This window comes from Bubalus kerabau, chromosome 16 (assembly GCF_029407905.1).
Source record: "Bubalus kerabau isolate K-KA32 ecotype Philippines breed swamp buffalo chromosome 16, PCC_UOA_SB_1v2, whole genome shotgun sequence".
Lineage (NCBI taxonomy): Eukaryota > Metazoa > Chordata > Mammalia > Artiodactyla > Bovidae > Bubalus > Bubalus kerabau.
Window position 1 is genome coordinate 70081293 of NC_073639.1, and position 141865 is coordinate 70223157.

Below are 141865 nucleotides of genomic sequence, written 5' to 3' on the forward strand. Positions count from 1 at the left end.
CGAAGGCTCTCAGTGCTGCCTTGCCTCTGAGATGGTCTTCTTCAATCGGCGGTGGCTCCCTGTCTTCATTTACAGGTCTGCTGTCTCCGCAGCACCTCTAAGGGGACAGGACCAGTCTTGGATCCCTTATCTTCAGTTTCTGGTGCAACACCTCAGGAATAGGAGACTCCTGGTACACGTTTGCATGAAGATGTCCCAAGATGTCAGAGAGGGAACCGGAACCGCTTACCGGCTGGGTGAACCTGGGCAGGTTATTTCCCCACTCTGTGCCTCAGTTTCCTCATCTGTAAAATGGGTATTAAGATAGTACCTACCTTGTGGGGTTGCTGGGAGGATATTAGTTAATGCATGTAAAGTGCTTGGCACAAAGTGAACACTGTTTAAGCGTCACTCATTATTTGATTGATAAAACCAGGGAACTGAATGACTTATTACTTCACCAAAGCACTGTGGAAGGCGGAACATATTTTACAGTATACGATGGGCTAGAGGGCATTAATGAGGAAACATTTGGGGCTACTAAGGTGTCCCCGTCTCTCCCCTGACCCATCCCACCCACGGCCCGGCCTCCAAGCCAGCCACTGCAGGAAATAAGGATTCAGGTTATTTTTTCTTTCATCAGCAGAATGCGGGTGTGCTATTTCACACGCCAGCTGTTTAAGTGTGTACCTAGTTACAGCTGACTGCCTTGGATGATTGGTTGAGGGGGCCCGAGTTCCCGTTTGTCCCCAATCAATCTGGAAACTGAAAAGCGGCCAGAATATTCATTTTCCACTTCAGGCCTGCACCCTGGGATTATTCTTGATGGAGGAGCAGCCGGGCCCAAAGGCTTGGGAGGAGGTCTTCCTGTGGGGGTCTTCCCCAGGGGCTGGGGTCTTCCCGATGACCCAGGATGGTAGGTAGATGGGGAGAGGTGGGGTCTTGAGCAAACCATGTCCCTGTTATTAATTAAGGGGCAGGCACTGGCCAGAGGGTTAGGGGGACTAACTCAGGTGGCTTAGCTGTGGCTTGGAGCCCCATGCTGTCAGTGTCCAGGGTAATGCCCAGGCACACAGGCTGGCATTTCATAAGCACCCACGAGAGGAAACCCAGGCGAGACCATAAGAGCTGAAAATACCAGCTCCATCTGAAAGAGTGGAGAAGTCAGGAACTGTGTTCATAAAGGCAGGCCCTGGGACAAGATGGCTTTCATTCAATCGTCCCTTCGTTTACTTAGAAACTTAGCACCTTATGATGAAGTGAGGATGGTTCTGAGGACTTGTAGACTCCAGTGGGGAGCAAAACGCAGGCCCTGCTTTCCCGGGAGGCAGCCACGTAAGAGGCGAGATCGTGAAGTGCACACACGACAACGATTAGTGCGGCAGCAGTGGCCGTGGATCGGGTGCTGACGGTACGCAGGCTCCGCACACGGCTGTTCATTTACTCTCACGATAGCTCCATGAGAGAGGGCCTATTTTTACCCCGGGTGTGCAGATGGTGAGCCCGGAGCTCTGAGAAGGGTGAGTCTCTGGGTGAAGGCCCAGGCAGGCGGGACAGAATCACGAGTGAGAGCAGCCCCATCTGACCCCAGACTCTCCTGCCGCCAACCACTAGGCTAGCCTGCCTCTCCAAATAACTAGAGCGCATGGTGCTGTTTTTGTTTTTAGAACACCGTGTTTAACTGCTGAGTGGCAACTACAGAAAGTAGGCACCCAGCTGAAGGGCAGGCTGGGGTGAGCCCTTGGTGGTGGGTTTCACAAGCCCCCCTCTCCAGCACACGTCTTAGTGTCTTGCACATAGTAGGTGGTCGGCAGGAACTTGCTGATTTGAAGCCTTTCTAAGCACCGACAGACAAGCCTCTGCCCCCTATTTCTGTCTTTTTTTATAAAATATTTATTTGGCTGCCTGGGGTCTTCATTAGGGCATGTGAACTCAGTTGCAGCCTGTGGGCTCTGGTTCCCTGACCAGGGATCAAACCCAGGCCCTCTGCATCAGGACAGTGGCGTCTTACCCACTGGACCACAGGGAAGTCCTTGCCCCCTATTTCTTCAGTGTTCACAAGGCATCGTTTCATCTATCCGGTCCGTGAGGAGGGACTACGCAAACCCTCACTTTGTAGAGGAGGAAATGGAGAAGTGAGAAGTGGGACGCAGATTGGAACCCAAGCCCCCAGGACTCCACGGCCCAGGTTCTCTGGCTTTGCATCCCCCGGGGGACAGACATAAGATGAGACCCCGGCCCCCAGATCCTTCCAGCTCTGCCTGCTGCCTCTTCCTTGGGCCCAAGGGGCAATTGAGCCCATTTGGTGACCTTATCAATGTGACACCGTTGTGCTGTTCTGCCACCCGGAGCCACCAGGGTCTGCAAAACACCTCATGGCACTTTCTACTTTGGAGAAGTGCGTCTGAAACCTGCCGGTGTGAGCCTGGGCTGCAGCCCAGGCAGGAAGCCGTCCATTTCAATGTCCTCCTCTTCCCTCTCCAACCTCCAGCAGCACCTCCTCGGGCTGCCTGCCCCCTCACACACACACACACACACACACACACACAGAGCTCAGCCTCGGTTTAACCTAGGGAGAGCAGGTTCCCTCCAACAGCCTGGAGCTGGGGCTTCTGGAGCTGCAAACACTGAATCATGGGATTATTCTCTTCTTCCTTATCATCCACGGGCATTTCCCAGGTGTTGTTTCTCTGCCAGGCGGGTGTGTCTCCTTGGGTACCCATCACTGCCTCTTTCCCAGGGGTGGGACCCAGAGTGGAAGCATGATAAACGCATCTGGTTTGACCCCCAACGCCTTTGCTCACGCTATTCCCTGTGTCTCATGCGCCCTCTCCGCTCACTCACATTTGGCTCCTTGTTGAAAGGCTTCAACAGACAAGCCCTCCTCCTTGGTGGAAGGGAAGAGGCAATCATCAGGCACTTCCGTGACCATCTGTTCCACGGACAGGGCTGGCCCTGAAAAGGGGACCTGGAACTCAGGACAGAGCGATGTGCAATCAGCCCCTGCCTCTTGACAGCTGTGTGAGTGTGGGCGCCTTGCCTCCCCTCCCTGAGCTCCGTCAAATGGGGTGATAACAGTACCTGCCTTACTTGGCTGTTGGGAGCACTGGGAAGATAATTCATGTAATAGCATCTGCTCCTGGGCCTGGCAGACGGCAGACACTTAATGCAATGTGAAAGCGCTTTGCTCCAAGCAGTTCTTTTAAAAATATTATTTATTTATTTACTTGGCTGCGTCGGGTCTTCGTTGCATCCTGCAGGATCTTTCTTTGCAGTTCGCAGGCTCAGTAGTTGCAGGATGGGCTTAGTTGCCCTGTGGCATGTGCGATTTTATTTCTGCGACTGGGGATCAAGCCAGTGTCCCCTGCGTTGCAAGGCTGACTCTCATCACTGGACCACCAGGGAAGTCCAGAGCAATTTAAATAATAACTTATATGCTGCCACTTACAGAGCTACTGCTGTGTCATGGGCGCTAGGGTGGGTATTCCAAAGGCATCATTTAGTCAAGAGGAATCAGGCACTCACTATGTGCCAGGCACCATTTCATGTGCTTGGAATTCGTCAGCAAAAGAAAAATACAGATGATAAATCTTCACCCTCTTTGAGCCAGGAGATGGTCAGGGAAGGCCTCATGAAGATGTGATATTTGATGTCCATATCCACCAATTCCCCAGCACCAAGGACCTTGCCACATGCAGACGGAGGAGGGTGACTTGTGCAGGCATCCATGCGCCCTGTGGGGGAGTGAGTCACGTGAACAGTTTGTTTGTTTATTTTTTGGCCGTGCTGGGTCTTGGTTGCTGCCCTGGCTTTCTCTAGTGGCGGCCACTGGGCGGCTACTCTCTAGCTGCGGTGTGCGGGGCTTCTCATTGCGGTGGCTTCTCCTGTGGCACAGCATGGGCTGTAGCTGCTCGGGCTTCAGTAGCTGTGGTGCGAGGGCTCAGTATTTGCGGCTCCCAGGCTTCAGAGCACAGGCTCAGTAGTTGTGGCGCATGGGCTTGGTTGCTCCTCAGCAATTAAGTTGCATCTTCCTGGACGAGGGATCAAACCCGTGTCTCCTGCATTGGCAGGCCGATTCTTTAAACTGAGTCACCAGGGAAGTCCATGTGGGCACTTTAGAGACAGGCATCCCCACCTAGTCCTTCATTCATTTCATCCCCACCAGATGCGCTAGGGTCTTAACGATCCGCATTTGCGAGTTGATGAGGCTGCTGTTCAGAGAGGCCGAAGATCACGGAGCTAGCAGGGGACGTCCCTGACTTGTCGCAAGTCGAAATACAAGAACTTGCTATGATCCAGAGGTTGCAGGGCACCCTCACTCTCCTCCCATACTGCCCCAACCTGTTTTCCAGCTCATCCGCTCTGCCTCCGGGAATCTATCATGTTGAGTCACACACACGTGGCTTTGTCTGACGCCCTCCAAGGGGCCCAGCGCTGGACCAAGCAGAAAGAGAAGCACCACCTTCTTGCTCTGGGCTTGCCTCCTCCGTCTTAGAGAGCAAGCCTCAGAACATCTGCTCCGCCAAGCCCCAGTGTATTAAACAGCCGCCGAGGATGTATTGTTGCCTCCTTCAATACGTAGCAATTACACGGCATGTTTTGCTCATTAGCAAGAAATTGACACAGAGGCAATCCTGCTTTTTTAAATTACCACTAATCTTACTGCACCTGTTTGGGAAGAAGGCGGGAGGAGGGGAAAAATGGTCGGTAATAACCATTTCATGATATTTTTAAAACAAACACTTCTAGACTCTGTTAAAAATAGCTTTTGGGGCTTTCAGGCCTCTGTCTTATTTTAAGTGGAGGTTCTTTGCCTCATGCCATGGGCTGGCATTCTCTCTGTCAACGTCATGGGCTCAGAAGTCATATGTAGCTTAGGCACAAGGAACAAGGGAGCCCCAGGGCTTGAGCCTGGCTTCCTCGAGGTTATTAAAAGTGAGATGCTGGGACTTTCCTGGTGGGCCAGTGGTTAAGACTTTGCCTTCCAATGCGGAGAGTGCAGGTTCAACCTGCAGGATGCTGGTCAGGGAGTTAAGATCCCATATGCCTTGCAGTCAAAAAAACAAATCATATAGCAGAAGCAATATTGTAACAAATTCAAGAAAGACTTTTTAAAAAGAGTGAGATGCTATGATTAACTGGGTGTTAAGGGATTGATACACATCAATGACAACCATCATACCCAAGAATCTCAAGGAAAATTGACTTTGGTGTGGGGGGGGCGATAATAGGGGGATTCAGATGCCTTCACTGGTGTCCCCGGGGCTCAGAGAGGAGGAGTGGGTTGCCCGAATCACACAGCTATCCCTGAAGCTGGCATTCAGACTTGCTGCCCACATGGGCAGCCAGGACCACCATGCTCCATTTCCCTCCTGTGTCTCAGTCCACAGCCTGTCATCCTAGAGACCAAGGGCTTTGGCTATCACTCGGAACAAGAGGGAAGCCATTGGAGGGCTTTGAGCCGTGGAGCGACCTTGTTGAGGTTGGAGTTTTATAAGCATCACTAGCTGATACATGGAGAACAGACTGCAAAGAAATCAAGGATGGTAACACGGCAACTAAAAGAAGAGAGAGCGAGCCCTGAGGTTCATCAAAGGACTTGGTCTGGTGACTTTGTTTAACCCACTAGACTCTCCAGAGAAGAAAAATCAGCAGAGTGGGCCATCACCCAAGGAAGTGCAGGTGGAAGTTGAGAACCTTGCCCTTCCATGAGCTAAGAAGCCCTGGAGTGAGGGAAAGTCACAATGGCCTTTAATGCAAATAAATCCAAAATATGTTTGCTTCCTGAGACCTCATGGTGTTCAGCTCTAGTCACCGGTTGGGGAGGTGGGGGGGCGGGTGGGGCGGGAAGGGATGAATAAACTCAAAGTACTTACAGAGGAGAGGCAAAGGTGCTTTGCACACACAGAGCTCACCCCAGTGAGCTCTAGAATAGAGAGACATTGGTTCTAAAGGGAGTACCTGGGAAGTCTACCTGGAGGAGGTGGCAGCTGAGCTGAGCTTTCTAAGGATCAGTGGGATTTTGGCAGAGAGTTGTGAAAGAGACCGGCCTGGTCTTGGAGGAAGAACGTTGAGGGAGTATGTCAGACTTGAATTTGTCTCATGGACAACTGAAGCAGAGGGTCTGCTAAGGGTAGAAGAAGTCAGCATTTTTCATTTTCTTCCTTTTTCTCTCCTTCCTATCTGCTGTAAGCCTGGAGCTAGGTGCCAGGGAAGCAATAATGAGCAAGACAGACCTAGTCCCTCTTGGAGCCCACACACTGGTGGGGTTTTAATGCTCCTGTGTATATCTCTATTATGAAGGAGGGGGACATTTTAATATCAGAACAAAGAGTTTGTGCTTGCTCCTTCTGGCTTTGGGGCACCATGACAGGTTTTAAGCAGGGGGGTGACATGACTTGAACTGGACAGGAGATAATCATTTGGGCAGCACGTAGAAGATGGATTGGAAGGAGGCCAGAGGTGGGGAGGCAAGTATGCATCAAAGGAAGACTGACAATTGTGCCCAGCTTTTATCTGGGCTTTCTGGTCAACCCAGCCCCTGTGTAGTGGGGAAGCGAGGGATGGAGCATCAGGGGAGGGAGAACAGGCTGCAGGTCTGCAAAGGGATGAAGGGTTTCCATGGCAACCTTTGCTTGCCCATAGCAAAGATAGCTCTGCAGTTCCTCAGGCATCATTCCTGTGGACCTTGAAGCCAGCATGGCTGGCAGCCGAAAGCTTGACTTTAGAAAGACAGGGATGCGGTAGGATTGAAGGAGACATAGGGAGAATTGAGGCAAAACTGTTCAGCTGGAATTGGGCAGCCCTTGGGATGCCCCAGACCCCTCCTTCCTCCCTCTTCCAGGCAGGGATTCTCCCAAGCCTGCCCTTGCTCCTTGGTTTACATCTATACCATGGGGCCTTAGGACAGTCTGGAAAATGGGCTGATGGTGCCTCCTTTCAGGGTTCTTGTGATGACTTGTGATACTTTTTGCCAAGCTGCCTACCCAATGCCTGGCCCAGGGGAAATGGCACTAAATGCTGGTGGTTATTGCTTTCTTTGGCATTGTCCGTAAAGAGTGCTGGCCTTGGTATCAGGACACCAGGTCTTCTGCTCAGGCCAGCCACGGCCTGGAGTGTGGCCTTGAGGGAGCCAATTCCCTTCTTCTGGATCTCCCTGTCCTTATGCCTTAAGATGTTACCTCTTTCCTGTGCACCACAAGCTCTTAAACTTGATTATTATTGCTGTTGTTATTGTTACTATTTTTACTGTATTACTGCTAGTATTAGTACTTCTTAGAAGACTCTTGAGAGTCCCTTGGACTGCAAGGAGATCCAACCAGTCCATTCTGAAGGACATCAGCCCTGGGATTTCTTTGAAAGGACTGATGCTAAAGCTGAAACTCCACTACTTTGGCCACATCATGCAAAGAGTTGACTCATTGGAAAAGACTCTGATGCTGGGAGGGATTGGGGGCAGGAGGAGAAGGGGACGACAGAGGATGAGATGGCTGGATGGCATCACTGACTCGATGGACGTGAGTCTCAGTGAACTCTGGGAGTTGGTGATGGACAGGGAGGCCTGGCGTGCTGCGATTCATGGGGTCACAAAGAGTCGGACACGACTGAGCGACTGAACTGACTGACTGACTGGCTGATGATAACCCCTTACTCTGTTGGTCTCTGCTGCAGAGGGCAAAGATCAAATCCTGTAAACCGTCCACTTAGTGGAGAATGTGAGATCATCAGACTGAAGCAGACAACACAGTACCCTTTCATCTTCTCTTTTTGAGACATAATTATAGGAAAGAGCTCAAGGAAATTAAATACTATATCATCTACACATCAAGACGGGATTGCTTATGGGTATTGAGAGTAATTAGGCAGGTTAATCCTCAAGCGTTCATTTGTCTGAGTCTTAATAATTGACCCAACTCTCGCTGTCCCTGAGTTCCCAGGCCTGGTCTGGGTTGTACATCTAGTTCCAAACCAGGTGGTACTAAATTCTATTGAGAATCCTGAGTTCAGGCGCTTATGAGACACACCCCTCCCCTCCCTCCAGCCTCCTGTGGAAGAAAAGCACGTTCATAGACCAGGTTTGGTTCATTGCTGTATTCCTAAACCTCCCCCAGTGGCGCATAAGTGTTTGTTAGAAGAGAGGAAGGGAGGGAAGTGAAAGGGAGGGGAGGAGGGGGCATGTTGCTTTCTGAGACAGTTAATCTGGAGAAGGAAATAGAAACAGACACTCTCGTATGTCTCTCAGTGGAAAAGTCCACTATTCCCCCCACCATGACCCAGTCTGTCCGTCTTCCCTTTTACTCACCAATGCCCAAAAGAAGAAAACAAAATATTTCCAGGATGCAAGAGCATCTTCGTTGCAGATCTGCTAGTACTTCTCCTCACAACAGAGTCAATTAACTCACCACGTTTCTCGTTAATTGAATTAAATGAGATAATATTGGTTGAGTACTTAGCACCACGCCTGGAAATGCTTATTGCACAGAATTGCTGTTGGTTACGGGCAGCCACATTAGCATCATTGTTGCTGCTCTTAATTAGTTATTAATAAACCTCTTTGTTAGCCCAGCACTTTGGGATGTTGAGCCCATTTTTTCCAATGTATTTCCTGAAGGCACCATCTGGGTCTTCATTTTCTTATCAGACAAATGGGGGTGACTGCTCAGACCTTGTGAAGTTGTCAGAAGGCCAGTCACTCTGGGGTGCTACATATGTGAATGCATTGTATAAACACTGGAGGGATTTACAGGCATCAAGACTGTGTGGTCTGAATGGAGAGGCGGAGAGCGCTCCATCATAGCAGTAAAAGGGGCCTGGAGTTTCATCCCATGATGTGAAATGACTCTCTGGCTTTCCTGTCTTTGCCCACAGCTTTTTTTTTTTTTGGCTCAGGTGCACCCAACACCCAAGTGGACGAGGGCATGGGAAGGCGGAGGGGCCCTGCTTATGTCCGTAGTGAATAGCTGAAAGCGCAGACGTGGGCTTTGCAGAATCTGGGTTTGAGCCTGAGCTCTGCTGCTTTCTCAGATGAGTCACCCTCTCTCCTGGGTTAATCACTCCCGCTCCAAGTTCATGGCAACCGGGAATCTCAGAACGTTGACCTTTTCCTGGATACGACTTCGATGTTTGGGTCTTTGGAGAGGTACTTGGTTGAGATGAGGTCATACTGAATTAGGAAAAAGTGAAAGCGTTACTCAGTGGTGTCTGACTCTTTACGACCCCATGGACTGTAGCCCTCCAGGCTCCTCTGTCCATGGGATTTCCCAGGCAAGAATACTGGAGTGGGTTGCCATTTCCTTCTCTGGGGAATCTTCCCCACCCAGGGATTGAACCTGCATCTCCTGCATTGACAGGCGGATCCTTCACCTCTAGTGCCACCTGGGAAGCCCACTTTATATACTTACAGTGCCACATCAGAAGGTCACACTCTATCTGGGACCCTTGAAAACCCTTTTGGGCGGGGTCATTCCTCACCCACAAGTGTCTGACAGCCTCCAGGCAACATTCTTAACATGAATGCAGTGGTATTAACAGCAAACTGTCTTCGAGCCCTAACTCTGAGCCAGGCACTGTGCCAAGAGTTTAGGTGGCATTATCTTATTCGACCCTCAGACCTACCTGGCAGGGTGGGTCTTATCAGTCTCCCTGATTTTGCAGAGTTGGAATCCAAGGTGACGTGGCGGGTTCAGAGTCACACGGCGTGTCCATTACAAGCTGGGCTTGGAACCAGGTCCCCTGCTGCCGGGTCCCCCTTTGGCCACCAGGCTGCCCATCCTTACACACCGGGAGGACGTCTCCTGTGGAATCTTTGATCGTGCTTCTGCTCCTGCTTGAAATGCTTCTGCCCACAAACCTCTCACCTGCTTCATTGGCATTGTGGCTCCTATTGTTGTTGTTTGGTTGGATTTGATTGTTCCCAGACCTTTCTTCAGGCAGTCCGTTCTGCCTCCCCCTTGCAATGCCCTTTCTCAACAGCCTCGTCTATCTGCATTAAAAAATGACAGAAGAGAAGATATCGAAGCCCTTGCCATCTTCATTTTTGAATCCACAGTGACTAACTCATTGCTGGTACATATCAGCCTTCCAGGAAGTGTTTATTTTTTAAATTAATTCATTTATTTGTTGGCCACGCATCGTGTGGAATCTAATTCCCCAACCAACGATCAAACCCGCACCTCCTGCCTTGGAAGCGCAGCATCTTAACCACTGGACCGCCAAGGAAGTCCCAGGAAGTGTTTGTGGAATTTATGTCTTTAGCTGAATTATTGTTTAGTTCGGGATCATTAGTTCATTATTATGCTTCACTGAATTATTTAGTTGAATTTAGTTTGTTGCATCCATTCTTAATACTGGCAATATTGCCCCCAGTGGGACAAAAATTAGTTCTTGAGTTCCTGTGTATGTGTAAAGCACAGATCGACATACAGTACAGAAAGAGATGCATAGTCTAGCTGCCGGATTAAATTTTCATGGAAAAAAATTATCTTAAAAGCCTGCTGGGATGGGTGATAATGAAAAAGAAAAGATTTGATAAACACAGGCTTATAGTATAATTTATTCACAGTTATCCTTTTGAAAATCTAGACCACAAAACGCAAATAGAGTGCATAATTAAATAATTCAGCACCACAAGCCACAAGTGGAAAGCTCATGGGAAAGGTTCATCCTTCACGGGGGTCAAGTGAACGGGCCTGGTGGTCTCCTTGAGGGATCGCACCGCACTGACTGAATTAGCTCCAAACGTTTAAGCCAACAAGGCTGGGTGCCGGCAAGGTCACTGTGTTACTGGGAAGCGGGGATGTTCGTAATTTGAAAGACCCCTTGGGAAAGCAGTGTGGCAGTTCTGTTCAGCTAGAGCTGTAAAAATCTGCATGCCCTTTGACCAAAGAATTTCATCCCGGGGAATTTGTGCTTAGAAGTGGATCCGACAGGAACGGCAGTTGTACGCACAAAGATGCTCATTAGTCAAAGCCAGCACTGGTGATGGAAGAGAGAGAAGGAGGGAGACATGTCCCCGAACATGAGATAAATACTCCCAAGGCAGTGGCTTCCCTGGACCGGCCCTTCCAACTAGGAAGAACTGCGTCCCTGGCCCGTGTGGAGTGGGGGACTTTGGGAAAGAGGGTCAGAGTCAGGGGTCATAGGGAGGAAGGTCTGGAATAGTGATACAATCCCAGCAAAGCTAGGACCTTGGACAGCTGCCCAGGCAGCAGGGCATCCTGCATAGATGTTTGTCAGCCTGTGGGTATCTCCAGGCTGTTTCCTGCCCTTGGAATTCTTTTTTTTTTCCCTCAGTTGAAGTAGAATTGGCTTATAATGTGTTAATTTCTGCTGCACAGCAAATTGATTCAGTTATATATATATATATATATATATATATATATATACACATACATTCTTTTTATATTCTTTTCCATTATGGTTTATCATTGGATATTGAATACTGTTTTCCACACTATAGAGTAAGACCTTACTGTTTATCCATCCTATATAGAAAACATTCTATCTGCTAACCCCAACCTCCCAGCCCTTCCTACGGAGGTTGGGTAGAGTGTGCATATACTTTTCATATGCTTTTCCATTACGGTTTATCGCAGGATATCAAATACAGTTCACTGTGCTCTACAGTGGGACCTTGTTGCTTATCCATCCTATATATAAAGTTTGCATCTGCTAATCCCAAGCTCCCAATCCTTCCCTCCCCCAACTCCCTCTTCATTCACAACCACCAGTTTTTCTCTATATCCGTGATTCAGTTTCTATTTTATAGGTTCATTTGTGTCCTATTTTAGATTCCACATATGTGATAGCGTGTGATATTTGTGTCTTTCTGACACACTTCCTTCATTTAGTGTGATAATCTCCAGATCCATCTCTGTTGCTGCAAATGGCATTATTTCACTCTTTTTCGTGGCTGAGTAGCATTCCATGGTGACGTGTGCACCTGATCTTCTTGAGCCATTCACCCCTCATTTCCTGTCCTCAGAATTCTGTTACCTGGTCCCCCTAGCTCATTGCTGGTGAGAGAGTCAGGAGCTTCCAGTTTCTAAAGTTAACTTGTGTTGGTTAACTAGGGTTAAGGAACCAGCCTGGGGTGTGCTGTGCAGACCAGTTCTAGAGAACACTTTGGAATTCTCTCCCATGGCCCATTTCCCTTTGGCCTAGGGATATGTAGGCATCATAAGGCATTACCCATCTTAGACCCTGGCATCTGCATTTACAAACTTGCCCTGTGCTCCTCCCAGGAGTCTGGTGAATACTTCAGGAAGTCTATGCTAGGCCCCTACAGCTTTCCCACCTAGAGAGGCCTGGGAAGCCTGGTTCTTGTTGAATAGTCACTAAGTTGTATCCAACCCTTTCTTGACCCCATGGACTGTTGCCCACCAAGCTCCTCTGTCCATGGTATTTTTCAGGCAAGAATACTGGAGTGGGTTGCCATTTCCTTCTCCCGGGCATCTTCCCAACCCAGAGATCAAACCCACATCTCCCGCATTAGTAGATGGGGCCTGGAAGCCACCAGGGAAGCCTGGAAGGCCTAGAGAGAAACCTAAAATCAGTTACTCTGAAGGGTAAATGTCAGATAGCATGCCATTTCAACATCCTGGGTTGAAATGCAGCAGTTGAGACCAACCTGAGAAATCACTCTTGACCACCAAGGATAACTTTTGCCAAGATAGGGATTAGGTTTGCCTCTGTCTTTTGCAGGTGATTTCATAATCCACCTGGGCCCACAGTTGCTAGAGAAAGAGTCCTGGGGCTGTCACTTCTGTGTCCACTAATTGCCAGGACAAAGGACCTTGACAGGGGCACACAGGGGAGGGTGCCCTGCGGCAGGTGTCCAAGCAGCCTCGCAGTATTCATTCAACACAAGAGCGGGCCCTGGGTTAGACACTGCTGTCCAGTGAGAGCAAAAATAGACAGGTCCCCTGCCCTAATGAAGTCAGATGACGAACAGTAATCACATAATTTGAAAGTCATTGTAAAATGACATCTGTGGGAGCTGTAGGGGTGTAAGAGTGCAGGAGAGGGATTTGAGCCTGTCTGGGAGATTAAGGAAGTGACAATGACTCTGAAACCTCAGGGAGGATTGGGAGAGGAGGTGGGGAAGGGGGGCAGGGGAGAGAGTTCCACGTGCAAAGGTCTGCCATCTTAGTCTTCCAGCTCCCTGCTCGCGAAGCAAGACAGGAAAATAAATGAGCGAATTTTAAAAATGGGGGAGGAGAATGACCAGTGGGCGGGGAGAAGGGCAATGAATAAGAGGCTAGGTAGGGAGTGAGCAGCGGATAAGTGGTGCGGTATTAAGAGATGAAAGAGGCATGTGCAGAAAACAACTAACAAAGAGACATGGGGACAGGGAGATGAGCCAATAAGTGAATCAACAAAGTGGGTAAGAGGCCAACTGAGTGGAGAGGGGACTGACACATGAATGGAAAGCAGGTTTCTCCCCTCGCAGTATTTCCCCGTGGCCAATATGGTCCAAGGGCTCCTTATGAGTGAACAGAATGCAGAAAGCGTAGAGAAGGTGCTCATGGCTCACTCTGTACCGTACGGACAGAGATCCCAGGCTTGTCTGCAACCCCGGGAGCTTTAGGAAGCACAGCTACCTTGGTGCCACCCTAAAGATGCTGATGTAGTGGGCTGGGGTGTGACCTGGGCTGGCAGAATCTGTTCAGGTGGCTCTTGTGTCCTGCGAGGTTAGGGAACCACTGCCCTAGGGCACCGATTCTCCAAGTCTGGTTCCTGGACCAGCAGCAGCAGTGGCATCACCTGGGAGCTTATTAGAAAAACAGAATCTGCAACCCCTCCCAGACCTGCTGCCTCAGAAGCTCGGGGGAGGGAGGCAGGCAGGAACCAGCAGTCTGGCTTTAACGGGTCCTGCCAGGGAATCCTGATACCCACTCACGTCTGAGGGCCACTGCCAGGGAGGGAGCTTGGCACCTGCTGAGAGTCCTTCAAGGGGAAAACATGCTCCTGGTGAAGGAAAGAGTCCGGATGCCTCAGCATGACCTCAGATCAGGGCAGGCCTCCGTGGTCCCCAGAAGGAGCTCTCAATGCGGGTGGGGAGCAACTCACCCTTAACAGATGTATGGCAATGTCTGGGGAGATCTGGGGTTGTTATAACTTTTTCGGGGGGCTACTGCTGGCATCTCGTGGGCTGAAGCCAGAGATCTTGCTCGTTACCTTCCCGTGCACTGGGCAGCGACCCCCGCCATCATCACCACCTCCACAAGGAACTTTCCAGCCCAAACACTGAATGTGGATGTTGAGAAATCCCAGTCTAGGTGAGTGCTCCTAGCAAGGCTCTAGCTTTAGAAGAGAGACATCCAATGTGAGATGCTTTTCTCCCTGATCTCATTCCTGGAAGCTCGCAGACAGTGGACTCAGAAGGGACCCGACAAAATCCCATTCAACTCTCTCACTTTACAGAGGAAAGGAGCCAGAGAACTGAAATGGTCCCCTAGGGTCTCCCAGCACTCCTAATTCCTATCCATGAATCCGTTCCCATAAATATTTACTGAGGATTTACTATGTGCTAAGTACTGTTTTGGCACAAAGGATATAAAGGGAAACCAGACAGAAATGACTCCTGCCCTCATGGACTCACAGTAAATGGGGCATCAGTAAAACCATAAAGACTTCTTAATTTAAGGTGGATGAAGAAGATCCTTCTGAGAAGGTGTTCATGATGAGATTTGAAGGCCGAAGAGGGGCAGCCATGGGGAGAGGGAGCAGGGGGTGCCAAGGACCCCCCCATTTCCGTGACCCCAGCCTGCAAGGAGAATCTGAATTTGTCCCCGACATCGAGCACATCCGCAGCTCTCTGGTCTAGAGGGAGTTGCTGGGACTCAGAAGAGAACAGGCATTTAACTCCAGCCAGCATTCAGAGTCTTACAGAAACCCTGGAGAGCTTATCACATCTAAACCCTGATAGCATCTGTATTAGAAACGAGGATCCGACCAGACTGCTTGTGAAAGATTAGTTTTCATTCTTTCAGAATAAATGGCTTATACCAACTCTGGCCCGCTTTATCGGCGCGCTCCTGCCAACCAGCCGCCCTCTCCCCGCATCAAGATGGCCATGCAGGGACTCCTGGAATGAGTCTGTCATTTCCAATTCAGTCGAGCTAAAAAGTCTTTTGTTAGCATCCACTCTGCCCAGGTCTGGGTGGAGAGCTATCGGAGGGGGAGCGGGGAGAGAAGCAGCAGCCTCTACCCTTGAAATACACACAGGCTCGTAGGAAAGTAAGATTCTCACATGTCCATTCATTCGACAGATGCTCCCCCAGTGGAGGCCAGACGCTGAGGATGGAGAAAGAGAAGACGCGGCCCCTAACTCACATGGCATGTGTCAGATACATACATCATCACAGGTCATTGTGAGACATAACAGGGATCAGGGAGTCGTTAACCTGGCCTGAGAATCCAAATGGGCTTCCTGGAGGAGGTGCTTCCTGAATTGAGAGTTTAAGAATAGTTATGGCTGATTCATGTTGAGGTTTGACAGAAAACAACAAAATTCTGTAAAGCAATTACCCTTCAATAATAAAATAAATTAAAAAAAAAAAAGAATAGTTAGGGACTTTCCCTGGTGGCCCAGTGGCTAAGACTCAACACTCCTGATGCAGGGGGCCTGGGTTTGATCCTGGGTCAAGGAACTAGATCCCACATGCTGCAACTAAGACCCGGTACAACCAAAATAAATAATTTTTTTAAAAAGAAGAGTTAGCAATTAACCAGGCAAAGAGAGGGTAAAAGCATTAGTGTGGACTAAGGCACAGGTAATACAGCATGTGTAATAACATTCTTAAAAGGTGTGTACTGTGTTAAGACCTCTGTGTAAATTATCTCATTTACGCTACAGCAGCCTTCTGAAGTAGGCGCTACTACATTTTTTTTTCTTTTTCTATTTTTAAATGAGAAAATGAGTACAACGACAAGACACACAGCTAGCAAACTGCAGAACTGGATCCAAGCCCAGGCAGTCTGACGGGTGGACCTATATTCCTAACCACTATGCTTCTACTGCACGTATCTAGAAATGTGTGTTTAATGCTGTATCATTAGCTAATGAATCATAAAGGATCTGGAGTGGGGACCCAAGGGGAGTTGAGGCTCTAAATGAAGGCTTGGATGGGAAGTGAAAGGCCTTGCACACGGTGTTCGGAGGAGTCAAACCATATTTTGAGGGTAAAATTTCAAGGATTTTAACACATTGTTGACCTGGGGATTTTTGCAAAAACAAATGCCTGTGGCCAGCGATTTGTTATGTAAGCGAATACTGAGACACTCCAGTCAGTAACGTTCAGGTAACAGATGTTTTAATACATCTCTGATAAATGAGTTGTTAGGCAGAGGAGTACTATGGCTGTATTTGAATTTTAGAAAAACCATCGTGAAAGGAGGAACTTTTGGAGGGAGGAGTGGACTGAGGGCAACCAGTGAGAAGGATATAATGATCGTCCAGGCTCATGATGACGGTAGCTTGGGCTGGTGGGCATGGCAGGGCGCAGGGGAGAGGACCTGGTGAAGCTGAAAGAATGAGCAATTACAAGACTGTGGCGGAGTGGAAGTGGAAGGAGCAGGAATGGAAGGCTTCTAGAATCACAGGTTCCATCAGACCCCCACAGTCGCTCAAGTGAGGAGGGAATTATATTTTCACCCCACATGAGAGAAATAAAAGAGCACTGGCTTACGATTTGGGTTAGACTATGAAGGTGACTATGCCGAAGCCTTTGACTGTGTGGATCACAATAAACTGTGGAAAATTCTGAAAAAGACGGAATACCAGACCACCTGACCTGCCTCTTGAGAAACCTATATGCAGGTCAGGAAAAAAGGGTTAGAACTGGACATGGAATGACAGACTGGTTCCAAATAGGAAAAGGAGTACGTCAAGGCTGTATATTGTCACCCTGCTTATTTAACTTACATGCAAAGTTCAGTTTAGTCGTTCAGTCGTGTCCGACTCTTTGCGACCCCATGAATCACAGCACACCAGGCCTCCCTGTCCATCACCAACTCCTGGAGTTTACTCAAACTCATGTCCATCGAGTTGGTGATGCCATCCAACCATCTCATCCTCTGTCATCCCCTTCTCCTCCTGCCTTCAATCTTTCCCAGCATTAGGGTCTTTTCCAATGAGTCAGCTCTTCACATCAGGTGGCCAAAGTACTGGAGTTTCAGCTTCAACATCAGTCCTTCTAATGAACACCTAGGACTGATCTCCTTTAGGATGGACTGGTTGGATCTCCTTGTAGTCCAAGGGACTCTAAAGAGTCTTCTCCAACACCACAGTTCAAAAGCATCAATTCTTTGGCGCTCAGCTTTCTTTATAGTCCAACTCTCACATCCATACATGACCACTAGAAAAACCATAGCCTTGACTAGACGAACCTCTGTTGGCAAAGTAATGTCTCTGCTTTTTAATATGCTGTCTAGGTTGGTCATAACTTTCCTTCCAAGGAGTAAGTGTCTTTTAATTTCATGGCTGCAATCACCATCTGCAGTGATTTTGGAGCCCAGAAAAATGAAGTTGGACACTGTTTCCACTGTTTCCCCATATATTTGCCATCAAGTGATGGGACTGGATGCCATGATCTTAGTTTTCTGAATGTTGAGCTTTAAGCCAACTTTTTCACTCTCTTCTTCACTTTCATCAAGAGGCTCTTTAGTTCTTCACTTTCTGCCATAAGGTGGTATCATCTGCATATCTGAGGTTATTGATATTTCTCCCAGCAATCCTGATTCCAGCTGGTGCTTCCTCCAGCCCAGCATTTCTCATGATGTACTCTGCACATAAGTTAAATAAGCAGGGTGACAATATACAGCCTTGATGTAAATGATTACTATTTCCCTCTGTCCTGGACAGACTTGGAGAGTTGGGGGACAGGGAAATCTGTGTATACAGTAATGAGTTTCAAAATAGAGTTTAATCTTATAAGGCAGCTGGGAGTGCAGATAAAGGTGAGGAACCCATGAGTTCACAGCTGCAAGACCCCTCTGCTCTCACTGGCTTTCGTTCTTGCTCAGCTGGCAAAGAAAGGACAAAAGTCGCAGATCCATGGGGAAGAGGAAAAAAAGTGAGTGTAAGGAATGGGATAGCAGGAGAGAGCATGGCAGGAAAGGGGGTCAGGGGAGTTAAGAGGACACTGGACTTGGAGAGACACCCTGAAGTGTCTTAACACAGGGGTAGGAGCTCTTAAGGGCACAATCCTTCAAATCACTGTCTTCTGTAGGAAAAGTGAAAGTGTTGGTCGTTTAGTCGTGTCTGACTCTGAGACCCCATGGACTGTAGCCTGCCAGGCTCCTCTGTCCATGGAATTCTCCAGGCAGGAATACTGGAGTGGGTTGCTATTCCCTTCTCCAGGGAATCTTAAACATGCCTTGTAATTCAAGAGTACGGATCATGTCTGTCATCCCTCTCCCAGAACTCATAGTTTCTCTCAACTTCTTGAAAAATTGAAAAAAAAAAAAAAAAAAGTTTGTGATCTCTGTCCTATTGAAGGATAAAAAAAAAAGCTGAGCCATGACTTATGTGTGGCCCTGCAGGTGTGTAATTTTATGAAGGTGTGATTATGCTTTGAACGATTGCAAAATGATTTCCTCCTGAGAATTTGGGGAGGGAAATTATCCCCCCACCACCAAATGCTGATTTGTCATCATTAGGGATGAAATTAGGGGATGAAAGATACACGGTGCAGAGGGAAACGTCAGGGTGAGACATGTATGTGGTGTATTCATCCAACACTTACTGAGTACTTGCCCCACTGCAGTGGGCCAGGAAGCAGGAGATGCGAAGATGCCCTGCCCTCATAAAATGTATGGTCCAATAGGGAAGTCAGACACTGAAAGAGCAGCTGCAGGTGGTATGGGTGTGTTCCAGAGAGGCGGTCCGTAAGTAGCATGTCCTCGCTCAGCGTAAGGCACTAGTTGCTGTAAGAACAGAGTTGGCCAAGACAAGGCCTCCTCTTCTCTCAGAGAATATAGGTGGGGTGTTGGAGTGGACACAGATCAAATGACAAAAAGGAAGGGTTTGGACAGAATGGATACAGGTATTTCAGAGCAGTCAGTTTGGACTGGGGTGATTGGGGATAGCTTTGAGGAGGAGATGGGTTGATCAAGGGGGAACAGCAAAGGGGACCATAGGATTTCAATCATGTGAGGGTTCCAGGGGTATGGGTGAGAGAGCCTAAATGATCAGGGGTCAGGAGGAGGTAATATTGGGGACGTTTCTCAGCTGGTAAAGAATCCGCCTGCAGTACAGGAGACCTAGGTTCGATCCCTGGCTTGGGAAGATCCCCTGGAGAAGGGAAAGGCTACCCATTCCAGGATTCTGGCCTGGAGAATTCCATGGACTGTATAGTCCTTGGACTCGCAGAGTCCAACATGACTGAGTGACTTTCACTTTCACTTTCTTGCTTGGTTCAGCACTGGAGGGTCTGAAAAGCCTACACTGAGTATTTGGATTCATCTCCAGGGAGGAGGGAGCTGGGTTATCCTAGGAAGAAAGAGGAGTTCCAGAGTGACCAGGGCTAGGCTGGTGGGTATTTTTTTTTTTTAAGGAAGCTATGACTCTTCTAAGTTGGAAGGTAAATATGAGCCTTCTGGATCACTGTGGTAGACATGAGACTCAGCCACATATCATCTCCTGGAAATCTATAGAAATCCCTGGAAGGAAGGAAGGGAGAGTTATTAATCCCAGTGTGGAAAAGAACCAAGATGAGGTATACAAACTCACCCATCCATTCATTTATTCAAGCATTTATTTAGCCTCCTGTGTGCGCCTGACTCAGAGCTGCTGCAAGGGCTAGTTTTGTAAAAATAGATATTGTTTCCACTCTCGGGCTTCTTTCCGAGGGGAGAGACAGATGTTGAGCAAGTAATTAGAAGCACAGGAGCTCAGGGAGCATGAAATGGGGACTGACCTAGTCTAAAAAGCTGCAGAGGTGATGTTTAAGCAAAGAGCCTGAAATCTGAGTGAAAAAGGTCACCACTGGAGACAAAGAGGACGAACGTGTGCAGTTTGATGGAGGGTGGTGGTGCCAGGAGCCCAAAGTGTGAAGCCCAACTTACTTATCTTGACAAAGCTCAGTCCCTAAAGAGAGACCAGCTTGAGGCTGCTAAATCAGAAGGACAAGGGGATGGTTTGAGCACAAAGCAAAGAACTTTGGTTCCCTTTCAATCTACAGAATGACTGATTTTGTATTTTAGAGCATCCATAAGCATCTTCTCCTCTTCCCATAGACTTGCCCTCCTAGAATGACTACAATTTTGTCTCAGATCTAATACCACCTCCTCCAGGAAGCCTCCCAGACCACCTACCCTTTGTTCCCCTAAACTCTTATGGGAAGGACTTGAGACCTCTCAGCACTGCCGTGCGGCCTGAGGTCTATACTAGGTGCCAGACACCATGTTAGCCCTTCCCTTGATCTCATTTTTCCAAGTGCAAGAGGGAGCGGGGACATTATTACCTGGAGGCTAGAATCACTGCAGAGCCCTAGACCTGGATGCCAAGTCCAGCCCTGCCGCTTGTGGTGGCAGCTGGGGCAGGTGGCTTCTCCTTCCTGAGCTCCACTGCCTTCATCTCTAACACAAGGCTGGCAGTAGCAGCCTCTACTTATCAGGGCAGGTGTGAGGGTCAATGTGGACAGGTGTGTCAATCACTTAGCACGGTGTCTACCCATCCAAGTCTCCAGAAGAGGGACCAAGTCTCAGATGAATGAAATAGAGCGTCCAGAGTCACATGAGAGAGACAGCGGCAGCCCAGGGATTCGAACCCCAGTCTGTCTGTCTGCAGAAGCCACGTTCTCTCCACTCTGCCCCGTGCCTTTGTTGAAATCCTTTCACGTTCTCACACTTTGCATGTATAGAATGCCAACTACATGCTCAGCTCTGCACAAACATTATCTCAGTTATTCTTCCAGCAACCAACTGAGATAGTTTCCCCTTTCTTCAGTGACCTACGTAACAAACCCACCCTTCCTCCCAACACCAGTCCTCACTCAGAATTGTCCTTCTTAGGGAAGTCCTCAGTCTGCACTGGATTGCTCAGGCACAAGCCTGGCATCATCATTGCCACCTTTCCCTCTTTCAACCCATGCGCCCCCCTCCACCCACCCTCCACTCCCAAGACCTCTTGGCTCTAAGCAGATCTGTCTTAGATTTAATTCACCTTTCTGGCTCCACTGCGACCCGTCTCATCATCTCTCACCGGGATGGGTGTCTTTGCTCTCAGCCCTGCCCCTCTCCAAGCTGCAGCCAGAAGGGAGAGTGATCTTTGCACAGCTAGTGTGTCACCTCTGCCCTCCCCCCCACGTGTAAAACCCTCGCTGCTCTCGCGGTAACTCTGAAACCCTCGACCTGGACAGAGGAGATGACTTCTGGCCGTCTCTCAGATCAAGGATTCCAATCACAAACTTTACTGCTAGTAACACAAAGAATCAACTCAGGGTCATCTCGTTTCTGGATTCTTGGCAGACGCTGAGGCTGCACTTGCTAGAGGAAGCACGGCGGGGAAGGGTGTTAATATTCGGTGACTCCCAGGGCACAGAGGTTGACAACAGAGCGCAGACCTCGTCAGGGCTCCCTGGGAGGAGCCATGGGAGCAGGAAGAGCCGTTATCTTGGAGCTGGGCTCCTGAGTGTGCGTCCTGATCTTGTCAGTTTCCAGCTGTGTGACCTTGGGCAAGTCACTTAACCTCTCTGACCATTATTAGTTCTGTTTACGATACAAAGACAAGTGAGGAGGATGAATGAGACACGCTGTACAACCTTGGGGTGCAACACCTTGGGGTTTAATGGGGTTTAACACCAAAATGGAGCATTAGATCGAACCACGTGAAATTGGCACCATTTTACCTTTTTCTGCTTTGCATGGCTAAAATGGTAATTTCACGTATTCACACTTCAAACCAGAGGTTGGCAAACTTTTCCTTCAAGGAGCCAGATAGTAAATATCTTAGGCTTTGCTGGCCATTCAGTCTCTGAGACAGTCATTCAACTCTGCCATGGCAGCAGAAAAACAGCCATAGACTCTCTGTAAGAGGGAAAACATGGCTTTGCTTCAATAAAACTACTTACCGTAACAGACGGTGAGCCAGATCTGGCTCATGGGCCGTGGTTTGCCTGCCTCCGCTTTCAACCCAGGAGTTCCCCTTTGCCGGTGATAATGTCTGATGTGGGATATGCACACCAGGAGTTCCCCTTTGCCGGTGATAATGTCTGATGTGGGATACGCACGCCAGGAGTTTCCCTTTGCTGGTGATAATGTCTGATGTGGGATATGCACGGAGGAGGTGTAAGGGCCTAGCAGAGTGTCTTATTATTGTTGTTTAGTTACTCCGTCGTGTCCGACTCTTTGTAACCCCACGGACTGTAGCCCACCAGGCTCCTCTCTCCATGGGATTTCCAGGCCAAGAATACTGGAGTGGGTAGCTATTCCCTTCTCCAGGGGACCTTACCCACCCAGGGATCGAACCCAGGTCTCCTGCATTAGCAGGCAGATTCTTTACCCCTGAGCCACCAGGAAAGCCCAGCGGTGTCTGGTGAGCAGCAAACGCAGGTTCATTTCCTCACACCCTCTTTCCAAGAAAGGCAATTTAGAGAGAACCGACGCGTGAATTTCCTACAGGGTGTGGTGTGTTCATATTACACTAGATGCTTTGTTAGGGTTGGGGAAATCATACAGGGCCATGCATCACTGGCCCCTCCTCCACTTGGCTCCCACTCTCAGTGACATCATAGACAGTGCTGCCGGACCATGAGACCCACCCTCCAGAAGATCCTTCCCATGGAAACGCACTCAGAGGAGCCAAGGATGGTGTAGTTGGGGCAAGTTTTCTGCTCTGATTGACCTGTGTTTGGATTCCTCCCTCGTCTCATCCCCTGGAAGAGTCCTCTGAGCCAGACACAAATTCAGGTCTGCGTTTGTGTGAACAGAACCTCCCATACTCGAGTTCTGAGCTGGGAAGGAAATGAACACTTCCACCAAATTAGGCCAAGTAATACCCATTTTCCCCAGGGGGAATTTATTTAAACTGCATCAAAATCAATTTCCGTGCCATTAAATATTCTGGTCTGTATTTTAATTGAGACGATTACCTATTCCCCACCTCAGAAAGAGAGGAGCTATTTGAGGAATCCTGCGTTTCCTCCCTCCCTTTCCCTGGAACTGACAAGGATAGCTCCTTGGAGAGCGGCGGACCGCCGGCCAGCCCGTTTCTCTGCCTATTCATCTTCTTTAGTGCTAACCTGGTTTATTATTTTTCTTTAAGAAATAAAAATGGAGCTCTGAGAGGTACCCAGGGCACTGGGAACTCTGAGTTCTTCAAACAGAATAAACCAGGTCATTCTCTCTTCTCCTCCTTCAGGGCTTGGGTTTGTGATATAACTGGTGGTAAAGTCATAGTAGCTGGCAGGTATGTTTGGTCAAAGGGGACACAGGGATGAGGGTCATTCCCAACCGCTCCTGCTCCCACCCCACCCCACCCCCATTCAGTAAACATTTCAGGAGCATCTTCCACGTTCCAGGCATTCAGTCAGACTCCCTGAAGGGGCTCCCTGTCTGATGGGAGAGATGCACCTGAAAACAAATCATTAAAATGCAGCATACTAAGAGCAAGAATAGAAACCAGAGCCCTGGTAAGTGGCCCCGTAGCTCCCATCCTGGTGGCAACTGATTTTCTGTGCCTTTGTTTCACATCTGTCTTTCCTTCTAGACTTTCAGCGCCAGGAGGTCAGAGACCAGATCTGTGCTGCCTCCAATGCATCCCCAGTGCCGAGGATGGCAGGCCCAGAGCAGGCACTCGGTTAAACTAAATGAATAAAGGCAGGAAGGAAGGCAAGCAGGCCGGCAAGATCCTGCAGAACAGGGCAGGGAACACCTGTCTCTTCCAAAGAGGCGAGAATAAGCCTCTACAGAGAGATGATATCAGGGCTGAGATACTGAAACTGAGAAGAGGTTTACCAGATGGCCAAGAGGTGGGATGGTATTTCTGACAGAGGGAATAATGTGTAAAACGTCAGAGCAGTATACAAATCTTTCTTGACTTACCATGGGGTTATATCCCCGTATACCCATCCTACGTTGAAAATATCATAAGTTTAAATCCATTTATACCCCAACTGACTGAACTTCATGGCTTGGCCTCCCTTGAATGTGCTCAGAACATTTAACATTTGCCTCAAGTTGGGCAAAATCATGTAACACAAAACCTTTTTACAATTTTACAATTGTTGATTAAGTTTATGGAATACTGTACTAAAAGTGAAAACCAGATGGTTGTATGGGTACCAAATGGTTTAAGTGTACTGGTTGTGACTGCGTGGCTGACTGGGAGCTGCAGCTTGCTGCCACTGCCCAGCATCAAGAGAGGATTGGACCACATTATCGCTAACCTGGGGAAAGATCCACATTCAACCCTCTAAGTATGGTGTCCACTGAATGTATATCACTCTTCCACTGTCATAAAGTAGAAAAATTGTAAGTCAGCCATCATAAGCTGGGACAGCTAACATTAAGGGCCTACTATGTCCTGATGAACTATGGAATGAGGTTTGTGACATGGTACAGGAGACAGGGATCAAGACCATCCCCATGGAAAAGAAATGCAAAAAAGCAAAATGGCTGTCTGGGGAGGCTTTACAAATAGCTGTGAAAAGAAGAGAAGCAAAAAGCAAAGGAGAAAAGGAAAGATATAAACATCTGAATGCAGAGTTCCAAAGAATAGCAAGAAGAGATAAGAAAGCATTCTTCAGCGATCAATGCAAAGAAATAGAGGAAAACAACAGAATGGGAAAGACTAGAGATCTCTTCAAGAAAATCAGAGATACCAAAGGAATATTTCATGCAAAGATGGGCTCGATAAAGGACAGAAATGGTATGGACCTAAGAGAAGCAGAAGATATTAAGAAGAGATGGCAAGAATACACAGAAGAACTGTACAAAAAAGATCTTCACGACCCAGATAATCATGATGGTGTGATCACTGACCTAGAGCCAGACACCCTGGAATGTGAAGTCAATTGGGCCTTAGAAAGCATCACTACGAACAAAGCTAGTGGAGGTGACGGAATTCCAGTTGAGCTATTCCAAATCCTGAAAGATGATGCTGTGAAAGTGCTGCACTCAATATGCCAGCAAATTTGGAAAACTCAGCAACGGCCACAGGACTGGAAAAGGTCAGTTTTGATTCCAATCCCAAAGAAAGGCAATGCCAAAGAATGCTCAAACTACCGCACAATTGCACTCATCACACACGCTAGTAAAGTAATGCTCAAAATTCTCCAAGCCAGGCTTCACCATTATGTGAACCGTGAACTTCCTGATGTTCAAGCTGGTTTTAGAAAGGGCAGAGGAACCAGAGATCAAATTGCCAACATCCACTGGATCATGGAAAAAGCAAGAGAGTTCCAGAAAAACATCTATTTCTGCCTTATTGACTATGCCAAAGCCTTTGACTGTGTGGATCACAATAAACTGTGGAAAATTCTGAAAGAGATGGGAATACCAGACCACCTGATCTGCCTCTTGAGAAACTTGTATGCAGGTCAGGAAGCAACAGTTAGAACTGGACATGGAACAACAGACTGGTTCCAAATAGGAAAAGGAGTACATCAAGGCTGTATATTGTCACCCTGCTTGTTTAACTTATATGCAGAGTACATCATGAGAAATGCTGGACTGAAAGAAACACAAGCTGGAATCAAGATTGCCGGGAGAAATAGCAATAACCTCAGATATGCAGATGACACCACCCTTATGGCAGAAAGTGAAGAAGAACTCAAAAGCCTCTTGATGAAAGTGAAAGTGGAGAGTGAAAAAGTTGGCTTAAAGCTCAACATTTAGAAAACAAAGATCATGGCATCTGGTCCCATCACTTCATGGGAAATAGATGGGGAAACAGTGGAAACAGTGCCAGACTTTATTTTTCTGGGCTCCAAAATCACTGCAGATGGTGACTGCAGCCATGAAATTAAAAGACACTTACTCCTTGGAAGAAAAGTTGTGACCAACCTAGATAGCATATTCAAAAGCAGAGACATTACTGCCAACAAAGGTCTGTCTAGTCAAGGCTATGGTTTTCCCAGTGGTCATGTATGGATGTGAGAGTTGGACTATGAAGAAAGCTGAGCACTGAAGAATTGATGCTTTTGAACTGTGTTGTTTGAGAAGACTCTTGAGAGTCCCTTGGACTGCAAGGAGATCCAACCAGTCCATTCTGAAGGACATCAGCCCTGGGATTTCTTGGAAGGAATGATGCTAAAGCTGAAACTCCAGTACTTTGGCCACTTCATGCGAAGCGTTGACTCATTGGAAAAGACTCTGATGCTGGGGGCAGGAGGAGAAGGGGACGACAGAGGATGAGATGGCTGGATGGCATCACTGACTTGATGGACGTTGAGTCTGAGTGAACTCTGGGAGTTGGTGATGGACGGGGAGGCCTGGCGTGCTGTGATTCATGGGGTCGCAGAGTCGGACACGACTGAGCGATGGAAGTGAACTGAACTGAACTGATGTCCTACTTGGAGGAGGGCATGGCAACCCACTCTAGTATTCTTGCCTGAAAAATCCCATGGACAAAGAAGCCTGGTGGGCTACAGTTCATGATGTTGCAGAGTTGGACATGACTGAAGTGACTGAGCCCACTATGTCCTAAGCTCTTTCTATAATCTGCTCATTTAACTTTCACAGCTACCTATGAGGTGGTGCTCTTATATCCATTTCACAGGTAAAGAGACTGAGGTCATGGAGGTTAACGCTCCCAGCTCAGACTGCTAGGAAATGTCAAAATCATGATTCAGTGACTCATTGACTCCAGGCTTGGCTGTAACAACTGTACTTTACTGCCTGCCCCTCCAAAACGTGGGTTTTGGGGAAATGTCAGGGATTTGGAAATGGCCGTAGGGTGAGTGCAGGGAAGACAGGACATGAGGCTGGCCAGGTAGCCAAGAACCCTTCCATGAAAAGCCTTTGGTGCTTCTCTACAGATCAGTATTTCTCAGACTGGAGTTCTGTGGAAGCCTATTTTATAAGACACAAGGTGAGGTGTGGATAAAAAGGAGAGTGGGAGGGGGGTTCATATGCAAACGATTTGTGAAACATGGTTCAAGTCAAGCTGGAGGCATTTTCTTGTTGCAGCAGGATTTGCCAGAGCCTGACCATGAACGTGGGCATTTTCCAGGAGGAGGAGAGTGTATCTCCAAACTTACTCCGGTGGCACACCTCTCATCAGCCCCCAGAACCTGGGGGTGGCTGGCATAGGTGACAGAGATCCGTGGCAGGGGGTTTAAGGCAGGGGGTGGTGTGGTCAGATCAAAGATCACCCAGACCCTGGCGAAGGCACCTGGAGAGAATACAGCACAGGCGTTAGATGCAGAGGCTCTGCTGAATTCAGGACCCTCCCAACAAGGATGTGAGTGAAGGCCGTCGGGACCCTGGCCTGCATCTGGCCCACTGGCATCATCAGAGAGAGGCTTTAACTCACAGTGGGTCCAGCGGGAAAGAAGCTGAATTCAAACACACGGCATTATCCAAACAAAGCCGAGCGGCTTCTGTATAGAACAATGGGCTGGCTTTTCAGGGTAATTTAACAGCCGTGGCATACCGCCCGGGCCATCAGTTAAATTCCAATCCCATTTCCTTCCAAAGCATTCTGTGCTTTGGGAGTTCCTTTTTGAACACGCAGCCAATCTGGCTGATGAGGTGGGAAGATGGATTGGCCAAAATGCACTGTAACTTCGCCTTTCACAAACGCCAGCCTCTCGGCTCGTCTCGCCTTCCAAAAGAGGTTACCCAGCATTAACGGAAGATTAGACATAATTAGATCACAGGACAGGTTGAAAGCGAGAGAGAAGTCTCGTTTAGCCTCGTCCCTTCACCCCTGTCCTACCTAAGTGGAAACTGAGGCTCAGTGGGGAGGGGTGTCATGGTCAAGATCATGCAACAATTGAATCAGCTTCCTAACCTGGTCTCCCAGAATTTACCTTTTCTTCCTTAAAGTCCCCCTCCCTTCAGCAGCTAGAGGGATCCAGAGCCTAAACTCACCAGAAGCATCTTAGTGAACTTAGAATAGAATCAGGGGGGATGACATAGGGCCTGTAGGGCCTGGTTCTCCACCTCAGCGCTACTGACATTTAGGCTAGATGGTTCTTGGAGAGGGAGCTGGCCTCTGCCCACTAGACGCCACCCCAATCATGGCAACCAAAAATGTCTCCAGACATTGCTAACTGTCCCCTGGCGGGGGCCGGGGGGTGCATAATCACCCCCAGCTGAAGCCCTGAGAACCACCAGCCTTGGGCAAATGCCAGAGAGCAAGATGTGTTGGAAGGAAAGGAAGGGAATCAGCGCTGGCCGCTTTGTGTAGTGGAAACGAAGCCTTTGGCACAGCCCTTTGCATCTCTGAGCCTCAGTTTTCCCTTCTGTAAAATGGGAAGGATTATTACTCTCCCCAAGATTCTTCCAGAACCAAATTGGACAGTGGATGTGACCATGCCGTGTGCATGGCAAAGTGCTGCACGGAGATTACATGATTCGCTGCAGTGCGGTTCAACTCAGCTTTCCTGGGTGATGGCACGGTTGTGGGGATGTTACGGGATGTAAGTTTCTCCATGCCCAGAATTCCTGAAAGCCATGCTTCTTTTTTAAAATATTGTCTTGATTTTGGGGCGCACTGGGGCTTCGTTGCTGCATGCAGGCTTTCTCTAGTTGTGGCAAGCGGGGGCTACTCTCCAGTTGAGGTGTGCAGGCGTCTTACTGTGGTGGCTTCTCTTGTTGCAGAGCACAGGCTCTAGAGCACTCAGGCTCAGTAGCTGTGGCACATGGGCTTCGTTGCCCCTTGGCATGTAGCATCTCCCAGGACGAGGGATCGAACCTGTGTCCCCTGCATTAACAGGCAGATTCTTAGCCACTGCACCACCAGGGAAGTCCCAGGCAATAATTCTGAAACATCATGCTTAAACAGCATATGGCTCATTGAGGGTACTTGGTAAAACTGCAGACTCCTTTTGGCCCCGTCCCTCCACCCAAATTTTAATTTACAGGGTCTGAGATGAACCTAGGAATCTGCATTTTAAAAAAATCAATCCAGAAGATTCTGCTGCACATGGTCTCTTGAGAAACACTGGTCTCAGAGAGAGCGATGCCCAAGGCTTTCTAGCAGAAGATCAGGGACTTTAATGGAGGCATAAAAGTCCCAGAGTCAGTGCCTCAGAGTCAGCATTGGAACCCCAGCCTCCTAGTTTGGGGATCTGAGAAATCACACTGCATTTTCTGTGTTGCTTTGGAAAACAGAGTTTAACTTCTACCCCTGACCTGCCAGTCCCCACCACCAACTTCACTTTTCATTTGCTACTTATCCAGCGTGACCACCTCCCAAACCCATTTTGATACTAACATCACCCAGTCTCTGATCAAAAATTATGGTAAAACATTGTCTTGTCATGAGGCTAATAAAGCATGTTATCCTGCTTGTCACAGAAGCTGCCTTACAGATGCTGTTTGCTATTTGCTGGGCCCTGCATTAATCTCCCTTCCACTTGGCTGCAAGGAACCAAATCTGCCGTGGGAAGATCAATATTGCATTATCTCGCCCACCAATGTTGTTTCCGTGGTAGCCAGTGAGTTGTCATTCCTATGTTACAAGCCTAGTGTACAAAGGGTGAGGACTGGGAAGAGATGGAGGAGAGGGCATCCAAGGAGAAGGATGCTATCAGAAAGGAGAGCCCTGGGAAAGTGTCAGAGAGCCAGGAAATACAAGACGTGCTTTAAAATATTGCCCAGGACTTGCCTGTGGCTAGAACTCAACGTTCCCAATCCAGGGGGCCCAAGTTCGATCCCTGGTGAGGGAACTGGATCCCGCATGCTGCAATTAAAAGAATTCTCATGCTGCAACTAAATCCCTGCACAGCCAATAAATTAAAAAAACAAACAAACAAAAAAACTTGCTCCAGAGTTGGCAAACCCAGGGACAGTGCTGAGTTTGAGTTCAGAAGCTTCTGGATAGTAATTTCATTTTTCTGAGCCTCAGTTTCCTGATCTATCAGTTCAGTTCAGTCACTCAGTCCGACTCTTTGTGACCCCATGGACTGCAGCACGCCAGGCCTCCCTGTCCATCACCAATTCCTGGAGTTTACCCAAACTCATGTCCATTGAGTCGGTGATGCCATCCAACCATCTCATCCTCTGTCATCCCCTTCTCCTGCCTTCAATCTTTCCCAGCATCAGGGTCTTTTCAAATGAGTCAGCTCTTCTCACTTATCAGGTGGCCAAAGTATTGGAGTTTCAGCTTCAGCATCAGTCCTTCCAATGAATATTCAGGATTGATCTCCTTTAGGATGGACTGGTTGGATCTCCTTGCAGTCCAAGGGACTCTCAAGAGTCTTCTCCAACACCACAGTTCAAAAGCATCAATTCTTTGGCGCTCAGCTTTCTTTATAGTCCAACTCTCACATCCATCCCTGACTACTGGAAAAACCGTAGCTTTTACTAGACAGACCTTTGTTGGCAAAGTAATATCTCTGCTTTTTAATATGCTGTCTAGGTTGGTCACAACTTTTCTTCCCTATCTATAAAATGGAGCAGACACAGGGCCTGACACAGAAGGATTAAATCAGATGATGTGTGGTGGTATGTTGAAGCCAGCTCTTAGCACATAGTAAAGACTCAATTATTATTATTGAGATGTTACTGTTATGTCGTCATCTTCATTACTTCCTGGGTAACACTGGATAAGTCACTTTCCCTCCATGAGCTCAGTTTCTCCAACTAAAAAAATAAGGATTCCTTTGCCTCTCTAAGAAAAACCACGCAATAGTAGCAAAAGCAAGAGGCTTAAGTTGCAATATAGCAGGTGCAACAGAGATTTTGGAAACAGAGATGTTGGTGTGCATGGTTGTGATGTGTGTGTGAGCTTCCATGTGTCAGGCAGTTAAGAATTCCATGTGGCAGTAACAACACCAGCAAAGACATGGCAGAAAATAGTAAGAGGCGAGAATGCTGAGTAGAGGACCTCCCTGGTGGCTCAGCAGTAAAGACTGCCGGCAGCGCAGGAGACGTGGGTTCGCTCCCTGGGTTGGGAAGATCCCTGGAGGAGGGCATGGCGGCACACTCCAATATTCTGGCCTGGAGAATCCCATGGACAGAGGAGCCTGGTGGGCTACAGTCCACAGGGTCAGACACAACTGAAGTGACTGGACACGCATGCACGTACTGAATAGAATAGATGTCTCCAGTGCCTCGAAGAGGGGAGACTTAAACTTTGGACCACTGTAGAATTGTCCGATTCCGTCTCTATGCTCCCTATGTCATCTCTTCACTCTAAAGGGGGTCAAGTTGGTACACAGCAGGCGTGCATTGCCTCCGGCTTAAAGCCTGCTTCCCTAAGGCTGGCTCTCACGGGGAAGCCTCCCTGGTGCCTCCTGGCTGCTTGTGGCGCCCCCCATGCCTGGACCCCTGCCCCCCCCACTCCACCTTCCCACCCCTCAACGTGCATAGCCATCTTGAAGCCTCATCACAGGCAAGCCCAGCCGCCTCCCACTGGGCTTGGATTCATTTTACACTTAGTTAAGTAAGGGGCTGCAGGAAACAATTCCCATTCGAGGATGTAATGAGATGTCCACTAACGATCCAGACACCAAAATGAGGAGGGCGCGTGGCCAGCCGACCCTTGGAAACTGGAAATTGGTATTGGAATAATGTGCGATTAGCCTCTTTGAATGTGTGCTTGGGTAGGGTTTATATCCAAACCATTCATTTGGTGCTTAGCATGGGCTTTTGTTCCCAAGTCCTTGAAAGATAGGAACAACAGAACAGCAATAAAAATAGTCATTATTAGTATTTCTATAAACAACATTAGGTTTCTGTTGGTCTGCTAGTTTACTGCATCATAGGAAAGCAGCTGGATGATTTTTTCATCAAAGTTGGAAGCTTTGGACTAAACCTTTGGCAGTGTCTCCTAGAGATGAACATGCTACTCTGTGCTACCAGCATTCCATTGGGAATATACCCGGCAGTAATGAACACACACGTGCACCAAAATCAAACAAACACATAATACAATGTTCATGGTTGTACTACTCATAATAGCCAAATGTGGGAAGCAACTCAGATGTCCAGAATGGATAATATATGATATAGTCACAAATGGAATACTATGCAGCAATATAAAAGGGATGACCTACCATTACATGCAATCACGTGCATAAATCTCACAAATCTAATGAGTGAAAGAAGTCAGACACAGAAAAGGGCATGAAAGAAGTTAGATACAAAAGAGATCATGGTGCCTAATTACCCAATGACTTCATAAACAGCCAAAACAAATCTCAGAAGGCAAAACTGGGGTTCCCTGGGAGCGAGGTGTTACCAGCAGATGCAGTGAGCGCTGGCAGCATTTTGCTTCCTGATCTGTTTGCTAGCTGTGCAGGTGTGTCCAGCTTGGGAAAGACTTTTGAGTAGACTTTTAAGAAAGACTTGAGTAGACTTTTCTCTGCATAGGTTACACTTCAAGTAAGGTTTACGAAAAGGATGAACATGTATGTTTGGGACCGAGAGACTCTTAAGCACAGTCTGCATGACCATCCTCACTTTGGGTGTTGGACACAGGAGACTCGAGTTCTCACCCGATGTTCTTATTCCCTGGCAAGGCTCCGTCTGGTTATCTCATGACAAATGGAAAACCTACACTGTCCAGGCAGAAGTAAGGGTGTGGGTGACCCGGAGGAAAAGCAGGGATCTGGAGTTAGGTGCTTTCCCTTTCATTTCCACCCGCTCTGAGAACAGAGACTTCTTTTGTCTTATATTCCTCCTTCCACATCTCTGAGCACAGTGCTGGGCACCCAGTGGGATCTTGGTGAGTTTGTTGAAGGACGGTATGAGGGTATGGATGAAGGGACAAATGGCTACTGTGAAAATTAAGTCAGATAATGAAAATTAAGTCAGAATGTTTTCAATAGGCCCTGAAATGCAAGAGCTAGAAGTTAAGGGGCCTATAGGTCAAACATGCCTGGTTTTGAGTCCTTGCTCTACCACCCTCTCCCAGTGTGTTCGTGGGTGAGTAAATTTCCCTCTCTGAGCCTCAGTTTTCCCATCAGCAAAATGGGGAGACTAACAGTTCCATTGCTGCAGAGCAGTGGTGAGGATTAAATGACAGTGCGTGTAAAATGCTGCACCTCAGAAAGTTCCAAAAGTGGTGGCTGTTGTAAAAATGAATGAAGCTGTGGTTATTGTTCCTGAACAAGAGAGCCTAGCACCTTTCCTCCTTCAGCCCTCTCTCTTTCTCCGTGTCACAAGTCCACATGTGCTAAGCCAACCTTTGCAGAGTCGGCTGCCAAGTGAATGAAGACATCCTTCCCCCCACCACCACCCCACCCCCAGCCCAGGGAGATGGCCTGGCGCCAGTGCGGGCAGGCACAGTGCCCATGAAGGGGGCCAGGTGGGCGCCAGGGCACTGAGGCCCTCTGTGTAGTCCCTGCCAGCCTCGGGGGCCAACAATGGCCACTCTGAAGACCATCAAATCCTCCCCCCGACCGCGGAGCTTTCCTGGAGCCCCGCGCCCACCACCTTGCCCAGTGGGCGGGCCTGGGAGTGAAGGGCGGCTCTGTGTGCTGGCTGAGCCCTGGGCCCCTGCACACCCGAGGCAGTGTTCTTGTTGGCTGCAAGAGCTCATTAGGCTCTGGGCAGAGGCTGGCCGGACTCCAGGAGGCAGACATCAAGGCCCAGGGGTTAGAGAATGGAGGAGCCTGGGGCTTGGCATCAGATGGTGCCAACCCCTCTCTCCAGGATGAGCTGAGCTCATCTATGCCTGGTGAGAACCTTGACCTGAGTGAGGCTGGGGGTAGAAACGCTGTGTCATGCATTCCTGTGTGCACTGGATAGAATGGAAGGGGATGGGAGGGTGTAGGGTGGGAGGGGACGAGCGAGCTGGGAGGGGATGGAATGAGACAGGATGTATAGCACACGACCAGACAGAATGGAATGGGACTGTTGTTGTCCTGCAGTCGCTAAGTCATGTCCAACTCTTGATGATGCCATGGACTATGGTTCACCAGGCTTCCCTGTCTTTCACTGTCCCCTGGAGTTTGCTCAAATTCATGTCCATTGAGTCAGTGAAGCCATCCAACCATCTCATCCTCTGTCACCCCCTTCTCCTCCTGCCCTCCATCTTTCACAGCAACAGGGGTTGGCCCTTCGCATCAGGTGGCCAAAGTACTGGAGCTTCAGCTTCAGCATCAGCCCTTGCAATGAATTCACTGGAAGTTCAAGGTTGATTTCCTGTAGGATGGACTGGTTGGATCTCCTTGAAGTCCAGGGGACTTGCAAGTCTTCTCCAGAACCGCAGTTCGAAAGCATCAATTCTTCAGCACTCAGCCTTCTTTATGGTCCAATTCTCATATCCATACATGACTACTAGAAAACCATAGCTTTGACTACACAGACTTTTGTTGGCAAATGACATCTCTGCTTTTTAATTTCTGCCTAAGTCCCTGTTGAAATTGACCTAGACGTTAGCAGGTGAGGAGCTGGCATGGACAAAGTCATCTGAAAGGGAGCAGGGGAGAAATGCAAGGTAAGTAGAAATGGTTTCTTCCTCCAGGCCTAAAGGTTACACCCCAGGAGCCAGGGGCAAGGGTTCTGCAAGGTAGGGATGGCCCAGACTGGCTGAGTTAACTCTTTATTAACTGTACGACATCATACACTGTCATCCGTCTTAGGGTTTTATTTGAAGAGATGATTCCATCAAACAGAGGATAAAATTGAGGCCCAGAGATGAGAGTGGGCTTACCAAAGGCTGTAGGGTGAGTTAACAAGGCACCCTCACCTTCCTAATCTGCCTTTTCCTTTGTACCACAAGCCTCAGTTTCAGTTCAGTCGCTCAGTCATGTCCAACTCTTCGCGACCCCATGGACTGCAGCACGCCAGGCCTCCCTGTCCATCACCAATTCCTGGAGTTTACCCAAACTCATGTCCATTGAGTTGGTGATGCCATCCAACCATCTCTTCCTCTGTCATCCCCTTCTCCTCCTGCCTTCAATCTTTCCCAGCATCAGGGTCTTTTCAAATGAGTCAGTTCTTTGCATCAGGTGACTAAAGTATTAGAGTTTCAGTTTCAGCATCAGTCCTTCCAATGAAATATTCAGGAATGATTTCCTTAAGGATGGACTTGTTAGATCTCCTTGCAGTCCAAGGGAAGAGTCTTCTCCAACACCACAATTCAAAAAGCATCAATTCTTTGGCGTTCAGCTTTCTTTATAGTCCAACTCTCACATCCACACATGACTACTGGAAACACCATAGCTTGACTAGACGGACCTTCGTTGGCAAAGTAATGTCTCTGCTTTTTAATATGCGGTCTATGTTGGTCATAACTTTTCTTCCAAGGAGCAAGCGTCTTTTAATTCCATGGCTGCAGTCACCATCTGCAGTGATTTTTGGAGCCTCCCAAAATAAAGTCTCTCACTGTTTCCATTGTTTCCCCATCTATTTGCCATGAAGTGATGGGACCAGATGCCATGAGCATCAGTTTACCTGCCTGTAAAATGGGGATTTGGGGCCGCCTCCCCTACCTGTTCAGGTTTTACCTTTGCAGAAGCTTTTCTTCCACCTTTCTCTGTAGTTTGGGCCTTTGGAGGAGCAACCAGCGTTCTGCTACGCAGTCAGCGTCCTCCACCGTCTCTGGGGACCTCGCAGCTGGAGCAGATCTTCTGAAATTTGTCAACAGCGAGTAACACTTGATATTCGCTCTGGAAGCTGCCAGGCCATGGTCAGGGATCAACTGGAGGAGGGACACAGAACAAATCCAGGTTTGAGGGTCAGATGGCCCCAGTTCAGATCCTAGCTCTTTACCACTTACTTGTGTTTCCCCATCATTAAAATGAAGATAACAATAGCTACCTTTCAGGAAATGGGGGGCGGGGAGCATTTCAGTGTTGCATGTAAAGCCAAGAAATGCTGTTTCTCTCCAGCCAGTAAAGTCACTGCTGTTCACATTCTGTCTGAAGGAAGGCCTGCCTTCAGCTTTTTTTTTTTTTTTTTTTTAGCTTTTTAATGAAACAAATTAAGCCTCACAGTTGTAACGCTAATCTTACGCATCACTCCCCACCCCTCCCATCGTCACGGTTTTGTTCCTCTGAGGTTGACCAGGCAAAGATGACTCTCTTGAATTTACAGAGCAAGAAGCTAGGTTTTGAAAGGGAGAATTGGCCTAAGGCAGATTGGAAATTGGTGGTGAAACCAGTGCCCAAACCCAGGTCTCCCGAGTCCCTGGTCTTCTCTTCTCTGAGCCTGTCATAGAAGCATCCCCGGATGGCAATCTGCTCTTTATTCTTGTCTGTGAACCTGAGCAAACAGGCGAAGGGAAATTGGAAGCTTCCTGATGATGTCTCTTGAACTCACTCAGGACCATCTGGGTCCATTCCCAAGCCTGATATCTGTCTATGCGACTATATAGGTAACTGGATCTAGACAGATGTCCCACCATGGGTTTCCTCTCAGAGCTGTCTTGCGTATCTGTCTCCCAACCCGCTCTCAATGACTCACTGAGTTTCCTGTACACAAATAAATCACACTGAGTTCCTCTCCCCCTCGCTACCGGCAAGAAATCACAATGTCGCAGCCCCATGAGATGTGAATGGAGTCGGGGTTGGGGGCGGGGGCGGGTGGTGATGGAGGTGGGAAGGGAGAGGAGTGTTTAAATGCTAATCACTTGGCACTGATGTCACCCACAGTTAATCAGATTGTTGAAGACACAAAGGCAGGCTCACACCCCCATGCCAGCAGCTATCTGGGCTCATTCACGGGGAAGATGGATGCACCCCCGGCATTGCTCTGATGAGATGTAACTGGACATAAAACAACGTCCAAGGCTTTCTGAACCCAACACGAATTATAAAGGAGGCCCATTCGTGGGGGAGACGCCAGATCACAGAGGACAATTATCGGATAATTTACTCTTGTAGCGGAAACACTGAGTCTTTTCTTGCCTGTACAAGCTTGTCCTTTTAACACCTGCTCCAAGTCCCCTGTAGCCCCCTGAATTTCTGCTGCAGACTTGGCGGTTGGGGGGCGTTGAGGGGGAATAGGGGTGAGTCAGAGGGTCTGCTCACAGGTACAGCTGGGGTGCTCTTTGCGGTGATATGTTTGTTGTTCTTCAGTCGCTCAGTCGCGTCCGACTCTTTGTCACGCCATGGACTGCAGCACACCAGGCTTCCCTGTCTTTCACTATCTCCCGGAGTTTGCGCAAACTCATGTCCATTGAGTCAGTGATGCCATCCAACCATCTCATCCTCTGTCATCCCCTTCTCCTGCCTTCAAGCTTTCCCAGCATCAGGGTCTTTTCCAGTGAGTTGGCTCTTCGCTTTCGGTGGCCAAAGTATTGGAGCTTCACCTTCAGCATCAATCCTGCCAGTGAATATTCAGGGTTGATTTTTTTTTTCAGGTGATATCTACACCACACCAAAATCTCCCCTCCAGCCATATGACTATGGCATATTGAGCAGTGCCAGGGAAATGAAGAGACTGTCAAACAAATTCATGATTTGGGTTTCTATTTGCCCTCCCACTGCTAAATGGGAATGGGCTGCCTTCCTGCTCCCTGCTTGCACCGTGATGAAATTCTGCTTTGTAATCAGAACGAGTAGGTATGTACATTCACCGAGAACAGCTTCCCAGCCTCAAAACCTTAAACCAAAACATCTTTGTCTACTAAGGACTTCCATCTGGGTGTGTGCTCAGTCACGTTCAACTCTTTGCAACCCCATGAAGAGAAGCCTGCCAGGCTCCTCTGTCCAAGAGGTTTTCCAGACAAGAATACTGGCGTGGGTTGCCATTTCTTCCTCCAGGGGATCTTCCCGACCCAAGGATCTGTGTCCCCTGCACCGGCAGGCAGACTCTTTACCCCTGAGCCACCTGGGAAGCCCTCTCAGGATTTCCCTTCATGGGGGCCAGTACTGTTAACAGTCTGCTGGTCTGTAATCCCTCACTTAAAGAGGTGGACTTGATCTAAGACCCCAGGTCTTATTCTCAACAGTGCTGCAGGCGTGACCATGATTCATTAACTAGATTTTGATGCGGGGCTGCCTGTGTGTCAGGCTCATGGTCACGGAAGAGGTTCCAGGGTGACATTGATGAATGGAGCAGACCTGATTGCTGTCCTCGGAAACTTGCTCCTAGTGAGGAAGAATGGGGAAGATGCCAGCCAAATAGGAGAGCCTGATTTATGTGGCGGCTTATCTTTTTGGAAGGAATCAAGATAAGGTGAGAAAATCGAAGAGTATCTCTTTGGTACTGTTAGGAGTTAAGGGAACGGCAGAAAAATCCAGGAGAGACACCTGCCACTGCAAGGGGGTGGTCTGGAAAGATCTCCCCGACTTGCTGTGGGTGGAATGGGCTGGACTTATGAGGTCAAGTCCAGAAGAGAAACAGGGTTTTCATAACCATGTTGTGGGAATAACAGGACAGCTAAAAATACCTCTGTAAGACACAACTTGCTGCCTCGTCTCCTGTCATGGTGGCACTCGGGTTCCTCGGTGCTTTGTGAAAATGAAAAGCTGAGTTTATCCGGCTCCCCCATTGGACTGTGTAGAAAGGAACCCTGGCGCCTTGACCGCCCACGGGGTCTGGCCTGCCCTGGATGTTTCCCATGCTCCGTCTGCGAGGACATGGTGCTCCCAGAAATAATCTCCTTAGATGATTTTTTTTTCAGAGTGATGAATGTCTGAGCCTGGTGGAGAGGATGGCTAGATGATCCGGGTTATGCCAGCCAATCCCATGCTGAGGGGTTTTCCTGCCTCTCCTCTTTGGGGTGTCCTGGGCCTTTCCTGTGCCCCCACAATGGAAGTGTTGGATCATGAATAGTCAATCCATGATCCCAGCCTGCTCGCTTTTTCCTGGGGTTCATTTCCCTGTCAGTTAGCCCATCAAAAGGTGGAAAGAGGATATGGAATAGAAGTCTGTCCATTTCAGTCTTGAAGAGAAAATTGGTTGAAAGGGAAGGAAGTTACTAAAAACACCAATGGGTCAATGAGAAAATTGAAATGGAAATTTAAAAATGCCTTGAGACAAATGACATTGAAAGTGCAACCATACAAAATCTACGGGATGCAGCAAAAGCAGTTCTTGGAGGAAAATTCAGAGTGATACAGGCCTTCCTCAAAAAAAAAAAAAAACAAGAAAAATCTCAAGTGAACAACCTAAGCTGCCACCTAAACAAACCAGAAAAAGAAGAAGGAACAAAACCCAAACTCAGCAGAAGGAAGGAAATAATAGAGATCAGAGAAGAAATAGAGATTTTTAAAAAGGAAGTCAGAGCAATGGCTCTGTGAAAGCTGAGAACTGGACCGGAGTAGCTTGTACCACAATGAGGCCTGGGCACTTGATCCTGTGTGAGTGATGCCCACACCCTGCTCCCCGCCACCCAGGCATGACCACATTCAGAATTCTAGAATTTCTGGATTGGAAAGGGACTTCATTATGTCCTAAGCACCTGTTAAATGCCTCGCAAAGCTCTATCTATATGAAGATTCCCATCTGTCTGGACAAAAGTATAAGCCCTCCACAGGCCACATGATAAAACTGCAAGTTCCATACTCCCCTGAAGACTGTGAAGTGCCAGGTGAAGATATAATAAGCAAGTCATGAGACCAGGAGAAGTTTCTCCTGAGACTCTGGACTCTATGATTAGTTGGTGCAGAGTTGGGGACTGCACCAACTAACTGGGTTGTCATTCCCTTCAGTGGTCCTCTCCTCTGGTTTAACCAAGTGCGGGAAAGCGGGCGCCAGGAGCCAGACGGGACCAGTCTGATGACCAGTGACGCTGGGCTGCAGACCACAGGTGGGCGCCTATGCCCTGCCCTTCTCGGGTGACTTTGATTCAGGTACCCAGGCCCAAGAAGAGAAGTCTGGAAAGACAGAGGGAAAGAGGGGGAGCCACACTGCTGGCTTTTTGGTCCAGGGACATTGCCCTGGATACGGGATGCTGTGGATATCAGACATCTTGATTACCTCCCTCCCTTACACATCCAATCAGATGGTCTCTCCACTCTGAGGTAAGGGGTTGGGGGTGGAGAAGTGTATCACTCCCTGCTAGAGTGATGCACATTTCCCTACCGCCTGTGGAAAGGTGACAACCGTCTGAAACCTGAAGAAAGGCTGGGGTTTGTTCTCTGCTCTCCTTTGAAACTGGGATGGCAAACCTCAGGGAGTTCATTACTATTACTAATTATTCAGTTCAGTTCAGTTCAGTCACTCAGTTGTGTCCGACTCTTTGTGACCCCATGGACTACAGCATGCCAGGCCTCCCTGTCCATCACCAACTCCCAGAGTTTACTCAAACTCATGTCCATTGAGTCAGTGATGCCATCCAACCATTTCATCCTCTGTCGTCCCCTTCTCCTCCCACCTTCAATCCTTCCCAGCATCATGGTCTTTTCCAATGATCAACTCTTCACATGAGGTGGCCAAAGTACTGGAGTTTCACCTTTAGCATCATTCCTTCCAAAGAACACCCAGGACTGATCTCCTTTAGAATGGACTGGTTGGATCTCCTTGCAGTCTGAGGGACTCTCAAGAGTCTTCTCCAACACCACAGTTCAAAAGCATCAGTTCTTTGGCGCTCAGCTTTCTTCATAGTCCAGCTCTCACATCCATACATGACTACTGGAAAAACCATAGCTTTGACTAGATGGACTTTTGTTGGCAAAATAATGTCTCTGCTTTTAATATGCTGTCTAGGTTGGTCACAACTTTTCTTCCAAGCAGTAAGCATCATTTAATTTTATGGCTGCAGTCACTATCTGCACTGATTGGAGCCCAAAGAAATAAAGTCTGTCACTGTTTCTACTGTTTCCCCATCTATTTGCCATAAAGTGATGGGACGAGATGCCATGATCTTAGTTTTCTGGATGTTGAGCTTTAAGCCAACTTTTTCACTCTCTTCTTTCACTTTCATCAAGAGGCTTTTTAGTTCTTCTTCACTTTCTGCCATAAGGGTGGTGTCATCTGCATATCTGAGATTATTGATATTTCTCCCAGAAAGCTTGATTCCAGCTTGTGCTTCCTCCAGCCCAGCGTTTCTCATGATGTACTCTGCATGTAAGTTAAAAAAGCAGGGTGACAATACACAGCCTTGACGGACTCCTTTTCCTATTTGGAACCAGTCTGTTGCTCCATGTCCATTTCTACCTGTTGTTTCCTGACCTGCATACAGATTTCTCAAAAGGCAGATGATCTAATGGATGTTGGCAACTTGATCTCTGGTTATAGCATGCACATTACAAATTAATCAAACTATTTAACAGTTGCAGTAAAAAGTGTTTCCCTCTTCCACTGCAAGCCTCACTCCTGCTCTGCTAAGGCAGTTCCCATTACTTTGCTCAAATGTATTCCCTTTATTCCCATGAGAGCTCGTATACCCACTACTCTACCTTGATTTTTTTTTCAGCTCATACTGAATTGCCTTGGCACATAGCCTGCCATTCTTCATGCTATTTTTGAATTAGTTACTTAGCTGTTGAGTAGGACATACAGCTATAAATGTATATATACATATGCATAGATACATATATATGTACCAATGTAAAGGTACACAGTGAAAATTCTCCTTCCTGCTCTTTCTGGTCATCGTCCCAATTTCCAATGCCCCACCTCCCCATAACCACTTTCAAAGTTTCTTTTTATGATTATTTCATTTTTTAAATTGGAGGATAATTGCTTTACAATGTTGTATTGGTTTCTACTGTACAACATGAATCAGCTATAAATATACATGTATCTCCTCCTTTGTGAACTTCCCTCCCACCCCCTCAAAGCTTCTTTATGCACATATTAACCAATGCCCACATATCTAGCTTTATTTTCTCTCCCCTCCTTTTTTTTACATTTAAAGCAACAGACTCCTCACACCGTTCTGCACTTTGCTCTTTAACCTGGCACAGACTTTCGCCTTCCCTCCCCTGTGGTCCATAGACAGTCTCGCCAGCCTTTCCTTGCAGCTGTACGGCATTCTGTCTGGATGTTCTGTCATTGATTTAACCTTATGGATGGATACTTGGTTTGTCTCCAAGTCTTTTGCTACAACAGACAGTGCTGCATTGCTTAACCTTGTGTGTGTGTCATTTTGCATATGGGCAGACCTGTGTCTGCAGGATAAATTCCCAGAAGTGGGCTTGCTGAGTCAAAGGGGAGATGTAATTCTGAATGTTCTTGCCAGGTTACTCACCACATAATTCACCAATGATGTCACCTCATCTCTTTGAACCTTGCCTGTATTCCACTGTGTTTCTATAATCATATAACTCGCCCCCTAGAGACAGGCAGGTCAATTGTTTGCACATTTTTGCTAATAGAAATAATACTTTGTACTGTGAATACTTTGTACCATCCCAGTGGGTGTCATGACCCTAGCTGTCCTTCTATTTTGGGACCTGACTAAGCACCTCATCTACCTGGAAATCTACTGCTGTTCAGACAGGACATCTGTTGCTCTCATGCCCCAGCATCCACAGTATCCCTAGCCTTCCTGAGCCACCGATCCCCAGCCTGATCTGTGACATGAGGTCTGGCTGTGGTGGGGCGGGCTTCCGAAGCACCCGTGGAAGGTGGGCTTCCTGGATGCTCTGAAGTAAAAGTCTGATGATGCAGGCAACAGGTCAGGACCAACCCCGGACACAGCTTCAGCACCAACTAGAGAAAGCAAGAGAGCACCTCAGAATCACCTTGGAAGGTGGTATTCTAGAAACCCACGTGCCTGGATCCATCTGCCCCAGATTCCAGCTCAGATGGTTGAGTTAAAAGCCAACTGCAAGGACTTCCCTGGTGGTCCAGTGATTAAGGATTCACCTGCCAATGCAGGGGACACTGGTTTGATCTCTGGTCTGGGAAGATTCCACATGCCACGGGGCAACTAAGCCTGAGTACCACAACTCCGGACACCCCCACGCTACAGCTGCTGATGCCCACGTGCCTAGAGCCTGTGCTCCACAGCAAGAGGAGCCACCACAATTCGAAGTCCACGCACTGCAACTAAAGAGGAGCCCTGTTCACCACAACTAGATAAAGTCTGTGCACAGCAATGAAGACCCGGCACAGTCCAGTTCAGTCCAGTTCAGTCGCTCAGTCCTGTCCGACTCTTCCTGACCCCATGAATCCCAGCATGCCAGGCCTCCCTGTCCATCACCAACTCCCGGAGTTCACTCAAACTCACGTCCATTGAGTCAGTGATGCCATCCAGACATCTCATCCTCTGTCGTCCCCTTCTCCTCCTGCCCCCAATCCCTCCCAGCATCAGAGTCTTTTCCAATGAGTCAACTCTTCGCATGAGGTGCCCAAAGTACTGGAGTTTCAGCTTTAGCATCATTCCTTCCAAAGAAATCCCAGGGCTGATCTCCTTCAGAATGGACTGGTTGGATCTCCTTGGAGTCCAAGGGACTCTCAAGAGTCTTCTCCAACACCACAGTTCAAGCATCAATTCTTTGGTACTCAGCTTTCTTTATGGTCCAACTCTCACATCCATACATGACCACTGGAAAAACCATAGCCTTGAGTAGACAGACCTTTGTTGGCAAAATAGTGTCTCTGCTTTTGAATATGCTATCTAGGTTGGTCATAACTTTCCTTCCAAGGAGTAAGCGTCTTTTAATTTCACGGCTGCAATCACCATCTGCAGTGATTTTGGGGGCCCCAAAAAATAAAGTCTACAGTGTTTCCACTGTTTCCCCATCTATATCCCATCCCTCTGTGTGCAGCAATGAAGACCCGGCACAGTAAATGATAAATAAATAAATTTAAAATTTTTTAAAAAGTCATTGGAAGTTATGCATAGACAGAGCCTGGAGGGCAGCAGCAGTCTTGTGTAGAGTTGGCAGCAGGGTAAATAAACAGGTTCATGTCTTTTTGGAAGGTGCCTTTTCAGTGTCAACATTTTACACATGTAAATCTTTTGGCCGAGCAGTGCAACTTCAGGGACACACTGCTGAAGAATTGCCTGGACATGTTCACCAAAGATACATCTCTACTGCTGCGTTATTTGGGGTGACAGGGTAGAGAACAGCAACAACCTGAATGTTAATCAAGAGCCTGGTTCAACCACGTATGTGTTTATACCACCAGGGAAGCCCATATTTTAATGTGGCCATTAAAAAAGAATGAAGTGGCTGCATGCTGCTGCTGCTAAGTCACTTCAGTCGTGTCCGACTCTGTGTGACCCCATGGACGGCAGCCCACCAGGCTCCTCCGTCCATGGGATTTTCCAGGCAGGAACACTGGAGTGGGTTGCCATTTCCTTCTCCAACGCATGAAAGTGAAAAGTGAAAGTGAAGTCGCTCAGTCGTGTCCGACTCTTCGCGACCCCATGGACTGCAGCCCACCAGGCTCCTCCGTCCATGGGATTTTCCAGGCAAGAGTACTGGAGTGGGGTGCCATTGCCTTCTCCGGAAGTGGCTGCATAGGTGCTGACAAAAAGATAGCCATGATGGACTTTAAGTGAAAAAAATGGTGGTGGAACACCAGCGTAATGGAGTAGTATGCAGCAGTGAAAATAAATCCGTCCAAACCACACTTATCAATGCAGATGCATCTCAAAGTGTTGAATAAGAGAAAGGGCAAGGAAGGAAAAGAGAAGAAAAGAGCAAGCTTCAGGAGGGTTCATGCAGAAAGTTTGCACAGTGCCATATAGTGTTCAGAGGTATTGACATGTATAATAAATGCACACAATAACTACTAATATTAAATACAGGTAATGCACATAATAAGTGAGAATGCTGAAGGCCAAATTCAGGACAGAAGTTACTCCCAGGAAGTGGAGAAGATGGTAGGGAGGAACAAACAGAGGCTTTGACTGTACTGGTGTGCATTCTGTTTCTTAAGCTAAAGGTATACACACATGGGTATTTGCTGGCTTAGCCTTGAACTCTTCCTGAATGACTGAAATATTTCAAAATGCATTTCTTAGTGACAGAGCAGTATACACAATGTCATAATCTGGTGAATATTCAGATCAATAGCAATGAAAGAGCTCATGAGAGTTGACGGCTGCTGTGTGAGCTGTCCTGTACACCCGTGGTTTCATTGTACTTTCTCACGACCCTAAGAGATAAGGCTGTGTGACCCCATCTTACAGATGAGAAAGGGGAGGCCCAGAGAAGGGAGGGGCTGTCCAGGGTCTCGTGGGCAGTTAGCCGCAAGCTAAGTCTGGAACCCCAGTGATTCTGACCCCAAGTCCACACTCCTATGTGCCACCCCACATTTTAAGGTAACATACTTTATTATTTTTACATCAATACATTTTATTTGGAGGTTAAGCAAGATCCCATTAACAGGGGTTCCCTCTGGAAGGCAGGACTGGTGGATGAGTCAGGGTGGTACAAGGCTGACACTTCTGACTTCATACCTTTCAAGTATTCCTGCATTTTGCAAATAAACTATTTTACAGGGGAAAAAAATATTTGCAGATGTGGGAAAGAGGAAAGGACACCGGGAACAAGGTCAGAAAGTATCTAATCCTATCCTCAATTTGCTCTAATCATCTTGGACAGGTCACTTCCTCTTTCTGAGCCTTGACTTTTTTTTTCATCTATAAAATGGAAAAAAAAAAAAAAAAAAAACAACACCAAACTCACAGAGTTGTTTGGAGGCTGGAATGAGATCACAGCTGGGAAGGCACTTTGCAGGGTGTTAATCACAGTCTGAACATCAGTACTGTTAGCCTGGGTGTAGGTAGAAGGCTGCCAGTGAAGCACGAGATGAAACCCCAAGCCCACCCCCTCTATCTATCTCTGCCCCTTCTGTCCCAGAAACTCCTCTCCAAGTCCAGGTGTGATCAGAACCACGAATCCACCCCCAGGGGCCTCATTCCCGCAGGCCTGCGTGGGCTGGCTGAGCCGGGTCGTCTCCGGGTTGTACCCATCAGCTCTGGCTCTTTGCTCTCCGGGGTGGACCTCTGCATGCCAGCCCCTGTTGCCTGTGTCTGGACCACAGCAGGTGCTCGCTGAATGAATGATCAAACGTGAGTGAGAGGAAGAAACACCGCCCTCACTCATGTCAGTGTCCTTATCTGTAAAGTAGGGATAAGCCTAAGACCTTCTCTGCCCTAAAAGTCAAAGACGTAAGTGAAACAAAGCATATCAACTCCAGGAATGAAGCGGGAAGGTCTATTCACTTCTGGGGGCAATACCAGTGGTCACCAACTAAAGGGTCTTTGGCTACCTCCCTACCCACCCACCCAGGGGACATTTGGCAATGTCTGGGGTCATTTTTGATTGTCCCCAGGGGGTGGAGGAAGGGTGCTACTGTCCTGCAGCGAGTGGAGGCCAGAGATAACACTCAACATCCTGCAACGCACAGGATGGCCCCTTGCGGCCCAGCCCAGATGTAGGAAGCATGGAATCAACGACATTCTTCAGGGCAGTCAGATGTTCCTGGGCTTGTTTCTGGTTTTGCCTGATGTGCTGGGGTGTGGTTTTTTCCAAGTCTCATTCTTTTTTTTTTTTTTTTAATTTTATTTTATTTTTAAACTTTACATAATTGTATTAGTTTTGCCAAATATCAAAATGAATCCACCACAGGTATACATGTGTTCCCCATCCTGAACCCTCCTCCCTCCTCCTTCCCCATACCATCCCTCTGGGTCGTCCCAGTGCACTAGCCCCAAGCATCCAGTATCGTGCTTAAAACCTGGATTCTTTCTTTCTTTTTGGCCGCGCTAGGTCTTCGTTGCCACTCCCGTGCTTTCTCTAGCTGTGGAGAGCAGGGGCTACTCTCTAGCTGCGGGATGTGGGCTTCTCATTATTTTGTTATGGATACAAAAAGGCGGTGCGACCCTGGGCAGTCCATTTTCCCTCTCTAGACTTCCAGCCCTTCCTCTGGATACCTCGTGACCAGAAACTCTGGGAAACGTTCCATCTGCAGGAGGTGACATTTAGTTTGGGGTTTTGTCCCTTGATGAGGCCAGGCAAACCCACCAGCGTGCGCTAAGCAAGTCCTTGTTGTGGAGAGTGAAGGTACGAGAATGCACCACTGAATCAGATATGAGTAATGTCGAAGAGAAGAGTGACTAGCATTTTTGTACCGCCGTTTGGCAAACAGATACCCATCGATCCACCTGCCATCCCCTCCTCTTAAAAGTACCCACTGTGAACAGTCCAATGACATCCCCACCAGGAGATCGCATCCCACGGGGTTCAATGACTCAGTGAATAAAGCACATCCCTGATTACAAATGTGTGTCTGATTTCCCGCCTCCTCCCCATCACAAGGCGCTAAAGGCAGCATTTAAACCCTCCTCTTTTCATAATTCTTTTTCTCTTAAGAAGTTTTTAATACTTCTTATGCACATTTTGGAAAATGCCCACAAGTAGAAGGAAGCAAACACGTCTCCAGAAGTCCCCACCACCCAGAGGCAGCCAGGACCACGCTTGGGGGCCATTCCTCTGAGTCAAAAAAAGACTCTCTGCATCGCCATTTGCTTGAGTTGTTTGCGTCTAGTCGTTTGCATCCACACCTAGAACTTTCCATCTTGCTGTTTTCACGGAACATTATAGCAGAAGCATCATCCGGCTTCTGTTTCCTCCACTTCTCGGTCTGTCCTTTCATGCCTGCGTGATGATGCGCTGTTGCTCAGATTCCAGGCCGTTCTTGGCCATTCCACTGCTGCTGGGCATTTAAGACAAAAAATCGTCAGCTTCAAGGCTTCCGAACATGTGCTTTTTCGACTTTAATGGCATGCTTCCAAGTCTAATCTTCCATCTCCCCATCAACGTTAGTAAAGAGAGAGAGAGAGGTGTTTCTCCCAACTCGGAAGGCAGAACAAACGCTCAGTTGCCTTCGATGTTGCTCCATGCTGTCTCAAGAGAGGAAAATAGCATAAGGATGTAATTAAAACTCCGTCTCTTCTGTTTGGTATCCATGTTGAGTTTTCGTTGTTTGTCTGCCTTCCTAACTTTTTTTTTTTCCAAATAGAAGTAGAGTTGATTCACAATGTTGTTTTAATTTCTGCTGTACAGCAAAGCAATTCAGATATCCGTAGGCTTTCTCATATTCTTTTCCATTATGGTTTACCCCAGGTTATTGAATATAGTTCCCTGTGCCATGCAGCAGGACCTGTTGCTATGCCTTCCTAAGTTCTTGAACGCAGGGACCATGTCCTAAAGTGCTGACTCTCTCACGCTGAGGGTCAACAAGCAGGGAGAGTCAGCACCCAGCACCTTCACTCAATAGTTGATTGACAGCATCCCAGTGAGGCACTGAATGCCCGCACTAAAGGGAGAACCAGCCAAACGTGACTACGCGGATTGAAAAAGTTAAATGCTTCAGGGAAGAGGAGTTAATGTAACTCGTTGGTCACTGGAGCCCCGGGAAAAGCCAGCCTATTTGAGCAAGTGAAGTCTCTGGATCTCTGAGGCCGTGGAATCCAATTTGACTAATTCCCACTGGGACATGGTTTCACGTGGCACTCATTTGGCCTGTGTCCCAGTCAAGAACAAACGCTGCATCTCCAGGGCTACATACACTTAGATCACAAATATGTACTCATCTATGTTGAACATGGCCTTCAGTTTGGAGCCAGCCGGCCAGCATGTGTGAGCTCGGGTGGGTAAGGGGCACTAGGGGCAGGGAGGTGAATTGACACAGCAAATATACAACTCTTCCTGGAAGTCAGGTGTTCAGTGGGGAAAAGACTGACTCATTCCCATGGATTTGCTTCCTAGGATGCTGCTGAGATTGGCACCAGTTTTTTCCTGGGGACCTCAGAGATGGGAGCAGTGATTGGGAGTCAGGAATTGATTATAGGATCATTTTTCTCCTGTTTCCTTCTGCTTTCCCCAGCTGTGTTGGGTCTCACTGGGCTCAGAGAAGATCCAGATGTGATGGGTCTGGCAGGGGAGACCAGCAATTTGTATTTTAACAAGGAATGCACTGAGGGATGGGGGTATCATCTATGGGGTGTTGGAATATGCTGTAGCCCACTTAGCAGAAACGCAACACAAGGGTTTAGAGAGAAGGGTGTTGCAGTGGGGAGAGGCCGATTCAAGCAGACAAGGGGGGTGCAGCCGACAGCACTGCATTTTCTTAAAATATATATGCCCCATATTTCTTAAAGGCAGCAGCACGGTCTGTGCCATCAGGAAAGCCAAGGCAGGAAACCCAGCTTTGTTCTATGATCTTGGAAAGTTATTTAATATCCCAAACCTCCATCTGCCCATCCATAAAATAAGAATACTGATTTCTAATTAATAAGGTCGAGAAAGACTTAAATGAAGTAATGGATACAAAGCGTTTAACAAATATTCAGCTAAATATTGGCACATATTCGGCACTCAATAGAGCAATCAGGAGGCAATGTTATAAATATCTCTGTTGTTATGGCCAAGGCACATCAACGTGCTTTATGTCATCTGTAATCTTTTATCACCTTTGACACAGCGTGTTTTCCTAACATCTCTGTCTCCCACTCCCTCTTCCTCTTCCTGTCTCTCCTCCAGTCCCTTGTGATCAAGGGGACATTTTTGTGGAAAGACTGGCAGAAACGAATGTAGCCACAGAGCCCCACAAAACTCACAAGCCTGTGTCAGGACTGAGGTTCTCACTTTGCCCTTTTTAGCAAGATTACCAACAGGCCCTAAGCATACTTAACAGTCACCTGATGGTTTGAAAAATCACTGATGTCAGAGCTGGAAGGACCCTTAGACTTCATCTAGTCTAGCTGTCCGTTTGACACTACCAAGAGAAGAAGAAACCTACCTATCATAACATACCCAGTTATAATGGGGAGTGGTAGCCAGGAGAGGACCACCATGCAGGTCCCCCAAGCCCTTGGCTGCATCCAAGCTCTGTGCATCGAACCACAGCTGGGTCTTGGGAGCCAGGTGTATTGAACTCTCATCCTCTCTTCTTTCTGCCCCATAGCCTTCTCACTTGACAGTCTACAAAGGTGGTCAGTACCAATCATCTGATAAAAGCGACTGTGAACGTAAAAGCTACAGCTTTCCAGCAGCCCCATGTCTGATCTGATCCCATGATCTGTTACATAAAAGAGGCTTAATGGACTTTCCCAGGTCCATGCAGCTAGCAACTGTCAAAGGTGGGATCTGAACCGAGGTCTAACCCCAAAGCCTCAATGCATCCCACCTTAGACCAAGACAACCTGCTTGGCATAAGTGACCTGGATCTGTGCTCAGCTCCTCTGCACACCCTCTCCTCCCCGATGTCTGTTTCCACCCCAGTGTTCCCATAGGCCTGGAATGCCCACCGGCTGGCAATCAATGTTATACCACAGGAATATTTGTTGATGTCAATTGCACACTGTTGCAGTCTAGATAGATTGAGCCACTGCCACCGCTGACTCCATGAAAGCAAATGAACCTTTCTGAGGCAGATCAATTTGAATGACAGTGCTGAAGGGCCCAAGACCGTGTGGCTGAGCGAGTGTCTTTCTGCGGGGAAACTGACAAGGACAGCGATCAGTCCTTTGTCCCCCAGGACGTAATTCCTCTCTATCTCAAGCTCCTCATCTGGAGTGTTCTGACTGCTCAGGTCCCCTGCTGAGGGGTGATTATATGACAGCAGCCGATGCCAGGCGCTCACTGTGGGTGAGGGGCCCACTTGTGCATATGTGTATGTCTGCTTTGCCTACATCACCCTCTTGAACGATGACCACCCTAGGAGACAGGGGACAACAGCCCCATGTCACAGCTCAGGAAACTGAGGCTCAGAGAGGTAAAGCCATTTGCCAGCTTCCATTTGGAAGAACTGAGTGTCAAAGAAGTAGATGATGAGGCTGCTTTCAGACATGATTCTGCCAAACAGTGGCCTGGGCCGGCCCTTATTTAAAATTATAGGCAATTTTACTTTCAAGACAGAAATAAATCTCAAGGAACGAGCAGGATGTGCAAGGCCCACCAGAGCCTGACCCTGACCTCCTTGCTCCCCAGCCTTCTCTCTAATCACCCCCCAACTCTGTCTCCTGTTCTCCTTCGTTCCTCTTTTCCACCCACCTCCAGGATCTTCCCACACCCCTCTGTTCTGCCTCATAATTCCGGATCCTCAAATCTTCCTGCAGCTCCTACAAGGTCACTTGTACAGTATTTAGTTAAAAATAAGCAAAACACAAACAAAAAACATCCAAAGTTCCTCAGTCCTGGGACAATACAGCCCTGAGTCAGGGCACACAACTTGGAGAAGAGACTGTGGGTTGGCTACAGCCCCTTTCATCCTCTTACTGGGATGACCTTGTGCAGTGAGCAACCTGCCCAACTGTACATGACAGTCCCGCCCAGAGACTGGGTTAGAGGCCTGTCCTCTCTGTCCTCTTGGCACACAGAGCTGCTCTCTTCCTAAGCATTTATCACATTGAATATGATTGTTTCTGCTTTCTTATTAGGACCATGAGATTCTGTGTCCTCAATTTCTGTAGCTCTAATGCTTAACTGGGGCTGGCCCACATCACTCTAAGTCTCTATAGTCAGCAAAAGGAAGGAAAGGTGGCAGCCCCACATCTACGGATCAAAATGTGCCAGCATCCTGCAAGCCTTGGGTCCCACCTTAAAGGGGCCACCCTCAGCGTGGGCCAGGTAGAGGACTTAAAGTCCCTGGCCCCAAGCTAACTGGCCTCTATTCTCTTTCTAAGATGAGCCCCCGGAGGGAGATGCCGGCCAATCAGATACTTACCTTCTGCCCGCCGAAATCCTGGGGAGCAGCAGTCTGAGCAAGGAGAACCCTGAAGAGAGCGTGACCACGGCCCCTCTGAATCCAGTGCAGTCTGGGGATGAGCTTCGCGAGCCGGAGTTGGAAGGGACCGTCCCCTTCGCGCCTGAAGACCCGGCGGCCGTGTCTACGCTGCTTCCACTTCCGGAGGAGCCGGGCACCAGGCACGCCTTCCCCGCCGGGAAGAAGCCACCTTCGCTCAGGCAGGTGAACTCGGCCAGGAAGCAGCTGAGGCCGAAGGCCACCCCCGCAGCGGCCACGCAGAGGACCGCGTCCCAGCCGGCATCCCCGGGCCCGGGTCTCCTGGCCTCCACCCCGGGGAAGCCCCGCCCACCCGGTGACCAGGACCCCATGGCCTCCGCAGGGGAGGAGACCCGCCCGCTGTCTCTGTCCTCCGAGGAGCCCCTCTGGCTGGAGCGGAAGGAAGGCGCGGTCCCCACGACCCCCGCGCCCCTGCAGATCGCCCCCTTCACCTCGCAGCCGCTGGTGGCCCACACGCTCCCCCGGAGCCCCGACCCCGGGGCGCCGGCCGTGCCTGAGGAGGCCCCAGAGGCTCCCCCCGAGGATGCAAGCCCCGTGACGCTGATGGACAAAGGGGAGACTGAGCTGACCGGGTCAGCCCCAGAGGAGAGCCAGGAGACCACCACGTCCACCATCATCACGACCACAGTTATCACCACCGAGCAGGCCCCAGGTAGGCAGCCCCCAGCCCCTCGGGCCCTGCAGCAACTGTGAGGAGGCAGCTTCTGCAATGGGGGGAGGGGCGCGTGGGAGGGGGGCCCGGGAAGGTTCATGCCCTGCCATTGGTTACCATCTATGCAGCCCTAGCTATGAACTTGACCCTGGGGTTCAAAACTAGCATCCCCATTTCAGAGATGAGACCCCTGAGACCCTAAGACATCAGATAACCTGCCCTAGGTCTCACAGCTGAAGAGCAGGGTTCAAAACCGCTCCGCCAGGGACAGAGTCCTTTCACCTGCCTGGAAGGCCCTAGCCCTCCAAGGTGCTTTTGCTCTCCCCGCTCCTGAACTTGATCGAACACACTTCCGTGTTCCAGTCTTTTCTTCCGTCTTCTATCCCATCTTCAAGCGCATCACAGGGGCATCGGCTGTCAATTACACGTTGATCTGGGACAGATGCAATGTGGCTGCTCAGGAAAGACTGGGAGCTCTGGATTTTTGACCCCTGCTCATTGTGTGACCTTGGCCCAAATGTGCTCCCTCTCTGAGCTTTGCTTTACTTGTCTCTAAGATAAGAGTGAAACATCAGTCCCATGTCAGCTCTTGCTATTTGATTATTATGTTGAGTGTGGAGCTGAGGAGGAGGAACAGCAGGGGAAGGAGCGGGGATGGGAACACCAGTGTTCAGAGGCCCTGTTCCAGCCAACAGCCCGCCTGAGAGATGCCGTCTCAGCTCTTCTCTGTCCTGATGACGGTGCCTTTCCTCCAGCTCTCTGCAGTGTGAGCTTCTCTGACCCTGAAGGGTACATCGACTCCAGTGATTACCCGCCGCTGCCCCTCAACAACTTCCTGGAGTGCACATACAACGCGACCGTCTACACTGGCTATGGGGTGGAGCTCCAGGTAACCCCACGAGGTTGCCCTGCCTTGGCTGCCTCTTCCAGCAGAAGGTCTCCTCTGAAGGGCCATCTGAGTCAGGCTTATTTTCATCTTAACCAGTTTGGTTATCTCTTTGCCCTAACTGGGGCAAATTGAGCTGGGCTTTGGTGACTGAATAGGAGTTCCCAACTCAGAAGAACTAGCTTGGCACACGTGGAGGGAAGCGGATGTATTGACAAATTGTAAGCCGTTATACCCAGAAGGAAAGTCCTGTGATATCCTGCTTGTTGAACACACACAAACTCATGGAAGCCCCACATGGTTCATTTGATTCATAAACTTTTGGCTGCAAACTAAGAAGGGAAAAGCAGGGTAGCATCATCCTCAGACGCCTGAGTTTTAAGTCCCAGCTCTCCCAGTTAATGCTGCATGACTCTGGGCAAGGGACTCCACCTCTCTGAATCTGTTTCCCCATCAGTGAAACAGAGATGAACATGTTGCTACTTTATGGAGTTTCAGGGAGGAATATATATGACAGTGCACAGAGTATTCAGCCAGAGTCTAGGGGAGAGAGAGAGGGCGCTCAATGCCTGTTACATTCTCCCCACCCTAGTTCCAGGCCATTGCCAACCCACCGCCCCATCTTTAGAAGCGCTTTTTTATATGCACTGAGGCAACATGCCAACAAGTGGTGACCTGTGCGGCTCACTGTCCGGGAGAGGAAAGGGCGGCCCTGAAGCCAGAAACAGAGGCCAGTACCGCATGGTGGCAGACCCCTCCAGGCCAAGGGCAGAAGGCTGGGCTTGTGTTTTGTTCACATGGGCAAGAAAGCGCCCCCAAGATTTTAAGCAGAGTCAGCTGCATGACCTAAGCAGAACTCTATCCTAGGAAGATTTTCTGACTTACAGAGAGAACAAAAGATAAGCCTCTTGGCAGAACGTGTGCCCAGAGCTTGGCACAGCATGTGGCATGTGGTCAGTACTTTATAAATGTTCCCGGAATTAAACTGGAGAAAAGTTGCCATTCATCTGATGCTGACACTTGAGGAACACTTCCCTGCACTTGAATGGATCCACTCTGTCTAATACTGTGTGGCGCTTTTTGTCAGGGACAGCAGAGTTCCTTCATCGAGCATCTATAATGTTCCAGTCGTAGCAATGGGGGGCATGGTGGTATCAAAATTGGTGCAGGAGTTGCCCTAAGGGAGGTCACTGTTTTATGGTTGAGACAGACGCACATGGAAGACATTGGGCTGCCATTTGAAATGACCTCTAACAGACATTCACAGAGGATGTAGGATCACAGTGGAGAGACAGGCAACCTCCCTGGCAGTCAGGGAAGGTGTCACAGAGGAGGGCAATTTTCGTGGGGCTTTGGCAGATGAGTAGGAGTTCATCAAAGAGAAAAAAGAGTAAGGTGTATATATATATGGGCTGAAAGAGGAAGGGCTCGTGAGTAATTCTTGCCTTGTTTACACAAGAGGCAGAGGATCTGGAGTCCCTGGCCACACTGCGGCAAGTGGAAATATTCAAATTGGGCACTGGGAACTGACTAAGTCCCCACCCCACCCCCTCCTCCATTTGTTCACTATCCTTTTAAGTAAAGTATCTCCCTTCTTCCTCTCCCAAGCCTGGAAAGTGGACTCGGCAAACCAAGTACACAGTCCTTTGAGGAGGTTCTGCCACTGAAGCCAGCATTGGGGAGGATAAGAACGTGGACCTGAGAAAGCCCTAGAGATGGCCACCCCCTCCCCCGACCCCGCACTCCCTCCCCAGTTTGTGCAGAAGGGCAAGAATGTCTTCAGTCAGTCTGCAAAGTCGAGGGCATAGTCAAGCACCTACTATGTGCCAGGCACTATTTTAGGCCCTGGGTACCCTGAGCAGCAGAAAAATTTTCCCTCCTCCCTGGAGCTGACCTTCAGATGAAATGCCTTCTCCTCTCTCCCTGGAGGTGGGACCTCAGGCCCAAGCTGATCAAAGCCCTACCCCCACCTGCCAGCTGCAGGAAAATCTATCTCAGCTGCCAGCCTCCAGAAAGCCTGTCCTGCGGGACCCAGTGAAGGAGGGCTGAAGATTCTTGCTGCGCCTCCCCTGGAAGCTGGCAGGGGGCCCAGAGGTTCCCAGGGCTCCAAGAGTTTCCAGGGCTGGGTCGCGGCCCCCGTCCACCCCGTGGACTAGGGGCCCCTTGAGGGGGGTGCTGCCTGGGGATCCTCAGAGCCTGGGAGGACCCCCTGTCTCAAACACGACTCAGGTCCTGTCTGCCCCTGCCCGTCCCCAGGTGAAGAGCGTGAACCTGTCCGAGGGGGAGCTGCTCTCCATCCGAGGGGTGGACGGCCCCTCCCTGACCGTCCTGGCCAACCACACGCTCCTGGTCGAGGGCCAGGTGATCCGCAGCCCCACCAACACCATCTCTGTGTACTTCCGCACCTTCCAGGACGACGGCCTCGGGACCTTCCAGCTACACTACCAGGGTAAGGCCGGGCCAGGGCTGTTGCGATGTACCTTTGGCCTCCGTTCCCCTCCAGCGCCAAGGACTGCCAGCCTCTTTGTGCCGGTTTGTAACACCGTGGACCCCTTCTTAGATTCGCGATTCCTTTTGTAACTAATTGATGTGGCTGCATCTTGTCTTAGCTGCAGCACGCAGGATCTTCACTGCGACGTGCCGGCTCTTTCATTGTGTCACATAGACTCTCTAGTTGCTGCATGCGGGTTTGGTTGTCCCGAGACACAGGGGGTCTTGGTTCCCTGACCAGGGATCAGACCCAGCTCCCCTGCATTGCAGGGTGGATTCTTAACCACCGGACCACCAGGGAAGTCCCTTAGATTCGTGTTTTTAAGAGCATAAAATAAAATATATACAATTCAAAAGGAAGCCGTTCATATTGAATAGCAGTTGTCAAAACATTGTTCTGATCTATGATATCATAATCTATGTGCTCCTTTATTAACACATTAAATCATATTTCCCAGTGGCTCTGATAATTATTGTAATTTCAAAGGAGCATAAGAAATATGTCAAGATATTCATTTTGATGTGAACATATCTGATTCCCTTGGTGACAAAGCCACGGGTACTGTGACTGTGTAACAATTTGTCATCTACCTTTGCAGTTAACCCTGAACCTGTTCAGTGAAGAATAAGCAAGCCCCCTTTTCCCATTCAAGTTCATGGCCCCTGAATCTGACACCAACCCCATGAAGGCCCACAGGCTTCTGGGAGGGAGCCTCTGCCGCCAGGGTCCCTTGCTTTTTTTCCCTTCTTCTCCACTTTCTTTTGTATTTGTCTGCTTCTGGTCTCCTTTTGTTTTCTATTTACCTTTTCCCTCTCTTCTCTTCCCTCTTTTCTTTCTTTTCATTTCTTTGGTTGCACCACAAAGCATATGGGTTCTTAGTTCCCCAAACAGGGCTTGAACCCATGGCCTCCCGCATTGGAAGTGCAGAGTCTTAACCACTGGACTATCCGGGAAGTCCCAGCTTCCTTCATTTCTTTTCTTGCTCCTCTCCCTTGCCTCATTCCCACCCCCCTCTTCTCTCTTCCTTCTCTCTCTCCTTCAATGTCATCCCATTTTCCCCCACCTCCTGGGACGCTTCCTTCCTGGGAGCTGTCCCTGGGTACTTGCCAAGTATCTGCCAGGGAGGGGGCGCCCTTCGCCACACCTCGGGAAATCAGCAGCCATCCACGTTTACATCACACTGACCAAATGTCTGGAAAAATACTTCATTTAAAAATTTCCCCTTGGATGTTTCTGAAACAGATGGATGACTGTATACAGGAGTATCCGTTCCCTCGCACCTTCTCAGTATGCAGATGAGCGTCTGTTGTCTTTGTTAATTAAAAAATGGGGGAAAAAATAGCTCATTGAGCCATGAACTTGAATTCAGGCCTCCTCATGAGTACTGGGAATGCAGAAATCCTCAACTGCAGGAGAGATCAGACCACAGTCCAGGGATGGACTCTGCATTCTCTTATGAAAATAAAACTTGAGGAGCTCAGTGTGGCCACGTGCACCCTTCTGCCGCTCCATCTGGCAAGCTCTGTGCACTGCATGTTGGCCTAAGGAGGCTCTCCTTGGCATTTCCCATTTAATCGTTACCACCACCCGTGCGATAGGGACAGTCCTAGAGGACGAGAGTGAAGTTCGGGGCACTGTGTCACTTCCCCAAGGTCACCCGGTTTTTAAGTGATGGAATAAGAGAACGTAAATTCACATCAGTCTCTTCCACAGCCCAAGCCCTGACCTCCCGGGACTTAGTTCCAGCTCTCACATCCTTGGCATTTCCTAAAGAACTGCTTCTCCTAACCCTGGTCTAAGAGCCTGCATTTTTAACAAACACTTAAGCTGCCCGTGCGGTGGGACTAACCTACCTGGGTGATCCCACCCCTCCTGTGCTCAAGGAGAAAGTAGTTCTGTCTCCACATGGAAAGAGGCTCTGGGGAGGGGTGAGACCCTGCTGTCTCTGGTTAGGCAGGGTGGGGGGCGGGGGTGAGCTTGGAGCCTAGAGAAAAGTGCTCATCCGGCAGTCTCAGCAGCACGTGATCAACTCGAGTCATAAAAATACACTTCTTTAGCACTCCGGAGTCCCCGGGGGCCTCATCTTTTCTCCCCAGCATAAACCAGCTCCCGGGATGTGGGTCACGTTCTCCGTCTCCCACTCTGAGAGATGACCGTCTGCCCCGGCATCTCTCCCCAGCCTTCATGCTGAGCTGCAGCTTCCCCCGCCGGCCTGACTTCGGGGACGTCACGGTGATGGACCTGCACTCGGGCGGGGAGGCCCACTTCCACTGCCACCTGGGCTATGAGCTCCAGGGCGCCAAGACGCTGACATGCATCAATGCCTCCAAGCCTCACTGGAGCAGCCGGGAGCCCATCTGCTCAGGTACACGCCAGCCTCAACCGGACCCACCATGGATGGTCTCCCAAGAGAGGAGAGACCAGCCCCCAGGGGGTTAAAGGGAAAGTATTAGTCGCTCAGTTACATCCGACTCTCTGCGACCCCATGGGCTGTAGTCTGCCAGGCTTTTCTGTCCATGGAATTCTCCAGGCAAGCATACTGGTTGCCATGCCCTCCTCCAGGGGATCTTCCCGACCTGGGTCTCACGCATTGCAGGCAGATGCTTTACTGTCTGAGCCACAAGGGAAGCCCATGGTGTTAAGGCTGACCTTAGGAAAGAGACTGCTCCAAAAATGTGGTGGCAGCCAGTTTTGTTACATGGTAAAAATACACGTGACATAAAAGTGACCGTTCGTGACATTTAGGACGTTCGCAGTGCTGTGCAGCCGTCACCACTTCTTTCATCACCCCCTAAAGGACACTCTGGACCCATTCGCCGTCACTCCCTGTTTCCCCCTGTGCCCAGCCCCTGCCTTCTGTCTCTACAGAGTCACCTATTCTGGCCACTTCATATGCCTGGGATCATACGTTATGTGATATTTTGAATCCAGCTTCTTTCACTCAGCATGGTGTTCTCAAGGCTCATCCATATAGTAGCATGTATCAGGACTTCATTCCTTTTGATGGCTGAATAATATTCCATTATATAGACCACATTTTATCTGTTCCCTTATTGGGGGACATTCAAGTTGCTTTGGACTTCGGAGGTGTTACGAATAGTGCTGCTATGAACACGTGTGTAAAGGTTTTGGTGTGGACATACATTGTCATTTCTCTTGGGTTATGTACCCATCAGCGGAGTTGCTGGGTCACGTGGTAATTCCGGATTTCCGTTTTGAAGGAACTGTCAAAGTATTTTCCACTGGCTGCACCGTGTTCCTTTCCCTCCAGCCATGTATGAAGGTACCAGTTTCTTCACATCCTCACCAGCACTTAGGTTCCATGTCTTCTTTTTATTATGGCAGCCATCCTAGTGAGGGTGAAGGTATCCTAGCGTGATTCTGCTTTGCATTTTCCCAGTGGCTGATGACATCGATCATCTTTTCATATGCTTGTTGGCCATTTGTGTATCTTCTGGGAGAAAAGTCTATTCAAGTCCTTTGCCCATTTTTAAAATTTAGTTGTCTTTTTCTTGAGTTGTAAGAATTCTTTATGTATTCTGGTTACTAGTCTCTTATTAGATATATGATTTGCAAATATTTTCTCCCACTCTGTGGGTTGTCTTTTCACTTCTCAATAGTGTGCTTTTTGTTGTTCAGTCACTAAGTCGTGTCCAACTCTTTGTGACCCCATGGACTGCGGTACACCAGACTTTCCTGTCCTTCGCTATCTCCCAGAGTTTGCTCAAACTCTTGTCCATTGAGTCGGTGATACCGTCCAACCATCTCACCCTTTGTCACCCGCTTAGTGTCCTTAATTTTGACAAAGTCTAATTTATGGGATTTTTTTTTTCTGGTTGTTGTTGCTTGAACTTTTGATGTGACAGCTGCCATATTCTGAGCCCAGTCCATACGCCAGGGCTGTGATAAATCCTCACAGCAGTCCTACACGGTGTGAACCATTATCCCCATTTCACAGATGAGGAAACTGAGGCTCGTGGAGGCGAAGTTTCTTCCTCAAAGTCACCAGATAGAAATTGAACTGGATCTAGAGTCCTTCTCTCTTGAGCTGTTTCCCTTACACATTCACTATTTAAAGTACAGACTGGTGAGATTATTAGAAATTCATAATCCTGGGCCCCATACAGAACCAAGCGAATCAAAAATCTGCATTTAGCATGCTCTTTGTGTGGTTCATGTGCTGCACGTCATAGATGGAGAAGCACACTGTACTACACTCTCTCTGCACCAGTGGCCGCAACCTTGACCATCCTCGGTTATCCAGAGAGTAATACCCTGTTATATTCTCAAAAGTCCTGACCGTGGCCAGGAGAGTACAGGCTGGTCACATTAACTGAGCACCTACTATATGCCAGGCCATGAGCCATGTACGAACAGGATACTGGGAATAAGAAAAACGTTGTTCCTGCCCTCCAGGCATTTGTGGTCCCTAGAATTCAAGATGCAAATGAGAGCTGATGGTAAATTCCGAGATTTAATGATTGCAGTATTGTTCTCTCAAGGCTGTTCAGAATTTTGTGTGTGTGTGTGTGTGTGTTTTAAACAAAGAAAAGAAAAATCCAAACCATTGGGCAGTTGGTCTCCATGCCTCCCTCGAGTTAATTTTTATCTATGTATGAAATCAGAGAGGAATTAAGCCTCAATTTGTGCTAAGAAAGATGGATGGGGAGCCACGGCTGGCAAATTGAAGCCAAACAGAGTCATCAGTCGGCTTAATAAGGCAAGGAAGGGGAGCAGAGAGGCAGCAAATGAGCAGCCGCTCAGAGAGGACAGATGGCTGGAGCCCCCCACCAGGGACAGCTCGTCCATCTCCTCGGCCCCTGAGCTGTAGGGCAATAAGGCTGCCTGCATTCTGAGCACCTACTCTGTGCCAGGGATGGCGCCAAGCCCTCTCCACACAGTGTTTCATTTCTCACCTCCACCCATAAGGAGGGTGGAATTATTATTACCGCTTTACTAGAGGTTCAGAGAGCTTCAGGGACTTGTCCTAGATCCACAGCAGGTAAGTGACACCAGGCAGATTTGAACCTCCACTTTGGGACAGGAGGCAGAGTGAAGAGATGGGTGACCCGGTACTCTGTCCGTGGTCCTGAAAAAAAGTGCTAGTCTTTCTAGCAACATCTTTGCTGTAGGTCACAGCAGAGTCCAGAGCAGGCAAGGGAGCTATCGGCCTTTCTCATCTCGGCAATTCTTTATCAGTCATGACGTCATTCAACAAACATTTAATGAGAGCCAAATATCTTCTAAGAATAAAACTACCTCCCAACATTTGCAGAACTCTTCTCAGTTCACAAATCATTTTTTCATGTATGTTAGATTTTTATGATAAAAGTGATATATGACTCTGGTAAAAAATATATATATATATTTCCAAGAAATACGAAACTGCTGAAGAGTCTGACAAATCACTTTTATACCCCTGATCTCAATTGATCTTTGCATATAGCTCATTGAAATAGGTATGGCGGACCATTTTCTAACTTTTTATCCCCCACTTAAAATATAGTGAGTATTTTCCTATATTCTGAAGTACTCTTTGGTAACAAGGTTTTTAAAAATGATATGAATGGCATGCACTTCACCAAGCGTCTGTAAGTGGACATTCGTGTTGTTTTTCAGTGTTTTGCTCTTAAAAGCAATCAAACAGTGAACATCATACATTTTTGTGAAACTCTCTAAGTCTTTTTTTGACATAAGTCCCCAGAACCTTACTTACCAGGTCAAAGTGTTTAAACACATTTTCCATATTTTTCATCAGATTTCCCTCTTGAAAGGTCATAGCAATTTGCATTCTAACCAGACCTGAATGAGAGCGACCATTTCTCATCACGGAAGATGGCGCTTCCCGTTTATTGCTGCTCTTTATCTGGACCAATTAGGTGGACGGAGATAGAATATAGTTGAGATTTGCGTTTCTTTTATTGTTAGTGAGGCTGAATTTTTTGAGTGCTTAACTAAGTACTAAAAGCAGACTTCTTCTTTGGAGAACTGCCTGTTTATGTCCTTCTTCATTACCATTTTGTAGCTGAGAACCAGGGCACAGCCAGTGCATTAAGTCACAGTCATTCATTCCCTACCATGGAACACACGTGGCAGGGGTTCCAGTCGTGGGACTGGACCTCCTGTCAAACAGGACGAACCTGTCTCAGGAGGAGGGGATTTGCCCACGGTTTTCCTCTTCCTAAGGGGTTGGGGTCAGAGAAGGATAAAACACCCACTTATCCTCCCCTCCACCTCTCTCTGCGATCCTCTTGTTGCCCACCCACCCCTACCATCTGGCTCCAGCCCCTTGTGGAGGGGCTGTGCACAATGCCACCATCGGCCGCGTCCTGTCCCCAAGTCACTCTGCAAATGCCAGTGGGAGCCAGTTCTGCGTGTGGACGATCGAGGCTCCGGAGGGCCAGAAGCTGCACCTGCACTTGGAGAGGCTGGCGCTGCACGAGAGGGACAGGTAAGCCCCCGAGGGCCCAGCGGCCTCACGCCTTCCCAGACTCTTAGGATGTGGCTTGGCATTTGGAGTCTTGAAATGGCTAAATTGTTGGCTCATGGAGGTCAAGAAAGGAAGAGCTGGGGAGGGAAGCGAGGATATTAGAAACCATCAATTTCGATCTCCTCCTTTTACACATAAGGAAACCAAGGCATAGAGAGGGGAAGAGACTTGCCCCAGTCACACAGGGTAGGGGGAAGGCAGGAAGGGAGTCCCCCCCAACCTTGCACTGCCTCGTGCCTTCTCCTGCACATCCCTTTTTGCAGTGGAGCAAGGAGAGAGAGTTTCCTGAGCACCTGCTCTGTGCCCAAATCATGTATTAGCCTCGATGGAGAATGGGAGAGAAGAACATTGGTTCCTGGTGTGATAGGAAATTGAGATTCAAAAACCAGATGTATGCACATGAAGGAACTTTTGATAACAAGACAGCATTTAGCTAACAGCACATCTGTCGATGCTAAGTAACAGGCACAGAAGCCAGAATCCAAAAACTTTGATAAGCTGAGACCTTATTCCAGAATATTCTGGAACATTCTAGAAAGTTAGGATCTTGGCTGCTTAGAATTGCTGTGTTGGAGTGGGTTCCCTTGGAAACAGACAGGATTACAGTGGTGTGAGAGAAAGTGGTTTATTTAGCAGTTGATCCTAGAAAGCACCAAGAAAATGAGCAGAGAAGGAAAGGGAGTAGATATAGTGTGTTAATAGTCAGATGTCTTATCTACAGGGGTCCCCCAGGAAGCTGTATTTAGCATGGCTCAGAGAGTTTCTGTCAGAGGGCAAGGGAGCTGGGGTGTTTATCTACCCACTCATCCACTGTTGGAGGAGGGATGCTCCTGGACACACACTGACTCCCCAGCATTGCTCTCAGCCCTTGAGCTGGCTGAACTGGCTGATTCTCAGAGACTCTGGAAACTGGCCAAAGCTGGGTGAGCAAAGAGTGCTGAGGGATACGGGTAGGGCACCCACAGAATGCCAGCACCTTCGAGTCCCGGAGCCCATCCAACTTTCAACTTAGAATTATAGTGTCCTGGCTTCTTTGAAGCTTCAGACCTAAACCATTAACCTCTGGGAAAGGATTCTGAGAAAATACCAGACAACTGAATAATTTACCCAACTCTGGAGTCCACTTCCCTCCAAACCATCCAGCTTTATCCTGAACAACTCCATATCAATAAATCACTGCCTTAAAGTACAAGGTGTTGAATAGGGGCTTCAGAGCGTGGACTCTCCGTAGCATCAGAATGACCTTAGGAACCTTTAAGAAAAACAGATGCCCAGTCTCTTCCCCCTGGAGACTCATTGAGAAGCAAGACCTGGGAGCCCTCAGTGATGAATGCTTTTTAACGTTCAGACCTCTGGTTTGGCTCTTCTGAACGGTGCTGGGAATAAACCAAGTGTATGTTTGGACCAGACAGTGAGAAGCAGAGAGAAAGAAAAATTAACCAAAATGACTATTTTCTGAAAGTTTATGAAATCCTGGTAAATGAGCCGACAGACACATGGACACTGTAGTTTCACTGGGTGTTTCTGTGGAGCCCTGCAAAGGTTTATGAAAGGGAGTTGTTGACAACCACCAGGGAAAACCAGTGCTCAAGTGTCTCTGGGGAAAGAAGTTTGGAGTCGTTGATCAAGATCAAAGGTCAGGGTGTGCACATGTGCACACACGCACACGCACACACGAGTGAAGATACTCGCTGTGCTAAGAAGAAAGGGGAGCTTTCTCTGTCTATGGACTTTATGAGGAAAAAAGAGCTTAAATACCACAGTTGCAAGAGCTTAGAGCTAGAGAAGGCTCCATGTAAGATATGGGACCTTGATCTAAACCTTAGAGATTCAGTCAGGGAACCCAAAATACGGTGAGTGGATGGAGTAGCTAGCCCAAGCTGGGAGACTAGGAATGGAGATGGACAAAGATGAGGAGGTAAATGTGGGCCATCTTCTGAAGGGCTTTGGCTACCAGATGCTTCTATAAGCTGTAGAGAGTCATGGAAGGATTTTGAGTAGAGGAGTGAAATGAAATTTTAAAGATGATTTCCAGCCCCCCAAAATGAAGTCTTTCTAAACTCCAGTCCCATAATATGCAGCATAGAAAGTGGGTTCTCTGGTCAAATATGTTTAGGAGACACTATACCCAGGCTCTATCTTGGTATCAAGGCACATTCACTGGCAGAGGCGCTGACAAGTCCTGCAAGGGAAAACAATGTTGAATTTTCATTTAAATTTTCCAAGCCCATTTGACCATAGACTATACATAGATTTGAGATAAAACTCTCACTATTTCAGACATTCTAGAGAACATAGCTAGAAAACTGATATCTTGGGAAGAGCCATTGACTGTAGAGATTTTGAGATCCTGAGGATTTGCCCTTGTTGCCAAAGGCTTCAATTCTCCTAAAGAAGAGTCCTGGGCATGGCCCCGAAGACACAATAAAGTCAAGAGGGATTAGAAGGTTGTGAAGAGGCCCTTGGCCTCTACCCCAGCCCCTTCCTTATCTGAATCACGGTGGACACAAGGCAGAATAAACAGATTGAGACTCCAACATTTCTACATTTTGATGACATTAGAAATTCATATGATAAACCCTTTTAATGGGTCATGGTAAAACAAAAAAACTTGAAAAATTAAAAATGCCTATTTATGATTCCATCCATAAAAGTAAGTGATCCAATTTGTGTACTGGTTCCTTCCACATCTTTGCATAACTTCTTTAAAACTGCCATGGCTAGCAAAGAGTCAAATGCCAAAGGGTTTTAGTAGCACTAAGAATGAATACCAACATGTCTGATACCTTTCAGTTTTCAGGGTGCTTCATCTTTTCAAAGCCCCCCTGTAAGATAGATAGGAAAGACTTTGTGATCCCTCCTTTCAGGATTGTGGAAAGTGAGGCCCAAGATGGGTTGAGACTTGTGTAACTTCAGTGGATGGGAATTGGGGACTGGAAGTTGGGACTCCTCTAACTGAACGCACAGTGTCCTCAGGAGGCAAGAGTCAGTGGCAGACCCTGGTAGTGGTCCAACACTTGGTCGTATGACCTACATACCTGCTCTGTCCTGCACACTATACTCTCGGCCTCTAATCCCCACACTCTTGTACCCATTTTACAGATGAAGAATCTGAGGCTCGGTGGGGTAAAATGTTTTTGTCCAAAATCCCACAACTCAGAATTTAAAGTTGGGACTGTGATTACATGTGTGTGTGTGTGTGTGTGTGTGTGTGTGTGTGTGTGTGTGTCAGTGTTTCAAGAATGTTATTAGCCCAATCATCCCAACTTCTTAGTAATAAATACTGCTACTGCTAAGTCGCTTGAGTCATGTCCGACTGTTTGCGACCCCATGGACCCCCTGCTCGGCTCCTCTGTCCGTGAGATTCTCCAGGCAAGAATACTGGAATAGGTTGCCATTTCCTCCTCCAGGGGATCTTTCCATCCCAGGGATTGAACCCAAATCTCTCTCATCTCCTGTATTGCAGGCAGATTCTTTGCTGCTGAGCCACTGGGGAAGCCCATATTAGTAATAAATAATTGGTGTCTATTAATTCAGTTGGTCATTACATCATACCCAGCACCTTCCTTCAAGCTCAGAATCCATCCATGAGTCTAGGATAAGCATTGTACAGAAAGGGAGACAAATTGGGTGAGATGATGCAGAGTATCCTGGTGAGTATGGGGTGAAGTCGGGGTGTGAGTCAGGGAATGCGGTCCCAGAGGGGGTGCTCATGGCACACGCCTCCCACTGCTGTGTGTCAGTGGCCCCTGAAGACCTCTCATTGACCCCCATCTCCTTCCGCACTGCCAGGATGATGGTCTACAGCGGGTTGACCAACAAGTCCACTCTTCTCTACGACTCCTTCCAAACCGAGAATGTCCCCTTTGAGGGCCTGCTGAGCGATGGCCACACCATCCGCATCGAATTCACGTCCAACCAGCCGCCGGCGGCCTCAGCCTTCAACATCCGGTTCGAGGGTGAGGGTCCTGGGGGACCGCCCCCTCTGCTGGGTTGTCGCTGTGGGAAGCATGGCAGGGCTGGGTCTTGGGAGGTAGAAATGTGACCTGCTAAGACTGAAGAGGAGGCCATGGCTAGACTGACCCTTGGACTTCCAAAGGCTGCCTCTTTGGAGTTGGGGAGGCAACGGTCCTTGTTCCCATTTCAGATATGAAAATAAAGAGGTAGAGAGGCCAGGTGAATGGCCAAGGGCCCTCAGCAGGTCAGCAGGAGCTGGAGTGGGGGGTCTGGTACCCGTTTTCCATGGGGCTTTGCTGAGCAGCAGGAGGGGCGCCTGCTTTTGTGGCACAGCCCCGCGAGCGTCCCCTGACACGTGTAAGCACAGCCCGGCGAGCCTCCCCTGGCTCTCGTGAGCACAGCCCCGCGAGCCTCCCCTGGCTCGCATGAGCAGCTGCACCGTGAGCCTCCCCTGACTCTCTTAAGCCCAGCCCCGCGAGCCTCCCCTGACTCGCGTGAGCAGCAGCCCTGTGAGCCTCCCCTGGCTCGCGTGAGCACAGCCCCGCGAGCCTCCCCTGGCTCGCGTGAGCACAGCCCTGCGAGCCTCCCCTGGCTCACGTGAGCAGCTACCCTCTTTTGTTTTCTGGCCCCAGCCTTTGAGAAAGGCCACTGCTACGAGCCCTACATTCAGAATGGGAACTTCACCACGTCCGACCCGACCTATAACATCGGGACCATAGTGGAGTTTACCTGTGACCCTGGCCACTCTCTGGAGCAGGGCCCGGCCATCATTGAGTGCATCAACGTGCGAGACCCGTACTGGAATGACACAGAGCCCCTGTGCAGAGGTGAGTGGGTCACAGCCCTCCCTCCAGGGTGTCCCAGGGCCCTCTACTCCTTCAGATGAAGAGATCCAGCTTGTACTGATTTTAGGATTAGAACGGTTTCCAGGGCTCACTCTCCTTTGAGTCAGGTTTGCTGCTGATCCTTGAGAAAATTACAAAATGGATAATATTGAAAAGGGGCCCCTTCCTCCAGACACAAGGCCCCATCGTGCATAGCTTGGTGAGAAGATCCCTGCATGGATTTCAGTTCCTACATATGCTATGCAGACTTGTGCAGTGCACAACCCACCCAACAGCACATGGCAACCCTGAGTCTAATTAATGATAATGATGATAATAGTTGTTAAGAGGAGTGCAAAAAAAAAAAAAAAACCTGTTGCAGGCACTCTGTGCATTATGTGATTTAATCCTCACCACAATCCTGTCTTGTTCAGTTGCTAAGTCATGTCTGACTCTTTCAGACTCCATGGACTATTTGTTACCCACTGGACTCCTCCATCCATGGGATTTCCCAGGCAAGAATACTGGAGTGGGGTTGCCCTTTCCTCTTGCAGAGGATCTTCCCAACTCAAGGACTGAACTCTCCTGCATTGGCAGGAGGATTCTTTACTGCTGAGTCACTAGAGAAGCCCACCACCTGAGGTGCATATTATTATTGATCCCATGTACAGACGAAGAAATAGCAGCTGTGATGTGACATGCCTCAGAACACACTGAGGGTAATTGGCAGAAGCAGGCATGGAACTCTGGTCCCTCTGTTCTCCGAAAGCTGTGCTCTTTGCCCCTTTGGACAGTATCGGCTCTCTGGAACCCTCAGCTATGTGGGCGCCCAGCGCCCTGCCCTCCTTGCTTCTCCATATTTAAGACCGCTGAGCCGCTCCGAGCCTGAACTCACGTGGGGAGTGTGGAATAATGAACAGAGCCCTGGCTCCTGGCAGCCGCCGCCCAGATGGTGGTTGGCATGAAGTCATAGCCTTGCCATGGTGAGGGATTGATCCCTGTATTAAATGTGCTGGTTTAACAGAGCAGAATTTATTGGTGCTTTGGCCTCTGCCACATTGAGAACTTTCCAAAGCGGCAAACGCAGAGTGAGATTTAAAGGGCCAGGTGCGGCCACACATCTCTGCTTCCAGTTCAGAGCCAGGACCCTCCACAGTAACATTAACTAAGAATTACTGAATGCTTACCTTGTGCCTGGCACTGTGCCGTGTCTGACATCCATGAGCTCAGTTAAGCCTCAGAATTATCCAGTGAGGCCCACACTGGTGTTTCTTCCTGCTGTCCAGAGGGAGACAGCTGAGGCTCCAAGAACTTACATGCCTTGTCAACAGATCCTTTGGTGGCCAAGACAAGACTCGAACTCAGGTCCACGTGAGTCAGATGCACCATCTCTTGGTCAGTACACCCCCTGCTCAAGGGGGAGGCTGTTGAAGAGTTCCTTGAAACCTTGGGCTCTGTCCTTGGTCCTGAAAGAGCAACCACCATCCCTTAGTATCTGCAAGGGACTGGTTCCAGAACCATCGCTGCCCCCCAACCCAATACAAAAATTTATGGATGCTCAAGTCCCTTATATAAAAAGGCACATCCTCTCGTATACTTTAAATCATTTCTAGATTACTTATAATACAAAGTAAGTACTACATAAACAATTGCAAACACAGTGTAAATGATACAGGAATGTCCTAAATGCAAGGTAAATGCTATGTGAACAGTTGCTGGTGAGTGGCAAATTCAAGGTTTGGTTTCTGGAACTTTCTGGAATTTTCTCAAAGACTTTTGCTTCTCAGTTGGTTGAACCCCAGGGTCGCAGAATCCCCAGTACAATGTCCTTAGACCGCCTTTGCCAGCCTTCCGCTGGAAGAGACAGGTGGCCGGTCTGAATTTAATCCTTCCACACTATGGACTGTCTGGTTTCATAGCCCACACTCCTAGCTGTTATACCATATCTGTTTCCTTATGCATCATGTCTGTCTGCCTGTGTCTTTTACAGCCACGTGTGGTGGGGAGCTCTCTGCCGTGGCCGGGGTGGTGCTGTCGCCAAACTGGCCGGAGCCCTACGTGGAAGGTGAAGACTGTGTCTGGAAGATCCACGTGGGCGAGGAGAAGCGGATCTTCTTAGACATCCAGTTGTGAGTGTTTCTGATGGGTGGACCCCCAGGTCTAGCCAGTTGAGGAAGAAATTGCTCCTGCTTGATTGTTTCAACCACTATTAATTAAGCACCTCCTGTGTGTCAGGGGCTGTGCAAAGAACCGGGGTCCCTATGGTGGGGAAGCAACATTGTACACACCCAGAAAGAGCCCCTGTCCTCAGGAAATTCAGTCTGCTCAGGAAGCATGCACTAAATGAGGAGATGCGTCAATGTAACTTCATTAATGCACCTTGGTAAGGAAAGGGGATCTGATGTCAAGAGGAAGGTCAGAGAAGCCTTTCCTGGAGGATCTGAGAAGGCTCAGTATGTAAAGATGAATTGGAGTGAACATATTCAAAAGGAACAGAATCCCCTGAAGGCCCTGTGCCAAGAGCAAGGACAGCATTTTCAGAGGACCGAATGGCCAGTGTGGTCAGGAGGAGGAAGGAAGTCTAACACACACAGTAGTTTGTTTTCCCATCTGTCTCACCCAACTAGACCAGAAGGTCCTTGCAGTCAGGACCTGGTCTGATTTATCCCTCTTCCGGCATCTTACACAGAGCCTGACACAGCAGACGCTCAGACAGTGATTGCCGAATGAAAAAGACACGTTACAATGAATGGACTTTCCCTGGCTGTGTGTCTGTTTTCCAGTACTCAGTGAGGGTACCTATTAGATGCTCCATCCAGAACTTTCCCTCTCTCAGTCTGCAGGGATCAGGAGAAGGGTACAGAGACAGACAGTGGTGGCTAGAAAAGCAGAAGAAAGGGCTTGCCAGCAGGCTCAGGCACATGGTTGGGTGCCAAGTTCGGGAGGGCCTCTCTGGATGCAGACAGGACCTCTGGGGGTCAGCTCTCCCCACAAGCTTGAAGTAGAACCCACTTGACTAGGAAGCAGAACTCCAGGGCTACCTGGCTTTGCAGAGGAGCCTGGCAAGAGGAAGATGATTTGCAAGACTATGAGTGACTGTCTTTGGAGCAGTCCCTTGGAGGCAGAGGGCATGTCCTCAGAGGCTGCCCTGAGTCATAGATTTACACAGTTGTCTCTTGTGGCCTTGGGGTCGGGCCAACCTGAGTCAGAACTTCTCGTCCACCTACAGCTGTGACTCTGGACTTCTCTCTGGGCTTTGGCTCTTCTCATCTATAATGAGATTCCTGGAACATGGGTGTTTTGTGGCTACTGGAGGCAGGTGTTAAGCCTCCCTTGCCCACTGCCTCCCTCCCTCCTCAATGATAAGTCACCCCCTTTCTCCCATTCTTAGCTCTCTGACTTCTAGAGCCTGGAATAAAGTGTTCGTTCATTCAAGACATGTTTTCTGAGTATCTGCTATGAGCCAAGCACTGAAAAGGCTCTGATAGTTGCCAACTCAGCCATAAAGCTTATCTTGGAAGAGTGGGTTGACCGGTCTCTATAAACTCTAAAAAAAAAAATGCTGTGCACCTACTGTGTGGGAACACGAGGCTAGGCACTGGAGATCCAGTTGTGAGAAAGGTGGAACAGTCTCCGCCCTCACCGTCTAGTGAATGAGGACATGAAACTACATGCAGTGTGATAAGAGCAATGATGGGGAGAGCAGGCATCTGTGTGAAATCATGGAAGGCTTCCAGGAGGCAGTGACTTCTGGGATGGAATGAAAGAAGATTCGCAAGTGATGAAGAGAAATGAAGAGGGTCCAGACAGTGAGTACAGCATGTGCAAAGTCTGGAAATGAGAGAGAAAGTGGCCCACTTAGTGGCTAAACGGGAGTTTAATGTGACTGGAGTGTGGAGCTTGGGTAGGGGTTACATGTATTGTTTCATATGCTTTTCCATTATGGTTTATTGCAGGATATTGAATATAGTTCCCTGTGCTCTACAATGAGACCTTGCTGTTTATCCATCCTATATATAACAGTGTGCATCTGCTGATCCCAAACTCTCAACCCTTCCCTCCCCCACCCCATTCGCCCTCAGGAGCGAGAAGTCTGTTCTCTGTGCTCCTGTGTTTGTTTCTTTGATAAGTTCATTTGTGTCATATTTTAGATCCCACGTATAAGTGATATCGTATGATATTTGCCTTTGACTTACTTAATGTGATCGTCTCTAGGTCTACTTGTGTCACTGCAAGTGGCCTTACGTCATTCTTTTTATGGCTGAGTGGTATTCCGGTGTGTGTATGTACCACCTCTTCTTTATCCGTTCACCTGTTGACAGACATCTACGTTGCTTCCATGTCTCGGCTACCTTGAACACTGCTGCAGTGAACACTGAGGTGCATTTATCTCTTCAAATTATATTGATAGTTTTGTCAAGCTATATGCCCGAAGTAAGGTTGCTGGATCACATGGCAGCTCTATTTTCATTCTGTGAGGAGCCTCCATACTGTCCCCGTAGGCGCTCACCAGTTTACATTGCCACCAACAGTGTAGGAACACGCCCTTTTCTCCACACCCTCTCCAGCATTTGTTATTTGTAGACATTTTAACGAAGCCATTCTGACCAGTGGGAGGTAAGACCTCATGGTAGTTTTGATTTGCATTTCTCTGCAATATATTTGAACGTTCTCTGCAATATTATTGAATGTAAATTCAATTTTTAGAAATAATGCCCCCTCTTTATAAGAAGTATCTCCCTACCAGATTCAGACCTGAGGAACTGCAAGTCTAGACAGTGGTTAAGGTCATTTCTCATGGAGGTGGTGAGGAAAGCTATTTTCATCCTTGAGTACTTACTGTCTGTAAGGTTCTTCCCAAGTATTAATTGATTTGCTCCTCCAAATAATCCTAGGAGGAATATACAGCTATTATGCTCACCTTATTTCCACCTGCTTTCTCACCACTTCACTTCAATATCTAAGAGGCATCTCCAATGAAGTCCCCAGACTTAAACCCCCTGATTCTCTTTCTCCAAACCTGTTTCGACTCATCTTCCCATCTCAGAAAGGAGTCGTCCATCCTGCCAGCTGCTCAGACCCAAAAGACATGGGGTTATTCTAGAGCAGGAGGATGCTGGTCAAGGTTCCACAATGGCTTTTCTTGGCTGGTGGGCTGGGGAGCAGCTCCCTGATTTGCAGCATTTGCCAATTTCCTCGGTGTAAATACTTACACTGTGAAACCAATTTCAAGCAATCAACACAACATCAACAGGCTCACCAAATGCCTGGACCCTTAACAACCAGCTCATATGACCCATAAGGAGCCACTGGTTCCAGCACACTGCCTGTGAACTGGAACAGACAGAACATAGGCAAAGATGGAGGGAACAGTGTTCCAGCCAAAAGGAACAGCATGCGCTAAGGTCCAGAAGCAGGAAGAGAGACTCTCTTATTATTCATCCATAACATGGAATATACGCTGAGCATTTAATGCATCCCATGCATTCACATCCCTTGTGAACAAACGCAGGCAGCAAGTCTGGTTGTTATCTCCACTTTACAGATGAATAAACTCATACAAGTAGAGGGCTTCCCAGGTGGCTTGGTGGTAAAGAATCCTCCTGCTGATGCAGGAAATGCAGGTTCAGTCCCTGGATCGGGAAGATCTCCTAGAGAAGGCAGTGGCAACCCACTCTAGTATTCTTGCCTGGCAAATCCCATGGACAGAGGAGCCCGGCAGGCTACAGTCCACAGGGTTCACAAAGAGTCAGACACAACTGAGCAACTGATCACACACACGTGCATAGAAGTAGAACGGTGACTGTGATCACATGGCTGGGATTCAAACTCTGCTTGCCATGTCTCCAGGGTCTGGGGTCTTCGCCAGCCTGTGAGAGGAGCTAGCCTGTGTGTCTGGAGCTCAGAGATATGGGAGGCGTGACACCAGTGAGGAAGCCGTGGGATCAGGCAGGGCCTTGAAGGCCACATCAGGGAGTCTGGATGTGCCCAAACCGGGCAGCAGGGGAAGGGGTTCAGGCAGCTAACAGGATTAAAGCATCGCAGGAGGGAGCTGAGCCCTCGGGGTCACCAGCCCGGGTCTCTGCATGGCAAACCCCAGCACACACTTGGCAGAGCAGTATCTGGGCCTGGCGCCCGCTTCCTCCCACAGAGGGAAAGAAAATAGCATCTCACTAGCGAGGAAGCCACGCAGCCCAGGAGCTGCTGGCTTTAATTTATCTTGCTTGGTTTCCGCTGACAGTTTTAGTAAACCAATTTGGCTTTGATAGTAAAAATAATTCCATCCTCGGGGCCCCTCACGTGGCCTAAGTGTTTGCAATTGTTATTTATCACATCGGGGAAGGGGAAGGAGTTTGCGCTGCTGGACCAGCTGGGTAGGTGGCCTGTAGTAGGTGCTGGAATGTTTGCTGAGTCATGAGGACCTCAGCCACCTGTGGCCCGCGAGAGGGGACTCTTCTCCCCCTTGTCTTCTGGGCCCAACTCTTGATGCTGTGGGTATTAGGATAGCGGCTCTAATTAGTCATCATTTATGAAAGACCTACTGCGTGCCGGGCCCTGAGCTGCATCATTCATCCCAGAGAGCAATAATGAATGTGAGCATTATTACGTGGAAATAATAATTACATAAATTAGCGCTAATGTGAGCAGAGATAATTGCAGAGGGGTAATTACCCAAATTTAGAGATAACGTACGCAGAGCGCATCACATGGGGCCCGGCATGTAGTTGGCGCTTCGTAAATGAGGACTACAGGTGCCAGGGATCCTCGTGAGTCCGTCTTGATCCCCACCGCTTTGTGGATTTGGGAATGACACCGCAGAGAGTGAAGCGGCTGCCTCAGTTCACACAGCCAGGGAAGGACAGAGCCAGGGTTTGCATGCACACCATATCCTCCACTTGCATTGACTTGAACAGCCTTTTGGGGCAGCAGCTATATGTCTCAGTGATGAAGCCGGAAGGGTCCCAGGCCTCCAGCAACTCACAGGTCAGGAAGGGAAGGAGGACCATAAACAGACAACTCCGCGGAATACAGGCACAGTGCTGTGGCTGGAGGGGCTGGGTTGAGGACTGGGGTTATGGAAATGTCACAGAAAGGGTGGCCTCCAAGCAGGATTCTGAGGAGTGTCCTTTGGTCAAACTGTAATGGCAGAAGGGCATTGCCCGAGGGGCCCCTGTGAACAAAGGACTCAAGCAGTGTTTCAGGCATCGCAGAGGATGCCCTGAACTGCAGCAGTCGCCTTGTTCAGTTCAGTTCAGCTCAGTTCAGTGGCTCAGTCCTATCCGACTCTGTGACCCCATGGACTGCAGCACGCCAGGCTTCCCTGTCCATCACCAACTCCCAGAGCTTGCTCAAACTCGAGTGATGGTATCACTCGAGTCAGTGATACCATCCAAGCTTCTCATCTTCTGTCATCCGCTTCTTCTCCTACCTTCAATCTTCCCCAGCATCAGGGTCTTTTCCAATGAGTTGGCTCTTCGCATCAGGTGGCCAAACTATTGGAGCTTCAGCTTCAGTATCAGTCCTTCCAATGAACACCCAGGACTGATTTCCTTTAGGATGTACTGGTTGGATCTCCTTGCAGTCCAAGGGACTCTAAAGAGTCTTCTCCAACACCACAGTTCAAAAGCATCAATTCTTCAGTGCTCAGCCTCCTATATGGTCCAACTCTCATATCCATACATGACTATTGGAAAAACCGTAGCTTTGACTATTTGGACCTTTGTTGGTAAAGTAATGTCTCTGCTTTTTAATGTGCTATCTAGGTTGGTCATAGCTTTTCTTCCAAGGAGCAGCAGTAATTAGAACCCTCTAATTGTGTTGTCAGTATCATAGGTAAGAAGGTGGGTAGGATGAGTCAGGAGCCCCCAGACTGTACCTCCTTCACACCCAAAATACCTAGTCCTTGACCCACCTTGTACTTGCCAGTTCGTCAGGAATCCGCTGCTTACCCTAAAGTGCATCTGGATGTGAATCTTTTAAGTCCTTCAGAATTTTTTTAAAATATATTTATTTATTTATTTGGCTGTGCCAGGGTCTTCAGAGAAGGCGATGGCACCCCTCTCCAGTCCTCTTGCCTGGAGAATCCCAGGGATGGGGGAGCCTGGTGGGCTGCAGTCCATGGGGTCGCTAAAAGTCGGACATGACTGAGCGACTTCACTTTCACTTTTCACTTTCATGCATTGGAGAAGGACATGGCAACCCACTCCAGTGTTCTTGCCTGGAGAAACCCAGGGACGGAGGAGCCTGGTGGGCTGCCGTCTATGGGGTCGCGCAGAGTTGGACATGACTGAAGCGACTTAGCAGTAGCAGCAGCCAGGGTCTTAGTTGCAGTACACAGGATCTTTGATCGTCTTTGCAACACATGGGGTCTTACCACAGCTAAAAGACCTAGTTCTCTGAGCGGGGATTGGACCCAGGCCCCCTGCATTGGGAGCATACAGCCCCAGTGACTGGACCACCACGGAAGTCCCTGAATCCTTCTGAATTTCTTAAATCTCTCTTCTTTCTCATTCTTGGTCTCTCAAAATGTAAAGCATAATAAGGGGAATAAAGAAACTAAGGAGTGGTTGGAGAAGAGGCTCGAGAATGGAATACCTGGCAGGAGGCCCAGAGAGGGAAGGTGGCTTGCCCAGCACTGCGCAGCAAGTCAGAGTTAGGCCCTGAAAGACAGCCTGAGTGTGGCTGCAAGAGCTGAGCCCTGGGGCCACAACCTCGGAGATGCCTCATGCCAGACACGAAGCTTCTAGAGTCAAAGAGTTGTTGTTCAGTAGCTAAGTCATGTCTGACTCTTCGAGACGCCATGGACTGCAGCACACCAGGCTTCCCTGTCCTTCATTGTCTCCTGGAGTTTGCTCAAACTCATATCCATTGAGTCGGTGATGCCATCCAACCATTTCAATCCTCTGTCTCAGTCTTTCCCAGCATCAGAGTATTTTCCAATGAGTTGACTCTTTGCATCAGGTGGCCAAAGTATTGGAGCTTCAGCATCAGTCCTTCCAGTGAATATTGAGGGTTGATTTCCTTTAGGATGGACTGGTTGGATCTCCTTGCAGTCCAAGGGACTCTCAAGAGTCTTCTCCAACACCACAGTGCAAAAGCATCAATTATTTGGTGCTCAGCCTTCTTTATGGTCCAACTCTCACACCCATATATGACTATTGGAAAAACCATAGCTTATACTATATGGATCTGTGTTGGCAAAGTGATGTCTCTGCTTTTTAATACTCTGTCTAGGTTTGTCACAGCTTTTCTTCCAAGGAGCAAGCGTCTTTTAATTTTGTGGCTGCAGTCACCATCCAAAGTGATTTTGGAGCCCAAGAAAATAAGATCTGTTACTGCTTCCACTTTTCCCCATCTGTTTGCCATGAAGTGATGGGACCAGATGCCATGATCTTCGTTTTTTTAAGTTTGAGTTTGAAGCCAGCTTTTTCACTCTCCTCTTTCACTCTCATCAACAGGCTCTTAGTTCTTCTTCACTTTCTGCCATTAGAGTGGGTATCAGCTCTTTTAGGGTCAGAGAGAGTTCCTCTGAAGTCTGACTCTGCTGCTTACAGACTGCATTTTCAGGCAGGTGACAGAAGGTGGCTGCCTCGCAATGGGATATTTTGTTTATATCCCCAGGGCCTGGCACACAGTAAGTGCTCAATAAATATCTGTTGAATAAAAGAGAGAGAGAGAGAGAGATCTTGAATGTGTATGTTTATTAAACAACATGTAAAGTTCTCAGTAAGGTTTCTGGCATCAAATTGGCAGATAATCATCCCTACTATATGCCAGACTTTATGGCAAACACTTGGCAGGAATTATTTCATGAATGATGATGGCAGTTATCATTGGCATCAAAATATCTAAATTCATTGAGCATTTCCTGTTTGCCAGCCACTAAGTGCTTTTCAAGTCATTTAACTCTCCCTTGAGAAACCTGTGTGGTCACATTGTGATTGCCCCCATTTTACAGATGGGAAAACTCAGGAGGCTCAGAGAGGTGAAGTCACTTGGCCACGGTCACCCAGCTAGAAAGAAACCAAGCGGGATTTGAACCCAGGTCTCTGGGGCCAAAATCCAGTATTATACCCGCACAGTAAATGATAATGAAGTGTTCAGCGAAGGAGAAATCCCTTGACCCATTTTACAGAAGGAAATATTGAGGCTTGAAGAGATGCCCTCCTCCCTTTTCCTGGACACCTACTTTATATATATATATATATATTTCTGGAAAAATGAAATTTCAGCCAAGCTCCAGTTTGCTTTTCTTGGGTCCACTGTGGAGCACAGCCCCAAATCTCTCCCTGTTTATGGGCCCCAGCACAATCCATCAGCCAAGAAATAAAAGAACCTAATAGCAAACCCCAGTAACCATATGATTGATAGCTATGGAATATGTCTCTTCAGCTGCTGCCAACCCGTTCTGCTCTAAGTTAATTCCAAGCCCTAAAAATTAAGTGCCTGTCCAGGGGCACTCCTGTCCATCAAACAGATATAGCTTCTTTGGGAGGTGAGAACTCAGCCCAAGAGCCAGGCAAGAAGGGAGAGCCAAGAGTTGAGGACAGGCACTTCCCTGGTGGCCCAGTGGTTAAGAATCCACACTGCAATATGAGGGACAGGGGTTCAGTCTCTGGTTGGGGAACTAAGATCCACGTGCCACCACTGATGAGCGCAAGCACTCTGGAGCCTGCGCGGCACAACTAGAGAGCCCACACACCACAACTAGAGAGCAGACACACCACAACTAGAGAGCCCACACACCACAACTAGAGAGCCCACAGTCACACCTAGAGAGCCCACACACCACAACTAGAGAGCCCACACCCACAACTAGAGAGCCCACACCCACAACTAGAGACCCCACACACCACAACTAGAGAGCCCACAGCCACAACTAGAGAGCCCACACACCAAACTAGAGAGCCCACAGCCACAACTAGAGAGCCCACAGTCACAACTAGAGAGCCCACAGCCACAACTAGAGTCCACAGTCACAACTAGAGTCCACAGGCACAACTAGAGAGCCCACAGCCACAACTAGAGAGCCCACAGTCACAACTAGAGAGCCCACAGCCACAACTAGAGAGCCCACAGCCACAACTAGAGAGCCCACAGTCACAACTAGAGAGTCCACACACCACAACTAGAGAGCCCACAGCCACAACTAGAGAGTCTACAGCCACAACTAGAGAGCCCACAGCCACAACTAGAGAGCCCACAGCCACAACTAGAGAGCCCACACACCAAACTACAGAGCCCACAGCCACAACTAGAGAGCCCACAGTCACAACTAGAGAGCCCACAGCCACAACTAGAGAGTCTACAGCCACAACTAGAGAGCCCACAGCCACAACTAGAGAGTCTACAGCCACAACTAGAGAGCCCACAGCCACAACTAGAGAGCCCACAGCCACAACTAGAGAGCCCACACACCAAACTAGAGAGCCCACAGCCACAACTAGAGAGCCCACAGTCACAACTAGAGAGCCCACACACCAAACTAGAGAGCCCACAGTACAACTAGAGAGCCCACAGCCACAACTAGAGAGTCTACAGCCACAACTAGAGAGCCCACAGCCACAACTAGAGAGCCCACAGCCACAACTAGAGAGCCCACACACCAAACTAGAGAGCCCACAGCCACAACTAGAGAGCCCACAGTCACAACTAGAGAGCCCACACACCAAACTAGAGAGCCCACAGTACAACTAGAGAGCCCACAGTCACAACTAGAGAGCCCACAGCCACAACTAGAGAGCCCACAGCCACAACTAGAGAGCCCACAGTCACAACTAGGGAGTCCACAGTCACAACTAGAGTCCACAGCCACAACTAGAGAGCCCACAGCCACAACTAGAGAGTCTACAGCCACAACTAGAGAGCCCACAGCCACAACTAGAGAGCCCACAGCCACAACTAGAGTCCACAGTCACAACTAGAGAGCCCACAGCCACAACTAGAGAGCCCACAGTCACAACTAGAGTCCACAGTCACAACTAGAGAGCCCACAGCCACAACTAGAGAGCCCACAGTCACAACTAGAGAGCCCACAGCCACAACTAGAGTCCACACACCACAACTAGAGTCCACACACCACAACTAGAGAGCCCACAGCCACAACTAGAGAGTCTACAGCCACAACTAGAGAGCCCACAGTCACAACTAGAGAGCCCACAGCCACAACTAGAGTCCACACACCACAACTAGAGTCCACACACCACAACTAGAGAGCCCACAGCCACAACTAGAGAGTCTACAGCCACAACTAGAGAGCCCACAGCCACAACTAGAGAGCCCACAGTCACAACTAGAGAGGCCACACACCACAACTAGAGAGCCCACAGCCACAACTAGAGTCCACACACCACAACTAGAGAGCCCACAGCCACAACTAGAGAGCCCACAGCCACAACTAGAGTCCACACACCACAACTAGAGAGCCCACAGCCACAACTAGAGAGCCCACAGTCACAACTAGAGAGCCCACAGCCACAACTAGAGTCCACAGTCACAACTAGAGTCCACAGGCACAACTAGAGAGCCCACAGCCACAACTAGAGAGCCCACAGTCACAACTAGAGTCCACAGGCACAACTAGAGAGCCCACAGCCACAACTAGAGAGTCCACAGCCACAACTAGAGAGCCCACAGCCACAACTAGAGAGTCTACAGCCACAACTAGAGAGCCCACAGCCACAACTAGAGAGCCCACAGCCACAACTAGAGAGCCCACAGTCACAACTAGAGAGGCCACACACCACAACTAGAGAGCCCACAGCCACAACTAGAGTCCACACACCACAACTAGAGCCCACAGCCACAACTAGAGAGCCCACAGTCACAACTAGAGAGCCCACAGCCACAACTAGAGTCCACAGTCACAACTAGAGTCCACAGCCACAACTAGAGAGCCCACAGCCACAACTAGAGAGCCCACAGTCACAACTAGAGAGTCCACACACCACAACTAGAGAGCCCACAGCCACAACTAGAGTCCACACACCACAACTAGTGAGCCCACAGTCACAACTAGAGAGCCCACAGCCACAACTAGAGTCCACAGTCACAACTAGAGTCCACAGCCACAACTAGAGAGCCCACAGCCACAACTAGAGAGCCCACAGTCACAACTAGAGAGTCCACACACCACAACTAGAGAGCCCACAGCCACAACTAGAGTCCACACACCACAACTAGTGAGCCCACAGCCATGACTAGAGACAATACACACCATGACTAGAGAGCCCACAGGCACACCTAGAGAACCCGTGTGCTGCAATGAAATATCCTGCATGATGAAACAAAGATCCTGCATGCCACTAATATATATTTTTAAAGAGTTGAGGGCAGCCCCCCAGAAGCACAGACACTCAATGTCTTAGTCGATCATTTGTGTCCAACTCTGCAACCCCATGGTCTGTAGCCCACCAGGCTCCTCTGTCCATGGGATTCTCCAGGCAAGAATACTAGAGGGGGTTGCCATTCCCTTCTCCGGGGGGTCTTCCCAACCCAGAGATTGAACTCGGGTCTCCTGCATTGCAGGAAGATTCTTTATCATCTGAGCCACCAGGGAAACCATATCCAGACAGCAAGCATAAATCATGAAGAGAAATGGCCACAATAGAAAGAAAGCCCTCCAGTCCATTAGTCCAGAGAGAAGGGATTTTTTTCCAGAGCCAAAAACTCTAGGGAATCTGGAGCAGCACAGTTCATAGAGCCCAAATTTCATCCTGTTTCACATGAGGAAACTGTGGCCCAGAGATGGGGAAAGCCTGTCCCAAGATTGCCCTTTCAGTCAGCTATTGCCATATAACAAACTACCCCAAATTCAGTGATCAGATCAGATCAGTCGCTCAGTCGTGTCCTACTCTTTGCGACCCTATGAATCGCAGCACGCCAGGCCTCCCTGTCCATCACCAACTCCCTGAGTTCACTGAGACTCACGTCCATCGAGTCAGTGATGCCATCCAGCCATCTCATCCTCTGTCATCCCCTTCTCCTCCTGCCCCCAATCCCTCCAAGCATCAGGGTCTTTTCCAATGAATCAACTCTTCGCATGAGGTGGCCAAAGTACTGGAGTTTCAGCTTTAGTGTCATTCCTTCCAAAGAAATCCCAGGGCTGATCTCCTTCAGAATGGACTGGTTGGATCTCCTTGCAGTCCATGGGACTCTCAAGAGTCTTCTCCAACACCACAGTTCAAAAGCATCAATTCTTCGGTGCTCAGCCTTCTTCACAGTCCAACTCTCACATCCATACATGACCACAGGAAAAACCATAGCCTTGACTAGACGAACCTTTGTTGGCAAAGTAATGTCTCTGCTTTTGAATATGCTATCTAGGTTGGTCATAACTTTCCTTCCAAGGAGTAAGCGTCTTTTAATTTCATGGCTGCAGTCACCATCTGCAGTGATTTTGGAGCCCAGAAAAATAAAGTCTGACACTGTTTCCACTGTTTCCCCATCTATTTCCCATGAAGTGATGGGACCAGATGCCATGATCTTTGTTTTCTGAATGTTGAGCTTTAAGCCAACTTTTTCACTCTCCACTTTCACTTTCATCAAGAGGCTTTTGAGTTCCTCTTCACTTTCTGCCATAAGGGTGGTGTCATCTGCATATCTGAGGTTATTGATATTTCTCCCGGCAATCTTGATTCCAGCTTGTGTTTCTTCCAGTCCAGCGTTTCTCATGATGTACTCTGCATATAAGTTAAATAAACAGGGTGACAATATACAGCCTTGACGAACTCCTTTTCCTATTTGGAACCAGTCTGTTGTTCCATGTCCAGTTCTAACTGTTGCTTCCTGACCTGCATACAAATTTCTCAAGAGGCAGATCAGGTGGTCTGGTATTCCCATCTCTTGAATAATTTTCCACAGTTTATTGTGATCCACACAGTCAAAGGCTTTGGCAGCAAATTTGTGTCCTGTCTCATGAGTCTGCAGGTCAGCAAGGGGTGTTCTCCTGGTCTGAGCTGACTCTCTGCTGTGTCTGTGGGCAGCTATGGGCCAGGTAGGTGGCCCCATGGGTCCATGGCTGGCCTTACGTATTTGGGGTGGGCTGGCTGTCAGTCTAGGCAGCCGTAGCCTGGGATGGCTCACCTCTACTCCATGGGTCTCTCATCATCCAACAGCTGTCTTGGGCTCCTTCCTGTAGCAACTGGCCAGCATTCCACAGCCATTAGCAGAAGCATTCACTGCCTCTTGAGTGAGCCTAGACCAGGAATTGGCACGACATCATTGGTATCCTATGGCGAATCACAAAGGAAGGGCCAGACCAGATTCGAGGGATGGAGAAGTGGACTCCATTTCTTGGTGGCAGATGTCTGGGAGCCTCCATACAAAGGGTCTGTACACAGAGAGAGCCCCAGAGCTTTGAAATAATTTCTGCACTCAAGCTAAACCCAACAAAGAGTAGGGGTGGGAACTCAGGTCTCCTGGTCCCAGTCTGAAGCTCCAAATGATATCCCTGTGCACAACTGTCCCTAGGAGATGACTATCGTTGTCCCCATTTTACAGATGAAGAAACTGAGGCCCAGAGAAGTAAAGTAACTTGCCTATGATCCCACAGCTATGAATTCTACCCAGGGCTCAGTGCCTGGCATAAAGAATCAGAAAATGTTTCTGTCTCCACCTGATGCTTCTTGACATGTGGAAGGCACTCTCAAAAGATCCTGAGACTTTTTCAGGAAGAGGAAAAGCCTTTCTTTTTGCCTGTCATAGAGGATGGTGACTGCAGCCATGAAATTTAAAAATACACTTGCTCCTTGGAAGAAAAGCTATGACAAACCTAGATAGCATATTAAAAAGCAGAGACATCACTTTGCTGTCAAAGATCCATATAGTCAAAGCTATGGTTTTTCCAATAGTCATGTATGGATGTGAGAACTGGACCATAAAAAAGGCTGAGCACTGAAGAGTTGATGCTTTAGAACTATGGTGCTGGAGAAGACTCTTGAGACTTCCTTGAACTGCAAGGAGATCAAACCCGTCGGTTCTAAAGGGAATCAGCCCTGAATATTCATTGGAAAGACTGATGCTGAAGCTGAAGCTGAAGCTCCAATATTTTGGCCACCTGATGCGAAGAGCCGACTCATTGGAAAAGATCCTGATGCTGAGAAAGATTGAAGAAGGCAGAAGGAGAAGGGGACAACAGAGGATGAGTTGATTGGATGACATCACCAACTCAATGGACATGAGTTTGAGCAAACTCCAGGAGATAGTGAAGGACAGGGAAGTCTGTTGTGCTGCAGACTATGGGATCAAAAAGAGTGGGACACAACTTAGCAACTGAATGACAACAACAAAGGAAGTTTTGAGTTCAGGTCCTAACTCTGCACCTCATTGGCTGTGTGACCTTGGATGAATCACTTTACTTCCGTGAGCTTCAGTTCCCTGTCTTTAAAAGGAGGATGATAATAATAGAGTCCCCACCTCTTAGAGTTCCTGGGAAGGTGGAACTCTGCGCAAGGGCCTGACACCATGCACACACTCAGTAGTTTACTTGGCAGCTGTGATGATGATTACAATTAACTCCTTCCATGTGTGTACAAATTGAGCTCTATCATACAACTATACACACACACACACAAATGTTGCCCCCAGCTTCGGGCACTGAGGGATGAAGAAGCTTCATCCTAAGGCACTCCCCAGATGTCCTACCTGGTTGATCACTCCCCTTCCCCCCGTTTTTGGTGTGAGTGGTAACCGGGAAACACAGTCCTAGGACAGGTCCTCCCCAGCACATGCCCTTTTCTACTCATCAGCTGTGCCAGCTCTTTGCAGCCTTGGCATCTGCAGCCGTGGGAGGGACTGCCCCCTTCCACCCCCCATCTCAAGCCTGGCCCCTGCCTTGCCAGTGCACACTCAGGAGCCCACGGCGCTCAGACGCAGTTAGATCTGACGCCCCGAGAGCCGCACCGCTTGTCTGATGTGCAGTGACCCTGGCACTCACTCTCCAGCCAGTGTTCGGTGAGGACCCACCACGTGCCTGGCATTGCGTTAGCTTATCAGAGGCTTGGAGAAAACACTCAGTTACTGCACACCAAACTCTTCGGAGTGCATCACCTCTGTCAACTTAGTTAATTCTCTAAACAACCCGTGAGTTCACATAGTGGGGTCTGGCAGCCAGGTGGGGGCAGAGGCTCCAAGCATGGCCCTGTGATGGCCGGAGGGGCCCCTGTGCAGCTACATCACACCTCCAGGGGGAGTCCGGGGGAGCCCTCGAGGTTCCCAACGGTTGGTTTTTTCCTGGAGGACCGTTCCTGCCCTCCCGGAGCCTGCCCTCGGTTGCACGGGATGTGTTTTGGCAGCTGAGATGAGCCACACCAGGCTGTACGAGTGGATGGCTTCAAGAGGGTGCGTCATGATGGGGACTCAGAGTGACAGCAAACAGATCCGGCCGCTGTCAGCTCCGCCGCGACTGCCCGGAGCACCTTCCTCCAGCCACGCGGGGCCCGGGGCGCGCCTCTCTGCACAGGAGTGTGTGTGCGCGCTTGTGTGCACTCACACACCATGCACGCACAACCTCACAGATACATGCACACCCCACACACATCTTACACCCCACACACCACATACGTACACAACATACACGTCACACACCACATACAGATCACAACGTGCGCACCACACAGATCACACATACCCCACACACACTACACACACAACACACACACACTACACACACACCCCACACACACTACACACACAGATAACACACTACACACACTACACACACAACACACACACACTATACACATACCCCATACACACAACACACACAGATAACACACCACACACACTACACACACAACACACACACACTATACACATACCCCACACACACTACACACACAACACACACACACTACACACATACCCCATACACACTACACACACAACACAACACACTATACACATACCCCATACACACAACACACACAGATAACACACCACACACACTACACAGACACTGCACACACACTATACACATACCCCACACACACTACACACACAACACACACACACTACACACATATCCCATACACACTACACACACAACACACACAGATAACACACCACACACACTACACAGACACCACACACACTACACACATACCCCACACACACTACACACACAGATAACACACCACACACACTACACAGACACCGCACACACACTATACACATACCCCACACACACTACACACACAACACACACACTACACACATACCCCATACACACTACACACACAGATAACACACCACACACACTACACAGACAACACACACACACTATACACATACCCCATACACACTACACACACAACACACACACTACACACATACCCCATACACACTACACACACAACACACACACACTACACACATACCCCACACACACTACACACACAACACACACAGATAACACACCACACACACTACACAGACACCACACACACTACACACATACCCCACACATACTACACACACAGATAACACACCACACACACTACACAGACACCGCACACACACTATACACATACCCCACACACACTACACACACAACACACACACACTACACACATACCCCACACACACTACACACACAACACACACAGATAACACACCACACACACTACACAGACACCACACACACTACACACATACCCCACACACACTACACACACAGATAACACACCACACACACTACACAGACACCGCACACACACTATACACATACCCCACACACACTACACACACAACACACACACACTACACACATACCCCATACACACTACACACACAACACAGACAACACACCACACACACTACATAGACACCACACACACAACACACACACACACCACACACCCCATACACACTACACACACAACACACACACACTATACACATACCCCATACACACAACACACACAGATAACACACCACACACACTACACACACAACACACACACACTATACACATACCCCACACACACTACACACACAACACACACACTACACACATACCCCATACACACTACACACACAACACAACACACTATACACATACCCCATACACACAACACACACAGATAACACACCACACACACTACACAGACACCACACACACTACACACATACCCCACACACACTACACACACAGATAACACACCACACACACTACACAGACACCGCACACACACTATACACATACCCCACACACACTACACACACAACACACACACTACACACATACCCCATACACACAACACACACAGATAACACACCACACACACTACACAGACAACACACACACACTACACACATACCCCATACACACTACACACACAACACACACAGACAACACACCACACACACTACACAGACACCACACACACTACACACACAACACACACACACACTACACACCCCATACACACTACACACACTACACACCACACACACTACACACACAACACACACACACTACACAACACACACACTACACACATATCCCATACACACTACACACACAACACACACAGACAACACACCACACACACTACACACACACCACAAGTCCCAACCCACCCTTAATTAAACTCTAATTTATGCTTTAATTATACTCTCTCAAGTTCAGCTCTTTTACCCTGACTCAGAGGTCCTAAAATGAAGAAGGCCTCGGTCCCACCCACTTACTGTATAAATGTGGAGAAACTCCTGTCCAGAAAGAGGGAGCGATGTGGGCATCTGCACACAGGAAAGTCCGGGAAGGACCACGAGGCCGCCTCTGGCCACCCTTGGGTGCGGGAAACCCAAGCTTCACCAGCCTGTGTCCGAATCCCTGAGTTCTCAACCCCATCCCTTACCTGCTGGTGATGGAGAGGGCAGGGAAGCTGGGGGTCCGACCTCTTGGGGAGAAGGAAAGCGTGAAGCAGAACGAAACTGTGGCCACACTTTCTTGCTTTTCTTTTTTTTTCTTTTTTTTTTTTTTTTTTACAATTGGTGCTTTCTGAGATTTTCATCTAGAAAAACAGGCCCAGGCTGGGCAAGTGCCTTGTCCATAGTCACAAAGCAAAGAAGCAACAGGGGGAGGGGGGGCTCTCAATGATATCTCCTGACACCACAACCCTCTCCCCTTAGCAGGCTGTATAATTCATTATGAATATATTTTTTTCACAGACAAAAAAAAATATGCTCTGTTAATTGAATTTCTGGCATTGACTGTGATGTTGACAGCTTTCAACAATATTATCCCCATTTTACAGGTGAGGACACTGAGGATCAATGAGGTTAAGTCACTTTCTCAAGGTCGCCTAGCTAGAAACCAGCACACTGAGGATTTTAACCCAGAGTTCATTCTCTTCACACTACCTCTCAAGATGGAGCAAAAAACGCCAGGGTGGCTACGGACTGATTTCTCTCTGCTTTCCCAGCAAGGCAGCTGAGAAGTGCTGGGTTTGCCACTGGTCCGCAGCGCTGGGAGTGATGCGCCTTATTGTTGACCTTGCTGAAGCCTTGCCCGCCATGTTGTGAATCAGCTCAGCCCAGGGATGAGGCAGGTCAGCCCGTGGGGTGGCCCCAGAGGAAAGACACATCCAGTGAGAGGGGGAGTATGTTTCTTCTCCTTCTGATTGGAGATCCGAGGGGGAATTGGTCGAGACAGGGAGAAAAGTGGAGGAAAAGGAGGGAAGAGAGGCAGAACAGAGGTGGGGTCTCACCCACATCAAAACCTCCAGGGCAGCAGCCGTCAGTCCCGGCTGCCGGCAGAACCTCCTGGGGAACTTCAATGACACTGATGCCCAGGACCTGCACCCCGAGATGCCGAGGGTCCCATTGACCTGGGATGCAGCCTGGACATCATCGGGAGTTTTTAAATCTCCCCAGAGATCCTCTTGTGTAGCCAGGACTGGGTGAAGGCTGGGTCTGAGCCCTACACAGACATGCACTTGGTGAGCACCTGGGAGAGAAAGGAAGGAAAGAAAGCAGAGAAATAGGGCAGGACAGAGAAGGAAATGAGAAAACTGTTCATTTTTTATGCTTTAATGGGTCTTTTTAGGGAGCCAGAGAGATTGGTTTTCTCTGCCCTCCCTGGAGGTGACATGGTTTCTTGTCCCACCTGCTATTCTATAAAATTAAATTGAAACCAAATTAGCCCTGGGCCAGAGGGTCCCTCAGCAATTCCACGGTGCCAGGGAGCACCTGTCATTGGCCGCGTGGCTTCGTGAAGGAGCCGAGGCCTTGGGATCCGGGCCTTCGTGGGCTCAGTTTACTCCTCTGTGAAATGGGACTTCATTTTCTCAGGTCTCCTCACCATGTGGCTGAGGGGATATGAAGAGAGAATGGATACAAAAGAATTCTAAACAAGTCTTTTTCTTAAGGCCTTCAGAAAAAAACGTGTTTTATAGAAGTTTTATTGCACTTACAACTGCATTTATGGGTTCTGCTCCTCTTTCCCTTGTTTAAAGTCAACGGTGTATTTAATCACCCATCTCTGCGGTCTGGTGGAGGTCCTGCCTTGATTGCAAGGTGGTGTTTTCTTGAGAAAGTCATTGAATCCCTCTGAGCCTCAGTTTGCTCACCTGGAAAAAGCAGAAATAAATTCACCATCATTCATCATTTATTTCACCTTTATGAAGCCCTGAGCTTGGGCATGTCCCTTCGGGGAGCTCACAGCCTGGTATGAGAGCTGACATAGGCAGGTAGTCCCATGGTTCAGTGCTAGAATCATGCCTTCTAACTACACGGCTCTCCCGTATGACCAGCTGTGAGCTTCAGCGTGTTTCTTCACCTCTGGGTGCCTCAGTTTGCTTATCTGTGAAATGGGTAAGAATGATGCTTCTAGGAGAGTTCATCTGAGGATAAAATGAAAGGGTGCGTGTGAAGTGCTAAGAACAGCTCCTGGCTCTGAGGAAGCATTCTGAAAGCCTTGGCTAGCTGTCATACGGCCATAGATGCAGGAGGGTGTAGGAAGTGCAGAGGGACCTATAAAATGACGTCAGGCGGAGAGGAGAGGAGAGGCATTCCAGATTAGAGGACCAGCCTGGCTAAGGCAGGTCTTGAGGCTGCAAAGGATCTGGTGTCCAAAGATGTTTGAGACAGCAGAGGTGGGCTGCCCGCCCCTCCCCCGCCCCGTGGACCCCATGGAAGTCCTAAAAGGCTGAAAAACAGAGTGGAATTCTGTGGGCTAATTTTTGCTATTTCCACAGTCCAATTCTATTACCAGCTGCTTTTTATTTCCCTCCTTAAATTGGCTTGCCTTTTTCACTTGGCTTCCTCTAAGCAAGATAATGTCCATGAAATGAGAAGTTTGATGTGCAAACCATATATTTATATATTTTTCTAATTCACATTTAAATAAATACATAACCATTAGACATTTCCAAAGATGTTTGTCTACCGCAAATCGTCTTGTGAATACTACTCAGGAGAGGCTTTTAAAGGCGAGATTGCTAAGCAAAGGTCAGATGTTTGTTAGGAAAGGAATAAGAGAAGCAAGGTGGCTTGCTCATTATTTCTTTCTGCGCCTTCTATGGAATATTAACTACAGCTCAGCAGTTACAAAGCTCCCCTACCACCTTCTCCCCACTTGCAGGGTCCTGGTTTGTTGGAGTAAGGATGGGGAGATGGGGTTGCCCTGCAGGGGAAAGAGATGCCTTTGTCTTGCTTAAGTGCACACTGCCCTCTGCTGGTCAAGAGGAAGTACACTTGCTAATATATGTCAGATTCAAATTTACATTCTATCTTCACCTCTTTGGCTTTCTAGACCCTTGTGGAGGCTATGATGAGGGTCCCTCGGGCTGGTTTTATCCTTTGTGAAGAGATAAAATACCCACATGATTCAAACCCCAAAGGCACAGAAGGGTCTGCTATGAAAGTCAAGTTTCCCACCCTTCCCCAGCAAACAGCCACCTCCATCGAGGCAAACACTATATCCGTTTCTTAAGCATCTTTTCCAGACTCTTAAAATATTTGCAAAATTGTAACAAATCTCATTCTACTAAAATAAAACCACCCAGACCAAGTAATCAGTTTAACACTGACTTTATCACATACTCTGTTATATGCCATCAGCAACAAGATGAAACGAATTTGTGACCAAGAAATGTAAAATGTTTAGGAGAAAAAATATTTTTTACATGGGGAGTCTGTAGAAAGAAGAAATATTCAAATGAACTCTAGTCATGACAGCATGTGAACCAAAGGCATATTGGGATGCAGGGAACAGTGAAACAAGGCTTCCTCATTCTGCAGGTTTTATTTGTAATTTTTAATTTGCATTTTCTGATATAAGACTGAACCTGAGCATACTTTTTCTTTCTTGTTTTTATTGAAGTGTTGTTGATTTACAGTGTTGTATGTGTTTCGGGCATACAGCAAGTTGATTCAGTTATAAGTGTTTTTTTCAGATTCTTTTCCCTTATAGATTATTGCAAAATATTGAATATAGTTCCCCATGCTATACAATAGGTCCTTGTCTGGGTACACTTTTGGGGCACGTCTGTCTTGGAATTTCATGGGATGTTGTATGAAACAGTGGTTCCTAACTTGGGCTTTCGCTCTGACAGACATAGGTTTGATCCAAGGTGTGGATCATACGTGACCACATATGTGATCTTGGGCAGATGGCTTCTCCTGGCTCACCTTCAGTTTCCTTCTCTGTGAGGAAATGGTAATACGTCTTAGCTTGTGGGGTTGCTGTTTGAATGGGTAATACTGAGCCGGTAGCGTTACTTAAATGCTAAGTGAAGTCTTGTCCCCAGACACTTTTCATGGTTGAATAAGATTCCATTGGGTGAATAGACCTCGTCTGCTTCTCTACTGAACTGTTAAGGGAAGGCATCCAGGTTTGTGTTTGGGAAGATTTACCTGACCGCTGCTGGGAGAGGGGTGGGAGCCAGGGAAGTACGGAGTCAGTAAGCCTTCAGATCGCCCCACAATCCAGCTGAAAGATGGAGAAAAGCCAATGGCAGAGACTAAGGAGAAAGAGATGGCTTGTTGTGTCGAAGGAGACGCAGAGGCTGCGATCTTCCGGCAAGAGCTCAAGACCCCTGCACCCAAGGAAAGCCTTTCCCTCTGACAGCTAAGGGGGGCTGGCGCAGGCGGGGGCTGGCCGTGGGGAGCTCTGTCTTCCCGTGGAATCCTCCCTGCGGGGGACCTGCTACACCCAATTCCAGTCAGATCAAACCCGCCTGCCTGCCAGCACCTCTCCATCTCCCATTGGCGCTGGAGTCAAACTGACATCCTGATTTCTCGGCGCCTCCTCAGATTGTATCTAGCTGACATCTCTCTTCTATCCCCTGCTGAAAGCCCTGCTCTGCCCTGTGGCCAATCTGCCCGCCATTAAAAGCCTCTGCGTTTTCCTCTCGATTGCTGGGGGGTAGCCCAGCGGCAGAGACCCTGGATGAACTCAGTGTATCAAACACAGCTGAATAGGCAAGCAAAAACACAGGCTCATCTTTGGATCAGGAGGGAAAATCAATTACCAGCATTTGTGTATATCATTGGAACCAGCCTCTCAAAAAGATGGATCCAGAAGGACAGGGAAGCCTAGGGTGCTGCAGTCCACAGGGTCGCAAAGAGTCAGACACGACTGAGCGACTGAAGAAGAAGATTACAGGAGAAAGTACCTTTATTCTTTCTCCCACTGTCCTTCATGCACCTCCTCCATTGTTTTGCTTCTCTGGCTGAAAGCTTTGTTTTCATGGGTCTTCTGGTCACAACAAGTGTAGTTGAGTCTAATAATCATATAGCTCTAAAGATTATTTGTTGTAAAAGTTCACCCCTCCCTCTACAGGGCTTCTTGGGCTGGGAATTCTGCAATGAGAAAGGGGCTCTGGGCTGTTTCTCACAGGACAGCCAAATGTCACCACCCTGTTACACTATGGAAGGTATAGAGTGCTAATCTTTTTTCCTCGCTCTTATGGAGTGTATTTGATATTGGCAGAGAAAGCAATGGCACCCCACTCCAGTACTCTTGCCTGGAAAATCCCATGGACGGAGGAGCCTGGTGGGCTGCAGTCCACGGGGTCGCTAAGAGTCAGACATGACTGAGCGACTTCACTTTCACTTTTCACTTTCATGCATTGGAGAAGGAAATGGCAACCCACTCCAGTGTTCTTGCCTGGAGAATCCCGGGGACGGGGGAGCCTGGTAGGCTGCCCTCTATGGGGTCACACAGAGTTGGACACGACTGAAGTGACTGAACAGCAGCAGCCTGGATGGTCTGGACCTTGCCCTCTGCTGGATTCTATTGCCCTTTCAGGGTGAGACCATTTTTAAGGAGATGCACAGGGGCTGCCTTCATCAGGGTTCACATCCAGACCTGGGAAACATCTCTGTTCTTGCCAGTGATGGGCGACTCACTCCCAGTACCTCCCCTTTCTTCCTTTGTTCTGCCCCCAGGAAGGCAGCAGCTCCAGGCTGATTTTTATCATTACTGTTTTCTTGGTAAGCATCAAAGTGGGGATTGTGATGGTGGTGGTGGTGATGATGGTCATGATGGTGATGATGGTGGTTATGATAATGATGATGGTGGTGGTGATGATGGTACTGATGGTGATGATGGTGGTGGTGTTGATGATGGTCATGGTGGTGATGATGGTGGTGGTGTTGATGATGGTCATGGTGGTGATGATGGTGGTGGTGTTGATGATGGTCATGGTGGTGATGATGGTGGTGGTGTTGATGATGGTCATGATGGTGATGATGGTGGTGGTGGTGATGATGGTCATGGTGGCGATGATGGTGGTGGTGTTGATGGTCATGATGGTGATGATGGTGGTGGTGTTGATGGTCATGATGGTGGTGGTGGTGATGATGGTAATTATGGTGATGATGGTGGTAGTGGTGATGATGGTCATGGTGGTGATGATGGTGGTGGTGTTGATGATGGTCATGATGGTGATGATGGTGGTTATGATAATGATGATGGTGGTGGTGTTGATGGTACTGATGGTGATGATGGTGGTGGTGTTGATGATGGTCATGGTGGTGGTGATGATAATGGTGGTGGTAGTGATGGTAATGATGGTGTTGGTGGTGGTGATGATTGGGATGGTGGTGGTGGTGGTGATAATGGTGGTAGTGGTTTTGATGATGGTGATGATGGTGGTGGTGATGATTATAATGGTCGTGATGATAATGATGATGATTTTTGCGGTGGTGGTGATGGTAGTGGTGGTGTTGATGTTGATGATGGTGATGATAATGGTTGTGGTGGTGTGGTGATGATGATGGTGGTGGTGATGATGGGGATGGTGATGATGCCCATAATAACATTACAACATGACATAACATTCTGCCCAGGTGCTATCAGTGAACCTAGAATCTGATCCCAGATCTCCTGCATCCCTTACATCACTCTGAAAGCCCATGACATAGACTGGAAATGGTAAGCCCAATTCATAGGCAAGGAACTTCAGAAAAACCACACGCCCTCCATCAAAGTGTCAAAAGAGGAATCAAACCAGACCTTTCTGATTCCCAAGGCTGTGTGCTCTTCTCAGAGCACTGTTCCTTCCTATTTTAGAAAGAACAGACAGTTGCTCTTGGGTTTTCAAATGAAAGGTGTTTGCACCCTAAAAGATGCTTCTGCTGCACTGAGATCATTGAAATGAATGATAGAATAAAGTGAAGTCATGCATGTCTGCAAACCACTGTTGCAGCGAATTGGCTGTGAAGTCGGCTTATGGAACAAATGTCTCCACTCAGCTGCGTTTCATACTGGCCTGCTCCAGCGCTTTCACGAGCCATTGATGTTTCATGGTACTTAGAGTTAAGAGGCTCTTCCATAGTCCAAAAGCTGACATTAACCCTACTATTTCTGTTGCCAAATAGACTCTCCGGCAGGCTCTTTCATAGCATAGCATCTACTGGGCACCTACTGTATGCAGAAGAAGGTAGTGACTCCAGAATGTCAGTGTAATAGGGGTTTAGAGGTTGTCATCTAGTTGGAAACTGGCAGGGGATAGGCAGAGTCTGGGAGCTTAGTCTTAAAGCCCTGTGTGCAAAGCAAGCGCAGACCTTTTTTTCAGGAGAGGATATTCTGCGGAGTGGTGCAGGGGAAGCTGATGGAAGGTGTGGGGGCAGTTGGAATCTCCCGAAGCCACTCGTTGGAGCAACTAGACATGAGGGATGGAGGATGATGCGCATCCCCTGCCTGCTGGAAGCAGACCTTCAGCAGCGGGCCTTGTGTTTGTGTTGTTTGTTCTTACTCCTCGAAGCACCACCATGCGCAGTTTTCTTATCTCCTCCCCACTCCCAGAGTGGCAGCAAACACTGCCCTTGGGCGTTGGATGAAGCTTGGTTGGGGGGAGGTGTCATCAATCCGCATCAGTTCCCAGAACTTCACTGAAGGCTGTTTCCCGGAATGCCTCTCCTCTGGCAGTTAGTTGGTCCGTCAGGATGCTCCTGTTTAATATCCTTTCGTGTCTTCCATCCCCTGCAAGGTGACACCCAGGGGACCTAAACTTGGCTCTCTAAATCCTCCGTGGCCTAGTCTCCATTCCCACATCTGTTCCCGAAGCTGGGCACAGGGGCCGCCAGGTGTGCCCCTTCAGGAGCCGTGACCCTTCTCCCTTCCTCCCTCTGCCGCGGGCACTGCCCTCTCTGCCTCTCCTGCATGCCTGCCTTGTGGTCCCCTTCTCTTTCTTTCGGGTCCTGAGCAAGTGCCACCTCCTCCAGGGAGGCTTCCGTGCTGCACCCCATCTGCGTTAGACTCCCTTCTCTGCACTATGATGGTAACTCCTGCCGCAATCCCTGGCTTTCTAGTCTGAACAGACCACTGCTCTGCAGCTCCTCCTGTCTGAGTGCCACACAGCGCCTGCCACATGCTGCGTGCATGCTAAGTTGCTCCAATTGTGTCTGACTCTGTGTGACCCCCACGGACTGTAGCCCACCAGTCTCCTCTGTCCATAGGATTCTCCAGGCAAGAATACTAGAGTGGTCCACCATGCTGTCCTCCAGGGATCAAAACCGTGTCTCTTAGATCTCCTGCACTGGCAGGCAGGTTCTTTACCACTGGTGCCACCTGGGAAGCCCTAACATGTAGTAAATGCTTGGAAATATTAGGGAGGGGACACAAGGAAAGGAGGGGACACAATCAGGGCTGCCTTGATTGATGCAGCCAAAGCTGAATTATCTGGCGTCCCTACAATCAGAGATCAGTTTTGTCCAGCACGCCTGCCATAGCCCTGGTTTCTGGGCCTTACTGAAGTGCTTCCCGGATTGTTAACTGTCCTTCATTAGTGGACTGTCCTGTGTTTGGGTCTTTAAAAGTGTGTCATCCCTTGCCGCTCTGAATAGTGATGGCAGGTTGGAGCATCTTCCATGAATCTTTTGTCTTTCTCCACCCCACCCGCGGTCCCATCCTCTAAACATAATAGATAACCTGGCTGATTTTGAGGCATTTGCCACATAATAAGTGGAAAGATCATTTCATTTTATATGAGGAGGCAAGTTATAATTAGCAAGCAGTCAGCTTGTTCTGCGTCAGAGAAAAATGGAAGACCCATGTCACACTGCCAGCAGGTGGCTCGGGGTCAGCACTCGTTTCCCCCAGGGAAGGGTTGTTAATGGGGGTATCGAAGGCAAGCCTACTGGCTCTGCAGCACTTGGCCCTGCGGTGACCTCTCGGCAGGAATGGTCATTTCATGAATGAGTCTTCAAAAGCCCAGTCCATGCACAGATCCATTCCTGCGTGCAGGAAGGACCAGCATGGGCCATTTACAGGTTCAGCCTGTGGCTCCCTCATCCCCCACTTCTTAGCTTGGGCCCTGACCACATAGTATATCTCGAGAAAATGAGTGCTGCCTGAAAAAAAATAATAGTCTTATTGAATGCCTGTAACTTGGCTTCTCAAGACCCCCTCCTCTTCTCTCTGTCCCCCAAGCCTGAACCTCAGCAACAGTGACATCCTGACCATCTACGACGGTGACGAGGTCATGCCCCACATCTTGGGACAGTACCTGGGAAACAGCGGCCCCCAGAAGCTGTACTCGTCCACGCCGGACCTAACCATCCAGTTCCACTCGGACCCCGCCGGCCTCATCTTTGGGAAGGGCCAGGGATTCATCATGAACTACATCGGTAAGTGTTTCAGCTAGTTACTGTCTGTCTGTGTGTTTAGATGCAAGCCAAGACCATTCCCTCTAGATGTGTCTTTTGGGGCGTGTGGTGCTATCTGAGTTTTTTTTAATATATTGGCACAGGAAATACACATTGTCTTTTCATTTTTTTAGGAGGTGGGCTCTCCAGTCGGAAGGACCAGGGTTCGAGTCCTAACACTGTAATCAATGGCTGTGTGACCTTGGGCAAGTCACTTAACCTCTCTGAGCCTCCTTCTTATCATCTGTAAAATGGAAATAGTGATGCCTCTTCCACGGGGTTGACGCCAGGACTTAGTAGATCATGACTTTAACACGTTATTGACCTGGAGATTTTTGCAGGAACTTAACTCCTCCTGTGGCCATAGTACGTCTCCAGTCAGTAGTCTTGCCTGAACAAGACTCCATGTCTTTGGTTCTTCCCACTGGCTTGAAGATTTGCCCATATCCAGCCGATGCAAAGTGTTCTCTTTGTACCTTCTCTGGCCTCCAGAATACTAGCCACTTCCCTGACCACTGGCTGTCTTAAGGAGCTTCATGCGTCTGAGAATAAGTCCCTTGCATTTGTTTGGTTTTGTTTGCTTGTTGGTGGTGTTGTTGAGGCAGGGAATATGACTTCATTTGGGAAGCTGGCAGACAGAGAAGATGGCAGAATAATGTCTCAAAATAGCCCTCTTGGTCCCCTGCTTTTTATTTCCAGCTGGTGGACACTCCCCATCCCTTCCCTGCTCGGCATGCATCTCTCAGAAAAGCAATCACAAGTATCTGTCTTCTTTGTTATGTGTCTCAGGGGCCTTTTTACCCTTGATTGCAGTGCTGAGTACTTCAGAGTGTTATTGCTGCCACTTTCCATGCCTTCTTTACCGGCCAATGCCCTGGGCAGAGGCTTTCCAGGCCAGGTGCCCTCTGGAGTCAGCTGCCTTTGGGGGGAGAGCTTCTGGTGACTCAGCTTCAATCCATCTCCTTAGACCTTTCTTCCCCACCTCCCTCCCTCCTGGAAGATGAGGTCATAGGTTTTGCTCATTTGTCTCCTCTGGTAGCCGGGTCAGTCTTCCAAAATTGCATTCAGCTTGATGACGGAAATCTGACTCTCTCCAAGGCTGCCCAAGGTTGACCAGAAAGCCCGGCCAGTGTTCACTTTGGCACTGTCTTGAAGAGGAGGTGTTCTTGTTAACTGATGCCAAAAAACTCAGATTCGTGTGACAATTCGAAACTGGCCAGCACTATTATGTGTGTTATTTTATTTCATCTTCAAATCCATTGTCTCTGTTTCCAGAGAGTTTGGTTCACAAACTTTCATGCCAGGCCCTGTGCAAGGCATCAGGATACAGGAACAAATAGAATTCTCTCCCTGCCCTTGAGCCAGTTAGTAAAAATGGGAGAAAGAGTCCCATTAGCAGACAATAGCAGGACCATATCCTGATGAGCACAGGATTCCAGCAAGTGCTTCCCCGGGGTGCACAGCCTGGCTCGTACAGGTAACACAAAAAGAGAGAACAGTTCCGGTTTTTCTTATTTCTGTTAAAGAAATACATAGCTAATTTCTGTATTTAATTTTTTTTTAAGTTTTTTTTTTTTGGCTATGCTGGGTCTTCGTTGCTGCAAATGGGCTTTTCTCTAGGTGTGGCTACTAGAGAGGCTACTTTCTAACTGCGGGGTGCAGGCTTCTTGTTGGGGCCTCTTCTCTCACTGCAGAGCATGGCCTCCAACTGTACCACTTCAGGAATTGTGGCACACAGGCTCAGTTGCTCCACGACGTGTGGGATCTTCCCAGACCCGGGATCAAACTGGGGTCCCCTGCATTACAAGGTGGATTCTCAACCACTGGACCACCGAGGAAGCCTTGTATTTAATTTTGATGTCAATCAATTGCTCATCACTACCTGGCCTGAAGACCATGTTGATTTCAGAGGAAGCCAGGTCTGAAGTCAGTGGGAAAGGGTGCCGTGATTGACTAGTGATGTCTGTCATGGGCACGGGAGAGGTGTTTGCTACACTGGGTCTAGATTTAACCAGATGTAGATGCAACTCCTGTCCAGTAGAGGGGTCCAACGGGAGGGTTGGGGGTTTCTCTTGTCATCTAGAGAATTCTGAAGCTCCTAGACTGATCTCAAGGCCTGACCCCAGCTCTGCAAGGTGGCCAAGGCTTATCTGCCCTGGATGCTGTCAGAACTGTCCATGGGAACCCTGAACCTACATGGTTCTGACTTCCCATTATTCTTCTCTGCACAGACAGAAGCAAAGACCCAGTCTCCACATTGCTTCTTATGTTTTGCTATTGTCTGTGGCCAAGCATATGGGAGGGAAGGGACTTAAAAAGCAGAGATGAGTAAGCAGTGTTTTGCAAAGAGTTATTGGTCACTTGTGTGTTTATTCCTCTAATCTCAGGATAATAAATAAGCTCCATATTGTGGGTTAGCTCCAATCAAATGACTGTGGCTCCCTGGAGTGTTGTGTGGAAAAGGATTGGAAGGTTTCAGCTTGACTCAAAGAAAAAAGTTGCTGTGATTGATTAGTGATGTCTGCTATGAGCATAAGACTGGGAAGTGGTGGCATGTACTCAATACATATTTTGCCAAAAATTGGACCATCGTGCTGATCTTGACCATGAAAATGGAACCATGACTTCAGATCCCTAAATCCTGGCGCCTGCCACATGGTAGGCACTCAGGTCTTAGTCAAAACAAATCACTGACTCCATATGTCTCATATTAGTGTTATTCTGGTATCCTACACATTAATTAGTTTCCACCTTGCCTCTAGGGATAGTCAGGGTCATGATTCTTGTCTCCACTCTATGATTGAGGACAGTGAGGCTCAGAGATATTTACTGACATGACAGGCGCCACACAGCTTCTAAAAAACGAACGATAACAACAAAAAATTAGAAGGGAAGTTATCGGACTCCTAGGCAAGTTTGGCAAAGTTAACAGAGTTTCATCAGATCATGCCAGAACCTTCACCTGGGGTGTTTGGTGAACACGTAGATTCCTGAAGCAGGGTCTCCAGGAGGGTCTCCTGAATCTGAAACTGAAGAAGAGAAGGTTGCGTGACTGGGCCAAGGCCACCCAGTTAGTGGACGGTAGGGCCACACTTTGAGCCAAGGCTCTGCTGCCTGGTGGCAGCGCCGAGCAATGGCAAACGTGATGAGTGCCCCGGAGGAGACGGGAGGTCCTATGGAAATGTGTAGTCGTGTCGGCTTACTGAAAAGGCACACACATATATGGAATCTAGAAGGAAGGTACTGATGAAACTATTCACATGGCAGGAGCAGACATGCAGATGTAGAGAACAGACATGTGGACACGTTGGGGCAGGAGAGTAGTGATCTGTTGGGACGGGTGGAGTGAGTAGCGCTGAGTGAAATAGACAGCTAGTGGGAAGCTGCCGTCTAGCACGGGAGCTCCACTCATGCTCAATGACAGCCTAGAGGGCCGGGAGGGGGGCGGGAGGGAGGCTCTCGAGGGACGGGATATATATGTGTGCATATAGCTGATTCACGCTGTTGTACAGCAGAAACTAACATGACATTGTCAAGCAATTGTACTCTAATTAAAGTATAAATATTTAAAAAAAAAAAGAACATGCAAAAAAATAAGTCAGGCAAGCAAATCATTCTGTCTCAAAACTCTTGGCACAAGGCAGACCGCAGATTCCGTCTTTGCCCCCATTTCTCCTCTTTCATCCAGAGCCTGAGCTGTTGCAGCTGTGTCCCAAATCCAGGGCTTGGCTGATTTTTCAAAGGCCTAAAAATAGAGGCTTCTGCTCCCCACCAGGCAATTCTAGAAGCCGTTTCCCGCTCCCCTCCTTCTCGCAGACACCCAGGAGATCTCCTTCCCTCAAATAAAATCATGATGAAATCCCGGGGAAAAACCATTGCTTGTTTCTCAGAATGACTTTCCCGCAGACAGAGGAGGTGCTTTGCTTCCCCCAGAAGCACAGAAGAGCCACAAATTAATTATATGGTGTAATTAGCTCTTGTCTCAAAATCTGTGCAGTGGGCACTCTGAAGCGAGAGTCGTAGTGGTGGGCTTTGGATTGCTACCTTAGTAACAAAGGTTGGCAGGAGGAAAACAGAGTTATTCTGGAGGAAGACTCTGTGATGATAAGCTGTGTGTAGCATTTTCTGGAGTGTGGTTACTGTTCACTGATGGCAGGCAATGGGATCTGAAGAATGCAACCAATAGTTATTCTATCTTAATAGTTACATGTTTGTCTCAATCTGCAGTACAAAAAGTGTATGTGACTAATCCATCAAGCCCATAGCTCTATGGACATTTCTTAGGACAACGTTGAGGCCATGTGCATGTATGCATGCTTAGTCATGTCCAACTGTTGTGATCCTGTGAACTGTAGCCCACCAGGCTCCTCTGTCCATGGGATTTCCCAGGTAAGAATTTTGGAGTGGGTTGCCATTTCCTTCTCCAGGGCATCTTCCCAACCCCGGGATGGAACCTGTGTCTCCTGCGTTGGCAGACGGATTCTTTACCACTGAGCCACCTGGGAAGCCCAAGGCTGAGGACAGGAGCAACCTACTGCTGTGTAACAGATGACTCCCCATGCCCAAATTAGCCATAAATGCTTACTGTCTCACAGTTGCTGTGAGTCAAGAGTTGAGGAGCTCACACTGAGTGGTCTTGAGTTGGGATCTCTTATGAGGTTGTGGTCAGGATGCCAGCTGGAGCTGCCGTCATCCGACGGCTTGACTGGGGCCGGAGGTCACACATCCACAGTGGGAAGAAGTCATCGTAAAAGCCCCCTCTAGAAGAGTTCCTGCAGGTCAAGAGTTCCTGCCAGGTTTCAGAAGTTGTATTGCTTATTTCCAGAGGCTTCCTCATCTTCTATTTGCTCTTCCCTCTGACATTCATAAAACAAACCCCCAATAGAGAGGCCACCTTCACTTCTAAGGATGACATTTTTCTTTTAAAGAGGTGTCGAGGAACGACTCTTGCTCTGATTTGCCCGAGATCCAGAACGGCTGGAAAACCACTTCCCATACGGAGCTCGTGAGGGGGGCCCGAATCACCTACCAGTGTGACCCCGGCTACGACATCGTGGGGAGTGACACCCTCACCTGCCAATGGGACCTCAGCTGGAGCAGCGACCCCCCATTCTGCGAGAAAAGTAAGAGCCGTCTTGGCTTTTTTCCCTTTAGGTCATCAGACCGTAAATCCCTCCATTACAAATACCATTAGGTGCAGTGTGCAACCTTGCATCCAGGTCCTCGGACCCTGGCACAAACATTTCTCGGGGGCGCCAATTCTTAAAAGCGAAATTAAAATCAAGTGTCTTTTGTCCTGGCCTATTCTCCAGCCACATGCATTGTCTTTCAAATGAGGAAAAAACTAAGTGGGGAAGTGTTCCAGATCATTCTGTAGTTCTCAGCAAACCGATGGTCGTGCGGCCCTAACGCCGCCTGGTCTGATCTGTCTCGCACAGTCATGTACTGCACCGACCCCGGGGAAGTGGACCACTCGACCCGCTTGATTTCTGACCCCGTGCTGCTGGTGGGCACCACCATCCAGTACACCTGCAACCCGGGCTTCGTGCTGGAGGGGAGCTCCCTCCTGACCTGCTACAGCCGCGAGACCGGCACCCCCATCTGGACCTCGCGCCTGCCCCACTGTGTTTGTGAGTCCTCCGCACTGACTTGAGCCCCCGGGGGACCCCGCCGGGAGGGCTGGCTTCCTTTTCTTACCGGTGGAGGGCTGGGCTGTGAGGAGGCAGCACCCACTGCTGGGAGCATGTATTATGATTATGACCTATGACCACAGCCCACAGGTTTGAGGGTGCTGCTACTCCAACATTTATGGTAAACGTTATCATATGGTTAAGATTTACAGTGAGTTATCAAGCACTGTGCTGAGTCTGCCTGCAATGCAGGAGACCCTGGTTCAATCCCTGGTTCTGGAAGATCCCCTGAGAAAGGAATGGCAACCCACTCCAGTATTCTTGCCTGGAGAATTCCATGGACAGAGGAGCCTGGCGGGCTACAGTCCATGGAGTCCCAAAGAGTCGGACACAACTGAGCGACTAACACATACACACACACACGTGCACACACACACTGGTTGAGTCCTTTCCCAGAATTCCCTCTCTTCCTCCTCTAGTAGCTTTGTGAACACAGCAGTACTGTCTCCATCTTCTGAAGAAGATGCTGAGGTTCAGAGAGGTGAAATCGTTGCCCCAGCTCACACAGCCTAGTGAGTTATGCAGGAGGCCAGAGGCAAACCCAGACCAGCCTGACCCTGCGTGCTTAAAATCAAGCAGTCCACAGGTCAGTAAATAGAGTGGATTTAAACTCTTTGGCCTCCTCTACGGAGCCATCAAAACAAATGTTTGGCTTTAAAAAAAAACCTTTGGGGGTTTCTCTACCATAAAAACTCCAAAAAGGCTCCTAAGGTCACTCTGAGAATGGAAGAGTAACACCATATTCTCACCAGGCAGAGGAGGTGGAGAGCAGGGGTCTGGAGGTCTCAGCCTCAGGAGCGCATGGGAATCATCTAGAATGTCTGAAAACTCCCTGGAGATTGGGATGCCGTAGGTCTGGGGTGCAGCCTGAGTTTCAGAAGCTCCCCAGGGATTCTGCTGTGCTGGGAGGGATGGGACCCATTGCTTAAGGAAAGCCTGAGGCTCCGCAGAAGGCTCAACCCCTCACGCAACATCCGGGGTTCAGAGGCGTCAGCAACACTGCTGTTTGTGCCCTGTCTTGCGTGAGTGTGTTTCAAGCAGATCCACAGCCAGCCCAAGCTCCCAGAGCCACACTGAGGCCTCCGATAGTATTGGAGAATCAAGAGTTAGAACAAGAAGAAGGTCGGTGTTGATTATTTATGTTTATTGTAAACTCATCTACACCTGGGGGCTTCCCTGGTGGCTCAGCTGGTAAAGAATCTGCCTGCAATGCAGGAGACCTGGGTTCAATCCCTGGGTTGGGAAGATCCCCTGGAGAAGGGAAAGGCTACCCACTCCAGTATTCTGGCCTGGAGAGTTCCATGACTGTATAGTCCATGGGATCGCAAAGAGTCAGACACGACTGAGCGACTTTCACTTCACTTCATCTACATCTGATGCAAAGGGCTTAAGGACATGGCTTTCCGCTCCAGCGGCTATGTTTTATCACTTCTCACTAGTCTTCCAAATAGGCTTCGTGGATCTTTTTCATGACCACACAAACAAGCGGTCCTGCCATTCAGACGGGTAAAAGCCGTCGCTGTCGGAGGACAATTGGAAAGCCAGAAAGTCCTTGTCCTCTTCCATTGGATAAACAGATACAGGCAGCCCTTGGAGATTACTGTGGGTTCGGTTCCAGACAACCACAATAAAAGCAAATGTTGTAGTAAAGCAGAGATTTTGGTCTGAGATGGAGACAGAGATGTTGGGACAGCGTCCCATGATGACAGAAGCAGAGACGGGAGTTTTGCGCCTGCAAGACGAGGGTGCCAGGCATGGCCAGCAACCATCAGAAGCTGGGGAGAGGTAGGGAAGCACCCGCCTTTGGAGGTTTTGGAGGGAGCAGGAGCCTGCTGCCTTCTTGACTTCAGGCTTCTCGCCTCCAGAGCTAGGAGACAAGGAGTGACTTTTGTCCTAAGCCCCCTGGTTAGTGACCTTCGTTACAGCCGCCCAGGAAGCAAATACAGATCTCACGCCCCCCAGTGACTGTGAGTGAGTGAAAGAGGCTCAGTTGTGTCTGACTCTTTGCGACCCCATGGAATGTAACCTGCCAGGCTCCTCTATCCATGGGATTATCTCCAGACAAGAATACTGGAGTGGGTTGCTATTCCCTTCTCCAGGGGATCTTCCTGACCCAGGAACTGAACCCAGGTCTCCGGCATTAACAGGCAGATTCTTTACTGCTGAGCCACCAGGGAATCCCCGAAGGTGAACTGCACCCAATGTGGGAGGGGGGTGGTCAGAAGCATCTTGAGTCATGCAAGCTGCTGAGACCTACCGATGAAAAGCTAAAAATAGATGCTGATTTAAAAATACTGAAGGGTGGAGATATTTTTTAAAAAGAAAGGAAAGGCCCCTCACTCATCAGGCACAGTCTTCAAAGACCCTCTGGGCCACAGCAGCTGCTGGGATTCCCAGAAGGCAGTCCCCTGCCTCAGGGCCTCTGCCTCTCCCTCTCCCGGGATCCGCAGCACTCTGGTGAGAAGGCGTCCCTGACACCCGTGCTAATGAGTTCACAAGTCAAGCCGGGTGTCAGGAGACACGCCGTCCTCCTCTTAGATGCTGTAAGAACCTGGCGTGGGGTGCCAGCATCATTCCAGGCCTGGCGGGGCTGACAGGAGATGACGCGTGAGACAGGAGGACCGCCAGAGTCTAGCAGCGAGGTGCCCAGAATGAGGGGGAGGCTGCATCCGGATTCCATGATGAGAACGAGGTTATTGAACCTAAAGCAGCTTTAAGATGTTTCCTCTGCTGAGCCAAGGAAACAGCCCAGTTTGATGGGCACTGTGGCTGTGCCCAGCCCTTCCCCAACATTCACACGCTTAACCCTCACAAAACTGCATGAGCTGTGTGCGTGTGCGCACTCGAAAGCAGGCTGAGAAGGCCCAGAGAGGGTGAGCGCCTTTCCTGAAGTCACACAGCAGGCGAGGGAAGCGCTCAGGATTCCAGCTCAAGCCTGATTAACCCCCCAAAGCATCATCTTCCCGCCTCACCTGTCTGCAATCATAGCTCCTGAGCAGAGCTCTGGGGCTCTGCTGTTGACCAAGATCTTCCACCAAGAGAATCAGGAAGCAGACGGCAAATTGTATAAGCTCAGGATGTCTGCAGCCTCTGTTCACAGTCACTTACCAACGCCATAATTTGGTCAGGCTGGGACTCAAAGCCATGAGTTCTCACTCTTGGTTCCTTTACCCCAGGCCACTTGAAGAAGAGACAGATCATAAGAGAAGGAAGAGTCTGGGGTTTGCCATCAGACCCACCCCTGGCTCTGCTGGGTGACCTTGGGCAAATAGCTTGCCCTCTCTGGGCCTCAATCCCTCACCTGTGAAAAGGGGATTACTACTTCCTACCAGGCAGGGTTATTGGATGTAGCTCAGTCATTTAATGGGTCCTCTTATATGCAAGCAGATGCCGACACAGAGGCCCCCCCAACTTTCTCAACTCACAGAATCTCTAGAATGCCAGGATTGTTTCATAGATTTCCCAGGCTAGAACACTTAGCAGTTACACTTATGAACCAGTTAGCTCCAAACCACTTAATAAGTAGCTATATCCTGACAACTTAGTAGCTGCTTGAAAAAGTAATGCCCATGAATTCACAGAAAGGATCGTATTTTTATTTCATTCTTAAATAGTGCTATGCTATGCTATGCTAAGTCACTTCAGTCGTGTCCGACTCTGTGCGACCCCACAGACGGCAGCCCACCAGGCTCCCCCGCCCCCTTATCTGTAATTAATAACAGCATTACTACTGTGGGGATGTGTGTGCCTTTTGGGTTCTCCCAAACATCTCAGCCTCTTAGCATCAGGCTGGGCTCTGCCACCCGCATCTCCTGGTCCACCTTGATTTAGTCACAGCCCTTGCTTTTCGGCAGAGCAACCAGAGAAAACCTAGCATCATCGAAAGGACATAGCTCAGTCTGATGTTAAAATAGTGAGCTTCCCCAAAGTAGTTCACATGGGCTGGAAGGCGTCACTGTGTCTCCTCCACATTTTTAAAAACCTCACAGCACCCTCATGAGTTCACAGTGGCACCCCAGGCACCATGGTCCATAGTTTGGGAACAGTGGTGGTAGGTCCTGAAAATACAGCAAAAAAACACAGCGGTATATAAACAGACACAATCCACATAGTCAGGAAGCCTGGGATCTATTGAAAATGTGGGAGGAGACACAAGTCGGTAAAAGGAATAACAATGAATCTTCAGCATCACCTCCTCCAGGAAGGCCTCCCTGCCCACCTCGGCGAGGTCATGCTTCCCTCCTCCGTGCTCCCACGGCTCCTATAGCCGCACAGCACTTGCTGCAGCTGATTGAAATGATCTGCTGTTATGTTCAGAGTCACACACTTACCAGGAATGTATCCATTTGGTCGTTGTATCCCTCGGTCCCAGCAGACTCAAAAAAATGACAGTATTCGTTGCAGTTACTGTGTTTGTCACAGTCAGCAGTGCTAACGTGCTCTTTATTGCGCTTTGTGGCTTCGTTGCAACCTCCCTTCTTTGGAGGCAGTGAAAAGTCATGAGGATCTGACACAGTCAGTGAGGGTTTTCTGGATGGAATCTCCAGGGAGGCTTGTAGGGATCCCCCAAGAGGCCCTGGCCCTTCATAGCCCAGAACCCACAAATACGAGACCTGGAAAGTTCCCGACCTGGACCGAACCCTCATGGCCAGATGGTGGCCATAGTAAAAGTTTCCACTGATGAATCGTCCCCAGCAGCCTCACCTCAGCCAGCATGCCAGGCTCGAGCATTTAGAGATTCCTGTCTCTGCGAAAGCAACGTGTGATGTGCTAAGTCTATAGCTTAGGCTATAGTCATGTCCAAATCTTTGTGACCTAATGGACTGTAGCCCACCAGGCTCTGTCTATGGGATTTTCCAGGTAAGAATACTGGGGCACGTTGCCATTCCTTTCTACATGGAATCTTCCCAACCCAGGGATCGAATCTGCATCTCTGACATCTCCTGCATTGGCAGGCAGGTTCTTTACCACTAGCTCCAACTGGAACAAACCTTCATTATAGCAGAACCATTAAGTGCACAGGACTTCAAATCCAGCAGGTCAAGTTTGCCCTGCCACTTGTCAGCTGCGTGACTTAAACAAGCCAAAGCTGGTGTCCTCATCAGAAAAACTGACCATGACAACCATAGATACAGATGCTCATAACCATATGTCTAGCATATAATAAGTGTTCGGTTAATACTGGTTGCTAATTACCACTCAGTTTCAATGCTCCACTACTGTAGAGTGTGTTATAAACCATTCATAGCAATAAGCAAACAACCTGATTTTGAGCATTTTGCTCACATGTGCTCCATAAATGTACATTTTTTCCTGTACCAAAGGGGAGAGAGGAGTGGCTGGGAGGGAATGAGGGTAGCTTGGTGATTATGTCTATAAGCCGTGAGTCCAACTCACTTGAATTCCTGGGAGAGGTCAGGATGACATCACACAGATTACCATCAGAATTGTTTAGACCTCAGACAAGTGATTCTCAACCGGGCTGAATTTGCTGCCCAGGGGACAGCTGTCAGTGACAGTTTGTAGAGGCATCTTTGGTTGTCGTTGGGAGAGGGTATGCTGGCATCTAGTGGGCAGAGGCCAGAGATGCTGTCCAACTTCCTGCAAGGCTCAGGACCACCCCCCTCCCACAAAGAATTACCCAGCCCAAAAATGTCAGTAGCATCTAGGTTGGAAAATACCTGCCTTAAACAATCTTATTTCAAAGTGTGAGTACATCCTCACGGGGGAATGCCATTGTCCAGCCACATCTCAGCTCACAGATGAGGTCTTGGTCCAGTCCGTTTACTTAACAGGCAGGAAAAAAATGAAGTCCAGAGACGTGAAGCGAGCGGCAGAACCTGGCCTCCAGTTTCAAATTCAAGTCACTTCCCATATCACTTTCCTGCCATCTTCTGGGAACTGGAGATAAACACAGATGCCTTTGAAGATGGTTGGTTTCTACCAGGGATGGAATTCCATGTGGAATTCTTCTCACTGTTACTGATGATTGAGTCAAAATTGAATGGGGCTGACTCTGGAGGCAGAGAATCAAACCACAACTCAGCCACTTCCTTCTTGTGTACCTTTCACAAGAGACCTCTGCCCGAGCCTCAGTTTCCTCATCTGTAAAATGGGCTCTCTGGTGCAGTGATTAACAGGACTTGGACCACTTGGATGTGAATCCTGTCTCTCCCACTAACTGGCTTGACAGGTTACCCAGTGGGATACCCCAGCAGTTCTTCATTTGCACAGATATAAAGTGAGGATGGCCATAACAGTGTGTCTTGGGGTTGTAATAATTAAAAGAGGTGGTGCTTATCGTAAAGAATCTGCCTGCCAACGCAGGAGACATGAGAGACTCAGGTTCGATCCCTGAGTTGAGAAAACCCCCTGGAGGAGGAAATGGCAACCCACTCCAGTATTCTTGCCTGGAGAATCCATGGACAGAGGAGCCTGAAAGGCTACAGTCCACGGGGTCACAGAGAGTCCAACACGCCTGAGTGAGCACAGAATTCCACGGCGTGCATGTATGCATGCGTGCTCAGTCACTCAGTTACTTCTGACTCTTTGCAGCCCTGTGGACGATAGCCCACCAGCCTCCTCTGTCCATGGAATTTTCCAGGCGAGAATACTGGAGTGGGTTGCCATTTCCTTCTCCAGGGGATCTTCCCAACCCAGGGATTGGACCTCTGTCTCCTACATTGGCAGGCAGATTCTTTACTACTGCACCACCTATATACATCACATCTTTATCCATTCTTCTGCTGATGGACGTTTCGATCGCTTCCATGTCTTAGCTATTGTAAAGAATGCTACATGTGTCTTTTTGAACTAGACTTTTCTCCAGATGTATGCTCAGGGAGTGGGGTTGCTGGGTCCCATGGTAACTCCATATTTAGTTTTTTTAAGGAACCTCCATACTGCTCCATAGCGGCTGCCCCAGTTGACATTCCCACCAACAGGGTAGGAGGGCTTCCTTTTCTCCACCCCCTTTCCAGCATTTACTATCGGTAGCCTTTTTGATGACAGCCATTCTGACTGGTGTGAGGTGGTCCCTTATAGTTTTGATTTGCATTTCTCTAATAATTAGCGATGTGAAGCATCTTTTCATGTGCCTCTTGGCCCTCAGTACGTCTTCTTTGCTGGCTGGATTTTAGAATCACCTGTGGAACTTTAAAAAGAATGCTCTGGGGGACTGATTAAAATACGTTAGGGGGCAGAGCCTGCTTACTGAATAACCCAGGGTGATTCTCGTATGAAGCCGGGCGAGAACAGCTGGACACAGCTCCCTCTCCTCTTCCTGCTGGCCGTATCGTCCTTTGCTTCCAGGTCCTAGAATTTGTCCTTTGTCACTTTCTATCTCCCCAGGGCCAGGAACAGTGACAGGCACATAGAAAGTGCTCAGTGAATTATTTTGTTATATTCATTAATCCGTTCATTTATGAAAGAAAATTCCAGGGAAAGTTTGTGGGCGGGGAGTCTTCTGAGTTGCCACTGCCCCCTGCTGGCCACTCTGCTGCACTGCAGATAACACTCAGGAGTCAGGGAACTGGCTTCACTGGGTTCCCTGGTTCATCTGAAGGCTCAGCACGGGAAGGAGGCGCTTCCCAGCTTGTGTGGTTGATGGAGGGACTCAGTTCCTTGCCGCCGTCACCCTCAGTGCCTTGCTACATGGCCAGTTGTTGCTCCGAAGACAAGAATGCGCTAGCAAGACAAAACCAGTCTTCGGTCATACCCTCACAGAAGTGACAGCGTTTCTTCCTGTGAGTTTATTGGTTGGAAGTGAGTCACAGGTCCTGCCACAAAGAGCATTAATGTGGCAGGTGAAGACTGTTGAGGTCTGTCTTAGCCTTTCCACTGCACTCTCCTTTAGATAGGAAGGGGAAGGGCATTTCGGGCAGAGGGATCAGCATCAACCCACCTAGCACAATATGGCCAATTCGATGTAAAGCCAGGAACCAGCCAAGAGGAGGGCAAGAAGCCGACGCACTAAGCTGTGACAGCCCATCCAGGAGAACCTGGCTCTTCCCCCAGTGGAACAGAATCACCAGCTATGAAATAATAAAAGACCCGCCTACTCCATGTTCTAAGCTGAGGGCCTGAAGAGTCAGGTTGATGACAAGCTGGCGAATAATACCTCTAAGTTGTAGAAATCACTCAGATATTACAGGAATCCTTCAGGTAAAAGAGACAGCATGTCATCTCTTCCGAGAAGTTTCGCTAATCAAGTGAGCACTGAAAGCTGTTGATAGAAGCTAGTTTCTCTGAAACACGGATGGCAGGTGCAGCTGTGATGTGTAAAGACCTGGGTCTTTGTACAGCAAAGCAAGATCCAGAAGGAAAGAAATGTTTTAGGATTTGACATGGAGAAACTGAAACCTTTGTTCTCTGTGCGAATGCAAAGGGGTACTGCTTCTGTCGAAAACGGAATGGAGGTTCCTCAAAAAGTTAAACCTAGAATTGCTATACGATCTAGAAATCCCACTTCTGGGTATATACCCACAGAACTGAGGCAGTGTCTCACAGAGGGGTTTGCACACCCGTGTTTGTGTAACAGCATTATCTCAAAGTAGCCAAAAGGGGAAGCCATTCAAGTGTCCATTGATGGGTGAATGAAGAAGCAAGATGTGGTCTCTTTATACAATGGAATATTCAGTTCAGTTCAGTCGTTCAGTCATGTCCAACTCTACGACCCCATGGACTGCAGCACACCAGGCCCTCCTGTCTATCACCAACTCCCAGAGTGTACTCAAACTCATGTCCATTGAGTTGGTGATGCCATCCAACCATCTCATCCTCTGTCGTCCCCTTCTCCGCCTGCCCTCAATCTTTCCCAGCATCAGGGTCTTTTCCAATGAGTCAGTTCTTCACATCAGGTGGCCAAAGTATTGGAGTTTCAGCTTCAGCATCAGTCCTTCCTATGAATATGCAAGACTAATGCCCTTTAGGATGGACTGGTTGGATCTCCTTGCAGTCCAAGGGACTCTCAAGAGTCTTCTCCAACACCACAGTTCAAAAACATCAATTCTTTGGCGCTCAGCGTTCTTTATACTCCAACTCTCACATCCATACACGACTACTGGAAAAACCATAGCCTTGACTAGACAGACCTTTGTTGGCAAAGTAATGTCTATGCTTTTTAATATGCTGTCTAGGTTGGTCACAACTTTCCTTCCAAGGAGTAAGCATCATTTAGGCATCATATTCCATGGAATATGACTCAGCCTTAAAAAGAAAGAAGATTCTGACACATGCTACGGCACGGATGACTCTTGAGGACATCGTGCTAAGTGCAATAAGCCAGTCACAAAAAGGCAAACGCTGTGTGGTTCCAGTTACATAATGTTCTAGAATAGTCAAAGTCATGGAGACAGAAAGTAGAATGGTGGTTGCCAAGGGCTGGTTGGGAACGGCGATGGGGCATCAGTGTTAGATGGGGACAGTTTCCATTTGGGAAGATGAACAGTTCTGCACATTGCACAACAGTAGGAATGTATTTGACCCTCCTCAACTGTACACTTAAAATGGTTAAGATGGTCCATGTTATATTGTAGATTTTACCACAGTTTAATTTTTTAAATAATAAACGTGTTTTAATGTTTCAGGATTTGTAGTCTTGTATGCAGAACAATTTTCGCTGGGTGTCCATTCCATCCAGGTGCTGAAAAGGAACTATATCACACGCTGGCCCTGGAATGGGTTAAACCAGCAGTTCAACTCTCCAATAATTCTTAAGCTAGTAGGCATCATTTACGATGCTCCTACTGTATCTCTTGAGGTCATTTATGCTGCTCCTACTGTATACCAGGCCCTGAGCTTCAAGTATGCTGTAACAGGGTTCAAGCATGCCTTAACAGGCTCATCTCAAGTGAGAGAGACTGTTATTAAATACAGTACAGCGTAGGCAGTGTTGTGGTGGAGGAAGAACTCAAGAGACCAGTGACTCAGTTAGGGGTAGGGGGCATCAGGGAGGGCTTCCTGGAGGAGGAGACATGAGGACTGCGTGTTGAAAGACAAGACTTACCCAGACTGGTTGAGCAGGTGAGGTGCAAGTTGAGAAGCAGGGGGAAGAGTTCATAATTTACTGAGTCCATCATTTACTGAGTACCTACATTTCAAGGGCATGCTAAGCACTTGTACACATTATCTTATCGAGTCTTCCAAATCCCTGTGAGATAGGTACTGCTACTATTTTACCATTGAGGAAGCTGAGGCTCAGAGAGGTTGTGGCCCCTGCTGGAGGTCACACAGCTAGCCAGTAGCAGAACCCAGATTTTTAACCCAGATTTCACGGCTTAGTACATTCTGCTGTGCCCACATGTAACCCAGGCCCAGAGGTGGTAGAGGGAAAGGTGAATTTGAGACAGTTCAGTGCGAGGCGGGGTTGCAAAGAAAGGAGGCTGCAGAGCCTGGCCTCAGATCACACGCGCTCAGAACGGGAGGCCCCAAAGGTTCGCGTCATCTCATCAGAGCTCCTTTTGGCTTGCGCTTCAGCGGAGGAGTCCCTGGCCTGTGACAACCCAGGGTTGCCGGAGAACGGGTACCAAATCCTCTACAAACGACTCTACCTGCCTGGAGAGTCCCTCACCTTCATGTGCTACGAGGGCTTCGAGCTGATGGGCGAAGTGACCATTCGCTGCATCCTGGGACAGCCATCCCACTGGAACGGGCCGCTGCCCGTCTGCAAAGGTAAAGAACCCCGCCCCCTCCCAGGGTCATGGGGACCGAGGGATCCAGAGGTGCCGGGACTGACTTGCAGTGACTCTAAATTTGCTTTAAAAAGCCGAGCTACTTTCACTACAACTAAGACGCCACCGTTATTTTCTGCACCGCTGAGACAGGAAATGGCTACCAATTAAACCATGACACCGTGCCTTCTCCGTGCTTAGCATTTTTGTTTCTACTTCCTAAATGAGCTTCGATTTTTATCATAAAGGCAAGGCTGCCTGTTTGTGACTCCTGCTTGGACAGCATGGCTTAAACATTTCCTGCCGCCCGCAGCCCCTTCTCACAACCACCTGTTTCCCGAGGGTGATGGGTATTCCCCTGTCATCTCTGGGGTGTTCTCCCGAGATGCTCACCCCCATCTCCTAAGGCTACTGGTCCTGGACTGAAGGCTGCACAGGCACAGGCATCGTGAGCGCCACCTGGTGGCACTGATTGTAACTCTCGTGTGGTTGTTAAACACCCCCATCTCCGAGATGGGCAAAAGAGGGAAATGTATTTTAGAATCAGTGAACTCTTTCTAATCATTGAAATTAAGTTATGACGTACCTAGTGAGATTTGGGTCCACTTATTCGCATCTTTGAGGTGTGATGTTCTTAATCGTATCCTGAATACATTCAATGCTGTAGGCAAGTGGATTTAACCTTTTAAGATATTAATACCGTTTTTTAGAATCAGGCAGAAATTCTCTGAATTCTCTCCCCAGGGGAAGAGAGACATACAGTTTCTCTACATTTCTCCTTGGGAACCCATAACTTCAGCAGATCCCAAATGCCTGTTCATGAAGTTCAGCATTAGGGCTTAAAAATACTTTCCCGGCCAGAATTTCCACTTCTTGGTATGGGCACAGAGTAAGTGAAAACAGGTATTCGGACCAACACTGGTACAAACGACCAGAGCAGCGTTATTCACAAAAGATGAAAACACCCTAAGTGTCCATCTGCTGATGAGTGGATAAGCAGAATGTGGCATATTCATATAAGGGAACACTGTTCAGTCATAAGAAGGAATGAAATACGAATCTGTGCTACAGTGTGGATGAACCTTCAAGAGGTTATTCTCAGTGAAAGAACTAGACACACAGAAGGTCACGTAGTGTAGACTCAGTCGGAGGGAAATACCCAGAATAAGTCAATCCACAGAGATGGGACTGGTATTAGTTACATCCCAGGGACTGGGGAGAGGGAGAGGTAACTGCTTAATTGATACTGAATTTCTGTTTGAGATGAGGAAAAGGTGTTAGAACTAAATAGAGGTGATGGTTGTACAGCACTGAATGTAATCAGTGCCCCTGAATTGGACACAGAATTCAAATGGTTAATTTTATGTGAATTTTACCCATATAAAAAAGATTTTCCCCGAATCACCTCATGGAGGCCACATGACTTTATTCTGAGATCGGCGAGCCATTTCACAAATGGGGACAGAGAGGCTCAGAGAGGTTAAGTGACTTTCCCTAAACCACACAGCTGGTAACAAGATAAGCCTAGGATTTGCACCCACCTCTGCTAATGGTGAATTCCTTGCCTTTGAAACCCCGCCAGGTTTGAATTGGTCCTGGCCCCTCAGTTGTGACAGACTGCCCACCAGGAAAGACACTGCCTTGGGAGATAATTGCCTTTGTCTCTCTGCTCCATTGCCACTCTCGAGACCTACCCCACCAGCTCTTTAAGGAAGTAATAAATCACTTCCTCTTCCCCAAATAAGTGAGGTTCATCGCTTATGGTCTGGAGTTGGAGAAATGACTGAGCACCAATATAAAGCCACCCCCTGGGACTGAGGGACCCCAGGCTCCAGCCTGGCTCTGCCCTGGACCACCTGTATGGCCTTGGGGAAGCCCTGCTCCTCCCCACCTCCGACCTTGGTTTCCCTTTGTGTGAGATAACTGGGTAAGCCCAGGTCAGGGCTTCTAAGGGAGATCAATCCTGAGTGTTCGTTGGAAGGACTGATGCTGAAGCTGAAGCTTTAATACTTTGGCCACCTGATGTGAAGAACTGACTCATCTGAAAAGACCCTGATGCTGGGAAAGACTGAAGGCGGGAGGAGAAGGGCACGATAGAGGATGAGATGGTTGGATGGCATCACCAACTCAATGGAGATGAGTTTGAGTAAACTCTGGGAGCTGGTGATGGACAGCATGGATGGCGTGCTGCAGTCCATGGGGTCGCGAAGAGTGGGACACAACTGAGCGACTCAACTGGACTGAACTGAAGTCAGGGCTTCTAAGGGAGAGTCAGTGGCTGGGTCAGCAGCTTCAGAATCCTGGAGTTTCAGACATGCACCCCCAAAGACGCCACACTGGCAGGTCCAGGAAAGAGCCCAAGAAGCTGCTTTTTGGCATGTGTTCCCCCCACCCCCAACAAGGCCACTGATCACGCTTGGCTCCACATCTCCTTCCATTTCTAAGGTTTCATGGAAGCTTACGTGCCCCCTCCCCATGACATGCAGTCAAGGCCCCATTCATGTCTTGGGTGGAAAACATCTGCCTTAATCTTTCCATTTTCCTAAAGCCCTGGCTCCAGAGATGGCTGGAGTCAGTGAATGAGTTAGTACACTATTTTTTCAGCTGGTTTTGTTATCATCACTTGGTAATGATGGAAGTCAGAGTCACTTTGATCAAAGCTCTAATTAGGAAGCCTTGGTATTAGGTAGGACGTGAGGCTCGCTGAGCCTTTTGGGGGTTACCGCTTCTCATTACCTTATCATACAATCTTTTCATCAAGGCCCTTCACTCTGGGGGTTTGCATCCTTGAACCCCACCTGTGTGGGTATATTTTTTAAAGAGTTTTTTGATGTGGACCATTTTTAAAGTCTCTATTGAATTTGTTACAATCTTGTTTCTGTTTTATGTTTTCGCTTTTTGGCCACGGGGCACGCGGAATCTTAGCTTACCAGCCAGGGATCGAACCTGCAGCCCCTACTTTGGAAGGTGAAGTTTTAACCACTGGACCACCAGGGAAGTCCCTGTGTGGGTATATTTTTGTGCTCAGTTATCATGATGACTTAGATGCCAAAGCGTGAAGATGCCAGCCTCCAGCATCCTCAACCTCCAAAGAAGTTGCACAGTGAATAAACAAAGTCCAGAGAGTTCCAGTCTAAGGCAATAAATGAATGAAAATATGGAATATAAACCTTATATTCCAAATCAATACAAAATAACAGTGAAATTAGAAAGGTTCACATAAATGCATATTTCCAAGCAGGAGAACAGTGTCTCCTCTGGCTGGGCTGAGGACTGGAGATTTCCGTCTCGCCCCTCACCATCCATCAGCCTTTGAAAACTGAAAAGTTTCAAAGTTTGAAAAACACTGAAGAGATCAAAACTATGTAGTTAAGGGCAGAGGCCCCAGGAAGCCAAGCAGGATCAAATCTTGCCTCCATCGCTTAGAAGCTGTGTGGTGTCAGAGAAATCACTTCCCTTCTCTGAACCTCTGTTTGCTCATCTGTTAGATGGAGATGATAATAGTAAGCACCTAACGGGATTGTCATGTTAAGCGCAAATATATATAAAGGTCTTGACGCCCGGTATCTGACACGTGGTGAGTCTTCAGTGATTTCTGCCCTGTTCCTTTCATATGTCTCATCTTCTCTAAGGAACATAGGGAGGGAATGAGGCCAGGCATTCCCACTAATTCCAGAAGCCCAAGATTTCAAACAAACAGACAAATGCAGCACTAACTTCAGCAAATTAGGGCATGGACTTATGCATTTAATCGGGGGGCAGGGGAGCACCGGTGGGGCGGGTGGGGGCACCTTCGTTTCATACAAGCAGAGTGAATTCACCCGACACCAACCAGTGCTCCAATTTTTCTCTTGCAGTTAATCAAGACAGCTTTGAACACGCCTTAGAAGGTGAGTCCCACGAAGAAAAACACCTCATTAACCAAGCTAAGAGCAGAAAGCAAGGGAAGGCCCTTGGAAATCCTTATCCAGGTGCTTAAAAAAAAAAGCAAAAATTCTGCCTTCACATTGCTGAAGCTAATTTGAAAACAAATGATATTGTAAAGAAAAAAAAATTGCATTTGCAATTTATGGTCCTAACCATGACCCGAAAGAGATCAGACGCCAGTTCTGTTCATGATGCCAAGCGGAAAACATCTGGGGGTCCACATGCCTGAGAAAGACACTCTCCTCTTGTCAAACTTTTCAACCATGTGGTGCTATTTGAGGAACTAAATCCAGGAACGCCTCACCTTTCATGCTGAGCAGACTCCTGGTTTCAGGAGGGAAACCTCTTCCCTGGGGGATGCTCTGCGACCTGGTTTTCCCTCCATCTTTTGCTTCCCCCAAATACAGCTATACCTGGGCCCCCCCCACCCCCAACCCACCCCCAACCCACCCCACGCCCGCCCCTTGTTTTTTTGTGTTTGTGTTTCTGATTTTTGGCTGTGCTTAGTCTGTTGCTGCACGCGGGCTTTCTCTAGTTGCCGTGTGCGGAGGCTGCTCTCTGGTTGCGGGCACAGGCTTCTCACCGTGGTAGCTTCTCTTGGTGCGGGGCACAGGCTCCAGGGCGTGCAGGCTCAGTCTTACAGTTGTAGCACATGGGTTTTGTTGCCCCACAGCACGTGGGATCTTCCCAAACCCAAGATCGAACCCTGGCCCCTGCACTGGCAGGCAGATTCTTAACCACGGGACTGCCGGGAAAGTCCCTGTTTTCTATTCTTTTGTTAGGAATCACCAAGCGAGACTTATTAATGGGGAACAGATGCTAAAAGTGATACAGGATTTTGTCTTCTTTTCCCTTTTCAACCCGTCTCATACATAAAATGTTCTGTTCTGTATAACCTTTATCTGGTTTGGTCCAAAACCACTCAAGTCAGAAAATAATAATGATATTTTGTTAAAAAAAAAAAAAAGAAAAAGTTTTAGGGCTTCCCTGGTGGCTCCGTGGTAAAGAATCCACCTGCCAGTGCAGGAGACACAGGTTCAATTCCTGATCCAGGAAGATCCCACGTGCTACGGAGCAACCAAGCCTGTGCACCAGGACTACTGAAGACGGTGCTCCCTAAGCCCGTGCTCCACAACAGGAGAAGCCACAGCAATGAGAAACCCACTCGCCGCAACTAGAGAAAAGCCTGTGCAGCAGCGAAGACCCAGCACAGCCAAAACAAACTAACTATCTTTTAAGTTTAACCAACTGGATGATTTTGAAATTATTTTTGGAGCCGCTTGTCTTTCTGACGCAGTTCACTTAGAATCTGGGGCGGTAGGAATTACATGTCATGAGTTGCACTCTCTTGCAACAGATGACATTTTAATCTGAGCAGATGAAACTGGGGCTCAAGTGTGTACAGGAACAGAGCCTGTATTAGCCAGTCCGCTGGAAAAAGAGGGCATTTATGCTCAACTCAGGCCCTTCCTTTGCTATCTTCCAAGAACCAGTGAACCGTGAGAACGTCTCAAACGCCTGGGGGCATGATGTTCAGAGGGCATGATGCCATTGTGATGTTCTGTGCTCACGCATTTATCATAGGTATTAAAATTGATTTTTCAGGCCCAAACAGTGGCAGTTAATGGATTATAGATTGGCATGCAGCCGAGCTCTGTTAGACGTGGCCACAGAGAATGGCAGAGAAAAACAGAGGTCAAATGTCCAAAAGGGATGTGGGGCTTTGCTTGGAAAACACTCCCATCCCCCCTTCACCTCCACACTGAATTATCATTTTGTTGTTGTTAAGTCGCTCAGTCGTGTCCAACTCTTCGCGACCCCATGGACTGCAGCACACCAGGGTCCCCTTCCTTCACTGTCTCCCAAAGTTTGCTCAGACTCCTGTCGGTGGAGTCGATGATGCCATCCAGCCATCTCGTCCTCCGTCAGTTCTGATAGTTTCTGTGATTTCTGCAGATTACTGGGAGATAGTGGGGGGGCTCCAGGTGAGGCCGAGAGGGTTACCTGGGAGTGTGCAGCCGCGGCCTCTGAGAATCAAACCCGAGTTGGCACAGTTGGGGTGTCATGGGGCGTGTGGGTACCGCGCACTGACCTGGCTGCCCAGCGCCCTCTGCTGGTGAGTCTGATTAAGCAGGTCTAGGGGGGACCTGCCATTCTAGACACAACCCTGTCTTCTCTTGAAGTCGAGCAAATCTGCCTTTCCAGTTAGCGCGTTGCGAGTTTTCTCCAAGTCTTCCCTTGGATTCGGTTTTAACCAGATTGTAACTTTTAATCACCTCACCCCTCCCTAGAAGAAACGAATTGAAAGTGAAAGTCGCTGAGTCGTGTCGGACTCTGCAACCCCATGGACTGTATAGTCCATGGAACTCTCCAGGCCAGAATACTGGAGTGGATGACCTTTCCCTTCTCCAAGGGATCTTCCCAACCCAAGGACCAAACCCAGGTCTCCCACATTGCAGGCAGATTCTTTACCAGCTGAGCCACAAGGGAAGCCCAAGAATACTGGAGTGGATAGCCTATCCCTTCTCCACGGGATCTTCCTGACCCAGGAATCGAAAAGGGGTCTCCTGTATTCCAGGCGGATTCTTTACCAACTGAGCCGAGTTAAAAGCGTGTAATTCTCGGTGGTGTCTATGACCACCCATCCAGGGTTGAGTCTGGGCTCTGTTGCAAAGGACCAGCCCCATTTCCTCCAGTCTCCTCCTCTTCTCCCTTCTGGAGACAGCTCTCCAGGGAGGAAGGCTTTCACCCACTCCGGCATTAGCTCCTGGAGTAGGTGCAGGGCTGGGAGGGCGGGGCCCCGCTCTGGGCGCCGGGTACCCTCACCGGTTGTGTGTTCAGTAGCAGAAGCGGCAGCAGAGACATCTCTGGAAGGAGGAAACATGGCTCTGGCTATCTTCATCCCCGTCCTCATCATCTCCTTACTGCTGGGAGGAGCCTACATTTACATCACCAGGTACAGCGGGGCTCTGGGTGGGGATTGGGGCTCTCAACCCCCTCAACAACCAGCAAGCTGAGGTCTCCTTGTCCAGGAGAAGTCACTTCTGTCCCCTTGACCGCCTCTCTCCAGGTGCCGCTACTACTCCAACCTCCGCCTGCCTCTGATGTATTCCCACCCCTACAGCCAGATCACCGTGGAGACCGAGTTCGACAACCCCATCTATGAGACGGGGGTGAGTCGGTCTCCCTTCTCTCCCCGGGATCTCCCTCTTTGCTCTGAACTCATGGACATCAAAACAAGAGGCTTAATTTCCTCTTGCTCACGATGCCGCTGACAGAAAGGCATGGCCAGTGGCTGATCCCCCCCAGACCCCAGAAGACTACTCGTGATTCTGCAGCATCACAGCCCTTCAGATTCACTGTGTGATGGTGTACAATTGTCTCCCAGTATTTGGGGGGCATAAACTTGACTTGTTCCTTGTCCCTGCTAACCTTCTCGCACTCCCACTTACTCTGAGCTCCTGCGCTGGTTATTGATTGGTGTGTGACAATATTACTGCAAATTTAGGAACCTGAAAAGGCACCCATTTATTACTTCATAGATTGCGTAGGTAAGGAGTCCAGGAACAGCTTATGCAGGTCCTCTCCTCCAGGACTCACAGGCCGCAGTTAAGGTGTCAGTCGGGGCTACATTCTCATCTGAGGCTTGACTGTGGAAGGATCACATCCAAGCTCACGTGGATGCTGATGGCATCCAGTTCCTTGCAGGTTGTTGGACCGAGGGGCTCAGTTTCTTGTAGGCTGTCAACCTCAGTTCTTTTCCATGTGTCCCTCTTGTAGAACGACCCACAACATAGCAGCTTGGTTTTTCAAAATCAGAGAGAGAGAGAGTCCCCTTGTAAGAGGAAGCCACAGTCCTATATAATATAAAATACAGACGTGACATCCTAACACCTTTTCTGTACTCTGTTGCTTAGAAGCAAGTAGTAGGTTGTGTCCACAGTTAAGGGGAAGGGATCATACAAGCATGTGAAAACCAGAAGGGTGGGGATCATGAGGACCACCTTGGAGTCTTCCCACCACAGTCTCATCTACCGTGAAACACAGACAGAATTGCTTATCTGTGTTGACCCACTGGGAAATACAGACTTCCATTAAAGCATATGACAGCAACCCCTTCCAGGTCCAAGTCTCTGACTTCCTGTATCTCCCTTCTCTGCCCTGGGAGCCTGGAGTGTATCACACACACTCAGTGAATATTGGAGAAATGGAACTGATTGCTGCCTACATGTTGTGGTCATTTTAGATTTGCCACTGGTAAGACAAAGTCATATGTTATTTTACACATATGTAGCTTGTTTCTGAATCCTCAAAGAAGGTCAAGCTGATGAAAAATAGTACTTTGGAAAGTAGACCTTATTAAGACTCATGTGTATCATTATGTGTATTAGATTTTTGTGTATCAGTCACCTAGAACTATGATAATGCTGAGTAACAAACAGCCCCTAAAGTCAGTCGCTCAAACCAAAAAGCGTTAATTTGCTCATCGATCCATGGGACAATGTTTTTGGCTAGTTTCAGCTGGGCAGTAGTCCTGGTTCAGCAGCCCTCACGTACACATCTGGGACTGGCTTGTTGGCCAATGACCCAACTCTGCTGTCCAGAACTCTCATCTTCTCATCAGCATCTTGATGGTGCCAGAGGCCATCAAGGCATGCTCCGCTTATGTTGATGGCAGAAGGGCAGACACAGGCAGAAACACACATACACTCTTCAAGCCCCACTTTACCATAACCCACTGGCAAAAGCAGGTCAAGGCCAGAGCCAAGAGCACTGCAAAGTCCTTTGTCCAGTGCTGGGTACAGGGAGGAGTGGAGGTCCAGAACCATGCCAGGAGTCCCTCTGCCACACAAGGGGTCACCAGATCTATGCTCCTCTCTCTCACAGGAAACCAGAGAGTACGAAGTTTCCATCTAGAGAGAGTTCCACGTGGGACGGGAACATACAAATACGAACGCAGCTACAACCTCCTCGAGAGACCCATCCAGAGACCATGTGGCATTTGATGGAAACCCCGGAGTGTCGGCTGGCTTTTCTTTAGACTCTTTACTGGAGACTTACTGTTTTATTCGCTGTATTTATTATATTTAAAATCGAGTTTAGGTGTGTGGTCAGATGTATAGCAGCTGCAGCCAAATTCGTGGCACGGCCTCAGTCGTGAAGGTGGGTGGCGGACCTGTAAAACGGCAAACGCAGCAGCTGAGGGAAGAGGGGAAAAAAACAGAACGCAACAGGCTGTATCTCCCATAAGCAACTACGGCTGCATCAGATTGCATGCATCTTCAGGATCCATGCCCATGGTGTTTTCGTACAAATCTAAGGTTAGGTTGGAAAGGGGTATTTCTTGTTGGATTAACTGGGGTTGGAATTTGGCACGGAGACTTAAACAGCTCTGCTCCAAAATCAGTCTGCATCCTTCCTTCCGATTTCCTGGGCTTCTCAAAGGACTCGCCCCAACCTCTTCCCCCCTGGCCCCTCTGAGGGCAGCAAAGTTGTGACATGAACATTCTCTTTCACCACCCCAACCTCCCTGGCTGCTGGCAAACTAAGAAAATGTTTTCTTTCTATAAAGGTGACAGATGACAAAGGAAAGTTTTCAAAGAAGATGAGCGATTTGAATTCCAGTGAAGAACTGGATGAGGGGGATCGCTGGGTAAGGGAATGGAGTGGATAAAATGTTCTTTTCCGTGACACTCCTCCAATGATGAAAGAGCAGGTAATTTATGCCCCCAGGGCCAGAATCGATCACTATGTTCAGCAAGGCCACCCTTAAGCTGTGATGATTGATCCGCGTGCTTTGGAGGCATGAGGAATGTTGCCTGTATAGTTAAAAGGGTGTAGGGTTGCATAGGAGGAATCCAGAGATGAGCTCTGATGCCCTCCCGGGATGCTGGAATGCCAGAGCCCTTAAAATAGTGGAGATTCAAGCAAGGTGACACCTTCAGAAGACCCTTACATTTAAGTATTTTGGAGGGAGGGTCCCATAGGAAGAAACTGCTTTTCTGTTCTCTGAAGCTCTAGCCAGATGTTGAATGGTGGTGTGAATGCTTGACCATGGAGGTGCTTAGAAATAGGAATGGGGATTTAAAACCTCCATGGCATCCCATCATACTATTTGCACTCCAATGAGGAGGGAAGGAGAAGTTTCAGGCTAGAAAGGGCTTCTCAGCAGCTCATTAATCCTGTGAGCATCCTGGTATTTTATCAGGGTCCTTTGCCCCACCCCAATAGGACTGGTGAGTGTGTGATTATCTGGAAGATTTTTTTTTCTAAATATAGGTGTAAAGAGAAGGCAAGGGGTAAGGATGCTCGGAAGTAACAGCCCACGTGAGGCTAGTTCATCTCGCAAGTGATGGCTGATGGCTCAGAGAGGTGCACCAGCCTGGTGGTTTGGGGGTCCTCTTTGGCACCTTCTCATGCTCTCTAGAATTGTTTTAAATCAGCCGGTTTTCAAACACGAAAAGGCTTTTCAGGCTGCCCTGCCTTTGGGGCAATGGCCTGGAGTCCACGTCTTGGACGCTTGCTTAGAAAGCCTCTGGAACAGAATAGAGCAGTTGGCTTTGCAGACACAGAGACACATACACCCTCCTCCCAGCAGGACCGTGGACCTCAGTCTCGGGGGGTCTGAGGCCAACTCTATTTTCCTTCTGCCAGAAAAGGATCCTGCATGCTTGCTCCTTCCAGTGTGCACTCGTGATGCACAGCAAGAGGCCATAAAACGCTGCCTTCCAGCCGCCCAGAGTCCACCCCGTTCTATGAAAGAACCAGAGGAGAAATGTTCCAGACCGTTAGTGAGCAACGTCATATCTGGAGAAACAGCAGCAATGCAAATAATGCAAATCCTTAAAAAAAAAAAAAAAAAAGGCAGAATCCAGTCGTTGCTTTGATATCTATTTGTGGCTGATTTAGCCCTAACCCTGGGTCATCCAGAATGAAGAAGTCTATTAATGACATTTAATATTAGAACAGACTATGGTTACGTGAACACTAAACATTTGCCTTTCGTACAGACTGACAAAAAATAAAATCTTCATTCTAACCCCGTTCCCTAAAACTGGCCAAGCCATGGCCTAGCCTTTCTTACTGGCTGTTGGAAGGAGTAGAGAGGTGGAGTTTTGTTGTTTTTTTTTTTACAGGATTCCAATGTATCAGTTCTGTCTTAGTAGTACAGCTCCTGTAACCATGTTTTAAAAGTTTGTTTAAGCCGAAAGTTGGATCGTGCAAGCTTGACAAGGTATAGTGTGATTGAAGGACAGGTTGGTGTCTATTTTTCTTTCTCAAATATCTGAATGTGTCTTTGTAATATGTAAAGGTGAAACAAATCATGATAATCGTGCCAAAAATTTACCAGGCATCTCACTTCAGCTCCTGTCATGTCTGTTTTTCTAAGATCAATGTTAAAATCTGCTGGGATTAAATATTTTTGAATAGGCTACAATCCTGAGAAACTCGAGAACGGACTGAACCATCCTACAAGCTACCCTTTGTAAAACATCGGGGAAATACGTTTACAGAGATTTCGAGCTTCAAAGAATGCATGTGATGGTGTGTATTACATGCTAATTTGTATAAGCTGTATCTGCCAGCTACCACCTTGTGCTTTAAAAGGCACACACTCAATCCTCTTCAGCTTGGAACTCATCCTTCTGCTTTTTTCAGGGGTAGAGGGTAGAATTATTTAGCCAACATAAGTATTCAGGTTGCTACTTGATGGCCATCCTTACTTAGTTCCACAGACATGCTTTTAAAAATGATCTTTTGAAGCCAGCTCCTTGGAGAGCCTGCAGAACCTCAGGCTGATGGCTTTGGAAACTGCCAAACAGCCCAGCAAGAAACAAAGTGGCTGCGTGACCCAAATGGTTGTATACGTGGACGGGACTTGGCAAACACATGGGTAGATTGAGGCTGAGTGTGAGCCTTGGGTAAAAATGACTTTTTCTTTAGGGTCGACCCAAAGGGTCTGACTTTCCTATGCTTTTTGAGGTCACTGGGTCATTTGAGGTCAGGTTTTATTGGGTTGTTTAGAGCCCCCAAAGGTAGGTAGGCTTTCTCCTGGGGAGTTTTCATTTCCATTTTTTTGCCCAAATTAAACGCAAAACAAAATTTCTAAGCTAAAATAATGAAGTCATTTTCCACTTTGTATATATTGATGCTAATAAAACAAACGAAAAAGAGTCAAAGCTACAGGGGTTTTGTTATAAACACTCCAGGATGGCACCAAGGGAACTGTTTCCTGCTTCTGGGGATTTGATTGGGGTGACACATACTGACACTTTGATGCCAAGGCAGGACTGCCAGCTCGGGAATGGTTCTGGGAAAGTGCAGAACAGTGTGTCCACGGCTGTCATCAGACACACCACCATCCAGGACACACCAATAGCATCCATGTCCAAGAGAAGGAGAACAGAGATGTTCTACCTCAAGCCCAGCAAATTCTCCATCCTCCAACTTTTGTTCTCTGTGGATTGGAAGATGCCCACCTGCCTAGGTGGGGGTGATCTTCGTAACTCAGTTTCCCAATTCAAACGCTAATCTCTAGGGGAGACACCCTTACAGACTCACCCCTTAGCCTTAGCTGAGCACCCCTTAGCCCAGTCAAGTTGACACATACAATTAACCATCACTAGCCTGTCTCCATTTGACAAAGCGATGCTCCAGGTGGTACCCAGAAGAAAGTAGAGAAATCCTGATAGATGACTGCAAGCCACAATTCGTGCCAAGAATGACAGGTGCGGAGGGGGATTGGGGGTGAGCGATCAAGGAGGTGATTTTAGAGGAATAGAGCCATACCTGGCTGCTGGGGAATCCTCGGGGCAGAGGGAGGCTGATGGGAGTTTGTCCTCTTTGAAGGACAAAGCCAGTGTGGCTGGAAGGTGGAGCGAGGGGGTTGCTTGGTGGGAGAGGGGGGGAGAGGGTGCGAGGGGACAGACCCCAAGCAGGGCGACAGGACTGGACTCTGTTTAATGTTCTTTCCGGCGGCCACGTGGGGAATCGAATCCAAAGCTTAAGTAATTCTCAAGGATTAGGGGAACAGGGTCTCCAAGGTCGCTCTAGATCTCAGGGACAACTCAGAACAAATGGAGAAAGGGCTGGGGAGGCGCGTGCGGCAGCATCCCTGTGGTGGTGGGGGCGTGCTCCTTCCTCGCAGCTGTCCAATCATCTTCCGCGATGAAACGAAGGGGCGGAGCTTCTGATAGGCCCTCTGGGGAGAACCTTCCTAGGGGGCGGGGCCGCTGGCGGGACCAGGATGGGGCTGACTCACCCATAGGCCTGTCACTCAATCAGTCCTGGAACCGAGACGCGGAGGAAGGACAGACTAGATAAAGAAGACAAGGTAGTGTGCCTAGGATACTTTCGGAAACCGAGAGTCTGTTTCCCAGGCCCGACTGCCTGCAGGTTTAGAACAGTAGTGGAGAGACAAGAACTCTCCCTGAGACTGGAACCCACCCGCACCAGTAAATGCGCTTCAGACAAACTGAGCAGGACGGGCTGCCTTGGGCCAGAAGCAAGACAACCCTAAGGCAGTGACCAGTGAGACCTCCCCCAGGATAGTACAGCAACAATAACCATGATAGTCATAGTCACTAGCATTTGTTGACTGCGTGCCGTTTCCTTTTTTCCTACATTTTAAATTTGTTGTTGTTTAGTCGCTCAGTCCTGTCCGACTCTTTTGTGATCCCATGGGCCATAGCCCGACAGACTCCTCTGTCCATGGGATTTCCCAGGCAAGAACACTGGAGTGGGTTGCCACTTCCTTCTGCAGGAGATCTTCCCCACCCAGGAATCGAACCTGCATCTCCTGCATTGATAGGCAGATTCTTTACCACTGAACCACCAGGGAAGCCCTCTGTCTTTGGGGTTTGCTAGTTATTTGATGCCCTTTAATCTCTCATCTGGGCTCTACTCTTAGTAAAATTATTGTCATTACAGATGTGGCGCCTGAGGCTCAGAGAGGCCAAGTCACTCGCCCAAGTCCACACAGCTTGTCCATGAGGGAAGGGATGCAGGAGGTCCGGCTCCTGGTCCATGTTCAGGGTAGGAATGCCTGCAGGCCAGCCTGAGCAGTGCTGCTCCCTCCTGGAGCACCCAGAACCCAAGCAGGCTTTTATCCCGTGGACGCCCTGAATGCAGTGTCAGCCTCACTTGGCTTTGTCCCAGGAGGTGTTTGGCTGGACTCAGCAGTGGTTAGGAGCTAGAGCTCTGAGTCTGAATCTTGACTCAATCAATGATAAGCAGCATATTGGGGTGAGGGACCCCAATAGGGAGGAGATGTCTTTCTACATCATTGTGAAGCTCCCTGGTATGGGGCTTCTACATCCCTGTGTGTGGGATGAAACGTTACTGTCTTAAAAGTGATAGAATGTTGGGGCAGACACTGAAAGTCACCCTATCCAATGTCTGTTTCTCTGCTCTTTGCTAACAGAACTTCAGTTTTGCTCAGCAACAACAGCAGCCATGAGCCCATCTTCCAACAACAGGTCACGGTTGGTTTCAATTATGACAATCCTGTTACCCATTTCCCCAGCCTCCTTTGGTGTTAGGGTTGATCCTCTAACTCCTTCCGGTCAATGAGCATTAGCTGAAGTTGGCTCTGTGTGTGTGTGTTGCTGGGGAGGGAGGGTTGTCTACGAAAGTCTTCGCCTTCCTGGGAAGAGGGGACAGACTCAGCTAATAGAGCACCAACACCCCTGCTCCCTGTTTCCTCCTTTCTGAACCCAGTCATGATGCTTCAGGACTTGAGTGTCCATCGTGCAATGAAAGACTCCAGCATGAGGACAAAGGCAAGACACTAAGAATGGACAGATACTAAGTGGATAGAAAACTCTGGGCCTCTGATGGCGCCAACATCCACCTACCTGTCCCAAGAATAATAATGCAGGAAACCAGCTCCGTGAACACAGGTGATGGTTCTGTATGTTCAGAAACTGTATAAACAGAGAAAATATTTCACCCAAGCAGAACCTAAAAGCAAAGATAAGGTATGAATGCCACTTTCTGGAAAGTTCTATCAACGTTTCAGCTCCTGTGCCCCCACCAACTTCCTATTCCAAGTCTCTCACCTCCCTCCGTTGTTGTCCCTCTTCTCCCCATCTTTCTCGCTCCTTGTTATGAGTCTGTCCGAGATTTACTAACCTTCTGACCTAAAAGATGGCACAGGACAGAAAAAGAAATTTTAATATGAATTTCATGGCTTACAAGTTTTAAAGACCTATTTTTTATTTCCTCACATTTCTAAGTTTTTATTTACATTCAACTAAGAAATACCCATTTTATTTATTTTTTAATGTACAACTTAAAAAAAACACACAATAAAAGTCCTTTATTTATTATTATTATTATTTTTGGCCACACTCTATGGCAGGTGGGGTCTTAGTTCCCCAACCAGGGGTCGAACCCGTGGCCCCCTGCATTGGGAGTGCAGAGTCTTAACCACTCAACCACCAGAAAGCCCCAGAAATTCCCATTTTAAGACAATGCTATTAATACTACTGTTGGCAACATTGTTGCCTGACACATACAGGCATTCTTAAATATTTGTGAAGAATATCAACCAAAGTATGACTGGTTGCAAGGGTCTGGGTAGCTTTCCTCCACCAGGTGGCAACCTCCGCCTGGCTTTAGTTGAAGGTCTGCCTAATCCTAAAGCACAGGCACGCGTCACTGCCTGTGGGTCATTCCCTGTGGACAAAGTCATCGGATGAGATGCAATGTTTCTGATACAATGGTTTTCAATTTGAAGGATGAGTGCACTGCCCTTGACTCTTGACAGAGAAAGAGAAACAAACGTCCCTGGTTCTTCCTCCTTGCCCATGAAACAGACCCGGGCCAAAGGTGTTATGGTTAAAAAATGGGCTCACCTTGGACCCAGGGCTCATTCACCCTCAACCACTCTAAGTTCACAAAGTATTAATCACTCAGTCGCGTCCGACTCTTTGTGATGCCAGGGACTAGCCTGCCAGGCTCTTCTGTCCGTGGGATTCTCCAGGCAAGAATACTGGAGTGGGTAGCCATTTTCTTCTCCAGCGGATCTTCCCAACCCAGGGATTGAACCCAGGTCTTCTCATTGCAGGTGGATTCTTTACCATCTGAGCCACCAGGGAAGCCTGGTGAGAATCGAATTCTATTGACGGTCCCTCAAGGAAACTGAGGGGGAGGCATATTTGCCAAGGAAACTTATTTTAAATCCTCTGTCTCCAGTTCTGTCCCCAAGAGTCTCATGTTCCTGGGCACCTGTCCTCATCTCTCTCCCTCCCCAAACTTCAACGCACTCTCCCGCTCATAGAACTGGGGCCCCGCTGCTCACCACCCCCACCCCCTACCAGACATCTTCCTTCCTTTCACATCGAGTCACCGAATTTAGAAAATAAAACTCTAGGACACCAGTTAAATTTGAAAATCAGATTTTTTAAATATGTAAATCTGTAGTGTAAGTAAGTTCTGAGTCTGTGAGCACCTGAGCACCCTCTGAGCAATCAGAGTTTCCTTGATTAGTCCCGAGATGGTCACATGACCCAAGTTGAGCCAGTGGGAAAGTGCAGTTAGGGATATAGTTATACTAAAATGTATTCATCCTTTATGTGAAATTCATATTTAACTGGATATTTTATCTGCCAACCCTACCACCCTCTTCTGCAAAAGCAAGATATGCCTGTTCATTTCCCCAACCCCCAACCTGAACTTCCTTCCTCAACTGTTTCAGAAGCAGGGGTCAGCAGAAAGGGTAGAGTTTGTTACTTTGAGGTCATTCATAAATGCCACATATTTATTTCCATCTTTACATTTTTGCTTGCATGTGAAATATATGTGTACAAAAATAGCCCAGGCAGATTAAAACAATTCACACAACCCACCAGACTAGCAAGTGAGCTAATAACCTTCTCAAGTCTAGTCCCACATCCTTAAAACAGTAATATTCACTGTGCAATGGGTTTCCTTCCACACCATTCATTCCCCTCGCTCCTAAAAAGACAAAAGAGAGATTTCATTTTCCTCAAAAAAGAGAAAAAATTCTGCACCTTGCTTTTTAAAAATCCCCCTTGATAGCGAGAGGACATATCTATCCTGAGCATATCGCCAGGTCATTACACAAAGCTCCAGCTCATTCTTTCTAAAGCTGAGTTATAGCCTATGGTGTGCGAAATCATAATTTATTCCACTTATCCCACAGAAATACAAGGCACCAGGGGTGGAGGATTTTTTACAAGGTTGTTTATTGCAGCAGAATGTCGTGCCACAAGCTAAGAAGAATGTGAAGGACAATCAGTAGGGAACCGCTGTGCTTATTTATCTGAAAGACTCTGCCAGCAGTTCCAGAGTCTTTTTTTCTTATCAGTCAGACTCTAACCCGCGGTACCGTGGGATCCCTCCTGGAAGGAGACTCTTCCATCTGAACCTCTTCTCTACAATGGAGATGTACTCAATCTGCCTCAGTTTCCCTCCCCCACAGTCCCTCCTTCCTGACTTTAAACTATTTTCTACTGGAGGGTCCTCTGGGAGGTTTATATAATCAAAATGATTTCATCAGATTATGAGGCAAGAACCACAATTTTATCCCCAAATCATGGGTAACCAACTGTTTATCTCTTAAGAAAATGCTGGTACATTTTGGTCTATATCCCAGCATTTTCCAAAAGGGAAGTTCCTTTTGCAGAAAGCACCCCACATGCTGGTTGTAATGGAAACACAGGCTCCCTTCTCTTCCTAAGAGCTCCACCATTTTACTTTGGGGAGCCACTGGGAGAGAGAGGATCTCAGTCCACGTGATTGGGTGGAGCCACCCTACAGCCTGACTCTTGGAGCTGATCACAGCCTGGCCAATCAGAGATTCCAGGATTAGCTCAGAGGTGATCACATGACCCAAAGTGGGCCAATGGGAAACAGGCTCAATCTCCACGGGGAGTTGCCAGGCTGCAAGAGGGATGCCCAGACCTGCTGGCAGCCATCTTTCTTCCACGTGGGACAAGCTTGGCTGGCAATGAAAAGAAGAACAAGAAAAACAAGGCCCAGAAGTGGGAAAAAGACACGATTCCTGGTGAGGTGGTTGAGTCTCTGGGATCCAATTGAACTGAAAGTCAGCCCCACTTCTTCTGGCCTTTGGAATCATCTGAATCAAACCTTCTCTTTGGGATGAAGCCAACTTGAGTTGGGTTCTGTCCCTTGAAACTAAAAGATATAGAACTAAATGGAACATTATTTTTATGTCAAGTAGTTGAGAAAATAGATCTTGTGTTCCTGCCTCTCCCCCCAAACATACTCAGGCAGTCATATTCACATATTCACATTTCATATATATATATATATCTGAAAATTTGTAGTATTTTATATTTATTAATAACTCATATACTGAATGTCAAGACCCACAGGTAAGAATCACATGCTCTATGTGGCTTACAGGGCATCTGGATGTGCTAGAGAGATACACCTGGGAGCAGCTCTCAGCCAATGAGGGATCGAGTTAAGGGATTAATAGCATAGTTCTCACTTCCCTTGGGAGGAATAACTGAGGTATGTTCTATGCTGCCCCCAGAGTTCCCAGAGCTCAGTTGTTGTTCAATGGCTAAGTTGCATCTGACTCATTGTGACCCCATGAACTGCACCACGCCAGGCTTCCCTGTCCTTCACTATCTCCTGGAGTTTGCTCAAACTCATGTCCCTGGAGTCAGTGATGTTATCTAACCATCTCATCCTCTGCTGCCTTTTTCTCCTCTTGCCCTAACTGTTTCCCAGCACCAGGGTCTTTTACAATGAGTTGGCTCTTTGCATCAGGTGGCCCAGTGCTCAGAACACACTATGGTCTTCCTTCCCCTCTGAAGGTTACTTGCCTATTGTCCTTCAGATGCTTCCTGGAATCACCTCCCAAACATTCCCTTTTAGTGTCATTTTTGGCAACTGAAAGTCAGGGTCCGGCTGCTCACAGCTCAAAAGCCATTGAAGGGACCAGGTTGGTGGAAAGGCAAGTTTGCTTTATTTTGCATGCTGGCATCTAGTGGGGAGGGTGGATGCCTGTCCAGAGGCAGACTGCCCTCCACTGACAATCAGTGGGCACGAATTTTTATAGGCTGGGGGAGGGGGTTACATGCAGAAACAGCACTATCAGCTCTGACAGCCTTCTCGAAATTGGTCACATGGTGATCTGACCCGCATCATCTTGACTGTTTTAAGTACAGTTAATCTTCACTTCTAGGATTGATTGGTTTGTTCCTATTTCCTTGAGGCCAAGTCTTGGAATTGGGGCAGCTTATGTCCTGGCTACAGTCCGGTCATCACGTGGTTAACTTCTTCTGCCAGGTGTGGGTTTCAGTTTCGTGTACAGCTCACAGGATATGGCTCAGAATATTATCTATAGCCCTTGAGGAGGAAATGAGGGTCTTTGACTGTGCTTAATGACTAAACAATTACTGTTTTGTCTTGTCTGACTGCTTTTAATTTGCTTTTGCATTTTTCTCATTCCTTGGATTAATCTTATTCTTTAGCTAAAGTTTTTCCCAAAGACAAAAGACACATTGAGGACATGGCTGGGGGCTGGGTGGGGAGGGGGAGGGAAGGACCAAAAGGTCTTGACTCCAGATCTGCTTGGGGAGAATACCCACCAGAAAAGCTACACCCAAACACAGGAGAACCGGAGCCCACTCCTACCCCCAGGCTTAGAACCCCATTCTGGAGGATATCTATCAAATGGTGCCCTCAGCAAGGGAACCTGATATGGTGTGTTAGCAACTTCAAAAAACAAACCAGACTTACGAAACTGCAACTCCTTGCACCTGATGGTTTCACTGCACATCAAAGGCTGAATTTATGAACTCTGCTCATTCCTGTGCTACGGGCTGTGCTTGGGGTGGGGTGCGGGGCATGATTTGTTGCTTCCTGTCAATCCTGCCCATTCCCCAGGGTGTGAAAACGCCTATGTTTATGTGAAAACGCCTACCCCTGTTCAAAATCTACTCCCCTTTCTGTAGGTCTAGTCTCCCAGTTCACCAGAAATCCTGAAGCAGACGCTCCTTTTTCCTGAGGCTCACTTTACGTCTCCTGTCCTGTTTGGAAGAGGAGACAGACTGGCCTTGACAGTGAAGAGTGTGGCTTTACCACTTAATAGCCCTGGGACTTCAACCAGTGGCCTCAGTTTCCTCATTCATAAAATGGGGCTGGAAGTAATAACAGCCGTGTTGGCTTTTTATGAACGAGAATGAAATGAAATAATGCAAGTGCTTAGCATGTGAAAAGAGTTGAGAAATGAAGATGTTTATTGCCATAGTTAAGACTGTAGCCGCAGGCTAGCAGTCTTAAATATCTGTTTCCTGAATGAATGAAATCAACAGAGAAGCCCACAGCAAGTGCCTCTTGCTATTCCCCGAGGCCCTGGGCTCTTTCCTCTCCCACTCTCTTGCAGTACCTAAATGGGGGTGGTAGGTATCCTGTACTTGGAAGAACCCCCTGCTTGGTTTACTGCTCAGCTGCCAATGTCTTGAAAGTCTTAATTTTCGAACAAGGGGTCTGTGTTTTCATTTTGCAAATCATTTTGCCCGGTTCCAGCTACAGATGTCTCACAGGGTCCTCCCAAAGTCATGCCCTGTGATAGAGCACTGAGCGCTTGGGAGAGGGGTCTACCTTGGGGCAGAAAATGGTGGGCTAAAAAGCGGGTCCCTAAACCTCTAACACAGTCTCGATACTAGACTGGAGTACAGAGCTTCCACAAGCCTGAGATTATTGCTAATTTAGCCCTCCTTCTGGAGGGAAAACACAGGAGACAGATATGGGAAATGGCCTCTCTGGCAAATCAGATCCCTCCCACCTCCTTTCTCCCCTCCCCTCAGCTTTTCTCTCCTCTATGTCCTTTTTCTCTTTAATCTTTCTCTCTTTCTCGCCTCAAGTTCCCCCTTCCCTTTTTTTCCTCCTCTTTTTTCTTGGCTCTCTCTTGTCTTTCTCTTGAAGTTAATAAATATCCTCTCCTCTCCTTCTTTCTGTCCTCTCTCCTTCTGATTCTGTCTCTCTTTGTCTCTCCGTCTCTGCTTCTCTCTCTGCCCTTCTCTGTGTGTTTCTGTCTCTTCTCTGTTTCTCTGTGTCTCTGTTTCCCTTTGTCTCTCTCTGTTTCTCCGCCTGTCCCCGTTTCTCTCTTGATATCTGCCTGTACCCCGCCCCCGCCCCCATCCACCACATCACCCCCGCACCAGCTCCCTCTCCCACGGGCCGATTGTCAGGCACTGCACATTTCTCCGGCTGCCTGGAAACCTGCCTCGCACATCCATCGCTGGATTTCTCCTGTGTCCACCTCCGTTAAAATATCTTTTGACCTCTGAGAGTCCAGCACAAAGAGCATGGACAAAAACCTCAATCCTAAGCTTCCTGATTTTGAAAGACACGCAACTGGAGGGTCTGGGAGGGCCCTGGAGGTCCCGGTGGGTGGGTGTTACCCCACACCCAGGCCCCCCGCCCCTCCCCCTCCCACCCCCACCGTAAATCTCCGCGGTGAGCTGAGTTGATCCCAGTTTTGTCCTCTGGAGTTCATCAACATGTGCCGCAGATGTTCCCAGAAGTTGCTTCTAAATCTTGCTGAGCCATTTGCCACAAAACCTTCTTTTGTTACAATTTAGCTGTGAGTTTAAGGTAGTGACAAGAGTCCGGGGGAGAAGGGGGAGGAGAAGTAGACTTCGAAAGGATCCTGGGGAGGTGTTAAGAACACACCAGGAGAGCCAGACCTCCCTGGGTTCAAGGCTGGCTGAGCCCTAAGGTCTGGATGACCTTGGGCAGAGTGACAGCTAACAAGTGGTAAGCACCCACAGTCTGCCTGGATTCGTGATCAAGCCTCTCAGCAACCCTGTAAGTGGCAAACCAGTATAGATAAGGAAGCTGAGGCTCAGAGAGGCTGGGTAACTTGCCCAGTATCACACAGCTGAGTGGTCACCCTTCAAACATTCTGATTTCTGACTTCTCTAGTGCCTGGAGATCTCTGAGGGTATCGTGGCTCCTGGGACCTCCTTCCCAGTGCCCTGAACCACCACCCGTAGTCCCCATGGGAATGTCTTGTCCATCACAGACGGCCTTTGGGAACTGTGAAGCTGCTTCTAATGCTGCCTCCGCCCCCTCCCCAACCCTGCCACCATCAAAATGGAGTCCGAGTCTCTGAAAATTTGGGGCCCCAAGAGACCCTGGTCATTAGGGAAGATGAGTAAGTGAGTACAGGGCATTTTCTGCACGTGTTGGGGGAGACTGGATGGGTTCTCTGAGCACCCAGAACTGCAGCCAGCATCCTCCCAGTTCATGTCATCCAGTCACTGCTGCTGCTGCTGCTGCTGCTAAGTCGCTTCAGTCGTGTCCGACTCTGTGCGACCCCATAGACGGCAGCCCACCAGGCTCCGCCGTCCCTGGGATTCTCCGGGAAAGAACACTGGAGTGGGTTGCCATTTCCTTCTCCACTCCCAGTCAGTAGAGACGAGGAAAGAGGACGTGGCGAAATAAACAATTCTCCCCAGAAAACACCACCCCACTCTTCAGACAGCTCTTCTCTAGGGAGGCTGAGATGGCCAGCAATCTGAGACATTTTAACTTTCCACAGTTAAAAAATTCTTTTATTTTTATTTTTGGCTGTGCTGGGTCTTCGTTCCTTTTGTACAGGCTTTTCTCTGTTTGGGGCAAATGGGGTCTACTCTGTGTTTCGATGCACCAGCTTCTCATTGCGGTGGCTTCTCTTACTGCTGAGCACAGACTCTAGGCATGCAGGCTTCAAGTAGTTGCAGCTCGCAGGCTCAGTAGTTGAGCCCCAGGGGTTTAGTTGCCCCTCTGCACGCGGAATCTTCCCAGATCAGGGATTGAACCCCTGTTCGTTGCATTGGCACGTGGATTCTTACCAAATCTGCCACAAAACAAAGGGAAGTCTTTGTTTTCACATGTGCACATTTCTGAACTCAGGGTATATCTGACAAACAATGCCCTTTCATAACTACTTGGCAGTACTTTCTCTACATAAAAGAACAGTAAAGTACTACAATTAAAGGCCTTCTACTCTATTAACTGGAGTAGTTCAAAAGCTGGCTCTCACTGCCTCAAGCAGATCACGTGCCTCTAGCTAGCCAATCACTGAGACTTTTGTTACACCTTAGTCAAGTGTGTCTCATTGGCCCAAGAAGATCACATGCCTCTGGCTGGCCAATCACTGTGGCTCTTGTTGTTAGGCCTTAATCAGGTGCTTCTTTGCTGTTAAGGGCTGGGGGTCTGCATCCCTTAAGCAGGAGGACCGGCAAAGGAATGGTGGTTTCCAAGAAGAAAGTCAAAGTGTTGTGGTCAGAAGAGAGACGGTGGATTCCAAGCAGAAAGAGACAACTGCTGTTTCGTTTTGAGATTCCGTAAGAATATGTCTGTGGAACAATGGAAGCCTAGTAAGTACTCAGTACTCTCATCTGCTATTACTATTTAAAATGTTGAGATGTTTCACCTGAACCTGTCAGGCTTTTAGACACAATTCCTAGTTTACAGAAAATTCCTAGGGTGGACGAACGGGTTGAAAGACACCACAAGAAACTACTCCGGCAAATCCAAATTGTTGAAGCTAAGCGGAGGGAACACAGGTGTTCTGGGGTGTGTTTTAGTTTTTGTTTTTGTTTTTTGTTTTTTTTTTTTAACTTTTCCGTGTGTTTGGGAAAGAGCACATGGAAAACTTACTGAGTTACTTCACACCCTCTAGGATAGACATAATTTTAAACAGAAAATAGTAAGTGTTGGCGAGATTGTGGAGAAGTTGAAACTCGGGTATAACCGTGTGGCAATAGTTGGGCAGGTCTTCCAGAAGGTAAACACTGAATTATCAGAAGACAAGGCAATTGCAATTCTAGGTGATATAGACCCAAATGAACTGAAACCAGGGACTCAAACCAGTACTTGTATGTAGATGTTCATAGCAGTACTATTTATAATAGTTTCAGTCCAGTTCAGTCGCTCAGTCGTGTCTGACTCTTTGCTACCCCATGAATCGCAGCACGCCAGGCCTCCCTGCCCATCACCATCTCCCAGAGTTCACTCAGTTTAAGAAGTGGAATGTCTGTTAGTAGACAGATATCTGTTAGTAGACAAATGGATAAACAAAATTGGGTGCATCTATACAATAGAATACTGTTCACCTTAAAAAGGAAGTAACTACCTACACAAATACAAAGTTGTGTATTTGTAGCTACCTACAAATAGCTGTGACTGGAAGAGAAGTGAAAGGCAAAGGGGAAAAAGAAAGATATACTCATTTGAACACAGAGTTCCAAAGAATAGCAAGGAGAGGTAAGAAAGCCTTCCTCAGCGATCAATGCAAAGAAATAGAGGAAAACAACAGAATGGGAAAGACTAGAGATCTCTTCAAGAAAGTTAGCGATACCAAGGGAACATTTCATGCAAAGATGGGCTCAATAAAGGACAGAAATGGTATGGACCTAACAGAAGCAGAACATATTAGAAGAGGTGGCAAGAATACACAGAAGAACTGTACAAAAAAGATCATCACGACCAAGATAATCACAATGGTTGGATCACTCACCTAGAGCCAGACATCCTGGAATATGAAGTCAAGTGGGCCTTAGGAAGCATCACTACAAACAGAGCTAGTGGAGGTGATGGAATTCCAGTTGAGCTATTTCAAATCCTGAAAGATGATGCTGTGAAAGTGCTGCACTCAGTATGCCAGCAAATTTGGAAAACTCAGCAGTGGCCACAGGACGGGAAAAGGTCAGTTTTCATTCTAATCCCAAAGAAAGGCAATGCCAAAGAGTGCTCAAACAACCACACAATTGCACTCATCTCACACACTAGTAAAGTAATGCTCAAAATTCTCCAAGCCAGGCTTCAACAGTATGTGAACCGTGAACTTCCAGATGTTCAAGCTGGATTTAGAAAAGGCAGAAGAACCAGAGATCAAATGGCCAACATCTGCTGGATCATTGAAAAAGCAAGAGAGTTCCAGAAAAACATCTACTTTTGCTTTATTGACTATGCCAAAGCCTTTGTGTGGATCACAATAAATTGTGGAAATTTCTTCAAGAGATGGGAATACCAGACCACCTGACCTGCCTCTTAAGAAATTTGTATGCAGGTCAGGAAGCAACAGTTAAAACTGGACATGGAACAATAGACTGGTTCCAAATAGGGAAAGGAGTACGTCAAGGCTGTATATTGTCACCCTGCTTATTTAACTTATATGGAGAGTACATCATGAGAAATGCTGGGCTGGGTGAAGCACAAGCTGGAATCAAGATTGATGGGAGAAATATCAATAACCTCAGATATGCAGATGACACCACCCTAATGGCAGAAAACAAAGAACTAAAGAGCCTCTTGATGAAAGTGAAAGGAGAGTGAAAAAGTTGGCTTAAAACTCAACATTCAGAAAACTAAGATCATGGCATCTGGTCCCATCACTTCATGGGAAATAGATGGGGAAACAGTGGAAACAGTGACAAACTTTATTTTGTGGGGCTCCAAAATCACTGCAGATGGTGACTGCAGCCATGAAATTAAAAGGTGCTTGCTCCTTGGAAGAAAAGTTATGACCAACGTAGACAACATATTAAAAAGCAGAGACATTACTTGGCCTACAAAGGTCCATTTAGTCAAAGCTGTGGTTTTTCCAGTAGTCATGTACGGATGTGAGAGTTGGACTATAAAGAAAGCTGAGCACCAAAGAATTAACGCTTTTGAACTATGGTGCTGGAGAAGACTCTTGAGAGTCCCTTGGACTGCAAGGAGATCCAACCAGTCCATCCTAAAGGAAATCAGTCCTGATTATTCATTGGAAGGACTGAGACTGAAGCTGAAACTCCAATACTTTGGCCACCTGAGATGAAGAGCTGACTCATTGGAAAAGACCCTCATGTTGGGAAAGATTGAAGGCAGGAGAAGAAGGGGATGACAGGATGAGATGGTTGGATGGCATCACCGACTCAATGGACATAAGTTTGAGTAAACTCCAGGAGTTGGTGATGGATAGGGAGGCTGACGTGCTGCAGTCTATGGGGTCCCAAAGAGTCAGACACAACTGAGCGACTGAACTGATTCTGTTCCATTGATCCATATGTCTCTTTTTGTGCCAATACCACACTGTTTTGACTGGTAATGCATTATGGTATTGTTTGAAGTCTGGGAGGGTTATGCCTCCTGCTATTTTCTTTTTCCTCAGGATTGCTTTGGCAGTTCTGGGTATTTTATTGTTCTATATGAATTTTAGGATTATTTGTTCTAGTTCTATGAAAAATGCCATGGGTAGTTTGATCCGTATTACGTTAAATCTGTAGTTGGCTTTGGGTAGTATGGTGATTTGAATAATATTCTTCCAAACCAAGAGTATGGGATATCTTTCCATTTCTTTGAATCATCTTTAATTTCTTTTATTGTAGTTCTCATTTAAGTCTTTCACTTCCTTGGTAAGGTTTATTCCTAAGTATTTTATTTTTTGATGCAATAAAAACCATGAATACTTAAAACAACTAATCCAACTTGAAATTTCCTAGCAAGACAGGCTAGGCTTCCTGGGAATGGATTCCACAAGGAAGGAAATGCCAGCCAATGGGCGAGTCACGTCCCCTGCCAGAGCACGTCTCCTCTCGCTCGCGCTGCGATCACACACGTTTCACAATCCCCACATCTGCTCCACTAGTCTTCAAAGTGGGAGTACCGAAGACAGTCAGAACGACTTGCTGATGGAGAGAGAAACCGAATACAGACCTGGCATGCCGGGGAGTGGGGGTGGGGAATGACTTTGTCATCATCGTTCTGTTTCTCTCTCTTTAGAAGGTCAGGTTGGCTGTGTCAAGGAAAGCCCTAGAAGGTGGTAACTCTGCCTTTGACTTCAGCCGGTAGACTTGACACGCACTCCCCATGGTAGCTGGTTTGTGCTGAACCTGTCACTGCCTCTTCAAAACATTGCTGGTTGCCATGGGAACAGAGCAGCACTTACGGAAAGAGCTGCTGGAAATTTCAAGATGTCCAAAACTGTCCCTGTAATGTGTTTTTCTAAGACCTGATTTGAAAGAGAAACAATAGCACAACTTGGCAAAGAAGACAATGGAAGAGAAATGATAATAAGAAAAGCTTGACAGCGTTTGTGGATCCCAGCATGCTGTCTTGATTCTGCCCTTTAGAAATCAGTCCCAGGGAGATACTGGCTGAAGCAGATTCATGATCCACGGGCTCCTGACTTCAGACGTGGCTTTGTTATGGACAGCAAGCCTATTTGCTGTTCTCAGAGTTTAAATCTCCACAGGACAATGCAGCAACATAACTGGGAATACACTTGCTAAATGAGCCTCTTGCATGCCTGTCTACCTCCTACTCTCTGAGCTAAAAAAGAGCTCAGCAACTGGGATGATTATATATCTACTTTTTAAATCCACTCTGTAAGGTGGTAACGTGAAATGAAAGATAATGCTTTTCTTTAACCGTTGTCAGGTTGGCATACCAGAAGATGAGATTTTTCTTTTCATCTCCTTTAATTAATTTTTCAAAAATAGATTCAAAAAAGAATTAGACAAATGAGAATTTTTGAAATTTCTCTTATGATATAAAAACGTGTCAACTGCATCCTCCTATTCTGGCCTTTGGGTTTTGTTTGGGTCGTTCAAAACCAGTGGCCTTGTTCCCTGCCTTCTCCATTTCACAAGTTGAAATTGCCACCTTTCCTTCCAGTTACCCAAGATAGAAACCTTGGAATCAACTTTAATTCCTTCTTCTCCATCAACCTCCATGTATTAGTCAGCTGAGGCTTTCATAGCAAAGTACCATACACTGGGTGGTTTAAACAACAGAAAATTATTTTCCCATTAGTTCTGGAGTCTAGAAGTCCTAGATCAGAGTGCCAGCATGGTTGCATTCTGGTGAGAGTTCTCTTCCCGACTTATGGATAGGCACCTTCTTGCTCTGTTCTCACAGGCAGAGAGAGAGGAGGAGGGCTAGCTCTCTGGTGTCTCTTCTTATAAGAGCACTAATCCCATCATGAGGGGCCTGCCCTTGTGACTTCATCTAAATCTAATTGCCTACCAAGACCCCCATCTCCAAATACCATCATGTTGGGGGTTAAGACTTCAGCATATGAATTGAGGGGGCACGATGCAGTCCATAAGATCCCCATTTCCATCAGCCATCAAATCTTGTTCATTTTGCCTCCCAAATATCTACCAGGTTCTTTTTTTCCTCTCCATCACCACTGCCACCATCGTAGTTGAGATGCTTATCATCCCTTACTAAGATAATCGCAGTTGCCGCCTAGCTAATCTCTCTGCCCCCTAGAGTTGCCTTCTTGAAATCTACCTTCCATGTGGTAGCTTCGTTTTCTAAAAGAGACCAGGCATTATGTTCTGGAAGCCAGATATCATGAGAAGGCATAAGTATAAATGAGAATTCAAGAGGTGGATGGTACTGCCCAGAACTGATGCTCTGCTTCCTGGAAAGCCCAGCTGCCATCACCCGTCTCCACGGCCCCCATTGCTGACTTCCTTGCCCCCCTCCACCTCTGCCCCCCACCACCTCCCGAGTGAGGCTGGAATCAGGCACGCCGTCCACTGCACTTGCCATGTAGGAGCCGCAGCAGCTCTGGTACCCAGGTCCGCAGGCACACCAGCCTCGTGGAGACTGCACCTCCCATCATGTCTAGGCTTGGCTGAAGCTTCCTGTAGCAGGACCTGGGATCTGATCTCCCCAGAAGCTTCTTGAGAGGCCTCGATGGAAACTCAGATCCCCAAGGGATAAACTTTGACCAGTGAGCATCCAGAGCCAGGAGACACTTCCCATTGCTTCCCCTCTCCAGCGAACTGGCTGAGGCCCAGGGTTTCTGTGCTGCCTGTTCCCAGCTGTCCCCGGTGACAGACCACCTGGCTGGGCTTCCGTCAGCCCCTTGTGCTTGCTTCGTCTCCTTCCTGGGCTCCTGGGCCACCCTCTCATGTTCACCTGACTGCCCCCGGATCACTGCCTCCATATCTGCTTCCCTCCTTTCCCACCATCCTGGCCCCACAAGCAAGGTCAAAGTCAGGTGCCTCTTTTCTCTGCTTACACAGAAATCTGAATTATTGAAGCAGCTTTACTGACTGCTCCCTCGTCGCTTTCCTCTACTAGACTGTGACCTCTGCTGAGAGCAGGGGCCATGCTTTTTTCATCTTTGTAATCCCCAGCACCTAGCGCCGTGCCTGGAGCCCTCAACAACAGTGAGGATTGACTAAACTGACGCACCCACTGATGGTCATGATGTGAGGCTTGGCGTAGTGAACGGGGTTTCTACAGACATGACAATGAAGGAGGGCAGCCCTGGACGTAGAGATGACCTGTGAAAATACCGATGCCGGAGGATAGGGGATGAGTGTGTCCAGGTTGGTTGGGGCTCCCTTGGAAGGACTTGACAACCAAGCCAATGAATCTGCATATCTTTTCCATGGGTACATTGTGAGGCTTTGAAACCAGGGATTTTTTGAAAGTGAAAAAGTTGCTCAGTCGTGTCCGACTCTTTGCAACTGCATG

The 141865-nt window shown here is 48.3% G+C and overlaps 1 protein-coding gene and 1 long non-coding RNA gene across 2 annotated transcripts; both read left to right on the forward strand.

The window, feature by feature from the left end:
* Positions 1-50004: 50004 nt before the first annotated feature.
* SEZ6L (seizure related 6 homolog like) lies at positions 50005-121309 on the forward strand. The gene is made up of 17 exons (XM_055549959.1): positions 50005-50044; positions 51590-52360; positions 53116-53249; positions 55503-55695; positions 57917-58102; positions 62023-62188; positions 66020-66186; positions 66817-67011; positions 68999-69137; positions 95891-96087; positions 101034-101228; positions 101544-101735; positions 112272-112466; positions 116323-116355; positions 119234-119348; positions 119463-119565; positions 121280-121309. The coding sequence occupies exons 1-17, from the start codon at positions 50005-50007 to the stop codon at positions 121307-121309; spliced, it is 3051 nt and encodes a 1016-aa protein (XP_055405934.1).
* A 14240-nt stretch (positions 121310-135549) lies between these two features.
* On the forward strand, positions 135550-139895 carry LOC129630387 (uncharacterized). Its single transcript, XR_008703655.1, has 2 exons — positions 135550-135762; positions 138871-139895. It is a non-coding gene; the product is annotated as an uncharacterized LOC129630387 (long non-coding RNA).
* The last annotated feature ends 1970 nt before the right edge of the window (positions 139896-141865 follow it).

Coding starts and splice junctions, on each gene's coding strand:
- SEZ6L (XM_055549959.1), top strand. CDS start 50,005: ATGGACTTTCCCAGGTCCATGCAGCTAGCAACTGTCAAAG. Junction 50,045..51,589: donor GCAGCTAGCAACTGTCAAAG/GTGGGATCTGAA, acceptor TCTCTTTCTAAG/ATGAGCCCCCGGAGGGAGAT. Junction 112,467..116,322: donor GCCGCTGCCCGTCTGCAAAG/GTAAAGAACCCC, acceptor TTTCTCTTGCAG/TTAATCAAGACAGCTTTGAA.